Here is a 123,693-nt window from a genome sequence, read left to right as displayed (position 1 = left end):
TCTAGTTTATCTCAGCTCTGAACCTACATGCTCCTTCTGCTATGCGATAAGTGAGCACAGTTAAAGTCGAATTTGTGGCCAGTTGTGTTGAGGTCTGTTACATGGTGTGTGGTGTGCTGCAGCAGGAAATTCCCAGTTTTAATTCCACAGTAGTATCTATCTACCTGTGAAACATAGCAAGTGTGATGAGTTTTTGATCCATTTCTCTTTTCTTTGTCTTTTTTTTTTTTTTTTTTTTTTAACAGCAGTTGGTCTGAAGCCATTTAGGTATGGAGCTTTAATGGATTTTTATAGCCAAGTGCTAGATGTACCTTATATCTGCATAAGCCTTTGAATTTATGTTTGCATGTGTCTCAGTCTGTGTACTCACAATTTCCTCTTCACATGGGGGAAAAAAAAAAGTAACTTCAAACCTATGCTGGTGGTGGTAACTTGTGAAAAGTGTTGCTGGCTCATTTGCGTATCTATCACTTGTTACATTTCACAGACCCTAGCGTTTCTCCCCCTTTCAGATTTATTCTGAAAAGCTTTGTTCCTACTGATCCACACACCAGATGCTACTGTATTTTCTGGATGTCTGAACTCTCCACTCAAAACCTGTCAATGTCTTTTGTATAGCTGTTACGTGCAGCTAACTGAAAAGTGCTATTCGTGTACCATGTCATTCCATGGTACGATTTTTTTCTTTTTATTTTGCTAATAGAAGCTCTTAATGCAGTTGCATTTGTGCTGGAACAACAGGGTTTATACAGGAATAACTACGTCAGGACTGCACAGGAGATTTCTGATAACTGTGTCATCCAAGAACATGAAAAGATGCGTGATGCAGAAGCCCGTGTGTCAGCAAACCTAGGCTTTTTGTGGTGCGTGTTTTCCTCAAGCAGCTAATTTTATTATATTTGTACAAAATACAGCTTTACTGGTGCTGTTTCATTTGCTTTGGAGCTCTTTGCCAGCGAGGAAGACTGCAGTCCTACCACGGTAAGGTAGTGCTAATGTGGGCCTGACCTTATGAGGGTTCCCTAGTGGATGCATGTTTAAACCTGAAAAATGAATCTGTACTTGAGAGGTTTGCTTTCTTTAATATTGCCAAGCTGCCAACTTCTACCAGAGGTGGAATTAGTACCAGCGAAAGGAGCATTGGACAGCTGGGAGATTGCCTTAAGAGCCCCACCGAAGGATGCAATTGGCTGCTGTCAGCATCACCTCCGTGGAAGGGTGCGAGGTGTAACGAATAGTTCTGGCTGTCAGTACATAAGGTATTGCATTGTTCTTAGGAATGATTTCTGGTAAGAATCAATACAAAACTGAATGTAAATAATAAAGTATAGCACTGGAGTAAAGCCTTTCCAAAGGCTTTGTCTGTTAAATACCAGAACATACCTGGAGCAGACGAGTCTGGATACCTATTCTCACAGAATATTTTTGAAATAATAAGAGGCACTGAGAAATTCTGTATAAAACTGCAGTGTGTTGGGATGCAGACCCAGTACTTTCCAAGGAAAATTCCAGCAAACAAAAGTCAGTGGTTTAAAAAGATCCTGTCAGAATGCCACTTCTCCGAAGGCTGTTTTTCCAACCTTCTGTCGTAGTGGTTTCAAGTTGTGTTAGAGCTAAGGCAGGCTTCAGCATGGCAGAGCTGCTTAAGCTGGTATGTCACATGCGCAGTTCATGCCTCAGCATTTGCTGAGCACCCAAACTAAAGGATCCAGAAGCACACCTCTTTGAACCCAAATCGGCAGGCTCTCTGAGCAGCTAGGGCTCTCACCCTGTTTCTCAGTGGCAAGAGGTATGAGCCTTAAGCGGTTTAAACTGCTGCTTCCTACTGGCCCCTCAGAATTAAATCGCTTGACACAGTAATTGGCATGTCCTCATTGCCTGAAGCCTTATCGCTTTTAATGATGTCCAAACAAATTAGCTATTAAGCAAGTTATGAAGCAGCTCAGTGGGAACTGACTTGGGTAAGCTGAGGATCAAAGCACGAAGCTGTAAAATGAGTCCTGAAGTGCTAATAACTTCTAATAACGTTAAAAGAGAGAGAATTAAATTGTGGAAAGGTTGGCTGTGTCATATTCTGATGATTTAGAGAGGAGCATAGTTGGGATGCGTTGCTGTTTGTATTTTGACTGGAAGAAACTAGTGAGAAAGCATCAAACTAGCATGTGTGCTTTAAAGGTGTTCAAAGATGAAAGAGAAGAACCAGTTAGGATGGATCTATTTTCTCTGCACAGCTCCCTGAGAGACAATGAAATGTGTTGTGCTTTTCTAAATTCCTGGTTGCCCTCAAGGTGCAGCACCAGGGGAATGAGATTGGATCTGACCTTTCCCGAAGAGCAGCTGAATGTGGTCAGAGCCATTGCCAGCAGTGTGTTTACCTGGCTGTGCATGAGGACTCGGCTTGATCTGAACAACTTGAATCCGTAACAGTATGTGCAAAGTGAGAATCCAGCTGGTTCCTTTGTCGTACACATTTAGAAAGGAGCATCCTCTTCTTATATTCTCAGTAGATTTGATGCAGTGCTCAAGGCGCAAGACACACAAAACCTTTCTGTCTATCCCTCCCCTCCTCACAGCTGTTTCAGAAACTGGTGTGGGTTTTCCTTTCCTGCCTTTCTTCTTCTTCATCTGCTTTCTTGTGCTTGCTCCCTCTAGTGTTCTCATGTTGGTGCTGTTTCGTTCTGCGCTAGGCCAGGAGATTTAGTATTAAACTGGTTTATTTTCCCTGCACTTCGCATAACATGGGAATGACATCACCCTACCTGTCATGCCCTTCAAAAAGAAAAACAGCACTTAGTCTCTGCAACCTTACTTCACCTCCTTATATCACCATAGCAGCATGCCACTGCCAGCCTTTCACAAACCTTAAGGCCAACTTAAAATTCATTAGATTTTCAAAAATAAGCCCGTATCTTTTTGATGATTTCCAAGCCTTTAATATATTCTCAGTTCATGGTTTTGGTATTTCTTCTAAAATTTTCTTTCAGATTCAAGGAGCTGGGATATTAGGAATAACGTAGGGTATGACATTTGGGATTTAGAGCCCCCAGATCTGGTAACTTTACAGCAACAATCATTGCACCCAGATGTCGTGCTAGTTCACTCCAGACTTTGATTTACTCTAGCTGCAAGAGCTTTCTTAGTGATGAGATGTACCATCCTGCGTATTAGTCAAAAATTGGGAAATATGAAAGGGAACTGGAGATCTCTGGATCACTAGATCACTGCTGTAGAGAGAATGTGTAATTAAGAACGGGGCCTCCTCTTTACACCACGTTGAAAGATTCTATACAGATTTTTTACTGAAACTTAACTGTTTTATATGCTGTACAAATGTGTGTTACTTTCATATATATCTCATTTACATGAGAGTGTCTGCATACTTCTTTGTGCACATATATATTTCAAAGATGAGAAAATATATTAAGGTCTCCTTTTTAACAAGGAATCCAGATCTAGACTATAGAGACTAAAGTCTTTCAAATTCAGGGCTTTTTAGTTGGTGTTATAAATAAAGTTGGAACATTTCAAACAGCCCTCTTAAAAAGTGCACATGGTCTTCGTTCATTCATTACTGAAAATGAACTGACATTTCAGATGTTAAGAAAGAAGACTATGTAAGAGCAAAAGTAAGAGCAAAAACTGAGCTTTTGTCTTTTAGTTTAGGAATGATCCATTGCTTATCTGTACTATATAAGATAAGCAAGGCAAAGAAAAGAACTTAAATTACTGTAGCATAAGTGTAGTCTGTGTATCCCTGGTACTACAGTGATAAATGTTTTGAATTAGACCGGCATACAGTTCTCTCAGTAGAACTAAATTTAGTAATAAATGAATAAATAAATATAGGTTATAGTCAAATGTTTTAAAGTAAGTCCAGCAAAAGTCATCAGATGTCACGGTCCTCTTCATGGACCCCTCAACACCCTCGTGTTGAATTGTGACGTGATCTTTGGTTGGGGTTCAGGTTTATAACTATGAGGAGAAATCCCTCCTGACGCTGGGTAGATTTGGAGGCAGTTGGCTAGGGATGAGGAGTTCTCTGCTTTTGCAGGACCACCGAAGCAGAAGAGTTTCCTTCACGGATGCCCGTTTGCATGTTACGTGGGGGGATGCTATCTCCAAGAGACAGGAATGTCTTCCTCAAGTTCCCAGGAGTGCATGAGTGGGTGAGTGACAGCTGAGCACCGAGTCCATGGTGAGCTGCATGTCTGCTGATTACCACCTTCCTCTGCTCACCCTTCCAACAAGCGATTTCCTGAAATCTATTTCAGAGAGTTTGCATTTTTGTCACTCTGCGTTAGGCTGCGGTGCAGTGCGGCGTGTCCCTTCGTGCCGCAATTGGTCCTGCTGTCCAGAATGGGACACTGCACCTTGGGACATGGTGTGGGTATTGGGGAATTTAAGTCACCAAGCTTCCTCCAGCACATCTTTCATGTTGTATCATCAGCTGGTTGCAGAGCTGGCTGCTGGGTGCCCCCTGCATCACGAGGGAGTAGAATAAGCGATGCAATACCCCGTCTTGACCAAAATGATCATTCTCCGGGGATACTTGGGCGTATTCCTTCTAGCTCAGTGGAGTAATCTTACTGGGTGGTAGACACTTCCTTGCACGCACAAAAAAAGAAGAAAACCAACGCTTTTGCTAAAAGCCCAAAATATTACCGTATAGCATATGGCGCCCTAAGATAGGAGTAAACTTGTGGCATCCGCTTCTGTCTGGCTTCCTGTGTTATGTTAAAGGTGTTGCTCTGGGATCTGTAGTGTAGAAATGGAGTTGCTACGGGGCATGGAAAGTGTTTCATCTGTGCCTAAGAGAAAAGCAGACACTACACAACTCCTTAGAGGCTGTGTATCAGATGAGTACCCTGAGAGTAAGAGCCCAGCTATGGTGATCCATGTGGGAACGTTATTCCTAATTAGCTGTGTCAGGTAAAGCAGCCCACTCCTGGTGACCTCATTTTTTGTGGGTGTCTCCAGGATAATCTGAAGACACATTGCAGCAGGCCAGAAGGTGAGAGGGACTCTCTCGTGTCAGAGTACAGAAATACCAGCAGTGACCCAGAGCTGTTCCCATGTCCTGGCCTGGGAAGAAGAGCTGCTGGGAGCAAGCTGCTCTGGACTCCTGATGTCAGCTGGTGGGTATAGAAAAATTCCAGTCCTTTTTTCTCCTTTCACAAGGTTTTTACAGCAGTGCCTGTTCTACAGAGTCCCTCCTAATTTACACAGCTGAAGTGTGAGGAAAGCCAAACTACTCATATCTATTTGGTGAAATTATCTAACTAGTTACGTAGGTGCAGACTGGATTATTTTAACTGCTGCAGTGTACACGTGATCGTACATTGCAGAGAGGTTCCGTGGCACGTGTAAATTGCATGATGTTGCTGAGTACACCATTTGCTTTTTCAGTGGAAACTCTTTTTCCTATAGGGTGGCTGTACGATATTTTGGGCACTGGGGAGCAGGTTCTGGAAGAGCAGGCAGTCCAGATTGCACTGAGGACAATGTCTGTTACAGGCCTGATTGTGCAGCGTGCATGGGTTTGTGCTCGAGCCGAAGTAACGTGCGTTTTGCCGATAACGGTCCGTGCCCTCTCTGCTTCCCAACAGCTGGCTTACAGAAAGAAGCACATGGTGAAGTGGCACCTGCTGAAGCCTGGAATGACAGTCATAATCCGGGAGTGTCTCATTATCTGATCAGCAGTAATACATATTTTCCTCTCATTGCTGTACCCTTGAAGAACATGGCTAAATACAAGGTGCCTTACGAGTTCAGGGGGGCATTTTCAACAGTGCTAATGGTGCCAGCAAAATGACATTATTGGGATATGATTGCAGAATCCTGGCAACAGGAATGAAAGGCAGCAGAAGTGCTGCTCCTTTTGTTCTACCTAAATAATACCAATCACTGGCCATGCTAATGGTACCTTCAGTGAGACGTGCCAGTAGAAAATCAGTGGCTTTTTTTGGCATATGCATTCCTAGAACACTTTTTGCAATGTGACCATAGGGGGTTGACACAAATTACTATACTGCTAGCACAGCTGTCCTACATAAGTTGTTGTTGCATAAAGTTATAATTAATGATTTTAACGAGTACCAAGGCAGGCACGTTAGGAATCTGCACTACAGAGCTTCGGGTTCTTTAATAAGGCACATCTGTTATAAATTATATAGAGGTTTTTTTTTTTGCACGTGTGCTAAACAATGCTGGGTTTGACCACTTGCAGAAAGATCTTAATGGGATCAAACCTGCTTCAACAACTGGCTGAGGGCCTTGTGGCTTCTGCATCATACTAGCTCTGACAGGACAAGCTTAGCCACTGTGGAACAGGATGGTGTTGGGTAGGGAGATGAAGTCAGCATTGTGATGCAGCAGTAGTTGGTCAGAATGGTTGTTGCTGGCTTTGTGGTGGTACTTGTGAGGAAAGGTGTATCCTAGCTCCCCTGCTGCACCCAAAGGATGCTAGGAGCATGTGGAAAGAATAAGCCTGAACTGGAATAACTGGAACTCTAACTGGAAGCTCTGAGTGAAGCAGTATGATGGCAGCCAGGGGAGCCATAAATCAAGCAGGCCCATCTAGAAAAGAGGACACTTGCTGTTTCCCTTTGTTCACTCATTCCTTGAAAAATATTGTCATTGGTCACTGAGTATTTTGAGCTCTGAGAAAGTTTAGGATCACACCCAGGATAAGTACGTCAGGCCTATTGATACACAGCTTGCGCTCTAGAAAACCTATAGGAGGTTGCAGGAAAGTGCAGAAACAGTAGGTAAACCAATATTTACATTTTTCCTTTCTCATCTGCTTCTTGAAAATAGCACAGAAGAAAGGAGTTGCATAGAGGGAAGCTGTATGAAGTTATTTTTTTTGTTAACTTAGTGTTTCCTCTTACAGGGTCTGCCAAATACAGAGCAAGGGAAATCAGACTTGTTTAAAATAGTTTTCTTCTTCTTTAAACAGAAGAAAATGACAATACTGTGAATTTGGCATTATTTTCTGACATCTGAACTTGACAACAGAGAAACAGTAGAAGAAACTGTATTGATTTGGAGTGAGGCCAAAGTTCAGTGAATCAGGACTCAGAAGAGAAATGGAGAGGAACAGGTTACTTACAGTCGCAGTCCAGCCATGGAATTTGCAGAACGTGGGTCTTCCATTCCCAAGACAACTGAGCACAATATTCTCAGTTTGGTAAGTCTCATTGCTGCTGTTGCTGATTAATTGTGGAGTATGGTCTCAAGAGCTGCTGAGCGCTGCTTACTATAGTTATTCTGAATGCTGATAGTTCACAAGATCAATATTTTTGCTCTCCTGAGCCTTTAAGTTTGATCCCATATGAAAAGCATTTTTCTTTAGTCAGTAGGAATGTGGCCTTTGGCGTCTCTAGCTGCAGCTTTGCTGCAATCCTTGGAATTGGGTGGGATGAGAACAGTAAGTGGTTCTGGGCAGAGTGCTGCAGAGCCCGTGTTACAGGACTTCTGTTCTGTAAGCGGTGCTGCTTCAGCCCCTAATACTCTCCATTGCCCCTTGGGGAGGGAGGGAATGAGGCAGAAATGTCAAGCAGTAGCAGGTTGTTGCTCAGAGGGAAGAGAAGGTAAAAGTTTGATCTTGTGAAAGATGTTCCAAAGTTCCTAAGAAAAGAATTCCACTGAGCCTCGTTGCAAACTGGCCATTAGCAGGATTACGTCTTTATATCCACAGAGCAAATAAGTGGAACTGAAAGGAACGCTTTCAGAGGAAGGAGAATCACTCCCTGAACTGTTTTAGATGTTAGCAGCAGCAAGACACAAACAATGCAGACATGTTGAGAGGTAAGTTAAAAGCCTTTTGGTTCACCTTCAAGCACTTTGTTGTAGGCAAAACCAGCATGGGATCAAAATGCGACTTTTATACAGAGCTTGTTTACTCAAGCAGTGCAAAGCAGGAACTCCAGCTTGGTAGTGTCAGATCCACAGAACATTTTCATTTTTGATCTGTTCACTTTTATCTGAGACAGTAACATACTCTTCTCTCATCCTTCCAGTCTCTCTGCAAAGCAATTTTGCTGTCAGTGCATTAAAGGGGGCTTTCTGGTGGTGCGGGGAAGCCTCTGGCTTAGCCCCACTGCTGCACTGGTTGGTGCAGATCTCTGGTTGTCCTGTAGCACCGGGTCTTTTCTCCGTACAGACAACAGAAAAGGGCAGAAAGAACACCCAAGGCAGGCAAATATAATAAGCAATGTGAAAACCTCTCTTACCCGTCTCCTCTGTTACATAGTCTGAAGCACCTTTATTCTCTGTAATGTAGGTGCCACCGAAGTCTGCAGGTAGGTGGTTTGCATTCAGCTTCATGTCAGCGACAGTCAGCAGGGGCTGGGCTGTTTCCAAGAGCAAATATAAAAGGGTGCTCTGGTGTGTTTGGGCTGAAGCAGGATGAAATAAAGGAAGTGTGCAGGGAAACAGGTGGCTTTCTATGCATCAGTCCTTGGACAGATGAGAAGTCCTAGTGAAAATTATGCAAGACAATGGTACACCCCAACATCCCAGTCGGCAGGTCTGCTGATTACATTTCTTTGGTGGCATGAGAACCATTCACTGCATCCCCACAGCAACTGTCTGCCATCTACAGAAGGAATGGCAGCAGATGTTGAAGGGTCAGATTTGATTGTTGGTTACTGTTGCTGACACCTTTTATACTTGGAGACGTGCTACAGGATCACACTAATAACTGATGCTCCTTCAAATTATCTGTTTCCCTTATCCTCCTAACTTTGCTATTTCCTGCTTCACGGGAAAAGCTTCTAATACCAGGACCAGTATCCTGCTTTTTCACAGATGGTTGCTGAGAGGAGACACCTGGCACTCTCTGGATCTCTTTGCATTGCTCAGATAATATTAATTACAGCTCCAAGGGAAACAGCCACCTGCTAACCTTTGACTTGATACTGTTTGTATTATGAATGGCACGGAACACAATTCTTTCTCCGCAGACACGCATTTTACCCTGCTGAGAGTAATTCATTGCCACTTTCCCGATTTCCGGATACTCCATTAGTGTTCGTGGGGCCGGGCGCGGGGCACTCTTGCTGATTACAGCACAGGGAGAGTGTCGGGGCTTGTGCCTGCTGTCTGCTGCTTTGCTCCTAGCTTGACTTGCCAACCTTTACAAAGGTGTCACGAGGCTGAGTGTATTGATGTGCAGAAAGCACACCACTTTGTGTACAGAGGGCTTTGAGATCACTGCATGAAACATGTATTTTATTCATTTTTTTTTCCTGTGCTTTAGAAGGTCTTTGTTACCTTTATGCAGAGCCAGAGAGCTAAATATTTTCCCAGCTTCTTCTCTAGTCCTCTTGTTAACAGCCCCTTCCTCTGCAGCCACAACTTCCACGGCGACGACCACAGGGCAGGGGGGAAGCAGGGAAAATGGGGAGGTTTAAGAGATTTAGAACACGGAGAAGAGAGAATGAGCATGGCTCTACAAAAAGATTGGGCTCATTACGATTGCCCAAAACACTTCTTCCCTTTCTCCACACCCTTGCTTCAGCTTTCTCCACATATTTTCTCAAATAATTTCTTGCATTTACTGTACAACTATAATTCTCTCCCATTAGTACCTCACAACGATTATGTATTTATTCTCCAAGGGGAAGTGATTGTCATCTCATTGAGGAAGGGTTTAATTTATCTGTAGCAGAGTATGTTTTACTGATCTACTGGAGGTATTTGTGTGACTGCATTTGTCTCTGCTGCCTGGAGCTGGGCACTTTCCCTCTCCCCAGCAGTGACATTGGACCACCCAAGGGATTATCCTAGTGAGTGCAAATCAAGTAAATGCTTAACCTAGGTTATATTCTACTGAGAATCTAGATGCAAGATCAAAAATTGTTTTCCCTTTCTCATTCCTGCAAAGTCAGATTGTTTCTTAGGCAGAAGGGAAATACAGAGTGACTCACTGACGTGCAAGACCCAGATAGAGATTTCTAAGTCACAGTTATGGGTCTGAGGGAAAGCTGCATGCTTCAGAGCTGTATTAATAGAATTGAAAAGGTCTGGAATGTGTTGCCTGCTCAGTTTTCCTGCATGTGGCTGGGAACCAGAAGTTGGCAATATCTCCATGCTAGTGGTATCCTCTGGGAAGTCAGTAGCTGATCTGTTTGGCTCCCAGAGGACTTGTGGGTTCATCGCAGTTACTCTCTTTTGTAACTAGGGAAGAGCCAGAATCTGAAAGAAAGGTGGCTCCCTCTCTTTTTTTTTTTTTTTTTTTAATTTCCTTTCAGGACTGACTAGATAGGGTTTTAGATGTCACTTCATATGACCAGTTTAGAGGAGATGACACATGCCTGTCCCTCTGGACTCTGAAGGACAAGCCAGCTCATTTGAAAAGTGGGAACGTACTGTACATGTAGGCGGAGGAAGGCAGCAGCATTCAGTGTACTCCCCTAGCTAGTTTTAAAAATCAGGAAGGGAGTTTAATGGAAGAGTGGATCCAAGTATCCTGTGTGTAGCTCTTGGATTCAGGCATTCTGGGACTCTCTGAATTTTGGCTCAGGTTCTTTGTGGCAGAGGATGAGCTGACTATCCCCGAGTGCAGCACAGAACTGCAGAGTCTGCTGGACACTTCTGGTCTGGGACATCCTCTGAAGGCAAAACCAAGCAATTTCTGCTCCTCTGGTGTTTTAAAGGGGGGCGATGAAATGCCAGCTCCCCTGCTTAGCATCTGGCCTCCTTTCAGTACCACAGCAATAAGAGTGCCACAGACATGTTCAGTGCGCCATCCCTTGCCGTGCTTGCGCAGAGAGGGGTTTCTGAGGGCTTAGTACCACGTTGATACTTGCTCTTCAGGACACTCATAGAACTGCTTTCACAGCCATCTTACCCCACATGCCGGTTCCTTGCTGTCTCATCTACTAACAAAGTTGCTTCAGTTATGAAAATGGCTTCAAATACTGGAAAAAAGTGGAGCTCTCTGATGCTCTTGTCCTCCCTGAGGGGGTACTTGTTCTGGAGTCACCTTTTTCCTTCATTCTTCCTCTAATGAAAAGCACTATCCTACGCCCAGGGTTTTCTCCTTGATTCTACCTCCTGATGGAAACATGGTCTTTGAAAGATTCCTGCCGAAGAAGCTGTTTTCCTCTAGCTCCACCAAACTGCTTCACAGAGACATCTACTTTTACAAAACTTTGTAGCAAACAAACAAACATTCAGACATTGAAGAATTCCTTGTGCTGTGGGTACCGGTGTTTCACCCTAGCACAGTTAGAGACTGGTTTTTCCCTTCTTGGTGTCAGAATACAGTGTTTCTGAAAACGATAAAGCCAGAATGAATCGCCTGCACTTAGCAAAGTAAGGCAGTTCAGTGAGTCCGTTTCCAGATCACCCGTTTTGAATGTATTTGTTTCATGAGACGCTTCAAAACTTCAGTTTTCTCTTCCAGTCTGGGACAGAAGAAAGTTTGCGGAACAAAAATTCTGAAGTTCAGTCGTTTCTCAGTCCTCAACTTCTATTTTTCAGTCCTAGATTTTTAATATATCATATTTAAATGAAAAGAACAGCAACAACAACAAAAAAACTTGGAGAAGTATTTCTAAAGCTCTTCATGATCTTTCACTGTTGTATCCCTGTCCTCCCCTATACTCTCATCCATCATCTTCCCTTGCTATGCTCTAATTATAGATGCCTTGAGGCAGAGACCTGCCAATGTTTCTGTCAGTGAAGTGCCAAGCACCTCTATGATGCTTTACAGATAATCATAGAGAATGCATATGTTGTGAAATGTTGATTCCCTCCCCCCCCCCCTTTTAAAAATATGTATGCCATATCAGGCAGAATTAAATTTCAGTGTGCCATCCTTCTTTCAGTCAGATGTTAAATTAACTTCCTTTTCCTCTGTCATTCTTGCTTCTGGCAAATGAGAGACAAGGGCCCCTCTCTCCTCTTCTTCCCACCTCTAATAATTTTGTTTCAAACCCTAGCAGCTTAGATACCAGTCCTAGTCCCAACAAAATAATTTGAATGCCTAAGGTATGTGAGAATAAGGGACAATCGCCTCAAATATCCCTTAGCCACCCATGCAGTCTTTGTGCTTAATGAATTTCAAGTTACTACTACCTACTGTGATGCAAAGTAAGAGGCACCGCATTTAATAAGAGGCTTTATAACTCTCCCTGTCTTTACGTAGAACTCCTCAGGAAGTGAGCACATCCAGCACCAGCACCTTGCAGAGGGAAAACCATCTGACAGATCGTCTTCTGTGCTTGTACAAGCCTGGTTTCCAACCCCAAAGCATCTCACAGGTGACCAAGTGTTGCAGAGAGTGCTGTTCCTACAAAATCCCTCTTCTCAACTTTCTCATTTTTCCCTGAACAAGTTATTCATCATTAAAAGGAGACAGGCACGCAGCCCTCAGGAGGCTCAGGGCTTCTCATCACCAGACGTGTCAGTATAAATCTGCCCCCAGGGCTCTCGGTGGTGCAGGGTGGCCAGCTGCACAGGCGCCCTGCTCGGCGATCAGCTGGAACGTAATGCAGCAGTTGCCAGATAAGTCACTTACTGATTTATTGAATGGAGCAGTGGGGGATGGAAAAACATTTCTTTGTGCCTTAATATAGAGGCAAGGGAGACAAGCACCAAAATTCAGTGTCTGGAGGAGCTGGCAAAGCCTTTCTGAAGTGTTTGTGTGACATTAGCGCTGGGAAGTGTTTGCAGAGGTCCCTGGTGCTTTTGCCTGCTTCTGCTTTCCAGATTGCCGGGCCTGCTGTTATGCTATCTGCCAAAGTGCCTGCAGAAATGTGCACTCCCACTTGTGCAATCCCGCTTGTAGTGATGTTGGCTCTGCTTGCAGCAGCATCAGTGGTGGTCTGTGCCTATTGTGTTGCTAAATATGTAATATGCAGGCTCCACAGCTGAGATTTAAATTGCTTCATGTCACTGTTCACTTAAGTCTGAATGCAGATGTTGCTGTTTACCATAATGAGGTTTACCTTTTTCCCTGTTTGCTCCCTTCCATCTTGTGCCTTGTATGGCTTTCCTTTGCAACGATGACACATTTCCACGGTGAAATGACAACTCATAGGGAAACAAATGGAAGGAAAGACTGAATGATCTCAAATCAAGTGAGAAGCCCAGCAATGATAAAAGCTTCCTACGATACCAGCAGTAGCTTGTGCATTTGTGTGCATTTGTGCGTGTGTGGGTGGGTATATAAGAAAGGAAGAAAATCTTTGGTTTTGAAGTCTCAAGTCCTTTGCAACAAGATAATGATTTCAGGCTGAAAGCAGCATTTGACTGATCTTCTAATGGAATTCTTGGGCAGAAAAGATCTATTCAGAAAAGTGGAAATTAGAGATAACTGATTACAGCACTGACCCTGTATTACATTAGACCAAAGCTAACTCTTCATGGCCACGGTTCTTTTTCAGAAAACTGAATGTTGTTTTCTGCTTAAGAATCTAGATACAGTTGTTCCAAATTCTCTTCATAGAAAGAGAAGAAACATCTATTGGCTTTCTCATTTTTTTTTCTGAAGTCTGCTCTGCATAGATTTGCCTTTTGTCAACTGTGAGGAGTCTGTCTTGAAATCAGGTGATTTATTCCTCTTTCCCCAGTAAGAACTTGGGAACAAGGAGTTTTTCCTTAAGATCTGTATTGATTCAATAGTTTTGTATTGATATTACTGTGTTACAAGTTAGATTGTACCCAAATATACTGGAGGAACTTTAAACAGATAGTGATTCGTACAGTTGTCATCACAAGTGTTTCTATGGATATTTCCAGCTCTGCAAGGTTTGGCTTTCCAACTCGAAGTGATCCAGGATAGTGACATTAGGAAGATCAAAGTAAGATAGAAATCCATATAGACATCAATTTTATTGCTTGCCCTTTTAAAAATAATTGATTAATCCCCTGATGTATCACCAATGTATCTGCCTCACTAACTGTTAGGCTACATAGCTGCTGTCTGCCCAGAAATCCAGCCTGTTTAACCACGTCTGCTGCTGATCTGCAGTCATGGTGTAACTCCCAGTATCCGTAGAAGTTGGTCTGAATTTAGGGACATGTAGTGCACCTCTCTGTGGAGCACGGTATCCATAAGTCCAAAAGATTCAGTGACCTGAGCATTATTCTGTAGAGCGATAAAGAGAGACAGCTGTTAAGTCAGGCAGCAAAATCAAAAGGTGTGATGAAAGACGATGATCACAGAGGAAGGCATCCAGTATCCCAGGAGAAGAGGCTCCTTCTAGGGAGGACTTGGTGATTATTCCTGGTTAGGGCTTAGTGAAATGACTAACGTCTATGCAGATTATTCCAAAATTTTCAAATTCTGAAGCATCTGTCAGTGCTCCATTGCTGAAGACAGGGTGCTGGAGACAAGCATCTGGACAAAACACTGGAGATGAGCTGTGAGCTCATCTGGTGAATCATTTCCTATAACTCTTTTTTCTGTGAGACACTCACTTTCCCTCAGATGAAGTTGACTTGTTTTCCAGGAAGAAGCCTTTTGTAAGGAAAGGGTTTTGACCCATGAGGTCCAGGTCTGTGAAAGATGAATGTGATGGCATGAGCTCCTAAAAGTGACCAAAGGAGGGAGAAAAACCTGCTTTGTCTTCCATCTTATTAGTGTTTTATCCTGCAGTCTTCCTGAGAAACCGAAATCCTGCTGGGCTGCAATCTTGGCAGAATTGTCATATGGGATTAGTGGAATTGTTCAATGTTATCAGAGTTGTGCTTTTTATGATTTCTATCATGGCAGTCTTCAAAATATTGTGGTCTGCCAAAAGGCCATTTAAGGTAGAAGAAATCCGCTTAAATGAGAAGAACGCCATTGAATGGTAACTCAGAGAAGCTTCACCCCAAATGTCCTGTACAGGAGGGGCCATTCTGCCCCAGCAAATGGAAAGATGCACCAGGTTGACAAGGTAAATGGATGTGAATGCCATTTTGAACAAGAGAAGGGAGAAGAAATTAAGCAGGTTTCTTCGTTGTAGAGGTGTCCAGGTGCACGAACTTTTACGATCTTACTCTGAGAGAGTATTCGTGGTGTATATTCAGTTTGCAAATTGTGCCTTGAGTTTGTATGGCTAGTGCATGCCTCAAGGGTTTGAGATGTCAGCTGGGAAAGAAATTTGATGCTAAAATTACTTTTTTGTTTATTTTTATTTTTTTGTAATCTCGTTTCTTGTTTAATAATTAAGGTTTAACCTTTTTCTTTGCTAGAATTAAATTATATACTTTCACCTTTAATCTGCCTGATGTTGAGTAAATTGAACTGAAGCTAGCAAACACAAAACAGACTTCTTTTCCAGAGGAAACATATCTGTTTAGAACAGTAAATGTAGGAAGCCTCTCGATGTGTATCTGCCATTTGAGGTGAACCTGATAATTGAATACATTTCCTACACTTCAAGAGTGAGTTTGAAGACTGGTATGAGCAGCTGTGGAGTGCTAGGAACAAATCTCTGTGTCAGTAGAGATTAACAACTCATAAATAGCTATTCTCCAGTCATCACAGTAAGCTGTAGAATTTCAAAGATAATTGATCAGAATACAAAATAGATTAAAATTAGTCCTGTATTTCAACAAAATACATCGATTCTATATGAATAACAGCACAGCCAGCAAGGTCTTGATTTCTTGCATGTGGTTTTCCGTACCTTATACCCCATCTCATCACTGTGGTTTTTCTTTAAAACCTTAGTAATTAGATCCTACCTCATTGGGACTATATGCTCTGCTTGTCTTCAAACAAGCTAGCAATAAACAAGACCTTCCTGCTGATTACAGCGTGACTCTGTGCTAACATCCTAATAAAATCAACCAGGCAGAATAAAGGCTAGTAAAAGAACTTCACAGAGTTCTAGGATCTGTATGGGGTCTGTCTGCAGCCTTATTACAGTGGCAGTGACTGGAGGGAGAAATTATATCCCACTTGTTATGCCATGTCTGCCTAAACTTGAAAAATCTCTAACCAAATGTGTCTCCAAGAAAAGAAATGTGTAGTTGTTGTAATTTCAGGGGGATAAAAAATTAATTCTGTGTATTTATGTGTTAGTAAAGAAGAACAAATTTGTACTGCTGAATGTGATGCAGTTTCAAAGGAAATTGAAGCTGGAAGATGCAAGTTAAGACCTTGAACTACAAAAATAGCTGTAGAAGTGAATACGTAATGTGACATTACACAAAAGGATTAGTGGGAGTGAGAGTAACGTTAAACTTTGCTCTTTAATAGGCAGTGTGGGACACAGTCACGCTCAAAGAACCAGACTCAGATATTATCACTGCATCTTCATCTAAATGATGGACCCCATGCTTGTAGTTGAACAGAATGGCTCATCTTTGAGTAGGGGAAAATTATATTCATCAGGTTGGCAGTTAGAGCAGAGAACTGGATGGCTATCTTTGAAAAACGCCCTTGGAGCTCAAAGACACTCGGAAAAGCTGCAGTGACCTACTGATAATATTAGCTTAGAGCAACTACCAGCAATTTCTTCCCTTATGTAAGGAGGGAAACATGGGTATTTGAACAATGATCTCCAGAGGTAAGGGACAAGAACTTTCAGGGTGCAGAGAGGCAAGCCAAGCAAGGACTCAGCTGTCATCCCTGAAGGCAGGACACAGTGGTATGATACTCAACTGCCTCATCAGACAGAAGAGTACCCCACCATGGAGCTGGAAGGTTTTCTCTCAGCTGCAGACCCCCTGGCTGCCTTTGATTACACAAGAATTGCCCCACAGAAAGGGCACTGCCCTCCTGCTACCAATTTCAGGGAAATTACCCTCAACAGATTGACAGACAGGTGGAGCTTCATCATGCAAATACATGGCAGTAATGGGCCTTCCTCGTCGGAGCTGGTGGAGAACCTCTATTAATGGTTGGAGGCACAGAAGGTGCTGCGCAGCAGATAAAGTCAGACTCTGTACAGAAGCAGCAAGGCTAACTCAGGCACACTGGCTGTCATATTGCAGCAGCTTACAAAGTAAGAGGGAAACAAGAGCTTGTTAATTACAATCCTCTTAACCTCTTAGCTATCCCTTTGACCAGAAAGTAGGGATTTGCTCCTTCTGCATAATCCCTCTTCCTCCTTGGCAGTAAGAATTTCCGGTTACGCGCTGTTTGGGGAACAGAACTTAGAGACAAAATGTTCAGACCTGTGTCCCCCCCAAAGCAGCTCTATGTGTATGAACACACAGCAAGTTTCAGCTAGTTAAATCTGTTTCTAATTCTGTATTTGAAAATGAGCTTAAATGCCAGTGGTGATGTAATGTTCATTTACATTTAGATTCCGTTTCTATTTATTTTTATTCCTATTAACTGGATGTAGATTCTAGCAGTTTGGTGGTTTTTTTTAATCTATCCAGGCTCTCTTTGATATGAACAGCTCATTTTTTACTTAAAGCCTGCCAAATTTCATGCCTTATTGATTCAATAAACGAAGAAGAATGACAGGTAGAAGGGGAAATGGATGTTTCCTCCCCAAGGGAAGGCTTATAAATTTCATATGAACTGTTTCTGCAGGAAATGCTTGCTCTGATTGCCACTAAAATGGCCCTGGAAGGAAGTTAGAGGGTATCATTCACTTCAGGTTTGTCCTGGATATGCATAGCTGGAGTTGCATTTTGGTTTTAAGATATCTCCTGCACCATATTCCATAAACATGAACTGCCTGTATGTCAGAGATGGCTTAAAAATAACTGGAAGTCTCTCATCTGCAGCCTCTCTGCGGTTCTTTGCTCTCGGTGCTGCTGAGTACTCTTGACACTCCAGAGGACAATCCTGGAGGTAGGAGCTACCGAAGCATGCTGCAATTAGTTGTGTCATCTTCTACAAATAGGCACACTCCAAATGCAGGAGTTCAAGTAGTTCCTCAGTCCCTTTGTATCCACAAAGCTTATGGCAAGGACAAAGGAGCCAGGGCATAAATTAGCAGATGGCATCTGGAAATCCAGACTCAGAAGAGCGTGCCAGGGGATTAAGGCAGGGATCGGAGTGCTTCTGAGCATTGGGTTCGTTTATTCTCCCAGGAAGATCGGGGAGATTTATCTTTAGAAGAAGCAGAAGTAATAACAGCTAGGGTCATCAGCAAGATTTCTCCAAGTACTTACTCCCATAAATATCCACTGGGATGACAGAGTTCCCTAATGCGGTGGTATTGAAAGAGTTGCCAGAATAACTAGTTTTCTATTAGGATACACAAGACATTTGATGTCTCTCAAAACTGTTGTTCCAGGCTCTCCAAAGACACAAATACACTGGTTATACTGGATGCGCCTACTTATATTTTCTTTAGAGCAGAGAGGTTTACAAGAGCCCTATTTTTTAATTTAAGATCCTGAGATAATTACATGACTTCAGGAGGCAAGAGACTCATTGTACTGTGACTCAATCCAGGCAGGCATGCAAGTAAGAGACTAGACAAGGCACAGCTAATAAGAAAGCTCTTTATTGTACACAAAAAGTTACATTAAACTAGTGTTACAAAGGCTGCAAATTGAAGAACTCGGCAATCAGAAAATAGCAGAATGGAGGTTGGTTTTACAAATGTAATTAGCCCTTTTGCCCGTTTATACTATGATATACCCATTAATTACCTGATCCACATCTTTTTCCAGAGGACTCTTGTCTTGAGGTTAGGTATTGTTGCCAGCTTTATGCTTCATTAGTTTACTTTTTAGCAGAGCACACAAACTGAGCGTAGTGATTGCTTTCCTCTCACTTTTCTGCTGTGGTTAACTGTTCTTACAGTGCAAGGCTGCAGGGAATGCCAGAGTGCACACCATACACAAAGAAACCCATCCTATGGCTTCCCACAAGTCTAGCAGAGTAAGTATGGCTTTCTTTAATTTACTGGCAAAGTTTCATGATACCGGTGGTCTTAGAGACATCGGTCTCGTCAAGGAACCTGATTTGCTCATTATAAGGAAAGTTGCTGTGCAATTACTTCTGTGCTTGGGCATTTCCAATCCTACAGACCTAATGAGCTGTGTTTACCAATGGTGCGCACTGAAGTAGCTCCTACAAAACTCTGAAATTCATATACTGGGATGAAAGTTGATATTTTAAATAGATTCAGTCAGATTCACAAACAAGAACTCATCAAATCCTGAAAGACAATTTCATTTAGTTATAGCTTTTATTTCCTCACATTTACTTGCTTACAATTTTAGCACTTCTCAAGCTACCTGCCTCTTCATTTTCCACGTTCCTCTCTTGCTCCCTTCCCCACTGGGACTGCCAAGACCTGATGGGAGAAAAAGAGGCCTTTAAAAATACCTTCTGTAAAAATCTTCCTCTTCAGAAACCCCTCCGTACCTACTGTGGATGCTACCTGGATGAGCATGCAAACAGTGAACGTGGACACCTATGGTTTGCGATGTGATTGGGAATGGTGTTCTCTGCAGGCTGGTCGGAGACTGGCCACGTACTGCTTTTTGCCACTAAATAGACATGGGTCCTTCAGAATAGCTGCTATGCTGTTCTGCTTCTCGTGCCATGTATACAAAGTGCTAAGCAGCTGCTGAGCAGGACAGCAGCCTTCTCAGCAGCAGAAGCCTTTTCACCTCTCTGATCTCAGCCCTCATCCCAGCTGAGGGGTAGGAGTGGAAGGCAGAGCAACTTTGCTCAAGGATTGTCTCCTTTTTCTTTGCTTCAAACACCAGCTCAAGAAAATCAACTGTCTGCCTTTGATCCTCACAGATACCCTGTCAGGAGGAATGTTGCCTTTCATTTGATGATCATTTTTGCAGACAAAAAAGGAGAAACGTGCTGTGTCTCCACTGTCGAAGAGCCAGACGCAAGCAGACCAACCTGGATACGTGTGCGGAGAGGCCACACGTGGGGAGTGACACAGCCAACGGCAAACAAGGACAGCTGGTTTGTGGAGAGTCACTGGGCCTGATTCTCTTCTCTTTCCCAGCCCTACACTTTGTGGAAATGGACCTTCTGTTTTAGCCTAATAACGAGTCCAGAATGCAGTATAATGAGTGCGAGCGCCGTCAGACAGCAGACCTTAAAGTTTTCTCAGCCTTTCAACAGACATGGGCAGACTTCTGGCCCTTTTGCCTGGAGCTTTGATTAAACTCTTGCTAAAGTTTCCCTTTGTTGATATGTTCCCTTTCAGGCAGAGGTGAAGAGTAGGGGGAAAAGCAGCTTATGTCTGAGAGCATGCAGGCTCCCATCTCTGTGCCTAATAACGCCGTGGAGATCTGAGCAACTTGTTGCCTTTCCCTGCTCGCTGTCTTGTCTGGCTGGGTCGTGTGGCTTCTGAAATGCCTTGCTTAGTGAGGGCACTGACTGTGATGATTGGCAGCTGTGCCATGTCAGAAGACCAAACTGGCTCAATCCACGGCAGGGAACTTTAAAGCCTTAAAAGAGCAGAATCTCCACTGCTCACAGGAGGCCATTAATGATTTTCTGCTTTTGAATCTAAGTTTAGGATGTACCATTAGAATCCCAGATAACCTTATCAGAGATGTCAAAAGGAGTTAGTAAGAAACTCTTGCTGTTTGATTCCTGTGGGACCACAGAAGCAAAAAAAAAAAAAAAAAAAAAAAAAAGAAAAGATGCAGATACAGGGGAAAATACTATCGCAGGGAGGGCTCTCCTAACCTCTGAAGGAGCATTAACAAGCATTAATAGATACCGGAAGGCAGTATGTTAATAACAGAATATTGGTGTTTATCAGGCACTGCGGGATGGGTGAAACATCTGATCACAGTGCTGATAGTGAGGCCATGAGATGTGTTTCAAATTGGCTGCAGATTGTAATTAGCTTTTTCCCCTGGCTTTTTTTTTTCCTCTTTCCTCCTCTCATTCTGATATGCCACTCTCAGTACTTAAACATTTTTTTTCCTGTCAGGATTCAGGAGTAAAGCAAAGCCATTTCTGATCTTTCACCATGACTAGTGGTTCCTGAATCTTGTTAATGTTGTCAGATCTTATCAGAAAAACGACACAGACGTCAGCATCAGCCCTCTGCCTGACAGTGGCTGCCACCACCCCGAAACATGGGGACAGAAGGAAGTGGCATCTCTGTCTGTTATCTTTAGCTAGCACAAGTCATGACGCAAAAGGTGTGTTAAACTTTTCCTATGTATATTTCCTGCAGAACTTACACAGTGCTCTAAAATAATAGAATGAGGAAAGGTGACTAATTAATTTGCAATTAAAGGTTTCTTCTTTCAGGCATCCATTGACGTGAATTGCAGCTGCTGCTCCACTGCAGTCTGCTGCAGCTCGCCATGGACCAAGCGCTGCTTGGCTGCAGTCACAACGCACGTGAGAATGCCATTAGCATTTAATCCTAATTACCTTACGTGGTAAGCGCTACTATGTCATCTTATCCTCCTTTCACCATGTAGCCATACCTAGAACCCAGATTTCAACCTATTTAGTGCTAGATTCTCTTCTTGCTGCCCTGTAAGGAGTACTTCTATTAAACTCGGAAGAATGATTAGGCTCTTTAGGTGAGGCAAAAAGCAGGCTCTCAAAGTAAGCCTCTGCCTGCCTTTTTATTTTTTCTTTCTTTCTTTTCCTTCCAAATCTGCCGCCTTCAAGCTAGTCCAAGACCACTAGTCTTAATTCTGAAGAGTATAAGAGTTTTCATGAGTACCTGTGACTTTTCTCACAAGTTGAGATTTCTCTTGCTTCTTATCTCCCATCCATGTGTTAGGAAGTTTTAATGATCCAGTGGAGATACTAGAATATAGCAGGATGATGAAGGAAGATAAAGATATGAGAAGAGAAGTTGGGAATCAGTGGACAAGGGCCTTCTAGGTAGCTTATTCCTCTGCCTGCTTAGTAGATTATGCGAGACTTCCAAGCTTCTGGGCTGCACCATGCTCCTTTTCAAAAGGAGCGTTTCACTCTGACCATGTTAGGGCAACCTCTCAGACCTGAGGGAGGTTCCCAGATACTTGTAGGGGGAATCTGATAATAAACAATAGTCGTGAGTATCTTAAAGTTTAATCAGAAGGCAGATAAAAACATTAAAGTCAGAATTCATGCAGGGTGGAGCTTCTAAAGCATGTAATGAATTGCTGGTACTTGTTCAGGAAGCAAGCAGCCTTGTTCACACTGTCTTTACTTCAGTCCATTGAAAAACAATTGATTTCCATGCCTTTCCCTGGATATTTCCTATGGATATTTCTGGGGAGGCAGAAACAGAGAAAATCAGTTTTTTCTTCACTTTGTGCTGAAACGCATAACGAAGGCACTGAAGATTAGCAGTCATGGAAGTTCTGAAAAACTCTCGTTCTTCTACCTTTTAGAACTGAAATAACATAACTGTACCTTGGCATCATCTCCTGATGTAAGGCAGCAGATACAGCTATTGAAATGTCTGTACATGCTGCAAACTTCTCTCCCCCGTCATCTGCCAGAGCTACAGCTGAGACCACAGGAGAGAAATGAGTTCAAAGCAATGCCACACGTTTGTCTCCTTCTCCTTGTCCAGAATGATGACTGCAGCCTTTCAGCCCCTTGAGAGATCTGTTTCTCAATAGCCAGTAAACCCTGGCGAAGCATTAGGACAGGTCCTTACAATGAGACACTTCATCCTCAAACAGTAATAGGGCTGACGTTCACTTATCTGCCCAGCCAAGACTGTCAGGTGATGTGATACAATCAAGTCATTCGATTTCATTTGATTGCAAAATGATTGAATCCTGATACAAATAGGATAACATTGTATGGAGCTGTAACGGGTCTAAAACCAACCTATTAAGCAGCCCATATCTAGCTGTGTTGTGATGGAAGGCTCCTTGGCAAACCCTGCTTTTCAGCATTTTGGACCCCCTTCATTTAGAAGCCAAACCCGTACCCAGATGACAACTTCAGATACTATTTTTCAAGATGATATAACATAGAAAAACAGCAAAGAGTGAAGCCAGTCTGAGAAGCTTTATGGGTCAGAGGAGTGTAAGCGTGTATCGGTGCCCTGGGTGACCAACCTCGGGATGGTGTGCTTGGGAAGGGAGAAAAATTCCCCTCTTTTAGCTGTGAAGTTTGCAATAGGGGACAGAGTAGCTGAGGAAGGGAAGAGGTGTAAAATGGTAGGGATGCCGCTTCTTATCAAAGCATATAAAATAACTTTTCCACCCAAGCAAGGCCCTGCAGAGCGGCTGTCTTCCTCCATTTTCCCCTTGACGTCTTCTTGTTATTCCTTTTGTCTCTTCAAAAGGAGACACTGGAAGAAATGTGCTGCGGTGCAAAAGTATGCTGTCTACCCATGGTGCAAACAGCTGTTAGCTAAGAAATGAGATGCTCAGAGAGGCATATTAAAATACAGGGTGATTTTGATGAGCAGTAAATTTCTTTTAGAGGATGGCATGGTTCTGTACACCAGATCTCTTCCCTTTGAATAGAAAGCAAAATATCAATCCTTCCTTTAAAAAAAACAAAAGGTTTTAATTGTGCGAAAAATGAACATGAATGCCTCCCCCTCTTTCATTTTAGGAAAAAAGACTGACTAGGAAACTAATTAAGTGGTTGGTTAACTTTATGCATATAAGTAGCTTCATTTGATTTTAAGTCAAGTTGCTGCGGCTCCCTATTGACAGCATCAGCAGAAAGGCAGGCGACTAAATCTCCATAAAAATGCCGTTAATCTTGAGAAGACCTTGAATGGCTCCTGCGTTCCCTAATGGAGCCGTTCCTGCTCTTTTCTTTTCACAGCCTGTGAGGTACACGTTTTCTTGTGTGCCAGTAAAAATACAGTAATTCAGGAAGAACCGCGAGCCTTCCTTGAAGTAATAATCTGCAGCTCCCTCCCATTGAATAGAAGTAGAAGTTGAGAGCGTGTTGTGAGCCTGCTGCTGGCTCAGCCGTGCAGCAGGTATACAGGACAGTGTCAGCCCCTAGCTCAGGTGAGATGCCTGTCAGGTTTTTTCAATGCATGCTAGGTACATTTTAGAAAACAATGATACAGCGTATGAGATTATAGACATTACACGGTGTCCTTCACAGCTGGCATCATGTGGTTCCTTATGCAGGAAGACACAAACTTGTGCTCGTTCATCATAAAGGGAAAAAAAGCTTTTCATGCATTTAGGCCTAGGCTCACAGCAGAGACAAGAGGTAAATCTGTGCTGTATTTTGGACGTGAGCTTGTGGGATTGAGTGCCAAGTCCCCTCATAACACACTGTTCTCAGATGTACCCTGAAGCACACCTTTTGGTAAACCTTGGGGCATGCAGAGGGAGCACCTCGGGCTACGTGCTGGTGACTGACACGGGGCCAGCAGGGACCCCCTCTCCGTGCAGATGGGCCAGGCTGGGTGCTCAGGTAAGCATGAGGTTTTCCCTTGCCCTACAGCATCGTTACGGGCGCTTCGGGAAGGGCCCAGGGAGGAAATGGGGTCCTCGGGCTCAGCCTGCCTTATAATTGCAGGCAGACATCGTGTGCTGGACCTGCGAGCTGAGCAGCTGGGGGGTAAGCAAGGACGGGGACCATGCAAAACACTTCAGATTCACATCCAGCCAGGCTGATACGCTACTACATCAAGTAAGTCACCCGGCTCTCTTTCATGTCCTGCCTTGCACAACTCCAGCTTTCCAGGGACGGGTACCCTGAACGTTGTGCCTCCCACCTGCATTTCACTGGTCTCGTAGGACTTGTCACACCACGACGTTACTCACTTGCGTCTGTGTGGGTGGCTCCTTGCAGAAAGCCAGGGGCAGGTGGAGAGGCTGCGGAGCCACAGGTGCGGATCCGAAGGCTGTGCGATCACCAAAGTAGGAATGTGAGCAGAAGGCAGACGCTGTGCCAGAAGTAGCAACAATGCAGAAATATATTCAGAGAGAGCAATAGCAAAGGGAAAGGCAGAAAGAAGCTGGGGCATCAGATGGAAGTGAAGTGAAGGCAGTAGCAGGAAGCAGGCCTGGTGTGCTCTGCCAGACCAGCCACTGGACACACTTTTACCTGTCCTATACCCGTCACTGTGAATGCATGGTGCCTCGCTGCTGCCACTGACAAAATTGCTAATTTATTGAGCTTTCAGGAGGGTCTAGGTTGGAAAAGAGCACTCATCTGTCATTCCCACATGCCCCCTCCAATATCGGCTGTCATTGGCAATGGGCATGCTGTTAGTCATTTGTTTGGTTCAGCTGTTTTGCCTGCTGCTTAGGTTTAATGGAGGGTTTCTGGCTTTTAAAAAAATCAGTACAGAGCTGGGGTTCCAGCCTGAAATGCCATGTATATTTAGTTTTAATTCTGGGGTGTGCCATAGCATGGGGTGGCTAAGGTTGGAGAAGAGAGTCCTATGTTAGCTTTATGTATGGCTATATCATTACCTGCTTACTGTGCACTGTTCCTGAGCACTGTATATACCTATATGTATTTCATTTATTGTATTTTTTTTGAGTATACATTCTATTTTTTGTGTGACTGAAACTTTATCTGCAAACTAGACTGAAGAAATCAGCCAACCTTCTCCTCCCTGTTCCGTTTCGGCATGGCTTTGTTACAGCCCACTGACACGAGGTGCAACAGATGAGCAGCTGGGGAGTTGTTTCTCCCCAGAGAAAGCCCTTTACTGTCGGGCTCAGTTTTTGTTCTAGACTTTCATGCTCACATACTTTACTCTAGAAGTGGCAAGATCCCAAGCTGTAAAGTGTCAAACGATGTTTTATCCAGGACCCAAGTTTGAGATGGATCCAGCAGCCATGCGTTTGCCTGGGCTTTTGGGATGATCCAGCAGGCTAGAACAGGACGGTAGAGGAAGATAGCCAGCAGAAGAAAGAATCTTTGCCACAGTATTGCAGGTGTGTCATTATTTATTATATGTTTAGAAAAACAGACTGAGTTGTACCAGCCCATTGAGACTTCAGGGGGCAGTGTAGTGATTGACTTGGTAGCAATCTTTACTCCTCGCAGCAGCCATCTGTACTGGGAGGAACCAGTACCCTCAGGTAATGCTGCCAATCAAGATACTGATGTTTTAAAAAGTGGAAGTGATCAGGTGGAACATTTTTAAGGGTATTTTAAGCCCAGGCTGTTAGCCATATGCCAAGGCGAGTTACTACACTTCACCATCAGAGACTCATCTTCATTTTGGATACACTATTCTCTTTTCATTTCCTCTTTCAAGAATTATTCTAAATACTTCTAAGAATCGTCACATTCCACCCCACGTAAGACCTTTGTAAACTCTAAGGCTCATGAAACCTTCATTCCTCAGGTCAGCAGCAAGGCAGGAAAGCCAGCCCAGCCTTCCTAGGTGCCGCTTGGGCTGGAGCAGTGGGATAAGGAGGTGCCCCCCGGGGGTCAGAGCCAAGCTGGAAGGAGCAGCCTGAGCAGGAGCTGGGAGCAGGGCAGTGGGCTGGAGGAGTGGTGCCTGCCCATGCTGCTGAGAAGGAAATCCACACACAGAGTGAGTTTTGATCTCAGCAGCACTGTGTGGGCTGAGGATGTGGCAACGCTGTGACCTGGCTTTAGGGATTTGGTGTTGTGTGGTTAATCTGGGATGTGGACGGCAGTGAGAGCTCCCCCAGCTTGTTCTTCTGCTTTAGCAGCTCATCCCAGCGAGGTGACGCTGTGGTTGAGTAGCTGAGCCACGTAGCTGTGGGTTGGAGGAGAGGGTTGCTGAATGAATGAGGGGTGTCAGAGCCAGGTACCTGCTTAACAGGATGGAAAAAGGTGTGAGCTGAGTCCCTGCTTGTGCCTGGGCTAATTTCTGCTGCTTCTGAGGTTGTGGAAAAGCACAGCAGATCTCGGCCTAGGAATGCAGGAGCTTTTATCCTGGATACAGTTTTGACATTTAAGATGCCTTTAAGGAACTCAAAATGTAGAGGTGAGGTGATTTGTGGGGTGCGTGTACATGTAAATGAAATCAGCGATGATGCAGTGCCTCAGTGCTTTCAATTACATGACCTTATGAGTGTGTGTGTGCATGGTGGGGAGAAATGGGGAGATACTGAACTTTAAATAAAGAGTTCTGTGCATCTGCAGCTTCCTGTTAGTTTAAGTCTGCTTCATCCTCATATTTGCTGGCACAGAAGTCTCAGGAAACATAACTGCTCATTCAGCATATCAGTAATTGTTTTCAGGATATGGCACTGATATTAATTGCGTGTCATTGTTCCTGAATTAAAATGTTCCTATTTGCTAACCTCCTTGCTCATTATAGTCCTGAGCCACTGGAGAGTTTGAAGCTCATCTATTTGTCAAATATGTTTTATGAGTTAATTCTTCTGTCAGCATTACTGGGTATTTGTATCCACTGGGTACATGTAATCCATGGGTTACAGCCCAGGAATTGCCATTTTACTCAGAAATAGATCTTTTAACCTGACCGTGCTGCCAAAGATTATGCAAATAAATAAACAAAAAACTTGAGCCATTATGTGTCTGTGCTAGGAATACTAAGTCCAGTGTCACTGCTACATTAATAAATTAACCAACATTACTGACTTACAGCCATTGCAGATGGATGCTCGTAATGAAATGGGTTGCTTTGTTTTGTTCTGTTTTTTTTAGTTAACAGCTGCTAAAATACCAAACAGCCTGACTGTTTTCAAACTGACATCTACTTAGGACCCAGAACAATTTACTTTCTTAAATAAAGGGAAGCTTCTCTTCCTGGAAGCTGTACAACATTTTTAATGTCTCCCATGCTGAAGTGGGATGAAAGGTCAAAACTCATTAAAACTTTAGCAAAGCAGAAGTCTGCTTTAAAAGATTCATTTGTTTTTTTAGTTTTTATAGGCCTCGATTTATCAGTGTGCCTAAGTGTAGGCTTAATTTTCTATCACTTTGATTTCAGTCACGTGCTCAGGGTTTTACTGAGTCACAAACTGATGAGATTTCTGGGAGTCGGTCTTGGGCGTGCCTGGATAACAAACTTGAAAAAGGAGAAAGGCAACATGCTTTCCAAGACTGCAGTCAAGCCATGAACCTGTACCTCTGTCTCCTTCCCTATGCTGAGCAATAAATGATGGAAGAACATGTTGCTTGCAAAGTGATGGCCCTGTAGAAATTAAAGTGCACTTTGAATGGCCTGTGCACTCATCCAGGCTGCTTGGGACTTGCAGGGGTGGCTGGTTGCAACATCTGGAAATGGATCTTGTTCAGGTCTTCGTAAATCTGGTGCTCTCTACAGTTACTTATCTTCAGGATAAACGAAGGAATCAAACTTTTTACTATGATTTTTAATGGTTACCTTTCTGGAACCTCTCCTGTCCATTTCCATAATCTCAGGGTTCCTTTCTTCTGCCTCTAAAATAATGGTTGGGTAACGGAGCAGCAAACTTGGCTGAAGATTTTTAGGTACTTTCTAATTGCCTCTGTCATTGTCAACGGGGATTTTATTCCCATTTTAATCCCACGGCTGTACTTGGCAGCTTGTAAATCACACATGTATGTCACAAGAAAGGAGCGGATTGCTTCTGTCTTAATCTGCAGCCTCTTACTTTTATGACTCCTTTGCATCATCAGTCTTTATTTCCATCACAAGAAAAAAACGTCCTCCCCCAGTGGCTGCATCCAGATGAATGTGTTTTATTCTCGGCAAGATCAGAGGAAGGCGATTTACAAGGGTTCTGGGCACTCGGAACGCACGAGCACTGGTACTTTTGAAGCATGCTTTGTATATGATGGATGGGGCATATTATCTAAATGCTAATAAATACTGAGCCACAAATTGGCTCAATTTTTCTTCATTCCTCTGCTGCCTGTGGTTGTTGAATGACGCTAAATCTAGCCTCAGACACATTTCAAGACTAATTAGTTCCGATTTCTTTCTTTGTTCTTTTTGGTAGGGCAATGTGGGTGTGTTGCCTCAGGATGTATTTATGGTACAAGCTCACTGGCTCAGCTCCACAAAGTTTGTAGTACAGGTTGGTATGAGAGGGACAAGGTATGAAGCTGGTATAAATCTAATCTGGTACAGAACGCCTGAGCATAATTTAAAATGGTCAATGGGTTTATACATCTTGTTAAATTCTTTGGGACTTTCCCATAGGGATAATGTCCTTTAAATGTACATGATCACATGATCAAGATATAGTGTACTCTAGAAGGTGAATACTTGCCACAAGATCTTCTGTGTAAACTCTTAATTGTTTTCGTAGCCTTCTGTGTTACTTAAAGATAAGCTGTTGGATATTGACTTTATCACTTCTATATTTGGGGCCAAAACTTCAAAAGCAAATACATGACATGCTTAAAGAACCCAGAGTATACTGCTGCTGCTCACAGAGTGAGTAGAGCTGCTGCTGTCGGTGTGATGCCTGGACCTGAGGAAGCCCTCATGTCTACAGTTAGAGCAGGTTGCATGTGGATATTTCGGAGGTGCTGGTGAAGTTCACAAGCATGCCTACATATAGTCTGCAAACATAGCAGAGCTGCCCTTTGAAAATCTGTCCCCAAACCCTTTCTGAGGTAGAGCTCGTTTACAATTCCTTGTATTCAGGACGTTCTCAGTAAGAGCACCTGTTCATTTTTGGCTAGAAAACAAAGAAACAAGCCACTTTGCACAGACCTGGACAGGCTGAAGTGTTGGGCAAAGAGGAACCTGATGAGGGTCAACAAGGGCAAGCGTAGAGTCTTGCACTTGGGGAGGAATAACTGCAGGCATCAGTGGAGGTTAGGGGCTGAGCTGCTGTGGTTCTACATACATCTCTCATACACATATAGGTGGTTATATATGAATCTCTGAGCTCTGCAGAGAAGGACCCCGGGGTCCTGGTGGGCAGCAGGCTGGCCACGAGCCAGCAGTGTGCCCTTGTGGCCAAGAAGGGCAGTGGCATTCTGGGGTGCATTAGGAGCGTGGCCAGCAGGCTGAGAGGTGGTCCTCTCCCTCTGCTCGGGTGAGGCCACACCTGGAGTACTGTGTCCAGTTCTGGGCTCCCCAGTTCAAAAAAGATGGGGATCCTCTAGAGAGTCCAGAGGAGGGCCACAAAGATGAGGGCCTGGAGCATCTCCTTTATGAGGAAAAGCTGAGAGACCTGGGTCTGTTCAGCCTGGAGAAGAGAAGACTGAGAGGGGATTTGATCAATGTTTATAAATATCTAAAGTGCAGCAGGCACATGGGCGGGGACAGGTTATTCCCAGTGGTGTGCAGCAATGGGACAAGGGGCAGTGGCCAAAATGTGCAACACAGCAAGTTCCACACAAGCATACCTAAGAACTTCTTTACAGTGAAGGTCACAAAGCACTGGAACAGGCTGCCCGGAGAGGTTGTGGAGGCTCCTTCTCTGGAGATAGGAATATATCCAGACCCACCTGGATGTTTTCCTGCTCATCCTACACTAGGGAAGCTGCTTTTAGCAGGGGGGTTGGACTCCATGATCCCCAGAGGTCCTTTCCAACCCCTGTGATTCTGTGATTTTGCAATTTTGTGACTGTACATGTGCATCCTGCAAGTCTTGCATGTTGTTCCAAATGAAATGATAATGATTAAAAAAAAAAAACAAAAGTTGTCTCATAGGCTGCCTCTAGGAAGGTTCTCTGTTTCCTTCTCTGAGCTTGAGGTACCAGTGCTCTCTTTGCACCAGCTGGCAACTTTGAATAACTTGGCACTTCAAAACTGGGGAAAATTGTGTCCTTTCTTAATGGCCTGGTTATTAAAGATTGAGTCTTTTCAGTCTGCTGTGAGATCACTAGCAATTTTCCATCTCAGAGAGTTTGGATTTGGCTAGGTAATTGTTGAAAAACTTTGCAATTCAGTGCAGTGGGAAAAGCCTTGCTGCAGCAAAGGCAAAATGAACAAATACATATTTAAAATATCTGCCACTGTCATGTGTTTATTTTGTGAAATATAGCAGCAAGTTTTTCCTTCAACTGGTCTTTGGTCTTGTACCAAAAGACTCCAGGAACTGAATGTATTGAAGTTAGCAAACAGAAGGTACGGGTAACTTGATGGCAGGGTATGCACAAACTTGTTTCACTCCTCAGTGGGGCACACAAAAGACGATCTGATTTGGAGGTAGGGTTTTTATTTTTAATTACGCCAGTGATGAATTGCAGGAATTCTTGTCCAGGCATCACAATTGCTTCTCATAACCACAGTTTTTTGGTTGGCTCACTCTCTAAAATCTATTTTGTAGCTCAGACAAGCGGTTGTATCAAGGCTATAGTTTATGCTCGGTGTTAAGAGATCAGGTGAAACTATTCAAACGACTCTTTCCATTGGCTGAAAAAAACCTAACCTGTTGGATGCATTTACCCTGGAGGGCGGATGATGGACATATCCTGTCAGTGAAATGTAAAATACTGGAGGGGGGAACCACCAATGCCCATGCATTGCAGTAGTGTCCTACCGTCTCGTGTGGTCCTTGGCTGAAGTATGCTTTTTAATTTAATATTTCTCTTGCTTATAGAATGGATAAGGGAAACGATTTCACATCCTTCACAATTAGGCATTTAAATGGCTCAGGAGAGTTTGACAGTACTGAACTAATCATATGGTCTGGCTCTGGTCCCTAGCCAAACCATCCTCAAAGCGAGCTGCGGGCTCGCATGGCATGCGTTTCCTAGCTGTGTTTCTGTGCTATCACTGTCATCTGTGTTTATTTGTTTAGAGCTGAGCCTGGGCTCACCTGGTGCCACTGATTTCTGTAGGATCAAGCTCAGCTCTGACTGTCTGGCTTCAGGGTTTTTTTTTTTCCCTTGTTCATTTTTTCTAGGGAAGGCTGATGAAAAGCAATTCAGAGGAGCCTGGTAGGTGCAGAGATACAACACGCCAGTGCTGGCTGTAAGCAGTGATGAGACGACCTCAGCAGTCCCGCGGTATGATCATACTCATCCAAATACATAGATGAGACAATCTTGTTAAATAATTGAAGTGGTATTAAGTTCAGGCCTCTCGCATTTAGTGCTTTTCAACTCTCCTGCCACTTATTTCATTGCTCTTTGCAGAGAAATTACACTTTTCTAGTTTTCACATTTGTTCTGCTCCGTGCCGCTGGCTCCCAGCAGCTTCTGCAGACCTCCCGACCTCCCCGTTTCAGCCCGTAATATCATGGCTTGTTTCCATGGAGACCTGAGCAAAGCGATAAATAAATGTGGCTGGGAATAGCACGCTTTCACCTTCTGTAACCAGGATAAAAACAGGGAGGGGAATCGTTGCCTGGCTGTGGAGCCCCACAGAGGATAGCAGAGCTCCTTGTGCCTGCCCGGCATGGTGACATGTGAGCCAGGCTGCCTTGGCGTGCCCTCAGCATCCCCAGGGGGTGCATGAGCAAGCCCTGACCCACACCTTGTTCTCCACCACGCCATCGAGAAGCCAGCACGCTGGGAGCATTTTCTGCCCTTGCTCTAGCACCTTGGTGCAGTAGGGGTGGTATTTATTTGGGGGCACACTGATTTGCACTGCTGTGGAGTGTTAGCAAGCAACGTATGTCTGGATTATGGGAGTGAAAATACTGGCGTGCTTTTCTTTGATCTGGTTGACAGAGCTGCGGCCTGGGAGCCAGAAAAATTGGGTTTGGATCCAGTTGTATCGCTGAGCTGCTGTATGATCTTGAAAGATCATTTCTTATTCCTCTCCTGTGCTTTATTTATGAGTTTATAACACTTTTGGAGCAAGAAATTCCTTTCTGGGGATAGTTTATATGCTGTCTGTCCCAGGGATGACCTCATCATGGTTGAAGTTTCTAGGTGAACTGTAATTTAAAAACAAACAAACAAACCAGGAATGCTGCTCGGGGCCAGCGCTATGTTTCATAATCCCACACTGGCATCTGGTTGCAGGTCCTGCGGGGATTAGTAGGGACTGCTAATGAACATGGGCTTGTGAAGCTGCCCCGTTAATTAAAATAGAAAACTGGTCTCGGAGTACACCGTGTGGTTTCAGCCAGAATTTCCTTCTGGTTCTCTGCTTTGAGAGAAGCTGTTCTCAGAAGGAATGACTTCTTTTTGGAGGATCCAATTTAATGTGACCTCATGATGAATATTTTCTCACGCGATATAGCAGGTGAATTTTGTCAGACTGAACTCTTGTTTAAAGTTGCGGTGTGCTTGATCCAGAAATTCTAACCCCAAATCCCCTTTGCCTCTCATGAAATTAAAAGCTGAACTCAGATCTGAGTGCTGAGGAGGTTCATCTTAAAGCAAATAAATAAAGTAAAATTTGTGACTTCCAAAGTGGGAGTAGAAATTTTAAACCTCATCAGATCTGAACTGCAACCTGTTCGTGCTCCCTTTACCTTCAGCTCCTTTCTGTCTTGTCACACTTATTAATTACTGCAGATATCACATTTGTCTATGAAGAGGCAGTCTTTTCCAGGCCTTGTTGTTACTCGTTACTTGAATCACTTGCTCTTTATCTTGTTTGATTCTGCTGGGATGCCCAGGGAATTTTCCAAGGCTGTGAGCACAGGATTGTGAACAAATCATTGTCTGGCATTGATGCTTCAGCTGAAGATGCTCTCGCTTGTGTCTCTTGCGATTTACCAATAAACCAGCCAGACACTGTTGCTAGCAGCCTTATACTGCTGAAAACTGTTTTTCAGGTGAGATGGTAAATTATGGGCTCTTGCTTCCTGTAGACATAGCTGTTTGATAGATCTAGTTGTGGTGTCTGATGTAGTCAAAAGGAAAGTCCCCAGTGTTTTCCTTCCCTTATTTAAAAAAACATAAACAGTTGTTTTGTGTTGCGCTTCCCAGAAGTGGCTGCATTTCATTGGAGTTTCTATGTGCAATATAGGTGGAGGAAAAAAGACTGACATGGCAGGAAATGCCTTTTGTTCCAAAGCCAAGAAGAATATGCTTGCCTTTGATGTGCAGGCATTGTGCCACGCTTGAGTCTAGACAGCAGGAGGTACTGCAGTGTTGTATGTATGTGCCTGTATACTCCAGTATAGTTCTGAGACTTGTGCTGCCAGTGGGATACAGGTCTGAAGGGATGCTGAGGGGAACCGTTCCTTCGATGGGTCTTCAGCCCTTGAAGGTTTGTCCTATGGCACTGCCTTTTGCATTACAGCCCCCCCAGTTTTGCTTGTCTGACAGTTGCTTTAGCAGCTTACTGCAAGTGAATACTTTTTGTCTCTCTCCTGCTCCCTCCAGCTCCTTCCTTTAATGTTTGTTGGCTTTGTCTTTAGGATTTCTCTTAATTGTAAGTTCGGAAGCATGCTTCTGATTAACCATCACCTACAAATGCCATTAAAAATATGTTTTTTAAACAAACATAATGTTTGTTTAAACAGAATTGTCCTTGAACTCTTTTCTGCCCTTTTTCTACTTCAGTGGGACTGAATACCCAATTATAGAGAAATACAGAAAATTAAAGTGCGTCAGGAATGGCATGTCCTTTCTAGAATCCTGTTTGACAGTCTGATTATCCTCGAGAAGAAAGGACCATCCTGGTACAGTCCCAGAGGAGAAGAATTAACAACCATGGAAGCAATGAAAGAAGATTCACGCTGGTGTGAAGAAGACAAATGTGTGTGTAGTTCAAGTTTGTCTTGGCAGAGTCATGCTGAAAATGCCAATCTGACAATTTTAATGCTGGCAGGAAAAGAAATGTATGAGGGGGCTGGGTAAGTGATGGCTCGTCCCAGCTCGGCGTGAGCTCCGGCAGGGAGGCTGCACTCACTAACAACCCCCCCACACTCGGGGTGCCTCTGCTGCAGCACACATCAAGGTGACAAAGGACACCAACCGAGAGGTGACCGTTCATCTGGGGCCGTTGCTGCTCCGTGGTGTGAGAGATGTGAGCTGAGATGTTTTTGCCTTGGGCAACAAGGTGTATCTACAGGGAAGGCACAGGAACCTGCATTTGCTTTTAGTCGCTAGCACAGGTGTACTACAGGAGGGTGGCTGCGGAGGCGTAGAGCTCAGTGCAGACCACCCCGACCACTTAAGGAGGTAGGTGGATGAAGCAGGCTTTCTGTATGGAGAAACTGGAATATACCTGACTCACACTTGTTCACTGAAATTAGTCTCCTTCAAACACCCACCTCTCAGGCACCTGGTCATCGTTTTGGTCATTGTGGTCATAGAAGTAGTATCAACATCTGTCCTTCTGCCTTTTCTTCGGTTGTGTGGTGAGTGGTGCACAGCATCTTGGCCTTGTCGCCATGCAGGACTCCTGTGACACAGTGGCCCCGCGGCAGTAACACGCATTATTACAGTATTAGCAGGGTTTTTCAGTGCTGCAGTATTTGAATGTAGCCTCCGTAGAGATTCCTCTGAGGCTTAACGTCTGTCAGCCCAAAACACTGAGCGGGATTTCAGAAGGGATTATATCTTACGGTGCCAGTGTTTCATCTCACAAACAGCTGAGGAAGGGAGAGCATTGCACTTCTTTCTGTCCGGTTCCAAACAAGATGATGTAGAAATTCTGCTTTCTGCATGGGGAATATGGACTCCAGCGGTCTTGGCTGTTAAGCGTGAGACACTGCAATGCTGCTCGGGAGCTAGGAGCCACGCTGGGGTCTCTGTTGCTGTCTGAGAGGCAGCAAGACGTGGTCAGGAGAGCCCCTGGTTGCTCCAGATCCAGCGGTGTGGCAGGGCAGAAGCAGGTCGGCCGTCCTGCAGGAATTGCTGGCCGTCGTGGCAGCTTGCTGAGCCTCTGCGAGGCTGCCAGCAGCTTCGCTGAGGCACCCGGGTGAAACAAGGGAAACGGTGCTTTTTAATACTGTGTCTTGGACTGAGCCCAACGAAGTGGATAAAAGACACTCCTTCCTGTTGGCGACTGAAGGAAGGTGTGTTGCAGACAGAGTGAAATGGGGGAGAGTTTTGCAAGGATGCTGTGAAGCCAGCACACGCCTGACTGTGCAGAGGGGCAAAGGCACAGAGAAGAGAAAAGGAATTTCATTGTGCCCAGGTCCTGGAGAGTGAGCAGGGTACGGCACAGCATTGTCTGGTTTTTCCCGTGTAGCTTAGACCTTTTCCAGCTGCTCAGTGGCAGCTAGCACAAGGCAAATGGTGAAGGGTAAGCTGGGAGCGTGCAATGAACCCCTCTTGGAGGAGAAATGCTGCTGGTTGTTACTTCCATAGGTTTATGTAACTGGTGCACCAATCTTACCAAGTGGAAGGGGGCTAAAATCTGAGCAAAAGGTGGGGTAGTAAATTCGTTAAGTAAAGCTGGGTGCTTCACCCCAGGGGCATGGATACCTGCTGGATGCAGCGCAGCTGGAAACCTAGGTGCTTTTATAAAGAAAGTTCCTATCCCGATGGTAAGAGAGGGAAGCGTGGATGAGGCACTGAGCAGTTTTGCAGTGGTGACTTCAGTCGGGGTTATTTTTCTGCAGAGAAGTGTCCATCAGGGCACTTAGTAGCAAAACCACTTTGATTGAATAAAACTAAGCAACCACCTGCTGGTTGGAAAGCACTGAGAACACCTACGTGTGTGCACGTGTGTGTGTCTGGGGGAAGCTCTGCCACTCTGAGTGTGTTGGTCTGAGTCTCACAGAAATGTGGTTTGCATCAGAGAGGTGGGGGAAGAGTATCCCAAAGAAGGAGACCTGTGAGAGGCAGCAGGCCAGGCTGATATCTGTTGTCCCATCTAAATTCCATTGCTGTTTATTTTAAATCAGCTGTCACATTTTACCCCAGCGGTGGTGAGTTTTTATAAGTGTGCACACAGAATAAGAGGATTTGGTTTCCACAAGCAAAATTGTGCCTTGTCTCTGAAACTTAGGACAGGATTTTAGATGCTGAGGAAAACAACAGTTCTCTGTGTTACAGAAGTACAGCAGTCCCTTTCCAGCGTAACTTTCTGAAGCTGAAAAATGTTTCCTTCTCCTCCCCTTTCAGTTTGCCACGAACACACAAGCATCCATACAGTCACCTTCTCTCTGCTTGGCACAAAATACCAATGAGCTGGAAGGGTTGCCCAGGTGGGAAACATTCTTTGCAGATGTTATAATCTCTTTGGTTTGTTTTGGGAACTAAACCTGCTTTCTTAAGTTTTGCAATTTGCTCTAAGCTGTTCTTCTTGCCCTATCATGGGCTGTACACTTTTTTTCTTCTGCTTTATGCAAGTTACTTATGCCAAGCTCCCTTTCCAATCGAGCTGGCAAAGAATTTATCATTACAGCGACTTGATTTTTCACAGATCATGGACATTAGAAGGAAACCTATGGAAATACAGCACCTCTGTTAGGCAAGCTCTGCCTCAAAGGACAGTATGAAGTATAATAAATATGATTAATTTTCCTGTTTCTCAAAAGCTTCTTGTCTTTCAGCTGCTGATCTTTTCTAATTTCTCATGTGTCTCCTTAGCACAGGTTTGTCTGTATTGATTTTCCTCTGCAGATCATTTTAGCTCTCACACGCTTTCAACTCATCTTGCATTCTTGACACAGTTTGTTGCCTCTGGATGTGTTGCAGGACAGAGCAAGCTGGTGAGTCTCTGAAGCCAGTTTGTTTTGTTCTGCTTTTGCATTTGAACTTCCCAGGTTTCCTCTTATTGTGAGTCTGACAGGCAAGGGCAGCTCCTAGCTGAGATATTTTGTAAACTTCTTGCCGATTTCTTCACACAACGAAGCATTTGTGTACAGGTCATTTCTTGGATCTGCAGCTGGACTGGGCTGTAGATGACAGCTGAAGATCTGTCCGTAGAGAACGTGGATTTGAATCATCTGCTCCATTCTCAAGTATAAATCTAAAATCTCGCATGGGACAGAACAGATCTCATTACTCAGCTTCTGTGGCAAACTTTGCCGATATATTACGACGTGTTGATTTTCAATACCATCAACGGAGCTGCAGGAAATATGCTGATCTCCGCCACTGTGTTATACTTGATATGGGAGACTGGGCTTTGATTTGGGGTCGCCTGTTACTGCTTAGTGTGCAGGACATCAAAAGTATGCAGAACTAGTAACAGGCAGCCTCTGTGAGAGCTGTTCCAGAAGTGTGGGAAAGAGGGAACCTGCCTGCCTGCCCTGAAAGGAGCACGTGAATGGAGGGCCAGCAGTTCCTGTGGGCTGTCTGCACCGGGGACTGGAGCAGTGAGAGGATGCCTCCGAGTCTCCTTCACTCCGAACTGCAGCACACCTGGAGTCGCAGGGTTGGCATTCAGTTCTGGTGCCTCCACGCCAAAATGGTAGGTCAGAGAGAGAACAAAAGGGATTAAGTCGGAAGGACTGACATGGGGAGAAGGCTGTAATTGCTAAACATGCATCATTTGCCCTAGGAGTAAGCTGGGAGGATGTGGCAATGAAGTAAAGAAGTGGGAGGACGTGAACACAAAGGTTCAGGAGGCTGCCCATGGGAGCCCTGGAGGACCCCCTACCGTCCTTGAATAAAACCGAACAGCAGGAAAGCAGACCAGGTTTGTTCTGGTCCAGCACTGAAACTGATTTCTAGAATGCTGTTGGACAAGTTATGTAATTTCCTGGGCTGTCACTTTTCTTGCACACTACTGGAAACTTGATTTCTTGTTGCTGCTAAACAGATTTTAAGTGGAGCCCCGATGTCACGTTGTTCTCGGGGAGCGTGCAGCTGGGTGGCTGCTGCTCCTGGGGGATGTCTCCTGCAGTTCTGCTATAAGGAATTAAGAGTTGTTCCTCTGTACTTGCTAAATTTTACCCTCCCTGCTGAAAAAAAATGTTAAGGTGATAATTCATCTGTGAGATGCTCAAAGTGCTGTGGATTTAGAAGTATTTATTTATGCTAGTATCATGTTGTAAAATTACTGGAATGTCTGAAGTTACAGCCTGAGATTGTCATAGGTGGCTGACACAAGGTATTGCAGTGAACTGTGTTCAGATGCACTGCTGTTAAATGTAAAAGTGTAGCTCTTGTTGCAATTGCATATCTAAGGGTTATAGCAAGGAGCAGTAGGTCAAAAAAATATTCCTGCAAGTGGTGACTCCTGAGCTCCTGTAGATAGGGCTCATCTCCCTGGCAAGGTGCTGATGCTCACAAGCAGTGGTTAGTGCACTTGAGATTACAATGGCAGAGAATAATCCTGTGGTAGGCGATGGCATGCTAAATGGAGCGAGAGTCCTTTCCTGTTCGATTGTTAAGGCTCTCGGTGCGGCGCAGAGGACGGCAGCTGCAGAATGTTTTCCTCTTCCTCCCAGACTCGTGTTTCTGTGCACAATGCACACAGTTGTTGAACTTGGCCTAGTGGCGTCCCCATGCTTTTGAGAAGTGTTTACAAATGAGGCAGAGAAGGAGTACAGGAGTGTGTGCATTGTACCAGCCATTACTGCTATCAGTGAGCATTCAGAAAAAGCCTCGAGAACATCCCAGAGCGCTGCTAAGGTTAACTGGCTGCCTGAAGACGTTGCTTTGCAGAAAAGAGTATTTTTATGGCCTGAAATCAGGAGTTGCACGTCACCTGTCTGTGTGACCCGCAGATGAGCACTGTTCTCTCTTGAAGGTGGATTCTCTAAGGTGGCTGACATGGCACAGATGTGGCGAAGGTGGGTCTTTACAGCAGGTCTCTGTAGGATTGAACTGTTTAAGACACCTTAAACTGGGCCAGCAAGGTGTTAGGAGAGATTCTGCACTCAGCCACCCAGCAGTAACCGGTGTGCCTGGCAGCAGGCAGATTTGAGATCTTTTCTGTCACTGTAGAGTGACAGAGTAGTCACAGGTAGTCATGGTTATGTCAAAATATTTAATATCTGATTATGTTCAGGTAGAGCTCAAAACTGTAGTTGACAAAAAGTAAACCCAAAATAATACCATGCTGTAAATCGAATGCCATCACTGCAGAACCATCTCATTTCTATCCCAGGGCATGATGCACCAGAATATTTAGCACCGTGTCTACTGCCGTGTTGGACACCTAGGGATATGTTTGTGGCAGCGCTTTGTTACCTCTGGGTCTCATAGCAGGAGGATGAGGTCTGGCTTAAGGACAAGGGGAAGAGATGAGGGAATCCGAAGATACCAGGCTGAATCTTTCCCACTGGTAGTTTCTGGGATGATTTGCAGTCTCCAAAACTGACTTTCAGAGCAGGGACTGCGGAGAACAATGTTGTTGTGATTACAGTTCTTTATGAACAGCTGGGTACATATCTGAACAGTGTGTTCATCTGAGGCTTTCACTGGAAAGCGAGCATTTGCAAAGCTCACCAGGTCAGGCAAACTCGACAGGCTGGTAGAGGTGTGCCTGTGTGTGTGCATTCATCTGTGTGTAAACAAAGGACCACGTAGGTGAGGCTGTCCTCATTCCCATAGGAAAACCTAAGAATGTCTTTGAGCTGCAGGATTTGCTTAGTTCCCAGTTCTTCAAATGACCACACCAATTCTGTTCACAGCAATCTCAATACAAAACTGTTCTGTGGGAGAGTTACCAACTCCAGGACAAATGTACTCCTTTGAAAACAGGTGAGTACCTCATGTTTTCAGTAGCGCTTGCTTTTCTTACAGGTGGAAGGTCGTTCTGCATACTCCATACACTTCAGTGCTGTCTGTGCAAACAGTAAATCGAGTATTGAGACACTTAGGAGGGATTTGTACTTTCTGAATAGCTCTGGGACCTTTCGCATCTCTGGAGCTTACTCTTGTATCAGCAGCAGGACTGAACCCAAAGCTTTCAGCACAATGGTATGGAGTACCTAAGCTAACACAAATCCAAAGATTGGTGGTGTTACTTTCCTGGGGATGAATGTCTCCGCAAAAATATCTGTATCTGACAGACGCCTCAATGCCTTTTTGTTAGCAAAACAAAACAACCTGTAGTAGAAGAAAGCTTGTCAAAATTATTTACGTGCCTCTCAATGCTATGTCCCATGTGCTACAAAATATAACTAGATGAAGCTACACATCTCATCACCAGTTGTCTGCTTTTAAAGATGTTTAAGACTCAAATTATGCAACCAATTTATACTGCTACGGAGGGATTAATGGGCACTGTCACAAAGCCAGGTGTGTGCTGGTGTTGATAGCTGTGCTGCTTGGCAGTAGGGTAGCTAGAGCTAAGGGAAGGGGAACAGGGAATGCTTCACCCAGGGAAGCAGAAAGGATGCAAAGAGAGAAGAGAAAAATGGATGAAATACCAGTCTTTCTGAAGGACAGGAACGGGGAGGAGTAAGTTTAGGGGTGTCTGCTACTGTTTAATCTAGACATAAGACTTCTTTTTGGTTTCTTGTTGCCCAGCTCAGGATGAATACTTTAAGTGATTATTTTAAAGAGACTGGATCAATAACTGGTTAAATAAAGAGTTTTATTCATGTTTCAGAACATCGATTTAGGTTTGAACATTTCGGGGAAGTTTTTAGCAATTTGGCTGGGCTTGGTGATGCTGTTAGTACACTCTTGTGTGGTTTTTGTTTGTTTGTTCACCCCCGTTCATTTGGCCTGCTTTTTCTTGTTTAACAAATGAGTAGAAAGATAGCAGCCACAGAAGAAATCCTGCTGTTGAGCACACAGCTCAAGGATACGGATCAGGAAGGCAGCGGACTGCCAGGGATTTAGAGTGGGTATTGAGATTTTCGGTAGTACTTTAAACTGAACCGATCCATCAGTGCTCGGTAACTCTTTGATCCACATGAACTAGCAAGTTACAATGTGCATCAAAAAGCCTCTGTCTGCACTGCTGCTCATTGCTCCTTCCTCCTTAACTGTCAGGCTCTGCAGAGTGCTGAAGCAGCTCGCCTAAGGCTACGGATATAATCTGCTGCAGGTTGTAATTAGGAGAATTAGCCTGCTGGCCATTCTTTTGGTCTTTCCTGTTTTTTCTGACAAAGAGCCCATCTGAGATTGCTCTTCAGAAAATTCAGGTCAAGCTTTTCAATGTATAGAAATCTAGGAAACTTAGTCTCTAGTCCCAGATTTGGTATTAAATCCATCTCTTCTCCAGCTGACACCAGGAAGACACCCCACACTGACTGTTCAAGAACTGAAACCTGGTAGAGGATCTGATAAAGAAGGGATCCTATCATCCTAAATATTGTTTTAAATTCTACACTGAGTATTTTACGTTTGTACGTAGTAAAGCCTGTTACATAGTGAGACGTAGCTTCTTTAGTTTAGCATTTTCAGGCCTGTCACATCATAGATATTCATGGAAAGTCGGTCTCTCTACTGCATTTCAAGAAAAGGGAATGTTTATTTTCAAGGGTGGAAAGGCAAGCTGTCATTCACAGAAATCTTCCGTAAGTTTCTAGCAAAACAAGAAAACACTGTATGTATGGATCTTTTTGGTGTGTGATTTTTCCCCTTGTTTCTTTTTGGAAGAGTTGAAGCTGCTAGGTGTATTATTTCTTGTTATTCTACCTTCCAACTTTGAGTAATATTCCCTGTGTACACACCTTATGAGTCAGTGTCTTCTTTGGACTGTTTTAAGGGTTGCAGTATGCTTCCAGACTTGACTTCTCTAAACTCTGTCTTCTTTCCTTTTCAAGATTCCTGAAGCTGCTTTGTGCATGCTGATGCGTACAACATGGCAAGTCTGCCTGTTCATGCAGAGCAAGTGACCACAGAGTGAGGCAGGAAGAACAGATAAAGGATGTAAAATACTTCTTACCCACTTCACTACTACAAGAAAAGATATCCAAAGGGGAAGATTCAGGTCTAGGGGGTGGCAAAGAGAGGGAAAATATATTTAAAAACAACTCAAGCTGATTTGACCCACAGCATATTTACTTATTGCTGGACATAGGGAGAATGAAAATAGAAGACTGGATTTCCACAAAGGATTTTTCCTGCATAGGAAGACTATTTTCTGATCTGTTCAGCATCCCAAGTACAGCGCTGTCAGACCAAGCACGGATGCTTATGAGGGCAGGCGGACCAATTCTGGCACGGACTTTCAGACCCAGGCACTCATGCCTCTGTGTCTGGTAGGCACAGAAATCTTGCTCTCTGCACAGGTTTTATGACAGGGCTTTGTTATGTAAGGCTGGAGAGCGACGTTTGGAAACGGAGTGCACCCCAGGGGATCTTGTGCTGCCGAACCATTGGAGACGATTTGGCAGCACGCCAGCCCCCAGAATAACGAGATTGAAAATGAGCTCTGACAGGTCAGATGCAATACTGCAAGGCCTACCGTGCCAGCTACCAGCCTCCGTATTGGCATGCAGGGGAGCTGCAGCTGCAGGGAGAAATGCTCACTCCACCACGGAATGGAAGCAGCAGCCTCCTTGAGCACTGGGACTGCTTCAGGGGCTGGATCTGGGAGGACTTGGTCTCAAGAAGCAGGGGGTGATACTGTGAGCCCTACCTTTTCACTGCAAGTTCAGGGTCTGTCTTACTGGGGAAATCCCATTCTAGCTTCAGTTCCTGAATCCTGCCAAGTGGATGTGTTTGGTTTTCAACGTGCGAGACCTTTGGTCCTGGAATAAATTACGCAGGGCAAAAAGGGGCTGAAAGGAAAATGCTGTGCTCTTGGGTGGCTCAAGAGGTGAACGTTCAAACACAGGAGCGGGTGATGGAAGCACACAGCCCATTAAGTGTTTGGACAGAGGATTACAGGACAGCTTCTGTTGTAAATCTGGGTAAAGTGTGTTGGCAGAGCTGTGTTTTGACAGGAGCTCTCCATATTCAAGATAATAAATGAGAGTTGGAAGGAAATGTTTCTGCCTGTAAACTACTGTGACAGACCTGTGTAATGAGAAATATCTGTCAGCTTTTTCATGTATTCCAGATTTATTCACTTAAACGGTAAGTTTGCTAGTAAATTCTTAACAAGCCTACTCCAGTGGGAAACAGCCCTAATTACTGTGAGCGTATTTCTCACTCTGGATTTAAGAAAATGGGGGAGAAGAAAAAATTTATTTATTTATTCCTCCTTCCTCCCCAACTCTCTTACAAAATGGGGAAGAATTTGAATATGTGGCCTGAATTTAGTTTGGTTGTAGGCAAAGCCAGGTGTGGTGTCTGTATCCAGTGGTCACGATAGGAAATGCTGGTTTATGGGTCCGATATGACAGTGTGCACAGAGACTTGATACTTTTTGCAAAGAGGAGGGAAAGTAGGGCTTGAGAAATCCTTTCATTCCCTTTGCTGAAGGGTTCTGCCTGCATGCAGGAATAAATGAAAGGCTGGAGCTGGTGCCGTGCAGGAGTGCTTGTTGACTGCCCTGTGTGTGACTGTGCTCCGAGGGAGAATAAGGGCCAGCAGGTGGTTTTGCTGTGCTGCCTTGTTGGGGAAATGAAGGATGGGAGAAAGGCAACCTGCTGCTACACTTCCACAGCACTGCTGTAGCCTGTAGTCCATGTGTTGGTGTATTAAGACCCAGGTAAAGGATTAGGAGCCTTTTTTTTAATGGCTTCTACCCCAGTCAGCCTTCTCACAACCAGCTTGAACTTCATGAGACACTTCCCAAGGTGAATTCAGTTTAAAACAAGCTGAGCGTTTCATGGTGGTGGCTGTGAGTACATCTTTTACTGTACATCTTTTTTAAAAGTGCTGTGCAGACAGATTTGGTTCGTCTTCACTGTTCCTGGAATTGCCTGATTATTCACACCAGCTTCTAGCCTCAAAATGATTTGGATATATCCTTCTCTCAACAGTATCTTTTATTTTTACCTTGATTAATCAACTCTTTTAAGTTGTTTAATAGTCTGTCAGAGACCAGGTAAAGTATTTCCGTGGAGACCAAAGGTTAATCTTGCATCAAAATTCGTAATGGAGGAAAGGGACCTTTCTTGCTCCCTATGTTATAAACCACAAAACCTCTCCTGCTGCCCCTGTGAAAATACCAGGCTCACAAGAACTCTTCCTTTTCTTGCCACCAGATTCAAACCACTCAGGGAAAATGGATGCACTGAAGTATTTTTCCTCTTCAAGTTTTGTATAATGTTTTAGGGAAAAAAACAATGCTGCAGATTATCTTGAAATTAGTCTTTCAGCCCTTGTGTTATTTGTAATGTGAGTGAAATAAGGGCCAGGTAATGAGTCTGAATAGCTACTGGGACATCTGAGGTCCCAACCATCTTTCAAGAGCAGATAAAGACAGCAACAAAACATTAATGTGGACTTCACCTTTAAAAGCAAGATCTTAGAAAATTAATTCTAAGATGTAAAACTCTTTTCTGTCCAGGGCTTTCTTGGCAGCTGTAAGCATCCTTTGCAGCCTATTCTAAAGTCTAGTTATGGTTTTCAGTTAAAGGAAACTTTGTTTTCCTTGTAGACATAAAGAGATTTTTCTGGCTTTTTAAAGCTGTTTTCCTCTAAGAAGATAAATTCAATTATCTATCCATCTTCCCTCAGAAGGTGTAATTGTATTTTACATTTAAAAAAAAAAAAAAAGCAACAAAAAGGAGCCTTGTAGTGCCCTGTGAAAAAGAGCTGATGCTTATCTTGGAGATTGAGAATGAGACATAGAAGTAATACAAGTCAAAGTGATTTACCAGAACTAATGAAGAAATTCAGTGATGGAGCTGAGATTCGAATCTTAATCTGTTTCCTTCTCTATACCTCCCTCTAAATTCAGGCCAGCTCTTGCTGGGCCGAAACTAGGATCACTGAAAGCTGTGGAAAGCCATCCAGGAACTTCAGATGGAGCAAGTATTTTCCCCAAATATGTCTGAAACAGTAATATTGAAGTTTAGAGTGCTCCCTTTGCGCTATTTGCAGTGCAGGCTGTTGCTAGTTGACACGCTGTGTCTGTGTTTCTCCATGGTGTTTGTCTTAACTCAATTTTCATCACAGGTCTGAGGCTGTATTGAATTAAAAAGACACAGGAAAACCAAGTCTCGGAAGCAGGAGGGAAAAGAAAAAAAAAAAAAAAAGATCTTTTCTACTGGCTGTAGACCAAAGCTCATCCTCTTGGTAATGATATAAATGTTGGATGCCTGACATGTACGAGTAAGAAAGCAAAATGGGACAAATCAGAGACCAGCTCCCTCTAATTTGGACACCTCCTAGAAAAGCCTGTAATATGCGTATTTCACAACAGACTTTCTTCAAAACTTACCTTAATATTTCATTTGTCTTATCCTATACTTTCTACAGGTAATAGGTGGTAGTTATGGATTCAGATGCCATGAAAATAATTTAATTATTCTGTTGCATAAACTTTTTTTTTCATTGATAGGTATTACGTGAGTACCCGTGACTCTTTGTGGACCTGGGGCTTGGCATTGCCAACAGAGAAACTACAGCACAGTTCAACAGCAAGGTACGAGACAGAAATGCACTGTACGAGACTTCTCTAGACAGATTCGGGCAAAGCGTGACCCTGCATGAAGACAGAAAAGAAGGAAGGTGGCAGAAGATGGAGGAAAAAATCCTACAGAAGAGCAGAAAGGGAGATTTGGAGGAAACAGCACATTTACAGAGGTAATAGAGGAGGAGCAGAGGTGGGAGAAGGAAAAGCAGATGCCAAGTGTGAAAGCAAATAAAATTTGGGGTATGATAAAAAGCCAGAAAGGGCTGAGAGAGCTATATTGGTAACAGGAGGAAGGAGTTAACAGCGCTCAGTGCAAGACTTGTTCTGCTTCTGGCCACTCACATGTCCCTCATAGCAATACCACTGCTGTGTCCATGTCAGTCATCAAAATACACAGAGAAAATTCCAGGTCAGCCTCCAGTGATTTAGTCTGTTTCTCTGTGTTTTTGCTTCTGGCTCTGAATCCTCCAGGGGGACCAGAGGGCAGCAAAGGGCTTAAGTTTTTTTTGTTTTGTTTTGTTTTTAACTTTCTCTTCGCTGAAATACATAGTCTCTTCTGGCATTAGTCTGAAGTAGAAGTCTCATTTAGTAGAAGAAACTTTGCATTTAATCCACAGGCCTATTAGGGAAACAGCACAGCAGGAAACTAGTTAGACTGTTGAGTAGAAAATAGACTTGCTAATAAACCTCTCATTCTTGTTGCAGTCCCAGGATGCTAAACATTTTTTTGTTTTAATAAACAGAAGTTGGTGATTTTTGGATAACACCATTTTTTTTCCCCATAAATTAATACCTTGCAGCTTGGTTCAAAGGCAAGAAAATGGGGTATTTCAGACAGAATTGTACATTTCTTATAGATATACCTCATTCCTTGGCTTGACGCATATAATCACAAAGAAAACAAAGGCTTAGCTTTTTTGTATGTGTATCTTTGTTGTCTGGCATGTCTTGATATGGCATAAATAAAAGAAGGACAAGACCCTGGAGACTCTGTTTCACTCATGGCTTTGTCCTTTCATCTCACCAGACCTTGTTTTAGTGTATGTCTAGAGCCAAATTTCAGTTTGCTCTTTATGCCTGTTGTTTTTTGGAGACCTATTTCTACGAGTGTGTCTCAGCGACGGTTGTGTTTTCCATGGGAACTGGGAAATACCAGCTGGGTGATTACCTGCTTCAGAGCTGTTGCAGTAGGAAAATTGCACGGAGCTCTTTGTGAGATGCAACATCAAGGCAAGGAGCTACAATAAGGAGGAAGATTCTTCACGTGTGTTCAAAGGTAAAGGTTTAGATGAGGCTACTGAGTTTATGAATAATCCCTCAGATGAGATTTACAGTGCTCTCGGACTCCAATAGACCTTAGTAGGGCACTTCCAGCCAGCCCCTGCCCAGCCCAAGAGCCTCGTCCCAGGTCAGTCTGTGGCACTTTGTCCTTCTGAGCCATGTTCCTGAATTATTGATTTTATTTTCTGTATTGGCCTTGGACCCGACTGTTTTAATTACCAATTTAAGCTGTATATATGTGGTGATTTGTTATTGGACTAAATAAGACAGTGGTTTTGCAAAAGAAGGGCATTTCTCTAATTAGTGTATATCTTGGGCAATACAGGTGTCACTGTACAGAAGACTGCTTGGCTGAAAAGACCTTCTGGAACAACTGTGCTGCAGGTGCAGACATCAGTAGATCTGGAGCCATCATCACGAAATACGTTGGAGTTGGTAACTGTCTCAAGATTGTTTCTTACTGTACCGTGGCTTTTATTTCGTTTTAACATGAAAGCCTGTTTCTGTGTTGTCGTTAGGGTTTGGGCATCACATCAAAGAATGTCAGACGGTTATGTTTCATTTTAATTAGGAAGAAGGAGCATGTAAGCTCAAATCAGTGTAAGAGAAATGGATCTATTTTTGAAGTGGCAAAGTAGTTATAGACACATAATAATAACAAATTATAATAACCTTACCAATCCGCAGGCGTATGGGACAAGAGTGCCTCCAATCAGGCTGTCATATGTGTTGAAGGCATATGTAGAAATTGTTCGTGTTCCCTTAAACAGCATCTTACAAAAATTCATGGGTTTCTTTTGATACTAATCAGTATTTTTTTATTAGTCTTAGTAATAACAATACGGATTCTAATAGTAATCACTGTCTCTTATGGTTCTCACGTGAACTATTATAGATTTTTTCTTAATTTTGTGTCATAAACTGGATGCTTCAGAAATATGCTATCAAAGGATGTCTTGCTGTCTTTATAAGAAACCTTATTATTAGCTAATTAAAAATCAAATCCAGCATGAGGACAGAGACCTTGCATGCTTTTATAGCATTTCAAAGCGTAAGTCTTGGTTTTGCTGGAATTGTTTTTTTTTTGTTTTTTTTTTTTTGGTTCATAATTCTAAAATGAATTTCATATTTTTCTTTTCCGTTCACAGAATTAAAAGAGGAATAGCACTGGCAAAAAATTTAGCCTTTTTGCTGGCAAGAAGATGAATTTTACTGACCAGTCTTGCATGTTTGTATAAACAGTGGGACTACATACAGGTCTGTAGCATTCCACAGGCAGTTTTGGCTGTAGGAAGATAACAGCAAGAGCTGCAGGGGTTTATAGAAAGAGCCTCAGCTCATCCTTTCTTCAGTCTCTGAGTAGCCACCTGCTTTTTAAGGATTCTTGTAAAGAACAGTTATGGAGGTTCTTGTCTAAAGAGAAAGCTTTCAGCCGTGGGTGTCTTGACACAGATCACGTTCTTGCACATCTCTTTTCCTGTTCTTATAACTGTAGATGTTCTCTCTGAGGTAAGTTGTCAGTGTCAGTTGTCATTGCTCCGGAGGCTTCAGCAGAGCTATGCCAATTAATCTGCCTGAGAGCCTGCTCTGCTCTCCCTGCTACAGTCTGTTTCTGAAGCCCACTCAGCTTTCTAGCTCTTGTTCAGTTTTCAGCCCACGGAAGTACAGGGCTCTCGTCTCCTGAATCACCAGGATTCAAACAACTTCACTGAGTATCGGAATTGTCTTAAGTAGGAATTTGCTCTCCAGCCTGGATAGAGTTCATTACCACCAATGAGGGATCCAGAGCGTCGAAGGGAGGCACCATCCTTTCCCCATTGGCTACAGAGGGATCCTGAGTGGCATCAGAGGGTAGGTAATTTTGGTATTCTTGTTTTAGTGTTGTTATCCAGCTTGAGATGGGCTGTGTAGCCCATCAGCAGTGTGCCTGCAAGTGGTCTCTGTCTGGACCTTGTGTGCCTGACACTGGGCTGCCTGACACCAGGAATCCTCATCAGCACAAGAGCCAGAGGTAACTGATTTTAAAGTACTTCCAAAACTAGGGGTAAGTAGAATTCTGAATCCTCTGTGAGACTTAACTACCACTATTGCATCAAGTGCAAACCGGGCTAAGTCTTTAGATGGCATCGCATCCTAAAATAATTAGGAGTTTTTAAGCTTCTTGAGACCCTGATAAAGCAGATCTCACCCCATCTTTTACAGACTGTTTTTGATAGCTTCAAATGCTTTCTGAGGTGGCTTATTTTTCCTTAGGGGAAAAAAATGTGTGAAGTTCCCATACCATCTCATACAAGTGAAGAGTCTGCAACTTCTTTCTTATTCATTTTCATCCAGTTTATCTGTTTGAGTTACAACTTGATTCATTTTCTCAGGATTAGGGCTTATTTAAGGTTCTCTTCTTGGCCTTGTCCTCTTTCCACTAAAACCAGCAGATTTTCGGGGGAACAGCAATGAGGCCACTGAATTTATAACTCTTTTCAGAAGCCTTATATATTCAGTGAGGGTGTTTTCCATTACTTTCATTGCCAATATGATTTGCTCAATCTTTCATATCTCTTTCTTTCCAGGAAGCTATAGCTATGAAGTATGCATCTTCCCAGTATAAGATGTGATACAAATAAATCAGTTGGCTTCTCTGAGATGTCTTTGTTTGGCTTAGATGCTCTCTGTGTTTTTGGTTGCCTATGGATTGAATCCCTCCTTGAGCTCTGGGATTGCCCTGACCCAGGTGCAGCACATTGCACTTGAACTTACAAACCTCATTAGGTTCATTTGGGCCCACTTCTCAAGCTTGTCCAGGTCCCTTTGGACCAGGCTCACCCATCTGTAGTTCTCTGGGTCCTCCTTTCTACCCTTTTTAAAAATGGGAGTGATGTTTTCCTTTTTCCAGATGGGAAGAGGTTTGGCAGCTCCATCAGCCAGCACCCTCAGGACCCTGGGATGTGTGCTCCATAGACTTGTACTTGTTTGGTTTCATCAATTGGTTGTGAACCTGCTCTTTGCTACAGTGGGAGGGACTTTGTTATTTTTTTGGCATCCCTTGCCAAGCTCAGTTCCATCCGTGCCTTGGCTTTCCTGATCCCAGGAAAGGAAATGTGAAACTAATGAGAGAAAATGAGTGCTCTTTTATATTACTATAAATGACTTGATCACGGGTGATCAGTAATAAATTGTGCTATTTGTTGGACACGTTCTGTGTTTGGGGGCATTGCAACGAAGACTTTGGCAATGATGGGCACAACCACATTTGTATAATTTAGGAGAGATTTCTCTCAGGTGATATAACTGGACTCTCTAACTGTCTTCGAGGTAACCTAGTACGTACTCCTTACTTTGTTAATTCCTTTCCTGTGGGATAGCATAAATCTACTTCATAAGGTGAAAGGACGGAGAGTGATGACCTGGAGCAGAGGCAGCAAAAATTGAAGCTAAACATCAGTAACGTTATTCAAGAGCTCTAAAAGTTAGCACCATGAACAGATAAAATGGTAGAGAGCCTGTAACATTCTTAAGGGAATCAAAACGATCAGCGATTAAGGATAACACACTAACCAGTGTTACTTAGAACAAATTTAATGTATTGGAGAGAACATTAGTGTTTTAGAGAGCCAAAGCACTCTGTAGTTGCTGGGGTGAAAGAGTTTAATCTTCATTAGCAGTGTTGGTAGGATTGTATTAAGCTGACAAACAGAGGGGTTAGTTTTGCCTAGACAACATTTTTATCACTGCAGCAAAGGTTGCCAGGATTAGCATTATTTTGATTGCCATTAGATGGCTAGAGAACATGCTGGGAGGGAGCCAAACTCCCAAAAGCGTAAGGGAGCCCTGGTCTTCTTTTGTTTTTTGGAAACAAAACCAGGTACAGAACAGATTTTATTTTCTAAAGTAAATAAACTTCAGAGTGAATTTAGTTAATTGCCATCCAAGCAAATAACCGATCAGATTAAAGTTATTTCTGGGTCACTGGCAAGGTCTGTGCAAGGAATTTAAAAGAAATGCTAATACTTTGTGGTCAAGACCTCAAAAATTAGGAGAGTGGAATTACCATTTCTCAGAAACGTTGATTTGTTGAATATGTGTAATAGAGTACACCGCTGCCAGCTTAAGCCAACAGTAGATTTTGGTCTCTTTCAGTCCTGGTTGGTCACAGCTAGGATCAGGAATAACTGGCATAGATTAGGCTAAGCACCCTTAGCCTAAAAGTAGAAATGGCCAAAACTTTTCCTTTTGTACAGGTTTTCCAGGCTGGCTTTCTTGCTGAAGCTGAGCAGAAGTGTCTATGTAACATTTTTTAAGGATGTATCTGTGCATACCCCATTTGTCCATCTCTCTGTCTCTGGGGTTGAAGGGTGAAATGCTGCTGTCTGTGTTCCTTGCTGCTTTTAATCACTTCAGTTTCCAGGTTCAGATGTGCAACTCAACCTTGTGGGTTCCCCCTAATTCTGGGGAGCGCTCATGTTTTTACAAGGTTTCAGAAACCACTATCTGCCTCATACTCTGAAAAGCTTCTTTTGCGCTAAGCTTATTTTCCAAAGACCTAAGTGTTGTAGTATCACTGCTTTAAGCTGTGTGTCCTTACACGTATCACTGATGGCAGGAATTAAGCCGCCTTGTTACAGCTGGTCTGTCTTTGTAGTGAGTGAATGGCTAAGGGATGCCGAAGGGGTTGAGAGGATTGTTTCTGTGGCTATGGAGTCCTATGGAAATGCCAACCATCTGCAGCTTATTTAGTGCTCTCGCTCAGCAGAACTGCAGACACATAGCTCTCTAATACCTTATTTAGGTGTCTATTTACTGAGCAGAATCCTAGGATGCATAGCTAAAGAGGGACCTGGTCTGTCATGATGTTACTTTGCACCGGGGAAATCCTGTATCTTACAGCACACCCGACTGAAAAATGACCCAATAAATCGAATCGGAGGAAGGGATTTTAGTTTGTTCTTCACTAAAGTGCAAGGTTAAAATTGGTCCAGCCAAATCTAGCTCTTCTCTACTGCAGCTAAGATAATGTGCCATGAAATAACCTTAAGCCAGAAGTTTTGTGCTGAAGGTTGTGTGTAACACACCCGTCGTGTGTAACTGCTTTTCTGCAGGACACGGTTCGACTCCTTGGTTAAAGGTCAGAGTGGAAGTGGGCCAGGCTTGAGTCTGTTTTGGTTGACATAGGTTGAAAGGGAGTGAAAAGATTAAAATTCTCCCTTATTAATGTGGAAATCGTGAAATGAACAAGGCAATGCTGGACCAGTACCTGAGAAGCCAAGAAGTGAGGCAGACTATAAATACAAAGGGAAACTAAATCGATATATTAGCATATGATCAAAACAAACAAAGTGGTTTACCAAATTATTGCCTGCTAGCTGAGATGCAGTAAGTCTGCATGCACCCCAGCAGTGAGATGAAATCCATTTTGCACATGAAATTGGCTGAGAATGAATATGCACTTAGTTCCACGAGGTAGCAGACAGGTGGCAATTTGCAGTAATATATTCATTTTCAACGGCGTGCCTGTACTTTAAGATGATGAATGACTATAAAATGCAAATTAACCACTGTTAACTAGGAAGAAGAGTCAGGATACTGATTTTTTTTTCTTCCTTAGGTTTTATGTGGGTCAGGCTAAGCTGATACAGACTCATGTTTTACTGTTTAGCAGCAAAGACAGTGAAAAAAGAAGCAGAAGTACTCCTCAACACATTTCAGGTACGTGCCATTAGTAAGGCCACCGGTGATACGTGGTGATCTTTCCTTGTCAAGAATCCCCAAAGACTGGCTGTTCTTCTGGAGACCTTGACTAGGCCTTGCGTGCCCGGCAGAATAAGCAGCAAGGAGCTCGGCGGGGTTTGATGCTGTCCTTTGTTGATTGTGCAGATCCATTTAACATCTGACTCAGCTCTACTCTTTTTCCACTGGAACATTGTTAGCAAGTCAAGTCCCGGTGTGTGCTTAGGGTTATTTTGCACCCCTGCCCTGTGTAGTTAGTAATTTAAGGACAACATTATAGGAGGTGGCAGCTGTTGTTTTTAATTTGAATACAATGCTGATTTCTCTCAAGGAGTCTTTGTCCCCCTGTTAGGAGGGAACAAAGAATACTGTACTGGAACCATCCCATGATATTTTTACTACATCCTACTCATCTTTTTTTTTTCTTTCCAGACAGAGGGTGATATATCTTAATTATCATTTGGCAAATCATCATTATTCTTCTAGTTTATCATTTCATATGATTAAAGCTATTTACAGCCTTCCCTTTCACTTGCTTCTGCCTATATACGTATTTTAGGGCCGCCTGAAAGGGTTAAGAACAGATGCAGACATATCCTTAGGGGAAGAACGGAGGAATACATCCCAGACTCTTCTTTTTTCTTTCCTCTCAGACATAGTAACGCACAGTTTTACCATTATTATCTAGGCATTGCGGACAAAGAGAATGATAATATGCAAGGAGAGACAAAATAAACATGCTCCAAGACTGCTTTTCTCTAACTAGGTTACTTAATATGGCCTTAGCAGATGACAGTTGTATGAGAGGAAGGTATAAGATAACACATGGCATCAGAGTTCAGCAAAAGCAAGCATGTGTTTCAGCATGCTCAGAATGCTGACCTGGGAACCTGCATCCCGCTATGCTTCACGCAGTCCTCGGGACAATCTAATTTGAAGTTGTATTACATTCCTCAGTTCCTCATTTGTGCCTCATTCAGTGATAATTTTCATCCCCCTATGAAACAATTTGAGGTTTTGCTTTCCTGGAGAACGAAGCCAACAGACTAGGGACATTTATCACTGTTATACGTGTGAAATGAATTCTCACGTTAGGAGTGCACAAGAACTCCTAGATGAGAGATCCTAGTGCAAGGTGGCTGTGGGGTCAAGCTGCAGCACAGTCACTGGTATGTGAGTAAAGCAGTGAGATATGAAAGTCTGTTCTCACCGGGTTAAATCTTAACTCTATGTTTCCCTTGCTGCAGTGCCATGGAAACAGCAAAACTGCAGTAGTTCCTTTTGGCCAGGCCTCCGAGTCCCGCTGGCAATTGTAAACCTTTGGAGTTCACCCCTGTTGATAGCGGAGTTTTAGAAGAAGGCAGAAAGCTGGTAAGGTAAATCCTTTACTCTGTGGTATTAGGGTGCAGGAGAGAGCTTGAAGTTACGGCACAAGTTAGAGGTTCACTGTATTTATTACGAGGGGCAGCAGTACTGTCATGATAAGAGGAGGCACTGCTTCTTCTGCCCCCTCCTCTCCTGACTTGTTTTTTCCCTCTCTAACCCCAGCATCTTCTTGGAAAATGCTAGAAGGAGACAGGTGCATTCATTTTGCTGTTGTTGTGTGTCTAATAACACACCTTCATTCATTGTTAGCCCGCTTTCAAGCTCAGAGGTGTTAAAGATAAAACTCTGAAGCAGTGGCCATCAGGTCAGAGATATGTGACTAGGAAGGAAGAAAGAGAGGTGCACTTCCTAGAAATGACATGGCTGGTTTATTCTGTTATTTTCTTGAGGCACTTTGCTAGCCAGCTAGCAAGGGTTGGACAAGTCCAACTGAGTCTTAGAATTAACAATAAGAAAGTGATGTAAATGCTAATTCTCTGTCAGAGGCTACCAGCCAGATTTTGCTCTCTGCTTCATTAGAGAAAAATACGTAGGAAATTCAGTGTGATCAGCAGACTCATTCTAGATTTACACTCATGTAATAGGATTTGGTCCAAAGAGACTAAAAAGAACTGATGTATCACTTTTATTGAGTTGCATATAGCTGTCTCGCTCTGTTCAGGAGAATATTTTAACCAGACCCCATGTAATATTGCCTGTACTCTATGACTAATTTCTACAGCAATATTAATTTAATACTGCAGCAATTTATTGACTAAGAAAGAACTAAATTGCTTGGCAGAATAATGGAGAGAAGAAAAAACCTAGCAGGAGTGTTAAGTGTGGCAGTCTTCATTGACCACAAGAGTACTAACTATAATACACTGAAACCAAGTTCCTTTAAGAACAATAAATAAAGAACTCAGTAGATCACTAGTAGGTATGAACTGCTTAATCTCTTTAAGACATTGTGCCTTGGTCTGCTTGGAAGCCAGACTCCATCTTGCCTGACATAAAAATTGTTTTCAGAGCCTCAAGCCATTAGCTCGTAAATAACACAGAAAATAATGTTATTGTAGTGCTTCTGCTAATTTCATCTCCATATCATTGCCGTGCTAAAGCAGGAAAAAAGTCAAAAGATATAAATTCTTAAAATCAAGAGGGAGGGTGTTTGTGTGGTTTTGTTATTGTTGTGATTTTTCTAAACATTATGGATGATGGTAAACTCGTATTAAGTGGAAACTGGTTTCAGTTCTTCTCTTCTCCCACAAGGCTTACAATTATTGAAATACAGAGGCTATAATGCAATTTATTTAAATCTGTTCTGATGAATGTAGAATGAAATATTAAAAATGACTCAGCCCTGCTGAGTTTTTTGAGGATCCGTTCAGAAACATTTTGGTGTGTCTGAATGAATCCAGGAAGATTAAGCATCAGAAACACACCGCTTAAATAATGAGCTTGTAATTGCAGCTTTTATGTACTAGGAAGAGGCATTTTGGTCGTTTGCTGTCCTTAGCTGAGATGGAAACTGCCTTCCCTTAATTCACTTTTATTCTACTGTGGAAGATAATTTACACAGAGCACTGAGGCTCTGGTGGCTTAAATAGCGAGGCTGTAACAAGAAACTGGATCAAACAAAAATTTTATTTGTGAGAACAATTTTGATTTTGGATTCCTAGTTTGCAAAGTGGAGACCAAGAGCAAAAATCATGGGTGGTGCAAGCAGGCATAAGCCCATTGGTCTGAGAGGGCAAAAGAGCATTGGAAATTATCCCAGTGTAATCTCGCAAGAACAGAACTCATTTTGCACTGCTTGTTTCTTTGAAACCCAGCCCTCCCTCTCTACCCCCCAATAAAAGCACTCCCATCTAAATCTGCAAGTCCAGTCCCAAATAGCAATATATCTGCCTTGAATCTTGCCTGCTTTTTGGAGTCTGTGTCTGACCTGGGATGGTTCTTGTATAACGTTTTAATCCAGATGTTTTTCCTCTTCCAGCTCCGCTGTGTGAATAAGACGAAGCTGTTGTAGGGGGAAAGGTCCAGCTGGCATGGGGGGGCTCTTTGCGAACCCCCCTGCTTGTGCTGGCAGCGTGCTGCTTCTGTGCGGGGTGAAACTCTTTGCTTTGTCTGAAGGTAAGAAATGACTCAAAAGGAGAGCGGTGAGAAATGTGTTACTGTGATCTTTTCCAAACCTGGAGACTCGAATGCAGTTTTGATTAGAAGATGGTGAGCTAATTTCTCAGGCAGCTTGGCAAGATAAATTTGGTTCCAGTCCTGCCTCCTAATACCCTCCTGTAGCTGCTGGCCCAGAGCAGCTCCTCAGTCATACATCTAGCTGAAAATCACCCAGCACCTCTCAGTCTCCATCAGAAGCTGAAAACTTGTTTGGATGTAGATGAAAATAGTGTTTCGTCTGCGGGCTCCAGTCTGGCATGCCTGTGACTGGAATCCAGAAGAAGGTTTCTCCGAGCCACGGATGTTCGCCTGGCTGTTCGTGGGGACAAACAGCTGCCCACTCATTTACCTGACCATGAAATACATTTCCCATGTGAAAAGCGTCAAATGGTTTTCTTAGGGTGACAGTAAATTTTAAAAGGATTGTCAGGCTGGGACAGGCGAACTTGAAATGGTGCTGGAGCAGTATTCAGCTTAGTTTTTCCTTTAAAAATTTAAAAATAAAATTTAAAGACTGAACCAACTTTGCAGTTTGGGATACTGCAACTCCGTTAATGAACAGGGCAGATTCACCAACAGCTTCAGGAAATCAGACTTTCTCCCATGATCTCTTCTCAGTGCTCATGAGCCCAGAGAAATCTAACGGTGTGAAGGAATCAGAAAGTGACTTTTAAGCTGTTCGACTGGCTCAGTCCTTGACATCCCCAAAGATAATACCAAGAGCCAGCTGCAGGCTTGTCTCACACTGACATGTGAGCACTGCTGCAAGAAATACCTGCTCGTTTCCTATTGCCCAAGGAAACATTTGGTTCTCCTGAAGCGCTGTGAGAGCTGACAGGCAAGGCTTTGATTTTAGTTTTTATTTTTAAACATAACTTCCAGTACCCTCAGCCCTAGCTGTCCTTCCATTACAATACAAATCAGCCTTCCTCTCACTTCAGTCTGGAGCGCAGAGATCGTGTTTATTCTTTTCTCCTTTTGGCAGCACAGTGCAGATCTAAAGCAGCTCTCCCCCTAACAAACCTCGAGTCAAGCACGGAGTAAGATTCGTGCAGTGCTCAAATTGAGGAGAGGGGTAGCAGGGACCGGGCAGCAGACTTCTGGCAGTGAGGTGGCACTGGGGCAGCATGAGCACAGCCCAGCTGCGAGGTAGGGAAGCCAACGCTGCTGATGTAACTGTGGCCCTAACGTGGGGAGGAGGATGGGGAGAAAAGAGGGGTGGCAGAGGGCTGGTCAGTGCTCTGTGTGTGCCCCCACTTCAATGAGAAGGGAATGTTGCTTTAGCTACACCTTTTCTTCCAGGCTTTACTGGTTTTGAAGCACTGGCAGATGATGACGGTGGAACGAAAATGGCACCTTTCTTAGTCACAAGGCAGTTTGGAGATGTTGTGTCTTCCTCTCTGTCTGCTCAGGAATGAGATCACGAGCTAGGCAGGCAGCTGGACTTAGCAATGGCAAGCCTTTGACTCTCTCCTTTGCTCATAGTCAGTGGAGATGTAACACTGCTCAACGGCCCGTGATGGACTGCCCACTCGGGTGTACCTCTGCTAGGGCAGAGGTCTCGTCAGCAGGTTCCAGCAGAGCCGCTGTTCGAAAAGCTGTTAGTAGGTGCAAGTAGCTGCCACTTTCCATCTTGGAAGCTCTTATTTCCTGCAACATTGCCTGGGTCATATATAGGGTGTGTTGTTCTAAGCCCAGGGTCACACTGCAGTGTAATTAGATTTCTATCTCTGTCTTAATCAAATAACAAGTCAAGCATGGGCAGATAAGGAGACATCACATCGCTGGGCTGACGGCTTTGGAAAGGAGATGCAGGTGATGTGTTTTACCCGGACAGCCTTCTTTCTCCTTGAACAGATGTAGCTCTTTGCTTCGCATCCAGACAGACTCACGGTGCATTGGCTGCTACAGGGTCTGGCTGGTGCAAGAAGATTTGGGGCCAGGCTGGAAAGCAGTCCAGACTGTGCTCAGACCCTGACCAGTTTGGGTTTGAGGGGATTTAACTTTACTCAGAGGCAGGGTTCTGACCCAGCTTTAATAACAATGCACACGTGGCTGTGGTTTAACTGCCGGCAGCACGAGTTATGACAGTACTGATGAAAGGCCAATGCCATATGCTAAAACACATAACAAACAGAGCTGCTGACATTGAAAAACCTTATTTTTCCTTAGACCAGACTTTCCTCCAAGTGCTGAAATATCGATGGGAATTTCAGCACACAAAGAGACGATTAACTTTTGGCTTTAGCCAACTTAGCTAAGGATTTGAGGGCTGTGGCAGCTCCATCAGGAGTCCTTTGCCATCGGCTCACTCCTCGTCACATGCAAATACCTTAAACTCGTTTCTCTCTCTGGTCTCAGCTGCAGGATTTTGGCACGGGGAAAGGGCACCTGCTGCTGCTGAAGAACTTGGTGTGTAACAGATGAAACCCAAACGTGCTGAATCCCACCTGGAGCCTTGCTGGCAGCAAACGCAGGGCCCAGAGCGGAAACGTGATGTTTTCTCAGAGAGACGCTTGACTTGGTAAGCGGGATCTTGTGCTCTTTTTGTGCGGGATCTTGTGCTGCCTTTTGCTCCCCACTAGTTTCAAGGTACGGTCCTATGAAGATCCCATTGTAGAAATCTAATCCTGAAGTGATGAAAATGGGTGGTCACAGCAGGATTCCTGCATAGGCAGGGGTCCCAGTGCACGTGTGCAGGATTTTCAGGTGTCAGCATTATATTGCATTGCAGATGAGTTTTGCTACGTGGCCTCCATCCTGCTGTCCCACCCAAGCGGCCTTTCTTGAACAAAAGCCTGGGCTGGTGCCCTGCACACAGGGTGGTGTGTATATTCAGTAATTACCGTCAATTTTTAAGTAAAAATGTGCCTGCTTTTCCCAACTTTCAGATGGCTCATTGCATTTGTGCTTCTTGTTTTCTCATAACGAGCTGTCTCCAAAAGCTCTAGTTCAAATTCCTTTCCAGATCTCTAACAACCTGAGCTTAGCGAGAGAAGCAAACTGCCAGAGGATGCAATTAGCTTAAATTTAACCTGAAACCGAAATCTTACCCAGTGACACGGATGAATCCCTGGTGGTTCATGCCTGGGGAGCAGAGATCAAGGTGCTTGTTAGCTTGGGTGCTGTCGGGCTTTATATCCCCTGTCAGAGGGCAGCTGTCCCCCGTCGGGCCGGACGGAAAGACGCACGTCCTGAGCGACTGGGGCTTTCCTTGGAGTCTGCTTCGCCACGTGTTTGTGCGGAGGCAGCGATTACATAAAGGAGTGGGAGATGGGGTAGCGTTATTTCTGTTGCAGGCTCAGCCTGTATGTGTGATGTGCGGGACGCGAGCGTGGTGCGTGAGCCACCGCGCACGGGGAGCTCGGCGCGCGGCCCCACGCCAGGGTGCAGAAGAAGAAATGAAACAGTGCCAGGGGAGCTAACGCTGAGCTTCCTGAAAATTGGGGTTTTACTTCCCACCTTTACGATGAGCTGGGGATTTGCAAACTGCACCTGGAAGCGTGCAGATTGCAGCCCTCACCCGATCATGCGTGCTGCCACCGTGGAGTACTCGTCCTGTGTGTCTCTTCCCTGCCTGTTTTAATAACAGCACCCTAACTGCTTGTTTACAACCAATAATCTGCACAGGAATGGCACTGCTTTGGTTCATAATGCTTGGCAAACAGCACGGCCTGGGCATAAGCATCGTGGTCTGATCTCCACGCAACAGCTTCTCCTCTGCCTCACGCTGCTGCTGTCTCTGAAGTGGGATTCTTTGCTGCACCAAACTGCCAGGAGGTGATGAGGGATAAAGGACATTAATAAGAGCCCAAGCAGGCTGTGAAGACAGCATGCTGCTTGGGAAGAGGGTGCTGCGGTACCTTCAGTAATAAATCAGGATCATTATCACACCGGGGGAGAGAAAGAGAACCCAGAGCACCAGCATCTGGCGTGAGTTATGTCTTGGAGCCGGCTGGAGCTCTCCGTCTTCCTGAAGCACTTGCTCCAGCTACGCCGTGCAGCCTGCCAGCAGCCATTCATCCCAGGCGCTCTGGCCGGAGAGCTGACACTGGGCCGAGGCAAATATTTATTGTCTGACTTTTTTCTTTCCTTTTTTTTCTTCTTTTTTTAATACATGCTGAGAGCCCAGAAACGCTCGGAGTGCTTTCTGCAGGGGCTATGGGCTTGTGTGTCAGTGGGAGGAGATATAAAGGCCAGGGAAGCTTTCTCTTTTTATGAGTTCGATTACCCTGTTTGGCTCCAAATAGACGCGTGTGTAGAGAGAGTGACAGCTGCTGAGCACAGGGACGTCACTGCAGCAGTGTGTCTCTCCTCAGAGTCCATTTCTTACACTGTGCTTCTCCTTCGGCCAAGCAACTGAAATGGGAATGGGGGAACGCTGGTAGCGATGCTCCTGAATTCATTAGTTTCTGTTTTCGTCCACACTTGTTAAAACACAAATGCCCTGAATGCTTTTCTGAGAGTGATCCTGATTTATGCAGCTAATCCTATTTGTATTTTTTTTCCTTTGACGAAGGGGCTTTTCAGATTGAAAGCTTGCGAGCACAAAGCTGCCTTCGTATGCTGCAAGTGCGATGCCGTGACCATGGCCACAGACCAGTTTCAGGTGATGCATGCTGACATAACACAGCGTGTCAGAGACTCTTTGCAGACATTTCCTCAGTATTGATGCCAGACACGCCAGGGGTCACCAAGGCACAACGGCAGGAATTACACGAATAAGAACTTGCATTGTCCAGCCAGTAAAGCATTTTGGGCTTGTCTGATTGTCTTTGTTCCTCAGGAAAGAAGGTGGAACTTGAAGCCCCAATAACCATTGAACTGGGAACCAAGTATCCGGGAACCAAAATACGGGGTTCCTGACAGCCACCTCCGGGTTATTACCAGGGGCTGGGTCCCCTCCAGTTGTTCCCTTGGAGGGAGCCTGATAACTGGGTACGGCAACACAGGCCTCAGCACTGCTCTTCTCCTCTGTGGAGACCGATGGTTTCCAAATGACCATACCCAGCAGCTGGGCAGGTTCAGGAGCTCTGGCTCAAGCTGCTCGGCCTTGCATGAAGCACGTTTTGGTGACTGGGGGCAGTGACTTGCGGAAAATGGACTCCACAATCAGTAAGATTGTAAAGTAGGTATGTTTATTCAGCTCTGGGCAGCACGGGGCGTAGTCCCGCCAAAGTTGTGCATGCCTGACGTGGCAACTTGCCTTGGTTATATGCAGTAAAGAGTTACATATGCATGAAGTTTCACAATACACCTATACATATTCATAACCTGTCCCCGCTTCGTATTAAAATTAGTTCCAAGGAGTCATTTCCATAAACTCCTCCCATCTACGCTTGCGCAGTGTATTCTGGTGGTGGTCGTCGGGGGTCGTGGGGATGAAGATTGATGACTCTTCTTTGTCACCGCTAGTTGACCTCTTGTCTTTGCACAGACTCAGTTGCTCCTTGGCTCTTGTCCATCTGCAGGACCAGTTTCTACCAGTTTCTTAAGACAGGCTCACTCTCTTATTAGGAGACTGACCTTGGTAAGGGGCCCAAGGCTTCTTGCTTTAGTTAATTTGCACAATGCAATAGTTAGCAAAGACACTAAGTAGCATCCTAGTTTAATGCCGTCAGCGCTCTATCTCCACTTGATAAGATTCTCCTAACTCCCTCTCTCAGCAGGTAGGCTGCTGGCTCGGTGCTCCAGAGTAGCCAGGGGAGAGCTGCGTGCTGGATGTTTACCAAGTGCTGAGTAACGCACAGTGGTGAATCAGCCTGGAGAAGAGGAGGCTCAGGGGCGACCTTATCACTCTCGACAGGTACCTGAAAGGAGGCTGTAGCGAGGTGGGGGTTGGTCTATTCTCCCACGTGCCTGGTGACAGGACGAGGGGGAATGGGCTAAAGTTGCGCCAGGGGAGGTTTAGGTTGGATATTAGGCAGAACTTCTTTACCGAAAGGGTTGTTGGGCATTGGAATGGGCTGCCCAGGGAAGTGGTTGAGTCACCATCCCTGGAGGTCTTTAAAAGACGTTTAGATGTAGAGCTTAGTGATATGGTTTAGTGGAGGTCTTGTTAGTGTTAGGTCAGAGGTTGGACTTGGTGACCTTGGAGGTCTCTTCCAACCTAGATGATTCTGTGAATCACACAGGTTCCCTTTCTTCCCATTAGAATTATCGCAAGCAATAACACCATTGACCCGGAATAAAAATAACTCTAACAAAAGATGTACGTGGAGGTATTAGGGGACTGCCTGTTGAATAACCAAAGCTTAAACACTGCTTCTGCCATTTCCAAAAGGCTTAACTGCAGTGCATTACAGCGAGTGGTGTGCTAAGGCCTCTCCTTTAAGGAAAAAACCAAAAGGTAGTGGTAAAAATGATGCTTAGACGTAGCAGTAGCTCATTTAAAGGGAATTCAAAGTTTATCTCTGCGCTGTGGGGCTGCAGCCCATGGTAAGTGGCGACAGGTAACAGAGAAGGCGGACGAACAAGTTTATTTGAGTGTTTCCTGACGAGCTGGGTGAATAACGGCGCAGAGGCGCGCTCTGAGGCTCCTTCCTGTCACAGCGCCCCGCCACCACAGGGGGGCGCACTGCGCCTCACGCCGCCTCACGCCGCCACCCGTGCGCATGCGCGCTGCCCGAGCCGCGTACGTGCGCTCGTTGGCGCACGCGTGCCGCCCCGCCCCGTAACGCTGGGGAAGGCGCATGCGCACAGAGATGCGCCGGGGCGGTGACGCGACGGCGCTGCGCCGCGCATGCGCGCCGTTTCAGGCCTGGAGAAGGGGAAGGCGCATGGTCAGCGACCCGCGGCGCCGGGGGCGAAGCGCATGCGCGTCGTGACAAGGGGGGAGGTCTGTGCGCATGCGTGCTGCCACATGCCATAGGCAGTAAGCGACGCGCGCTCGCGGCCCCGCGCCGGCACGCTGGCGCATGCGCATTGCGTCGTACGTGCGTGCAGGGGCGGTGCGCATGCGCACGGGCCTTGTCACGGCGCGCTGCCCACACGCGCATTGCATCGCACCAGGGGACGGAAGCGCGCATGCGCACAGCCCCGTGGGCGCACCCCCCCCCCCCCCATGGGCACAGGTCGGGGCATGCGCACTGAGCGGTGCTGGGCCCCGTCAGGGCGGTTGCGGCCGGGGCGTTACCGGGCGCAGTTAGCAAAAGGGGGGCGGTTGGCAACGGCTGAGCTGCGGAGCTCCCCTCCGGCTCACGGAGGCCTTTATCTGCCTTATCGCGGCCGTTTTCCCTCGGCGCCCCCCTTCGGGCTCGTGTCACGGGCTTACAGCGCGGGCATTTCGGCCGTGGGCGCTCCCCTCCCTCGGGGCCCCTCGGAGCCCCCCGGTACCGTCTGGGCGCGCGACCGCCGGAGAAAAAGGAGATGCTTCCCATACCGGGAGTCGAACCCGGGCCGCCTGGGTGAAAACCAGGAATCCTAACCGCTAGACCATATGGGAGGCGCTGTGAGCCCAGCGCTCCGCCCGCCCTAAGCCCTGCGCAACCGGCGCGGCCCTCAGCGCCCCCTGCGGGCCCCCCATACGCACGCGCTGAGGGCTGCCCGCTCCCGACATGGCGCCGCGCGCTTCGCTCCCGCCCCCTCCCTCCCCCCCCCGCCCAGCGTCACGTGGCGGCGGAGGGGGGGGGCGCGCGCTCACGTGACCGGCGGCGGCCGCCGAGCGCTGGGTCCCGTGAGCGCGGCGGGGGGGGGGCGGCGGGGCCGGGCCGGGGGGGGGCGGCGTAAGGCCGGAGTAAGGCCGGAGTAAGGGCGGCGTAAGGCCCGCGTAACGCCGCCGTGCTGTGCCCGCAGGTGGGGGATGCCGAGCGCCGCCATGAAGAAGAAGGTGAGCGGGGGGGGGGGGCTCCGGGGGCTGCGGGGCCCGGCCCCGGGGAGCGGCGGGGCTGGGGCTGGGCGGGCGGGGCCGGGCCCCGTCACCGGGCTGGGCCCCGGGAGCCTTTCCGCGGGGCAGGGTCTGTGCGACGGAGCCGGCAGTGCCGGCCTGCAGAAGGAACGAGTGGGGAACGGCAGAGCGGGCGAGTGGTCGCCTCGCCTTAAGGCCTTTAGGACAGAGCGGGCTTTGGTCAGGTCCCTTTGCCTTCGCCTCAGCTGCGGCAGCCCGTGCAGGGAGAGGCCCGTGCGGGGCTGCGGGCTGCCTGAGCTCTGGGGGGGGGCCGCACGCAGCCGGCTGGAGCCAGCGCAGGGAATCACGCGCAGGTTTCCCTTTCTTCCCCTTGGAATTACTGTTAGCAGTGACGTGATTGGCCCGGAATAAAAGTAACTCTAACGGGAGGTGGCGTAGGGAGGTACTGGGGGACTGCCTGGTTAGTAACGCCCCTCGTACCTGTGGCACCAGGGGCCTGGCTTTTGGGTGCTCCAGCTGTAAGATGTCAGCCCTGAGGGAGCTGCCGAGGGCTTGGTGCTCTGCGGTAGCTAATTCTGTCTTTTTTTTTGTCTTCCCAGGTGCTGCTGATGGGTAAAAGCGGGTCTGGGAAGACCAGCATGAGGTCCATTATCTTTGCAAACTACATCGCCAGGGACACACGGCGCCTGGGTGCCACAAGTAAGGCTTCCCTTGCGCGAATTGGAAACTCCTGGGGCTCAGACGCTGTCTGTTCGAGGGGTGAGGCTGCTCCCTGCCTCTCCTGTCCTGTGCCAGCAGCAGGAGTGTGCTCCCACCTCGCAGCGACCTTCGCTCCGTGGCTCAGATGAGGTCAGGTAGAGGCTGGAGTGAAAGGGGAAGGAGCACTAAGCGCTGCATCCAGTCCTGCCGCTTTATTCCTGGAGTTTTATCCTTCCTTTTTTGGGGGGGGATCAGGGAGCAGCCTTTGTTGCTGCTACACCTGCTATCGCGGGTGTGTTCAGAGCCGCCTCCTCATCCTTTTTGGTGCTGAGGCCTCCCTGTCCTTAGCGTGCTGATCGTGAGCCCGGCGGGAGGCACGGTGATCTTGCTATGCACCCGTGGTTATGGCAGGGGAGGGCACCAGTCTGAATTAGTGCCTTCGGCCTCTTTTTTTTGCCAAAGCCGCTGATGTAAAGAAGCACTAAATCAAAAAGCCCTCTGCAACAGCCTCGAATTGCTGGGATCTAATGCTCTGTGAGGACTTAATGTCTGACTGGCGCGTGCCCCCTTGTTGCTGTAGGTGTGGTCTCTTCATAAAGTTTACATTGTGTTTTTTTAAGGCTCGTTCAAGCCCTCGCAGAATGTGCTGGGGCTAGTGCCGTGCTTAAAATATCGCAGAGATCAGCGGGCGTTGTGACGGGGGAGCCACCTGCCGTGCTTCTCAGCGGAGCAGCGTCCTGGCGGGCGGGCGGGCGGGCTTGGGTTACTCCGGGAGCCGCATTTACCCGCGGCGCCTGCCGCTGCAGGTTTACACGCAGCAGTGCTGTTCAGACGGAGTTTTAATAACCGTGAGCTGAATCGCGAAGAACTGCGGGCTGCCCGAGGAGGTGGCTCCGCTCTGGGTGTGCGGCGCAGTCAGTAATCTCCTCGTTGTCTCTTTGCAGTTGATGTGGAGCACTCCCATGTTAGATTCCTAGGAAACCTGGTGTTAAACCTCTGGGACTGCGGAGGGTAGGTACTTTAATTCCTGCTTTTGGCACTGCTGGGGACCAGCTCTGTGACTAAGGTGGGGGTGGAACGAGAGCAGAGGGCCTTCCGCCCCGAAGGCGCCGGCGTGCTTCTCGTGTATGGCAGGAGTGGAGCAGGCGTTCTGCTCGCCACCGTGAAACTGGTGAGGCAGCTCTGGGAAGAGCGGATCCCACGTCTGAGGGTGTGGGTGGAAGGAGGCTGGCCTCCTGCCTGCAGTCTCTGAGCTACCTCCACATGAAAGGCCTAGGCCCACCCTTTCCTTGCTGGCTGCTTTCTTCTGCTGGCAAAGAGCCCGAGCCCTTCGCCTGGGCTTTCTCTTGCAAATGGTGGCCTTGGAGGCGGTGCCGGTTTTGGAACCGCTTATCACCAGCTTGACCCAAGCGAGGTGTACGCTGAGAGGTGACGCTAAAGATGGATGGTGGCTCTGGGGTTCCTGGAAGCAGCCTTTTAAAGAACGTGCTCCCGCTGGCAGCGCCTCAGCAGAGTTGTCAAACTTTGCTAAGCTTCATCGGGTCTAACGTCCTCGTGCCTTGTCTGAGCCGCTTTCAGAGAAAGTTGATTAAAACAGACTTAAGTCCTGTAACAAGAGGCTGCGCTGGTATTTATACTGCTGTTGTGGCTTTTATATGCAACTCTCAAAAAGCCCGCTCAGGTGCAGCGGCGACGTAGCTTTATTTGCGTGTTACCCTGCCCAAGCCAGCCCTGAGCAGCCTGCTGTGCTGTGCAGGAGGCTGCAGCTTCCTTGGGGCGCTGGGAAGCAGATGCTCCTTGGGAGCACCCCGCCTTGCTCGGGTGGGAATGCTCAGGGAGCCGTGTGCTGTGGGGAATCCAAAAGTAGCTCAAAAATGCAAACCCTCGCATCTCTAGCGGGAGGTGTTTCTCACACGGCGCGTTTCCTGATGGCGCTGAACGAGCCTGGTTGCTCTGACGGGGGTCTCGTGGTTCTGTTGCTCTGCTCCTCCTCAGCCAGGACACGTTTATGGAGAACTACTTCACCAGTCAGCGGGACAACATCTTCCGCAACGTGGAAGTCCTCATCTACGTCTTCGATGTGGAGAGCCGTGAGCTGGAGAAGGACATGCACTACTACCAGTCGTGCTTGGAGGCGATCCTTCAGAACTCCCCCGATGCAAAGATCTTCTGTCTGGTGCACAAGATGGACTTGGTGCAGGAGGATCAGCGGGATTTGGTGAGAAGCTGATAGTTGCCATAGAAATGCTTTCCAAGAGAGCATCTTTTGTCTGTGCGTTGTGTAACGTTGCTATTTTGTACTTCAAATCCAGCCCCATCAGCGCTGGTCCTAGAAGAGTTTCTCAGGTGTCTCTACGAATCATCTGAGCCCCTTCCTCCCTTCCCAAATTGTATGTCAGTGCTGTGTCTTGCATGTATCCAGTGGAGAAGAGACCTGATGATTTTTAGTGACAACTGCTCTAAGCCTTCGCTTTCATAGCTCCGGTTCTAATGCTTTCAGCAAACCTCCGTGGGCAGGGAAGGAAGGTAGACCTGAAAGAAATCCAGCGAGCTTGGAGTTGCCTTTAACCGTTTGGGTGCCTTGGAGGATTGTGGTGATGACAGGGATGGTTGGTTCCTTTTCAGCTCTCGCTTTCGATCCCACATAAGCTGGGTTCTAAAGGCTAACAAAACAAGGGCTGACGCTTTCCCGGTTAACTAGAAAGTGGTTTGTATCAGTCAGTGCTTCTGTTTTCTGTCCCGAGGCGTTCAGCGTGGCTGCTTGCCCAGAGATCACCTCAGTTTAATGCTCCCGTGCTCCAGGAGGCATCCTGCAAAGGCCGTGGGTCAGCCTCTCCGCGAGGTTTGGTGTTTCCTGCTCTCTTCAGAGCTTTCTGAAGGTTGCAGGGAGACTGGAGGGTATTGGATGTTACCAGCCTCAATTTTTCAGCTGTGACTGAAAGCAACCAGCTCCTGATACCAGAGGAAAAATTCTTCGTGGCTTAGGCACCTTTGCCTGACGAGTACACCCCTGGCTGCTCGGCCACTGCCTGGCCTGCAGCAAGTCTGGAGGCCCCTTAGGCTGTTGTAAGAAGTCCCATGAAACTTCCTTCTGGCTCCTGGTGAGCGTCTGCAAAACTAGCTCAAAGAGCTTCTTCGTAGGGTCGATTTGAGGACCTCTTCCTCATTTCCATCTGCCTTCCCTGCAAGCCGAAGGGAGAGTCTAAAAACTTCTTGATGCCGTTCTGCCCTGCGTTGTTCCGGGACTGGTGTACAGCTGCTGGTTTTAGGTAGCTGTGCAGATCCTGCTGAGGCCCTGAAGTGGGGGGTGGGCAGGCGGGAGGGGGCCTCCCTCTGGTTATATTTCCAGCGCATATCACTGCGCAGTCATCGCGGTCTGTTTTAAGGTATCTGCTGTTCCTGCAAACGCTTGACCTGGGCCAAAGCACTCTCCCTGTAAATCTCGCGTAAACCTTCGCCGTCTCAGGCCCCACGTGGTCACTGTTGGCCTGCGCAGCGTTTCCTGAAGACCAGCTCGTTCTGTCATGCTCCTAAAACCAGTAAGCTGGGGTGAAGGCAGTCGCTGTGCAGGGGCACAGTGCTGGCTGCCTTGCTGCCTTTTTGCCACTTCTGTAGGAGCCTGGTGCGAGGCCGTCTTCTCTTTGCCCCCTTCCTTTCTTGTAACCTGAACTTCTGAGGGCAGAATTTGGTGGGAGAAGGCTGTACGTGAAACTCGGAGCTGCCGTGTTAATGCAGTTCCTATTGATGAAACTCTCTAGCGCCTTCCTTCTACCCTGTTCCCAATGACCCAGCTTTTTGCGTGTGGTCGGGGGATGTCAGATTTCAGGTCCTCTCTAAAACTCGCGCACATGAGCTTCCGCTTCTGCTCCACAACACCGCGGTTATCCGAGGTTTGAGCCTCCTACTGCAAGACAGCCGGGGCCTGCTTGTCTCTGCCGCCCCAGCAGAAGGGGTTTCTGGCAGCCTGTCCTAGCCAGCACGCGCTGCTGCTCTTCTTTCCCCAGTGCTGTGCGTTGTTGAGTTGTTGGAAATGTGTGCTGGAAGTGCAAGTCAGTAACCGCACAAAGGGAAAAATATTTACACGCAACTGCTAATCTTTTTTTTTACTTCCCAGATTTTTAAGGAGCGTGAGGAAGACTTGAGGCGCCTTTCCCGTCCCTTGGAATGTGCTTGTTTTAGAACTTCCATCTGGGATGAGACGCTCTACAAGGTTTGTACACCATCCCCTGTGCATCTGACCTTTTTCCCCTCCCCACTTGAAAACAAGCACGAGGACGGTGAGTGGTTAGTTGCTGCTGCTTTGTTACTGACTGCTCTTCAGATCTGCACTGACTGCTGCTCGTGGAGGTTAGCTGTTGTGAATGGCATCAGCATTTTAAATTAAAAAACAAAAGTAAAACTCCTCCACGTGTTGGAGTTGCGGTGTCACTTTAACGCTGCTTAAACGCTTTGCCTAGCCACTTCAGAAAGACCTTCTGCGTCTTTTAGTCATGTGTAGCCAGCAAGGAGCTGTTTCCTGTTTGTTTTTTCCCCACGTTACAGTTAAAGTACTTAGGCATTTACCATCCTGGGAATTTACTTTGCTACTTTGCTTCTAGGAGTGTGTGAGGGCGGCTTTTTGGCGGTGGTGGTTTTGGTTTTCCTTTTTTTTGTTGTTGTTGGTCAGCCCTCATTGCAGTGTCAGAAGTCTTTAAGGTGTGAGAGTGGTAAGTGCTACCTGGGCTACACTGAGAGCAAACGGACGTTATAAGCTGCTAATAAGCAGTGGTGGCAGCACGATGGTTTGCTAGTCGGAAGGTGAGGACCTCTTCCTCTTGGCTTCAGTGGGACGTCAGGTGGCAGACTTCACCATCCTGGCAAATCCATCCAAAAGCGGTTTGAATTCAGTGTAGGATGAGGTCTGGCTGAGGCTGATCCTGTACTGTGTGCCAGATATCACCCTTCGCAGTGCCTGCACCCGGCTCCCTCTAGAAACTGGCCTTCCCCGCAGCATACCCTGTGTTCCTGCAGGCATCCCTAACGGTTAGCAGACTGTGTTGCTCCGTTTGAGCTGCTTAAAAACAGGCAAACCCGTGCTGCTCCAGACACAGCCCTGCTGGAGCTCTGCAGACCTTGTGCCCTTGGGTTTGGCCTGGCTTGGCACTGGGCAGCAGGGTGGTAGGAGGCTCTGGTAAGTACCGAGCGGGTAGGAGACCTCTGGGAATGGTAGGTGGAAACGTCACCAGCTTATCAGGAGGGTGGCTGATGTGTTAATGCAGCCCTTCTTGTCTTTCTTTGTCGACAGGCTTGGTCCAGTATAGTCTATCAGCTGATCCCCAATGTCCAGCAGCTGGAAATGAACCTGAGGAACTTTGCTCAGATCATCGAGGCAGACGAAGTGCTTCTGTTTGAGAGAGCCACTTTCCTGGTGAATACAGCTGTTCTGCCCTTCGTGTTCCTCTGCCCAGCCTAGCGCGGAGTTCCCTGGATGGAAAGTGCTCTTGTGGCAGTTGCCCAGAGAGAGGTGCCAGCACCAGATGGCGGAAGGCTTTGATCCAGGCCTTGTGATACTGAAAGTAGCTGACAGGACTCCATGGCTCATGTGACCTTCCCAAAATTTCCACGTCTAGCAGTTGAGCTGAGGGCTTGATTGGTATTTCCCTCTTCCAAGCTGCGGGAGGGTTTCATATCCCCATTCTGTTGTCAGCCATGGGACTCTTGAGAATTCCTTTCTGCACAGGATGAGAGCCTTCTTTAGCTTGAAAAAAAAAAGTCTTTTCAGTTCCTTCTCGACTGTTTTTTAACTGTTCTTGATTCCTTTTTTGCAAGTGCCTGATGCTCTACAAACCTTAAGTATGGATAGAGGATCACTAGCAGTTGGATTGCTGTGGTAAAACATGTTGGTTAAACCCCCGCTGCTGCTTGTCTTTCCGTACTCTAGGTTGGTTTCTTCAGGCTTTGTACCAGTGCTCTTGCTGACCTGAAGAAACTGATCTCAATTTTGAGTGCTGTCCTTGACAAAGGCCTGACTTTGAAGTGATGGTGTCATTTGCTTTTCTCACTTCAACTGTCAGAATTAGGCACCTGCCATTTCTGGCAAGTTCTGTTTTTAGAACTCGTGTAGATAATAAATAGTTCCACCTTTGTGGTAGGTAACAGTGCTTACGTGCATTCAAAACCTGCATTTTTATTTTTTTTACTGAAAACTACTTCTTTGCTACAAAAATTCTGTACTGATTTTTCAGTGTAATGATGACTTTTAAAGACTTTCTCCTTCTCACTGTTTTCTTACACTTAAACTTCCCCAGGGCCTCCTTTCTCCTGAAGTGAAATCTTATTCTGAAATTGTATTCGCAGCGCAGTAACAGGAAAACCTGGAGAGTTGAGAAAAGAGCATGCATGTAGTGAAGGCTTTGGTATGAATGTGATTCTTGAATATGGTTAAACTTGTATCTGTAGGAATAGTTGGACAGGCTTAAAAGTAGGAAATAAGTACCTTTTTTTAAGGTGCTTGAGGAAGGGGGGAAAGAACTCACAACTTAATTCCTGCAAGCCTGTAGCAGTTGATTTCTTGATTCTTCCGAGCTTAAAGCTCGTAGCGTAATGTTGTTAAAATAATGCTCCTTTTGGTTTTCTGTGGGAACAAAGATAATGCAACTGTTTGGATGTGTGATTCCCCCTTAAGCAGTAAATACCCTTCTCAGCCTGTTGGCGGTTTGGCTGGGGAGTGAAGGTGTGTGGGCTGCCAGCCCTGGGGAAGGGGCTGGGGAGAGGCAGGCGTGGGTCACCGCACGAGGATTCCTGAAAACTTTTGATCTTTCCGGTCTCTGCAGCCAAGCACGAAGGTCTGCACCTTGCTGCTGGATTGCTGCGTGGGAGGGGAGGGAGGGGAGCGGATCTGAGCGCGGGCAGCTTAGCACGGTCTTGGTCTGACTCGGTTAATTGGTGGAGGGAGAACTCCCTGGGAAACCAGCCGCCTTTGTGCCACTGTTCGTAGCCAGGGAGGAACAGCTTGTTTTGGCTCTGCGAGCAGCGCTGCGCATCCCACGTGTTGCAGAGCTGCGCGCTTCTCAGGTTCGGTCCTCGAGAACCTGCAGGATGCCAGGCTTAGCTCAAACGGCCCCAGTATTTGTCAGGTGTCTGGTTGCTCTATACGAGGTGACGTCCTGCCTTTCCCCACCCCGCCTTGCGCTTTGTTGTGCTTTACATCGAGATAAAATGGCACTGAGTTGGGGTATTCAGACCCCGAATGGACAGGAGTGCCTCTTGGGTGTTCACACGTCTGCACTTGTGAAGGGCTCCCCCGACTGCATGAATCCTGCTTGGCCCTGAAGGCGCCACAAGTGTTGTTGCAAATGGTTTTCAAAGGCAAAGGGAATCCCTGTGCTGGTCACCACCCGTTTCTCGTAATTGCTGTTGAGCATGAGAGCGCTGTGCTGAAATAAATGACTAACTCTGCACTTTTTCTGCCTTCCAGGTCATTTCTCACTATCAGTGCAAAGAACAGCGGGATATCCACAGATTTGAGAAAATCAGCAACATTATTAAACAATTCAAACTAAGTTGCAGGTGAGCTGGTTTAGTGGGAAGGATCCCCGAGCAGGTATTTCCGTGTCACACTGGAACAAGGAAGCTTTCCAAATGAACATTAGTCTTATACCTCCTCAGCAGGAGGAGATGCCTCAGCTAAATTGCTTTCTAGAAAGCACGGTCAAAAATGTCTGAGTTTCTTGTTGTCTTTCATAACTTCCTCCTTTGGTGATTGTTGAAAGGGGGTTGTTTTGAAACGACCGTTTTCTTCAAGGCCTTTTTCTCCTGGGCAAGGTAGGGAAGTGCCAGGACCGGGCTGATGAGCTGGAGGCAGTTAGCAGTGCTGTGTAAATTCAGGTGAAGAAGGGCTTTGCTTCAGGCTGCGTACCAGCGTCCTGGTCTGGGAGGAAGGGGCTTGCAAGCACTTACTTATCAGTGTTTTGAACTGAAAAATAGAAAGCTTACTTCAGAGTACCTTGTCTTTTGAACCACCCTCAGGTTCCACAGTCTGTCAGCAACATCTGGAAGCGTTCAGAGCCCGAACAGGACGGAGAAGCAGCAGCGTGCTTTGCAGAGCTGCCTCTAGATACTTCAGCTTTGTGCTTGCTTACAGAGGGTGTAAAACTGTCCTGGGGAATGACAGCTGTTAATCCGTGGGACAAGTGATGCTGGGCACAGCGTCCTCAAAGGGGCGGCGGAGCTGTGTATCTCGAGTTATAGACCGTCATCAGTCAATACTTAAATGGCTTTATGCTGCCCTTGGTGGATGAATTAAGCCTAAAGCTAGAGGGTTTCTTCTTAAAAATAAATTGTAGCCTCACCTGGTGGCCAAGTCCCGGTTTGGCAAGCAGTGCTTCTTTGTTTCCAGCACTGAACAGGGACGTTGGGGATGGGGTGGGAAACTTGTGAGCATTGTTACAGTAACATTACATTTCTTTTTCTCTTTTTTTTTCCCCTTTGTAGTAAGCTGGCGGCTTCTTTCCAGAGCATGGAAGTCAGGAACTCTAACTTTGCTGCTTTTATTGACATCTTCACATCAAACACATACGTGATGGTGGTTATGTCAGACCCTTCGATACGTAAGTTGAAGCAAAGACGAGCCTGTGGGTGGCCGTTGGTTTTCACGGGGACAAACAGCTGGGTGAGCGTAGCTTAGAATGCATTCCTGCTGGAACATGGCAAACAGCAGACAAAGCAATAAAAAGGATTGTATTAAAAGGTCCGGAGGGCTCTGCTGTCCTGCTGGCTTGCCCTGTCTGAGCAAAGAGGGGGAAAGGTAAGGTGGTTCAGCAGTGGCTTACCTCGCAGGAGGAGCGGAGCGTGCCGTGACCGCTGAGCTGTTTGTTGCTCTCCAGCGGAGGACTGTAGCAACGGTGGGGAACCGCTGTAGCAGATGTGACCTGATTTAATAGGTCGTGTCTAATAACCTATTTTGGGCTGCGCTGATTTGGCAGCCACGGTGATTTTTTGGAAAGGAAACAGAGATGGTTTATGCATGGGTTCTTGCTCTTCTTGCCTGAACCGTCTTGGTGGGCAAGGGCTCTAATTATAGTAGCATCTATTTATCTTAACGACTTGCGGCCAGCAGTGCCAGAGGCACGGCCTGAATATTTAACTGTTTTTATATTCACGATTGAAGCTGCTTCTGTTAAAATGTGAGGTGCTTAAGGCACGCTGACCTGGGCAGCTGTGTGGCCGACAGTTGTTAATCTTGTCCTCCTCTTTTTGAAGGGTTTACTGGATTAGGGAAAACCTGTGCAAACCCTGCGGCCGTGGGTGAACTATTGAGCTGTGATATTACTGTGCTTGAGCAGCAAATGAGAAGCTGAAGTGACTTCTGTAACTATCGCTGTGAACAAGCTGCGTGACCGTAGCTTGTCCTGACTCTTCTTCTCTGTCTCCCTGATATCAGCGAGCAACCCGCGCCTCCCAGCACCACGTGTCCTACAGCTGGGAGCAGTAGGCTTGACACGGGGGCTTGCGCTTGCTGATCAGGATGTTGGTACCCTCTGAGCATTAGGGAAGAGCGCCGGCTTCACGCTGAGTCACTTCTCCAAATTTAAGTGAAATCTAGCGCTAGTCGGTGCAAGTAAAAGCTGCAGGACGCTTCTGCCCTCTGCTGAGCAGAGGGCTTTACTCCTTCTTTTGTCCTGCAGTCATGGTGCAGAGTTTAGCATGGCAACACGAACCCAAACCACCCAGGGTTCTGATTTGGTCCTGCTGATAGGAACTCGGATAACCGCTGTCCTCAGGCAGCTTTCAGGCAGCGCTTCTGAGGACTTGGTTTCCCATCCCTTCTAACTTTTATTCTCCCTTCTCTGTCCTAGCTTCCGCAGCTACGCTGATCAACATCCGCAACGCCAGAAAACACTTCGAGAAGCTGGAGCGAGTGGATGGACCAAAGCACAGCCTGCTCATGCGCTGAACACTGGCCGACGCACGTGGTCTCTGGGGGGAGAAAAAGTGAATTGGAACTACTTTTTTAGGAGAATCTAACAATGTGGATGTCTTTGTGGGCTTTGAAATGAGTGTGCTGCTTACCACCGCAATCTTCTTTATTGTTTCTCCTTTTAACGTTGGACACTAGTCACTCGGATGATGTCTGGATACACTGCGGACCTTCAAAAGAGACTTCCTGGCGTGTGTGGGGTTGGGAAGGAGTAAGGACAGGTGATGTGCACGTGGTCTCATGCTCCTGGTTGTCATAGTGGCACATGGCAGAGCCTTTTTGGATGTTCTGCTCCCAGGTGATCGTATAAATCACAGGGATGGAGTATTTACTATTTTATTGGTAGGTTGCTAGAATACATTTATAAATTTCTCCTTGTCTTCAGTCATGAAAATAAATTTTTTGCTACCGGGGATTTCAGATCCTAGAGCTTTGGACAAAGTGGGCTTTCTTTCTTCTGAAACCTAGGGCAGCTTTGGCAAGCAGACGCGCCCTCGCTGCCTTTCCCCTTCCCCAGTCTCTGGGGAGTGTCAGCTGAAGGTCACTCCAGAGTTTCCACTTGAGATTTTTTTTTTCCATGTCAAGGCAAAATTCACCTAACGGGTGAAGCGGTGGGGATGACATTGGCCTCTCGACACTTCCCAAGGTGATGGAAAGGTGGCAGTGAATAGGAGCCAAGGGCAGCGAGATAGTCCTGGCGTGCCTGGCCTCCTTGCCGGGGCTGACGTGGGCACGTAGGAATTGCGGAACGTGGTTGCTGTGGGTTGTGTGTGCATGAGCTGTATTAGCTGTGTTCGTGACGGGCCAGTTGGACGGCGTTCGGCACCGGTGTGGCTGTAGTACCGTCTATTTCTTAATGAGTTTTTGTGCGCGGTTCCATTAAACACAGGAAGAACAGGAGCACTGAGTTAGGGGAATCTCTGACTTGCTGGGTGGGAGCTGATGCCTGTCAGCATCTCTTCTTTTTTTTTCTCGCTGCATCAAATTACTGTATAAAAAAGGTGTGGCAACTCCGAGCCTAGCTCTCCATTTTGTGTTCTCAAAATCACGCTTTTCCCCTGTATCCCTGGCCCACACACTCGGAAAAAATCTGAAAGGGTGAGTCTGTTATGTGAGAACAGAGCTAAAGGGCATATCTCAGCTGGGGAGCTGAGGCTGGGCTGCGCACGAGATCTTCCATCGGTTCTAAATCGTTGCAGTATTAAACACCCGTGTCTTGCACCGCCTACTCAGCAGATGTATTTGTGATCTGTAGGGCTGGGTGTATTTCCAACGAGAATCATCAAGTCAGCGTCCCCGTGGGAGAGGAACTTAGATGCCGATTAAAAATTCAGCCGCCTGACTTTCCGGGGAGCTTGTGAATGGGTTGGGGATGCAGCGGAGGGTTTCCCTTTGTCCTCGGTGCTCGCAGGTGTGCGCGCGGTGCCCGTGCTGCAGTGGGGACACCGAACCTTGCCCGTGGCGCGGTCGCTTTTTGCCTGGCGGGCTGGAGCGAGCCGGGACGCAGCCACAGCTCTGTCCTGCGGGCGCTCCCCGAGCGCTTCGACGAGGTCAGCCCCTGCTCTCGCTCCGCTCGGAGGAACTTCGTGGCTTCCTGCGCCCGAGCCCTGCCCCGCAGAGCAAGAGGATGTGTTGCTGCCCCTCCGTACGTTGTTGGAGCCCCCGGAAGGTCGACTTCGGATGCCTCCGAGCGGCAACCGGGGAGGTACCTTCAAGACTTGGGGAGAGCAGAAGATGGCTTACGGCCGTGGTTCCAGCGTGGATCTGAACGCCTTCTGTTGAGGGCACTGCTTCATAGCAGGCAGCTGCTCCTGCAAGAGCTGGGGGACGGGACGGTGGGAAACGCTGCCTCATTTCCATGGTTACAGAACCAAGGGGGGGTTATCTCGTGTTCTGTACGGGAGAGCAGCCTGGGAGGCGCCGCCGGCTTTCCTCGGAGGACGGGCTGTTGGCATGTGGAAGTGGGATGCGTTAAGGGGGGAAGTGTGTGGGGTGGGGGGGAGGCAGGTAATAAACGGGTGTGAAGGGAGCTGATCTAAAACAGATGGAGCCAAACCCACTCGCAGGTACCCCGGCTGGCTGAAGCCTCTCCAGGGCCGCTGATACAACAGGAGCTGAAGTGCTTCTGACGCAAACCCGTTTTCTTCAGGCGTGTGTATTTGGGGGAGCTTTGGAGACCAACGTTTTCCTTCTGCTCCCTGGCAGAAGTGCTGCTCTGTGCGAGCTGTCAGACACCCGCGGCGTCGATGAAAATAAGATGACGGTTTGATTTCGAGGTGGCTGACTTACCTTTCGACGGTACCACGTTGTATTTTGTTTGGCTCTCTCCCAAAAGCCAAACCTGGAGGAATTTTTCCGAGCCTGGGGTCGGTCGCTGCCAGCAGAGGTCAGTGCAGCTGTGCTGCTGGGGGTCCTGCCAGAGTCCCCCGGCGGTGTGTCAGAGCAGCGAGGTTGGGTGGATCGCCCTCCTCCTGCATTCCACCAGGCGCTCCCAGTTAGCAGCAGGAAGCCCCTCCTGAATTTGGCAGCTCTGGAGGCCTTTGCTATCAAAACACCCCAAACGCTGATGCCTGCTCCAGCTCTCGCTCTCAGGCATCCTACACCCAGAGCTGGCCCTAGAGAGCCGGATCTGTGGGCTTTTAGAGCTCTGCCACCCAGGCTTGACCCTGGCACTGGCAGAAGCGTCACACCAGCAGGGACTAAGACGCGATGAATTCCCAGCCCGGTTTGTCTGGGAGCCTCCCAGGTCAGGGGGGCCCGGTGCGAGCGCGGCCGCCCCTCCGACTGTGCCTCCTGCCGGCACGCACCTCGCGCCGGGGCTCTCTGCTCCTCGTGGGTTTTCTAACCATTTCCTTCCTGCCACCTGAGGTGAACTGAGCAGAGATGGGGAGAAAAAAAAAAAAAAAGAAAGAACACGCTTTTTTGTTTAAGTGAGTCTTTGCACGGGGGTGAAAGGAGTTGGTCCCTGCCCTGCTGTGAGGGGTCCTGGGGAGCTGTTGGTGACCTGGCGAGGAAGGGGACCAGGCCCCCGGCTCCTCGGGCTGTTCTCGGGGTCTCCCCGGGCAGGAACGCCTCACCTCCTCCTGGCGTCGTGCTGCTGCCGTCAGGGCCGGGCGAAGCCCCGGGAGCTGAGGTGGGGCCTGCAGGGCGGGGTGGGGACCCTGCTGGGGGCCCCGGGCGCGGAGGGCTGTGGTGCCCCCGCTCCCCTAGGGCTGGGTGCGGGCTCCGGGCCCTCAGGGGACGGGCCGGGCCCCTCAGGGCGGCTCCAGGCCCCCCCCAGTCCCCATTCCCCCATTTTTCACCCCAAACCCCACCGCCCCCCCCCACCTCTCCCCAGCCCACCCCCGGGAGCCCCCCCCAGATTTCGGGGGGCAGCGCACCATTACGCCCCCCCCACCCCCCCCCAAATTTCACCACCCCCCTTATTTCCCCCCCCTCCAATTTGGGCCCCCCCGCACCCGTTCCCACGGCAACGGCCGGGCGCTGGGGGGCGCCGCCCATTGGCTGGTGCCGGCGATGACGTCACTTTTGGGGGCGCCCCCCCTTCCCCCCCCGCTCCCTGTGAGGGGCCCGTGGCGGCCCCGCCCCTCCCCGCCCGTGGGCGCGGCGCGGCCCGGCCCGGCCCCGCCCGGCCCGGCACGGCCCCACCCGGCCCGCCCCGCCCCGCCCCGCCCCGCCCGGCGCCGCCCGGGGCCCGGGGCAGCGGCGGCGGCGATGCGCTCCGAGGAGGCGCACGGCAAAGTGAGTGCGGCCGGGCCGGGCCGGGCCGGGGGGAGCGGGGCGAGGCCGCCTCCATCTTGCGCGGCCTCTTAAAGGGGCCGCGGGGTTGGGGGGGGGGGCGGGGGGGCCCGGCCCGGCCCGGTTGGGCCCCGCAGGTGCCGCCCCGCCCCGCACGGGGCCTCCCGGGGCCTTCCCGGGGCGGCGGCCGGGGGCGGGACGGGCGTGCGGCGGGGGCCATTTTGTGAGGGGGGGGCGCGGGGGGCGAGGTCCCCCCGGGGGCGGCTCCCGTCCTGTGCGCCCCCCCCCCCCCCACACACCCCGGGGTGGCTGCGGCGGCGCCTTTAAGCGCGGCCCCGCTTCCGGGGAGCGCGCGCCGGGAAGGTCACGGCAGGAGGGGGGGGGGCGGGGGGGGGCGAGGCGCGACGTCGCCGCGCGCGCCCCCTCCCCCCCCCGCCCCGCCCCGCCCTTTGGTCTTAAAGGGCCCGGCCCCTTTAAGGCGCGGGGGAGGGGGAGGGGGGCGGGGCGGGCGGGGCGCGGCCCGACCACGCCCCTCGCAGGCCACGCCCCCTCGCAGGCCCCGCCCACATTCGGAGGCCCCGCCCCCGGGCACAAAGGCGGGGGGGGGGCGGTGGCAGTTGGTGGCGCCCGGAGCAGGTGCGGGGCGGGGCAGGAGAAGGGGGGGGGGGGTGTGTGTGTGCAATTAATGACCCCGTTGATTAATTAATTAATTAATTAGCGCTACCTCCAGGGCGCGGGGCAGGGGAAGGCGCCCCCCAAGATGAGCTCGTCCTCGCTGCTGGCCGAGCCCCCCCTGGAGCCCCCGGTGCTGCTGGCCGACATCAAGACGGAGCCGCCCGAGGAGCTGCTGGCCACCGACTGCGGGCAGCCGCAGGCCGAGCCCGTCGACCTCTCCCTCAACAAGGCCAAGGCCCCGCCGCCGCCGCCGCCCGCCGCGCAGCCCCCGGTGCCGCCGCCCCCGCCGCCCCCCGTGCACTCGTCGCCCCTGCTGGTGGCGCCCCCCGTCCCCGCCGCGCCCACCGTCTCCATCGCCTCCCCGGCGCTGGGCTCGGCCGCCTCGGCCATCCCGGCCGTGCTGTCTCCCGGCTCCATCCTGGCGTCGTCGCAGGGCAGCGGCGGGCAGCAGATCCTGCACGTCATCCACACCATCCCCTCGGTCAACCTGCCCAGCAAGATGGGCAACCTGCAGACCATCCCCGTGGTGGTGCAGTCCCTGCCCGTCGTCTACACCACCATGCCGGCCGACGGCGTCACCGCCATCACCGTGCCGCTCATCGGGGGCGACGGCAAGAACACCGGCTCCGGTAAGGGGCTCCCCACGCCACAGGGACACCCCCTGCTTTACGCACGAGGCCCCAACGACGTGGCGTGGGGTGGCACCCCCAAAAAGCGGCCCTCGAGTCCCCCAGGGCGTGGCATGGGACAGCGGTGTCCCCGTGCCGGTGGCCTCGTGCCTGTCCCGGGCGGGTGACATGGAGCGGTGCCACCCTGCTGCTGTCCACCCGCAGTGGCTCCAGTTTCAGTGTCCCCCCCCCTCCAAACATCCCCTGTCCCTGCTGTGTCCCCGTCCCCAGCCTCCTTATGGGGCGGGTGGCCTGGGTTCCCCCCCCCCCCCCAAATGTCCCCATTGCTGTGTCCCCATCCCCAGCCTCCTTATGGGGTGGGTGGCCTGGGTTCCTCCCCCCCCCCCAAATGTCCCCATCCTCCTTACGAAGGGGCTTATATCTCACTTATGTCCCCTCCTTTGGGCGGAGAGCAGCGTCCCCAAGCTGTCCCCCCGTACCCACACGGGTACCTCCCTGTCCCCGCCCGTCCCCAAACTGCCATTAATTTTTTAGGGGGGGTCATGACACCACCTGTCGGTGCGCTGGAGGCGGCGGGCGGGTTTTCGGGCTGTTAGCTCTCCACGTGCCCTGCGCTCCCAGCCTGACCCCATCCCTCCTTGTTCCTCAATAGCTTTTCTTTCCCGCCCCCCCCCAGTGAAAATCGACCCGGGCGCCATGTTCCCCATGGACATGCCGAGCGACAGCGAGGACAGCGCCTCGGAGAGCGGTCCCGCGCCCTTCCAGGACCTGCAGCGCGAGTGAGTGCGGCCCCGGGACGCGGCCCCGGGAGGAGGGGGGTGGTGGGGTACCGGTGGGGCGCACGGCGCGGCCATCCCTGTCCCTGTCCCCCCCCCCTAGGCCTGCCACCCCGCGCCTGCCCCGCGCCGAGTCCCCCGACCTGAAGAAGCGGCGGATCCACCAGTGCGACTTCGAGGGCTGCAACAAGGTGTACACCAAGAGCTCCCACCTCAAAGCCCACCGGCGGATACACACGGGTAACGGGGCCGCGGCGGAGAGGGGAACGGGGTGGCGGGGTGACAGGGGGACGGCATAGTGCGGTGGCGGGGTGACAGGGTCGTGGGATGACGGGGTGACTGGGTAGTGGGGCAAAAAGGTAGTGGGGTGATGGGGTGAGAGGGCGATGGGGCAACAGGGCGATGGGGTGACAGGGTCGTGGGGCTGTGGGGTGACGGGGCAGTGGGGCGACAGGTTAGCGGGGTGACGGGGTTGTGGGGTGACAGGGTGACAGTGCAGTGGGGTGACAAGCTAATAGGGCAGCAGGGTGGCAGGCAGCGGGGTGACGGGGCCGTCCCGGCCGGGCCCGGAGCGGTTTCCCAGCCCGGGGCAGTCCCTGGGGGCTGCGGGCGCTGCCCAGCCCCGTGCCCTGCCCTGGGGGCCCGCGGGTCCCTCTGGGCGCGCCGGGGGGCGGGGCCCCGAGCGGGGGGCGGGGCCTCGGGACGGGAGCGGGGCCTCCAGGTGCTGCCGGCCACGCCCCCAGCGCCGGGGTGGGAGGGGCCCGGCGGCGTTGGGCACGGCGCGGCCGCTCCGGGCGTGGTGCCGTAATGCGCCTAATATGCGCGCCCCGCGCTGTAGGGCTGGTACCGTAATGCGCCTAATATGCGCGCAACCCCCCCCCCCCCCCCCCCCAGTTTAGGGCTGGTACCGTAGCGCACCCAGCGCACGGCCACACGAGGGCAGCCTCGCCCCGGCCGTGCCGTGGCCGCGCACCCCGCACGCAGCCGCCCCGGAGCTCCTCCGTGTGGGGGCGGCACCGGCCTGCGGCTGGCAGATAGCGGGGTAACGCCCATGGGGGGTACGGCGGCTGGAGGGCGGTACCAGTGCGCCTGACACACGTAGGTCCCGGCACTTCAGGGCCGGTGCCGTAACGCAGCTAACTCACGCCCGTACACCCCTTTAGAGCAGTTGCCGAATTGCACCTAACGCACCCCCCCAGCACGGCGCCAGCACTTTGGGGCCGTTACCGTATGTCACCCAGTGCGCCTCCGCAAGCACTTTGGGGGCACTACCGTATTGCACCTAGTAGAGAGCGCACCGCTACTTTAGCTGCCGGCGTGGGGGTGCCGGCGCGGGGGTGCCGTGCTGCCTGACCCCCCGCTCCCCCCCACAGGCGAGAAGCCCTACAAGTGCACCTGGGAGGGCTGCACCTGGAAGTTCGCCCGCTCCGACGAGCTGACCCGGCACTTCCGCAAGCACACGGGCATCAAGCCCTTCCGCTGCTCGGACTGCGACCGCAGCTTCTCCCGCTCCGACCACCTGGCCCTGCACCGCCGGCGGCACATCATGATGTGAGGAGCGCGGCGACCGGAGGCACGGCGGCCTCGCACCCCGGGGACTGCAGGGAGCGAGCCCCAGCACCAGCGTGGGACGGCCTCCGGAGCATCCTCCTCTTCCTCTGGGCCTCTCCTCCCCGCCGGCAGCACCTGGAGGCTCCTCCTGGGCTCCTCTCGGCTCTCAGCAGCCTCCTGCCCATCCCTCTGCGCTCGCCTTCCCCGTGGGCAGCGGCGTGGGGACGTGGTGAGGACCGAGGCGGGGAGGCCTCCGTGCCTCCGCTCTGCCTCCTTCCACGTGGGAAAGCCGCCGAGCCTCCTTCCCCGCCTCGCCCAGAGCCCCCCCCTGTGTGTTGCCTCTTCCCGCGCCCCCCCTTGGCTCACGCCGGGCTCCCCAGGACTTGCTGGGGGCCGGGAAGAAAAGAAAAAGCAAGCGGGGGGGTACAAAAGGCAAAAAAAAAAAAAGGAGAAAAAAAAAAAAGCCCCATCCCACAACTGAGACCGCCACCGCTGAAAAAAGGGAAACTTTGCGGAACGTGGAACTGTGATTTTTGGAGTTCTAAGGGGGGTGGGAGGGGGTGGGGTGCCGGCTCGCAGTTTTTGGAGACTATGGGACAGTCCAACCGTTTCTAACTTAAAAAGGCATCAGCCTCCCTACGGACCGTGGCCACGCGCTTTTCTTTGTAATGGTAATGGGGATTTTTGTGGGGTCGCCCTCGCTCTGGTGCTGGGAGGGCGGCAGGATTTGGGGTGGTGGGGAGGGGAAGGGTGATGGGGGCTGTGACCCCCCCCCGGGGCCAGTTGGAGCCAGGGAGCTTCCCAGAAAGCTGCCTTAGAGGTTGGGGAGGGGGGGCAGAGCCCCAAGGCCCCCAGAAAGGGCCCTCTTGGGGGCTTTTCCTCTGTGTGCGTGTGTGTGCATGTCCCCATCCTGCCCCCTGCCCATGCTCACCAGCTGGTCCAGCTCCTTCGGGCGGGGGGGAGCCCCCACATCCTTCCCTGCCTTGGCCTCGAGAAGACCCCCACACCCCCAAAGGGGAGGCTGTGACAACCCTGGGGGGGCCAGCACTACTGATGTCCCGTCCGGGGTCTGTCCTGCGAATCTGCTGTTTTCCAAGACCAGGATGGGGTTTGGGGTGGGGGCTTTTTCTTTTTTTTTTTTTTTCATTTTTTTCCCCTTTGTTTGTTTCAAAACCGTGAGATTTTAAACTCTTGAGCTGTGATATTTGTACAAAACCGTTTGATGTTTTTCTACAGGGGAATAACATTGGAAGCGGAGGAGCTTGGTGGTGTGTGTCTGCGCCGCGGGAGGGGCTGAGCTGGGTGAAACGACGTTTCTGGGCTTCACCATCTCCTCTCCCAGACCCCTGAGGTCCTCTTCTGAGGTTTTATTGAAAAGCAAAAAAAAAAAAATCAAAATGGCGGGGGGGGGAAACGGAGTTGTACCTGCAGTTGTACCTGAGAGGAGGCCCCCACTGAGCTCACCCCTTTCGCCCACCTTCTCTTGGAGTTGGGCCCGGCACCCCCAGCCCCTGAGCGGGGCACGGCCGTATCCATGCTGGCAGAGGGATTTCCCCCATGGTGGAAGCTTGGGCAGGCAGTGGGAAGGAGCTCCTGGGAGGAAGGCCATGGACATCGCTCCCATCTGCAGGCTGCTGTGGTTGAGGAAGGTGCTCAGGCCCTGCTGGGCTCCTGCCTCCTCCCTTAATATCCTCTCATGAGGCTCCACTGCTTCCCAGCCTTGCAGAGCCCTGGTGGTGCTAATTAGCCTTAATTGCACTGAACAGCCTCACATGGGGCCTCCACACACACCCCCGTGGGCCCAGGAACCCACCCACGTTTGGCCTGGGGCCACCACCCGCTCCCTGAGCTGTGCTGTGGTGTCCCGGCCCCATAGTGGCCCCATAGTGGCCATGGACCCTGCCCCATGGGCTGGCTTCAGGCCTGCCTCGGCCCCATGAACTCGCCCAGTGACCACCCAGGAGCTGCTGGTGGGGTTCTTGCTCCTGGGTCCCTGGGGAGGCTGCCGGGACCCCACTGTGCCTATGCAGGGGGATGTGCAACTCGTGGCCTCCACAGCGAGGCTCCAGGCAGCGCTTACCCAAGCTTATTGACCCCACAGGCCTCCACCATCTGTTCTGGAGACCGCGGATCTGCATCTCGGCCCTGCGGCACCCACAAGTGACTTCCCCATGCGCATGGGAGCCCCCAATACCTCCTTGAAGCCCAGCCAGTGCCCACCAGAAGCCCCCTTTGCGTGGTGTGCTCAGGCCGAGAGCAAGGTGAACCCCAGGGAGGTCCATGTTCTTTGGGGCGAGTGGAGCCCGGCCCCGACCCAGCCTGGCCTCAAGACACATCCTTGTGTCTTCTGCTCCCTCCTCAGGACATGTATCCCAGCTTGCGCTCATCACCGGTCCCACAGCCCTCCCAGCGCCGTGCTAACACGACCACGGGACCCAGCGCCCCAGGAGGATGGTCCAACCTGCCTGCACCTCAAATGGAGGCTGGGCAGGAGCACGACCCCCTTTGGGTGGCCTGGGCAGCTCTGGCTGTTGGCTTTCTGGTGGGAATCGGGCGTCGATCGCTCTTCCAGGCGGGGAGGACGGATGATTAATGAGCCCCCCCCGTCCTCCTCCTTGCTGTGGGGTTCGCCCCAGTTCCTCGGCCTGGGTTCCCAGGGGGCCTCTCCGGCCCCGCGCTCACCAGACTGGTTTAGCAGGGGCTGGGCAGGAGGGGCGGCTGCTGCGCTTTGAAGGGCTCCCGAGAAGGGTCTGATGGCCGCCAGCCTCCCAGCAGGGAAAAGGAAGAGGCAGAAGAGGTGGTTTTGGGTTTCGGCGGGGGAGCGGGCTGCCCCGGCAGCTCTGCAGGGCTTTGTCTGCTGGTGGTGGTAAAAGGGATCCCTGGGGGTCATGTCCCCCCTGCTGCACCCGAGGGGAGGAAAACTGGGGCCGTGCAGTGAGAGGCGGGTGCTCCCAGGACAGGGCAGCACCCTGTGGGGGTGTCCGGCACTGGAGGGGGGACCCCAACTTCGGTTCTCGATCTGAGCTTTTCCTGCCCCTCGCTCTGGTCTGACTCAGGGATGCTCAGCACGGGTTTGGGTACAGCGGGCGCTGGCATCGCCCGGTTTCAGGCACCTGTGGGTGCACCCAGAAGCCCCCTGTGGCCGGGGGAGCAGGGACAGGAGCCCCCCGTACCCGACCGGGGGACGGGGCCGCCCTCCCCCCCGGGCCTTAGGGCAGGAGCAGCCCCAGGCCCCCTGCACAGCGTCCTGGGGATGGGCCCGCAGGAGGGATGCCTTTTTGGTTTCTGGTCAGGAAAAAAAGGCGATTTTTATTCCCACGGTGCTCTGGCTTTCCATACTCTTTTTTTTTTTTTTCTTTTGCCCCTCTTTAGAAAGTTAAAAAACAAAATAAATCCAAAACTACAAAACACCAGGCTTAATCAAAAAAAAAGAAAAAGTATAATTTGAAAAAAGCCAGGCATGCATATATGCAAAAACAAACACACAAACAAAACAACAACAACAACAAAGAAAAAAATAAAACAAGCAAAAACCACCAGGCATAATAGCAAAAGAAAAAAATCTCCAACAACAACAAGAAACAACCAACAACCCAAACCTCAGGCATAATTGAAAAAAAAAAGAAAAGAAAAGCAAACACACAGGCATAACTGTAAAAGGAAAAAAAAAGAAAGAGCGTAATTGCACAAAACCCCGGCCATAATTGCCTCGCGTGTCCATCAGAGCCGAGCAGGAAAGCCCGGCGCCCTCACACCTGCCCTTCCAAACTTTTTCCCCTAATTTTCCCCCAGTTTCCCCCAAACCCCAGGCTCCCCCCCCGCTCGGGGTGGCGGCCCCGTCCCCTCGCTGCCCCCATCCCCGGGGCTCCCCGCTCCGGGCCGGGCCGGGCCGGGCCGGGCCGGGCCGGGCCCCGGGGCCGCTTTTATCCGCCCGTGTCCCGGCGGGGCCGGCGGTCCTGGTCCTCCTCCTCCTCCTCCTCCTCCTCCTCCTCTTCCTCCTCCTCCTCCTCCTCCTTCTCCTCCTCCTCCACCGCCCAGGTAAAGCCGTCCCCTGCCGGCACCTGGCTCCGCAGCCGCCCCGGGGCCGCGCCGCGTCCTCCTCCTCCTCCTTCCCCTCCCCTTCCTTTTCTCAACTTTTATACCCCCCCCGTTTTTTTTTTTTTTTTTTTTGCTTTGGCATTATTTCCCCCTTTTCACAAAAACTTTTATATTTTTTTCCCTTTTATATTTTTTCCCTTTTATATTTTTATTGTTTTCCCTTTTACTTTTAGTTTTCCCTTTTATACTATTTTTTCCTTCCTTTTTCCCCCCTTTATATGTTTTTCCTTTGATTTCCCCCCTTTTATAGATTTTCCCTTCAAATTTTATCCCCTTTTACATATTTCCCCTTCGATTTTTCCCACATTTTATAGATTTACCTTCAAATTTTCCCCTTTTATAGATTTTACTTTCAAATGTTCCCCCTTTTATAGATTTCCCCTTCAATTTTTCCCCCTTTTATTGTTTTTCCCTTCAATTTTTCCCCTTTTATAGATTTTCCCTTCAGTTATTCCCCCATTTAATAGATTTTCCCTTCAAAATTTTTCTCTTTTATATATTTTCCTTTCAATTTTTCCCTCTTTCATATATTTTCCCTTCATATTTCTCCCTTTTATACATTTCCTCTTCAAATTTTCCCCCCTTGTAAAGATTCCCCTTAAAATTTCCCCCCTTATATATATTTCCCCTTCATATTTCCCCCTTATATAAATTTCCCCTTGAATTTTCCCCCCTTTTATATATTCCCCCCCACCCCCCCTTCCTACCTTTCCCCTCCTCTCCCCCCCCCAGCTCCGTCCCCCCCGCAGCGGGTGCGCGGAGGGATGAGCAGCGGGCTGGTGCTGCGCGCCCCGCTCCCCGAGGACGCCTCGGCGTTCACCCCGCTCAAGCCCGTCACCATGTCGGGGGAGCCCGGCGAGGACGCCTCCGTCTTCGAGGACATCAAGCCGCCCGCCCGGGCCCTGGACAACCCTCCCGACCTGGCGCAGGTAAGGCGGAGGCCGGCGGAGCTTTCGCCCGCTCAGGTGCTGGAGCCTCCAGCTCAAGGCCGATCACTGCGTGCCTTTGGGTTGAATTCTCCTTCACTATTTATTATTATTATTTTTTTTCACGATGATAGTTGCCTGCCTTTGGTTGAATTGTGCTTTTTCACCCACTTTTCGGCACTTTGTCCGCTCGTCCTTTCTCCTCCGCGGCTCTTGCTCCAGGGCGCGCTTGGTTTCATATTTTTCTTTTTCCCTTCCCTGCGCTGCCGTTTCGGAGCTTCGGAGCAGGGGAAGCAGCTGGGGAGGGGGCACCAGGGTCCCCATGCCACCCACTGGGGACCCCACGGGCACCAGGATCGCCCCCACGCATGGCAGAAAAGGGGGGACGTTTCCTTTTTTTCTGATTATTATTTATATTTCCACCGCACGAGATTTCTGCTTCGAGATTCCCCAGCCCGTGGCCTCCCCCTGCACCGGCTGGGGATAACACCCCAGATTTTGGGTGCCCACCATGAGGCCACTCTTCTTGGTGGCCATCAGCCGGGACATTGCTGCCTCAGCCGCTTTCCCCCCCCAGGAGAAACGGGGCAAGCGGGGCTGTGGCTGGTGCTCAGCCCCACTTGCCCAGCACCGCTGTGACCGGGGCCCCGCGAGGTGGCAGAAGGGCGGCTCCTGGCCCCGTGGCCACCCCATGGGGACACCTCCTGTCCCCCCCTGCCCTCCACCTGTGTCTGGCTGGGCTGGGGGGATCGCTGTGTCCTGGGGCGGGGAGACCCCCGAGGTGGGGTGGAGGTGCCCAGTGCCCCCTCGAGCCCACCCGGCTGTGGTCCCCCTGGTCTCCGGTGCAGGCTCACCTCCTTATCTCGCTCCTCAGAGCTGCACAGATCGCTGCTAGATCAAGGCTGTGAGGGTTTGATGACTATGTGCTGTTGAAAATTTTATTAATTTGGGTGGATGTAGGGCCTTTGTGGAGTTTGTGCCTGTTTTTTTTTTTTTCCCCTTTACTCTGCCTTTCCAGTGGCTCTGCCCCAAATTTACAAAAAAAAAAAAAAAAAGGAAACAAGGAGAAGAAAGAGTTTGGCAGAGAAAAGAGTTTTTTCCTTTCCGATTTGAGCCAGATTGACCAAAAATAGCATTTTCCCCTTTAAATCCCGAGAGGCTGATGCCAGAAGGAAGACGGAGAAGAAAATTAAACGAAACCGAACCTAAGGTGCGTCCAGGGAGGCACTGCAGGGGAGAAAGAGATGTTCCCCCTGCAGCACCCCCGGGGGGCCGGTTGCTGTCAGGGGGGCGACGGTGTCCCTCTGAGCTGGCCTCGACCTCCGGGTGGGTGAGGTGTCCTGCTGCCGTGTCCCCAGGGCCACCCCGTTGTCACCTGTGCTCAGCGGATCTGGGGTGGGCTGTGGGCCCAGGTGGGTCCCAGTGGGGACAGTAACGCGTGCATTTGGGCAGCCTGAGGTCGTGGGGTGTAAAATTCCCTTTCCAAGGGTACTGGCAGAAAAAGAATCGGCAGTAGAGGGATGTTGAGTTACAGGCTGGGCAAGGAGGAGTGGGATCACTTGATCCCTCCCAGCACGAGTGGAGACTGGGAGCTGAGCCCGGGTCTCTGGCTGGGGGCTGGATCCCACCAGGGCTGGGTCTCTTGCTTTGGGATCAGCTGGAGCCTGGTGCTGCCAGGACCAGCCTGCAGATTTGCAAGTCCGATTGGGTCTCAGCCGGGCAGGTGTCTGTGGGGCCGCAGGGAACTGCAGCTGGAGTAGGGCCTGTCCCTGTGCCCCTGCTCGGACCTGTCGGCGCGGTGGGCTCGGACCAGGCCAGACCCCGTTGAGGGAGCAGGCCCAAAGTGAGGCACTTCAGACAAAACCAGCGAGCCAGCGATGGGGAAATTTGTGTGGGGTCTGAGCCGGCGGCAGCGGTTTTTAGTTTTGCCTAATCCCCCAACCCCACAGACGTCCCGCGGCTGAGCGGGCAGGCAGGCGAGGCGCGGGATGGGGCGTCTGGGCCGAACTTTGAGCTCGCAGGAGCACAATGGCTTTGTCCACGTGGTACAAAGGGCGATTGTTCTGCAGGATGGCCGCAGGAGGGGACGCGGCGAGTGGGGGGCCGCAGGTGTGCTGCCCCCTTTCCTGTTCGTTCCCGGTTGCCCAACATGGAGAGGTTGTGGGTCAGCGAGGGGAGCGTGTTTGCTCGTCTCTGGCCGCTGGAAGGGCAGGTATGCAAGGGAGGAGGCGAGCGGGGGACTCCGGCTCCGTAATAAACGCAACGGATTTCCCTTTATCGCTCTTCCTGAATGGGCTGTGGGAAGCACACGTCGGCTGGAATTACTCACGAAGGTCTAGGGCAGTTCATTTTTGGCCGGTGCATCATCCACCGTGAAGTTTTCCTTCTCGAACCTGTTTGGTCAGCTACCTACGCTACTTTGTTCCCATTCCCTGGTCCAGTGAGCTCCTTTATCTAACCCATCCACTGCAAATAATCGCACTTACCACCGTCTTGTTAGCTGAGCCCCTTGATTAGAATATTTGCTTTTCTTGGGCTCCATTGGTGAATTACATGAGTCACAGGGTACCGCTGGTGTTTAGGGATTGGATAACCGCTGTTTACAATTCAGATGTTCTCAGAACTTGAGCTAGCATGAAAACTCTCAAAAAAAAAAACCCATGGGCTGTTTCCCACATCAAAGAGGTTCAGCCCCTTCCAGGCTCAGATTGAAACTCAAACAAAGAATCTTTCATTATGCTCAGAAATGCTTGGAGAATTCTTTGAAAATTATTTTTAATTTTTTTTAATGTGATGGGGGACCTTCAAGTTTCCACCAAGGACAGGATTTGCCAGTGTGAAAGTGTATTTAATGACCTTGCTCCTTGTGGCATTTCCAATACAAGGAGAAGGAAAAAAAGGGCGAGAAATCAGTCCCAGTAAAGTCAGGTCGGGTCCTTCAGCTTCCAGAAATGCAGGTACTTATCCCGTGCAGGAAGGAAGAGTGTTATCCATCTGTTATCACCTCTGCCACATCCAAAGCAACTGTTCCACACGTGTGAACCATCCCAGAGCAGGCAGGGAGATGTGGATACCTGCTCACCTGCCAGCCCAGCCCATCGCATCAACCTTACCCGTACAACATCATCCTCTTCCACTTTGCTAGCATAGGGAGTGGCAGCCAGCAGTGGTTGAATGTTTTCTGCTGGAAACCCTCGCAAGGAATGCGAGGTTTGGTGGTGTTCTCCGACAGGTGGGAATGACCCAAGTTTGTTAAACCAAAAGGAAAACTTCGGACATTGCTCCTTTCCAAGTGTTGAAACAGTTGGCACTGTAGAACAGAACTCTTTGTTGGGAGCAGTGTCCAGTGTTTGGTGTTTTGGAGGTTCTTTTGGGACTCTCCCTAATCAGTGTCCCTTAATTAGAGCAACTGGCTATTCATTCCTCTACAGAGAAGATGTGGAAGGAGAGGTTTTGTCCAAGGGAATGGGTCTGGAGGACAATCTTTGAGGCTTGCTTCTTGTGGAGTAGAGGAAGGACCCTCCTGGAAGCACAGATGCTAGGAAATCTATAGGGCAGGGTACTCGCTGGAAGGGGCAGCAGTACGTGTCCTCTCAGTCCACGGAGTGAGTCTGGCAGTATTTACTTGGCCCTGTACCATGCCGGGTGCCGTGCGAGCCCAGAAGAAAGAAGTTGGCCCAAAGACCTACTCACTCGAACGCAATGTTTTCACACGCCTTAGGGTTTGTTTTGTTTTGTTTCGCTAACTGGTTTGGCGAGGAAGTTGAGGGCTGCCGGGACGGTGGGATTTTTGTCCGTGCATGAAACCTGACCTTGCTTCTCCCAGACGTGCATGGGGTATTGGGTCTGCCTTGCTCATTGTACTGGGAAAAACAGGCTTTTTGGCCCGTCTTATCGTGTACTGACTGCCAGGAGGACTTCACAAGTCCCAGCAAGCAGCAGATGACTCACTCTGCCTTTGTCAGACCCTGCCTGGGAATGTGCGCCTTTTCTTCTGATTGGAAGAGGCTGGGTGATGAGTGTGAGCTTTCGGATGGTTTGAGTGAGGTGGAATGAATCCCACCCATAGTTCAGCTGGGGGAAGCTCCCTGCGAGCTCTAACAGCCTCTTCCATGTTACACTTGGTTCGGGAACCATGGGAGAGCTCAAGGAGAAGCCCAGTGCCCTGTGGCCATGCAATTGCTAGAAATCAGTGGATAAATTTGTCTGGGTCATCCTGGGGAGCAGTGACATTTGAGATCCTCCATCTTGTCAGATTTGGAGGGGAGGGAGTGCTGGCGTGAAGGCTGCAACAGGGGATGGCCGCTGGAAAGCCTATCCAAATTCAATTTTTGCTTGTGTGCATACGTAAACCTGGGGAGCATTTGAGCTCCTGCACATTTTAGCTGAGACTGAAATAGCTCCAAGCCTTCTGATCCTCCAGGAGTTGAAGTAGCACTGGATCATTTAGTCTTTCCAGAAAAAGCATCCATACCACAGCCCACCCAGTGCAGCCTCCTGCCTCCAGCTGTGGGTGCCCACCTCGGTTGATGGAGAACCTCCACTTGGCTTTGACGGGCTTGGCCCCAGCCTCTACTGAGCAACAGCGTTTTGGAAATAGAAAGCTGTGTACAAAGACATGACTGCCTTATGGGGGCGTACTCCCCTCCCATGCAGGCACACTTCCAGAGAGCTGTCCTCCTGCCAGGGCAGAACAGGGACGAGGAGAAGGCTGTCCCCATTTCCCACCCGTGGCCTTCGGGCTCCGTCCAGGCATTCATTCTGTGCTGAGGTTGCGCTTGGTAGGTCTGGGAAAGGAGAAACCAGCGTGGAGATACTCTAATACTGACATGGGACCTCCCAGCCCAGCCCAGGGCAGGTGGGCCCGATGGTCGTGGTGTTCAGCAGGGCCTGGAGATGGTGCAGCTGGGCCAGAGCTTCCTCCAAGTTCCATGCCTCCAAGGTCTGTCCTGGTTATTTTTCTGCTGCTAGCTCTCTTAAAGCCCCACCGGAACCTGGTTGCTCCTCTTCTGGGCACTTGACCTTGGAGATGGATGGGGTGCTTGTCCTGCTTTCTCTGGCCTTTGGGATTGCTGGCTGTAGTGGCATGGTTTCTGCGACAAACACCCGAGGTAGATGGCCTTTCAGTGGGTTGTTATCAGCTGTCGGAGGAAAGGAATAGTAAACAGTCGGGAAGCCTGCTGGAAGCATTGCTGCCTACTGGCTCAGCCAGAGGCCAGCTGCCCAAATCTTGCCTCAGTGGTGACTCTTGGGCTCAAGGAAATCCCTTGATTAGAAAAAGTGATAATTAACTCGGGTAGTTCAACCACGGCAGCGGAAAAGAGCTTGGGAATAACCCTCTAGAGCAGTGTGGCTCAGCTCCTGCACCATCCATGAGCTCCTGGAGGGAACCTGGAGAAAGGGTGTATCTCTGTGACTCGTCCTGCTCTAGGAGGTGCTCCTGCAAATGGGAAGACATGAAAACCTCGAGATGGGAAGCTGGTGGGGTAGGGCACCTCTGGCAGCCTTCTCCATGGGCTCCAGAGAGAGCTTGCACAGACTTCAGCTTAGATGTTTGCTTTCCAGGTGGCCCAAGCTAGTGAAGATGACTCTTGCCCCGTTGCACCTAATGCATCAGGAGCAGCACTAGCTTCTCGGAGTCACTCCTCACCTCTTTGAGATGGAGCAAGCAGAGGAGCCCACCTGTGGCACCCACCTACCTAAGCCCAGGGCTCACCGTGCTGCCTGCAGTCGTGCTCGGCTGTTCACAGCAGCCAGACATTTGGCCCCGTGTGCTTGAAAGGAAGAGTCCCGGGGCTTTCTTTCCTAATCCCATTTTGCAGAGAGTTCCAGAAGACTTGAGGAACAAACAGAAAATAACGTCGATCGAGGTCAATATCAAAACCAAATGATCAGAGAAACAAATATTTACTCAGGTCAATATTTAACTAGGGAGACAATAAATGCTGATATTGAACCAAATCTGTATATAAATACAGTCTATTTATAACGTGTCCCTTTAAAGGGGTACTGCCAGGTACTTGCCTGGCTTTTGATTGATGATTATCCTCCCCATTGTTTGCTGATTCCCTTGGAGGCTGGAGTTTCATGCAGGTGCAGGCAGGAAAAAGAGCCTGTGCTGCGTAATCCCACGGCCCAGACACCGCAGCCCTTGTCCCACGTGTGCCTGTGCTCCGGGAGGTCCCCCCCGAGCTGGGGAGGGGGCTTGGGGCTCAGTACCCCCACTTGGCAGAGCAGCAGGGGTCTGGGGCCAGGAGGGCTGGAGGCTGCCAAGAAATGAAGAAACTCCTTCTCCCTCCCCCCCCACTGCTCCCTCTGCCAACTTCACGAGCTCGTCGCCTGTTTAGCAAACATTGATTTCTCTCCCTGTTCCCCCGTGGTGACAACATTTGATGTTTCTATGGCGGTTTGTTATTTATCAACTTCAGATTAGAAAGCGTTTAATCATGGGAATGACACGGCCTGCCTCCTGCCTCGGCAGCCGGCTGTGCCTTGTGCTCCTCTAACGATGCTCGTGGTCAATCACTGCCAAAATGGCCCGGTTGGCTCAAGACCCGTTTTTGTGTGTCCTGCAGAAAGATGTTTGTCTGGGACTCTGTGTGTGTTGATCGATGCCCCGATAGCTCCTCAGCCTTCGTGAGATCTGGATGAGGGGTGATGAAGGCCTCCAAGGCAGGAGGCTCCTGCGGGGTGTTTGGAAGCTGGAGGCTGGCAGAGCAGGACTCGTGTCAGAGCCTGCTGGCCACGGGAGCATCTACTCGGGGGAGAGAAAAACAGTGGAGAATCCTTTCCTTTGCCAGATTGGGATTTTTTCTTTCCCTTTTTCCTCTGACAGGTTGAGAAGACCCTGCTATGCAGTCAGAAATAGATACTGTGACCTTGAGGGGAAAATACAGGAATTCAAGTCTTTTATTGCGCTGTAAGGTATTCTTATTGGCTTTCCCTTGCTGGTCAAAACAAAAATCCCAGCTTGGAGGAGATGCCTCTAAAGCACAGAGGTTTTGTTGACGTCTGCTTTGGCTGTGTTTCCCCTTGGCTCACTTTTTGCCCCAGCCAGTGACCCACGACTCCTTTACGGTTCCTGGCACCGCTGTCAATGCAGTTGGTGGAGCCTGGGGCATGCCCGTCTCATCCTCGTCTGTAGGGATTGCAGTGATGGCACTGCTAATTAATGCCTATAGGGGAAACTGGGCCACTGAACCCACCAAAGAGCTGCTGGTCCTTCAGCTGCAAGGCCTCGGAGTCTTCCTCTGTGGAGCTGCGGCGGGGGTGGCTCTGGCAGTAATGAGAAGACCTGGGCGCTGAGGCTATGTGATTGGTTCAGTCCTCCTCAAAAAGGCAAGAAAATGGTTAATTCCCTGCCTGTGCCTGGCAGATGGGGAGGCAGGGACAGGCTGAGCATTCCTGGTCACTCCTGCCTCATGTGAGCCACCCTAGTGTCCTCAGCTGCCCTCTCAAGGGCCGCCCTGGGCAGGGCCGCAGCCTGCCACCAGGACCTGCTCCAGGCTGGCCAAGGAGCGCAGAGGCTCGGCCTCCGCAGGATTTCCTCCTGGCTTGGCCTGCTTTGCTCTCGGATGCTTCCTTTGTGCTTCTGCTGCTGTGTTTCTGCAGGGTGTGTGTGTTGGTTTCCTGGCTCGGCTGACCCCAAGATGGGGTGGCTGCAACAGCTGGGCCACCACCTGCAGGCTCAAGCATTACCTGTGAGGGAGCCTGGCTGAACCACGCAGGTGTTTCTGAAGCTGTTCCTTGCAGATGATGGGGGTGACGGGACACAAATACCTGCAGCCCTTATAGCTCTGACCCAGACTTCACACTGAACCATCTCCTTGTGCTTCCCCACAGCACATGGGGCCAGCAGCTCCCGTGCCCTTAGCCCTTTCAACACCTGTCTTCTCAAGGCCACGTTTATCATCTCCCTTCAAGGAACGTCCTCCATTTAGATGCAAATCCAAGAATACATACACCCCAGAAATGGGAAAGCTAAGTCTATTGGGTTGGTTTTGCTGGTTTGCTGTGGGAAAGAGGGAAGCCTGGGCTGGTTTCCACCCCTTGCTGCTCTGACCAACCAGTGTGCGAATGATCCTGGGGTGCGATGAAGCTTTAGGAGATCAGTCTGTAGGATCGTGGCAGTGGTGCCAGGCTGAGAGCTTCACCCGGCTTGTGCCATGCCCCAGAGCCTCCCCTGGAAGGCTCCGTGTCCCTCAGATCATCCTGTCATGAAGCCCCGTGTTCGCCACCCCTTGCAGCCAGGCCGAGCTGCTGCCCGCACTCCTCAGGGCCGTCCTCTCCGAGTGGTGGCAGCATGGCCCTCTCCGCCCCTCGGCAGGGATTAAGAGGTGAAAACAGAGGCTGGCTGTGTGAGCTGGGCCCCTGGCCTGCTCATCTTTGCTGCTCTGCCCCTCCTCCCCCTGCCCGTGGTGTTGAGCAGGAAAGAAAGCCAAAAAACTGTCCCTGTTGGGGAACAGAGGGAGGGTGATGTCATGGCTGCGTTCCCACCTCAAAATGGAGGTTCTCCCAGCGCTGGCTGCTCCGGATGGCTCCCCAGCCCTGGCTAACCTCCAAGGAGAATCGCTGATGAAACCGCAATGGGAATGGGGTGCTGGAGGGGACAGCTTGGGGCGTGGGTTTCTACTCAGTCTCCCTGCACACCTGGCTGTTCCTTCAGCAGCCCCCAAAACCCATGTCCTGGGCGTACCAGGAGGGGCCGGTGGGGGTAGAAGATACTTGTGGGTTGCGGGAGGTGGTCTGGCTTCAGGGGGACCTTCCCATTAACCCAGCACTGTCTGTTCCACAGCTGCACCCCATGAGGATGGAACAGCGGATGCCGCTCATTCTTGAGGTGAAGAACTTTTCTCCTTCCTCCCTCCGCTTGTTTCTGCCCCTGTTCATGAGAGGTACCTGTAAGAGACCCCGCCCCCCCCCATCCCATCTCATCCAGCAGCCCCCCCCAGGATGTGGTGGTGAGGACGTGGTGGTGTGGACGCACTTCCACTGGCAGGGGTGCGTTCCTCATGCTCATGGTGTCTCTATCTGTGCTAGCCACCTGGGCACCTATGGGGTATCTCCTCCACATGTGGGTATCTCCTCCACGTGTGGCTATCTCCTCCACGTGAAGGTATTTCCTCCACGGCTTGCATGCCCGTGTGAACTGTACCGCCACCCGCTGTGCAAGGAGCCGTAAGCGACAGCCAGATAGAGACACCTGTGTTTGGGACGCGTGAGTTGGATCCCACCCAGGCACGTCAGGAAGGCAGCCCAGCACGTAGTCAGCCCAGCTATTGTGCCAGCTGCGGACTGAAGGGTTGTTTTGGGGTGAAGCGTTGGGTGGGAGGTGCTTGGGCGAACGACTTGGTGTTGGGTATTTGCTCAGCGCCCAGCAAGCAAAGAACTGCCTAGGGTTGCTGGGTGTTTCTGGGCCACAAACAAACCGAGCGGCTCTTCTGAGGACATCCCTGGGGTGGTGTGGGAGCTGGAGCATCACCAGCACCATAGTGACCGTCTGGATTCCAGCAGGGTGGGGCCTTTGCCTGCAGGGTCCCCACAGTGGTTCTGCAGCCGAGGACAGTCCTGGCACCCTGCTCTGTCCCATCAAAGCCCTTCACTTTGCTTTCCTGACCAGCCGCCCCTTAGCACCCCCCTTTCCTCAGGACCCTGGGGCTGCTCAGGATCAGAAGTGGATTTCTCAGGCTCCATGGAGTGGCAGGAAGGAGACTTTGATCTGCAGGTAGGGGCGAGGAGAGAGGGCTGGGAGACAGCGGGCAGGGGCAAGCAGTGCAGGAGGTGGACGGGTGGATGGGCTCTGGGGCTCTGGGTGCAGGTTGGGATCTAAACTTAGAGCCCTTTTTCTCCCCTGAATAACCTGCTTGGCCACCCGCTGCATAAAGACCCGCTGGAGTGTGGGGGGGGAGACCTTCCTGGGAACTGAAGGTGAGAAACTCAAATGCCAGAGATAAGGGAAGCTCAGAAGTAAAAGGCATCCAGCACCTTCCCCCCTGCCCCACTCCCCCGGCAAGTGGGGCCGTTTCATCGCTCAGGTATGCACGGCATCCGGAGCCTCCGGTCCCACCCCAGGGGTATGGTAAGGTGCCAGGGTGGGCGCACGGCTCAGCGCCACGGCACCCAGCATCCTGCTCCCAGCCTGTGGCCCGGGTCTCCCAGCAGGGTGCTGCAGGGGGGAGCAGAGAGGGAGCCAGGTTTTTGGTGATGAGCAGGGTCTCTGGCTTTCCTCTCCCGTTGCTGCTGAGCCTGGGTGCCCTCACCGCAGCAGGGGTGGACGTTGCAGGAGATTTGGGTGTTGCAGGAGACCTGGGCTGCTTTTCCGCCCGTGAGGATTAGGGAGCACTGGTGGCATGTGCCCGTGTTTGGATGGCAGCCAGCTTACCCATGCAGTGCCAGTGTGGCTTGCAGAGGTGCAAAGGCTCTTTGAATTCACTGGAAGCACAGGTGATGCGTTTCGCTGGAAAGGGCAAGGAAAGTAACTTGGATCCTGTCCAGCTTTGATAAAAGCAATGAACTTGCAGAAGGGATGACTTTGGCCCGGTGGCATAGTTCAGAGCTGCACAGCCCTCGGCTCAAGTGTGCTGGGCGTGGGGTGAAGCAGCCTGCGCTCCTGAAGCATGCTGTAGGCTCTGCCAGGGAAGACTGGTGGTTTTGCCAGCTCCTCTACATATGAATGAGCCTATGAGAGCTTTGCAATGAGCTCGACACAGGGATAACCACATAATTAAAGGCTGTAGCTTTATAGAGGAGCATTAGCGCTGGTGTCTTTAACCACAAAGAGCAGAACTTGAGTCATCAAATGCCAGGGGATGAGTTTCCTAGTGGATTGCTCCATCAGGTTGCTGAATTATCGGGCCTGGATCCAGTCGGATGCCGCATCAGGCATGAACCCTGACAAGCGGTGACTGTCTGAGCTGGAGGTCCTGTTAGCCTGGAGAACCAGACCTGCAGAGCTCAGCCAAAGGTTGGGTGAGGGCTGAATCACTTTACCAAGATGAGGCAGTGAGGGCATGCCTGGCAGTTTCAGTTTTAGGCTCACAGTCTGTGGAGTCAGTGCCAGCATCGCTTATGTTTCTAGGGCTGTAGCCCAAATTACTCTCAATTGTCTCAATTAATTTTCTCAATATTGTCCATCTTAGTCCTAGAGTAAAATGCAGTAAACACTGGGTTTAAAGCAGGCCAGAGCCAGCATGTCTAAGGTGGGCTGCTCCCAGTGCATCCAAATGTGACGCTGATGGGAGCAGAGCTCCTGATTTCATCCCCTGCCCAGTGCTAGATGCCCTTGTTAGTGTGGCCGAAGCACTGTGCGAAAGCCTGGGTTTTTGTTATCAGGCTGAACTTCTCTCTTAACTGCATCCTGGCTCGGCCTTTGGTAGCACTGCAGGTAGGTCGGAGGGTGGTGGGACACAGGACAGGGTGACTCACCCTGGGGAGCCTGCGACTGAGTCAGGCACCCAAGCCCGATCACAAGTGCCTGACTCATGGGCTGTTCTTGCTTCTCTTCTGGTTCCTCTCTAGCTAAAGCTCTTGTTGAATGTTCAGCTCCTATCACCACCATGTCAAACTGCCCTTCACAACTTCTCTTCTCTGTATTTCCCTCCGCAGGGACGATCTGAAATGGATAAGTACCTCTCCAGCCAGGTGCCTCCCATCCCCATGATGCCAGACAAGAAATACCGCCGGGAGAGCGCCTCAGTGGTGGATGAGTTCTTCTCAGCCGAGAAGCCCAGTTCCACGCCGTACAGCGTGAACATCAACGTGATCCTGCCCGACACCACGCACTTGCGCACTGGACTTTACCGGCCCCCCAAGCCCATGACCCCGTTCCCACAGATCAAGACGGAGCCCGGCACCAGCTTCGCCCAGCCCTGCTCCTCCACTGCGGGCTCCACGCAGACCCTGCCTGACTTCACCAGCGTCTTCAGCATGCCCCAGTCCGTGGCAGTCAACAACATCTTCATCAAGCAGGAGATGCCTTCTGAGATGCCGCTGTCCAGCAGCCCGCAGCAAGCCCAGCTTTACCAGATGCCTCTTGGCAGTGGCACCACTGACCTTACCCCGCTGACACCCTCCTCCAACAGCACCACAGCCATCAACAGTCTCAGCGGTGTCACCATGTCCACAGGTAACGCCATGTCCAGTGTGCTCCACAGACCTGTCCAGCCAGGAGGGCCAGTTAAGCAGTACCCACATGTCTCCCAAGGACAGGGAAACTTCAACATCTCAGGGCAGTTCTACCCCGTGCCGGGGGTGAACCTGCCCCCTTCGCCCCCCAACTCGCAGCCTGGCAGCCCAGAAAATCAACCAGAGCTCATCAACACCATCTCTCCCCCACCATCCTATGAAGCCACTTTTGGACTGAAGCTGGTCCAGTCATCCCAGGTCCCCCCAGTCCCCAACAGCCTTGGGACCCTCTCCCAAGGGCACATTGTCATGCAGCCCCCCAAATACAACAGACGCAACAACCCTGAGCTGGAGAAAAGGAGGATCCACCACTGCGATTACCCAGGTATGCTCGCAGCGCTGGCTTGGTGTTGGGGTCCCTTCTTGGCGCAGGGAGGCTGCGGATCAGGCACACCTCTGACTGCGAAGCAGGGCAGCATGGCACTGGGTGGAGAGCCCTGGGAAAATGAGGTCGCCCCCACCAAGGGAATAGAAGGGGCTGGCCCTGCCTTTTTTCTACCCTTCCTTTTTCTCTTCCCGCTCTGGCAGTGGCAAACCTGGCTCTGAGAGGCAGGGAGTGCCAGCAAAACACGGGGATGCTCCCAAAAACCTGCTGCCTCAGTGGGCTGGTGTGCTCAGCCACGTGCTCTCCATGGGTGAAACTATGCTGCAAGTCAGTCTATTCTTTCCCATGAGGGTTGGCAAACCATCTACTGATTTCCATAAGCAGCCTTCTTGGTCTCTCCATGGAGCCCCAGTTCTCTTTTTTTTTTTTTTTTCCAAAGAGGAGAGGTCATGCCCTTCAGTGCCTTCAGGGACCACATCCAGGTGGTGTGGAGACCTGCGGGTTAGGGGCTTTGAGCAGGAAGCTGCACCCATGTTTTTGTGGTTAACGGCTTGTGCTGAATTTTCTACCTTCTGTGGGTGGCTGTTGTAGAGGGCTGATCCTAAGCCTTCCCACAGAGGTCCAGCTGGAGGTGAAGCCAGGCAGGGCTGGTGGCAGGGAAAGCAGCTCGTACCGGTGTGCTCTGAGCGAGGAAGCGGCACGAGGAAGCTGAGTTCTCGCTGGCAGCAGGCTGAGCGGGGAGACCTGTTTGCAGAGCCCTGCTCCGGGCCTCCAAGCAGTGGCCCCGGCACTTCTCTGCATGCTCACAGGGAAATGAAACTCAGCCGTGCCCTGCTCTGCCTTCTCTGTGGCTCTAGGTGCTCTTCTGACTTCTTCGCCATGCCCAGGAGGCCTTGGTCTTCTGCGTGCTCAGCTCAAGGCACTAGCCTGCTTTACTCCTGTGTAGAGCTGGGCCTGTTTTAGCCCTGTTTCCATCCAGCCAAAGGTGCAAACATTTGGGGGATTGGAAAGGCAGAAGTTGGCTTTAACCTTCTGAAGCCCCCGTTGCCAGAAAGTCCTGTGTCAGGGATGTCCACGGACTGCACCATGGCAAAAGAAAAAAACAAAAAGGAAGAAAAAAGATATTCCCTCTCGTGAGTGTTTAGCATGTTGCCAGTTGGCCTTAGCTTTTCTTAGAGGCTGTGAGCTGAGAAGGGACAGAGGAAGGAGAGTCACGTCCAGGTGGGGTTTCCTCTGCACGGGCTGGCTGTTTGCCCTCCTGCTTGGCCAGCGGGGCTGCGGGCCGTGAGGAACCTGGGACAGCCCATCCCAGTAAAGGGGACTGCCAGAACTGGGTTGATCAGTCTGACATCGATCAGTCGTGTTCGTTTTCGTGGTTGGGAGCACGGCCACTGGGAGGAGGTGGTGGCTTTCATGCATCCCCACTGGTCGGGAGCTGGGGGACCCGGCCAGGAGTTGCAGTTGTGTCCTGCTGGGAAGCTGTGACAGAGCGGCTCTGGCTGCAGGATCAGGTGCAGCGTGGGCTTGTGCCAGCTCCTTTTTGCCCACCTGCACCAGCGGGACATAACTCAGCTCCCACCAAGAGCCCAAAGATGGGCACTGCAATGCCACCAAGTCTTCGTGAGCCGCCATCGCAAGGGATGTGGGCTGCTGAGAGCTCTGCTGGCATCTGGGAGGTTGGACCCAAAGCTGATTAAGCTGGTGGAAAGAGGTATTCAGTCCATTGCTGGGGGCCTTCACTAAAACCCTCTGAGGAATACAGCTTTGCTAAGTTTTTAGCCATTTTCAGGTTTGGGGCCATCTCCTTTGGAAAGGGGACTGCTCTTAGTGTCTGTGAAGTACAGCAGTGAGGGACACTGCTGGTCTGTCACCTGTGGGCTCCTCGGGTTGGCAAACAGCATCTGCACACTTGGGGTTGCGCTGGTAAGCAGTGCCAGCGCTGGGAAAATAAACGGTACTTTGCAAGTGGGTGGGGAGGTAGCAAGAGGCTTCGTTAGACAGTGTGGAAACAACAACAAAAAAAATATGGCCGGGTTGCTTACAAAGGTCATAACAATTCAAATTCATATTTTAATATACATGTCAAAACCAAATGAAGCAGGGCCATAAAGGCAGCACGAGGAGTTTTTCTAGACCTGAACTGACAGCCATTCATTTGGCAGTGCCTGTTGTCGAAACTTTTGCTAAAATCACAGTGTTTCTGCTGAGAGCCTTTCCCTGATTAAAATTTGTTGTTGCTGATCTGAAACATTTCCCACCGGCCGGGGTCCATCTCGCCCCTCATCTGTCTTAGAGAATAACATCTGTCTGTCTGTCTTGGAGAACAAACGCTCTTTAGATACTGCTGAAACAGAACAGGGGTGGCCGGGCTTATTTGCATCCTATTTACCCAGTGTGCTTTTCAGGCCTGCTCTGTCCCTGACCTCAAACACCCAAGTTGTAGGTTTGTTGCAGCAAGGGCCCCTTTTTCACAGAGAAGCTATCTTTGCTGTTTTCGCAGGTTGCACAAAGGTTTATACCAAGAGCTCCCACCTGAAGGCGCACCAAAGGACTCACACAGGTAAGAGCACCAAGTCACCAGCAAACCCTGCCAGCCCCATGCTGGGTGGCTCTCAGGGCAGGCGCACAGCCTCTGGCAACTCCACACGGTTTGCCTGCCTTCTGGAGGGATGGTCTAGGATTTTGGAGATCCCCAGAGGGCTCTCCCAATGGGCCAGGAGGAGGAGGTGTCCCCAAGCCTCCGCCACCCGCAGTCTGAAGGATCTTCCTTCCAGATCTCCCAAATCCTTCCAGGTCCGATCCCACCTAGCTGGCAGAAAAATTGACATGTGGTGCACATCTACAGCCTCTGAGGAGGTGTCCAGCATCCACGTGGCTCCCCAGCTGGACTTTTTGGGCTCGTGGTGAGCTCATCTGTCCTGTGGGCAGCTGCTGAACGCAGGCAGAGAGCGGCTGCGGGGTGAGGGTGCCGTGAGGAGGAGAGGGCTGGTGCCCCAGCACTCCCACCGCAGCCAGCTGGCCCGGAGTAGACCCAGCTCACTTGTGCATTCAAGCACAGGTCTCCTCATTAAGGCATTTATTATACCTGAAACTTTATCAGATCCCCAGGTAGTCCGAGAACCATCAGTGCCCTCATAAATCTCTTTTATAGGAGGGCTGATCTTTACTGAAAGCAATTAAGCTGGCCCAGAGTTCACTTTTCTTTTTTATGAACAACGAACAAAACCCATCCTGAGGCTGGGAATCGGCTCTCGTGCTTGGCTCCATTCCGTGTCCCCCTTATCAGCCCTTCCAACGAGCCAGCCAGGAGGTTTGCTTTGTGCACGAGGCACAATATTTCTCTGGGCAGGGAACGACATGGAAGGGGTGGCAGCAAGGCGCAGGAAGGACATTGTCCCGGCACCGAGAGCCGGTGGCGATAAGCCTTTGTCACAACGGCGATCAGCGCTCGGGGCAGCTAAAATTTCTCTTTCTCCCTTCCGCTCAGAGCATGGCTTGGGGACACGGCCCGTAGGAGACACATGCTGTCCCTGCAAGCCATGCTGTAAAGCTGTATCCGTGCAAACTTGGGCGCTTTTTGAACCCAATAAAGTGCAGTTGTTTGTCTGTGTTTCCCAGTAACGTGGCTGGAAACGCGAGCGTGGTTGCCTTCTTGCAGCTCACCTGCTGCAAGGGGGGGGGGGGGACCTGAGCAGCCAGGACAGCTGCTGCTGCTGGTGGTGGGGCCAAAAGATGGGAATCCAGAGCTTTGGGTTCCCATCTGCACAACCCCAGGGGTGGCACTGGTGAGCTCGGCGGGGCTGTGTTCCGTTTTTGGGGTCTCCTGTTCTGTTTTTGACTGCGAGACCTCAAAAGCAGCTGGCACCCATCCCACCTCTTGCTGCCCACCGGGCTCCCGGCCAGGAGGGGTTCAGGGCGCCCACGGGACCCAAGCTTGGCATCGGCCAGGTCTCTGCTTGCGGTTTGCCCGTTGCTGTGGGCTGGGCTGTATTCATCTCCTGGAGACACCATTCATTTCCTGGGTGCCATTGTGAGATTAAATATATAACCCGGCGGCTCCCCGCCCCCCGGGGCTGGGAATGCCAGCCTGGGCCCTTTGTTTGAGCTTGCCCTGCCGTGCTGTCCTGGGAGATGGAGCCAGCTCACGGGACAATGGAAAGCATTTTCCCTCCGTCCTGGAGCTCAACCTGTTATTGTTTGAAGCTAAAGGGCCTTGGTGGGGCTGACCCGGCCGGGTCACCTGGCTGGGACAATGTGGCTGCACAGAGCAAATCCCACCTTCGCCTTAGCATGCTGGCACAATTGCCGGCAGCCCCCTGGCCCCCCAGCCTGCCATTAGATACAACTGCAAGCACTGCATTTACCCCCCTGACATAAAACCACAGTGCTTTTTGCCCCACGGCACACAGCGTTTTGGGGAGCAGGACGCGGTCTCGGTGCCCCATCTCCTCCAGGTCCGCGGCTGCACTTCCGACCCTGCAGTGTTTCCTCCGGTGCGTGCCGGATGCTGCTGCTCTTGCCCTGGCCATATGTTTTCTGTTTCCCGGCCAAATCCACAGCCTGTCTGGCGGCGGGGCGGGGGCAGGAACGGCCGCTCAGCAGCGAGCGTGCCGGAGCACCGCGCACATGCTGGTGCATGCATGCTGCGTGCGTACGTGCCTTCATGCCGCGATGGTGCGCTCAGCAATTGGCCGATGAAACGGTAAATATTTGAGGTCGGGAAAGTCAGCACATTCCCTGAACTCTGCCTGCTTGTTCAGGCTGTTAAGAGCGAGGGCTAATATTTGAGAGCACCACACCCAGGCAGGGAGAGGGCTGCAGCCAGGGTTCAGCGCGGCGGCTGGGAGCTGCAGGTGGGCATGGGCTTCTCCAGCCCGGTTCCCAGCTGGCGGAGGGGTTGCACAATTCCATTGATTTTGTTCGGCTGGGGAATAGGTGTGCGGGGAGGAGGCATGACATCAGCCTGACCATGGTGATGTCGTGCAAACACAATGTCCTGCCTGCAGCCAGCTGCCACAGGGCAGGGAGGCGGCTGTGGGGAGATGCGAGGCTCCCGGGAGCCCCTTCTTCCTCTTGATGCGCCCTGCTCCCAAATCAACGGCGAAAAGAACCATCTGGGGCTTTTTAGGCTGAAAAAAAAAAAAAAAGAGCTCTGGGAGATTTTTTATGCCAAAATGCCCTCAAAGAGGGCCTCCTGTGGCAGTGCCCCTTGGTAGTGCAGAGCACCAGCATGGGGCAGGGGATGGGCGCAGGGTGGGTGGGTGGCTGTGGTGTCCCCCTTGGGCGCCCGGTGACCTGTGTCTCTTCCCCGCAGGCGAGAAGCCCTACAAGTGCACCTGGGAAGGCTGCGACTGGCGCTTCGCCCGCTCTGACGAGCTGACCCGGCACTACCGCAAGCACACGGGTGCCAAACCCTTCAAGTGCATGGCCTGCGGCCGGTGCTTCTCCCGCTCCGACCACCTGGCCCTCCACATGAAGCGGCACCAGAACTAGGGGCCACCTCCATCGCCACGTCTCCGAGAGCAGCTGGGGACTCTTCTCCGAGGGGACCTCTCCTCCACTTGTACATAGGAACAACCCCACGCTGTGATCAACCGGCAGGGCAGCGGGCGAGCCCCGTCCCCGCTGTTCCTGGTTTTAAAAGAAATCTTATTAAAAAGAATGATAATTAGACTGATCTTGCGATGAGGCTCCCTGCAGCACTGGGGCGATGGGCCTTGGATGGCAAAGGGCTTTCTTCCAGCAAACCTGCTATTTATTTGTCACTCGGGAGCAGCTGTCCTTCGCGTCTTGAGCTCGTGGGGACATTTTGCCCCTCTCGGGTGGTGCCTCTGGGGAGCCCGAGGAGGGCTGGGATGGGCTGATGGGCCTGGAAGGTGCCACCACTGGTGACACCCTCTTGGACTGCCCCATGTCATGGCTGTGGATGGCACTGGTGACGTGCAGGGGCCCAGGGCTGCTTGGGTTGACAACCCCAGTGTCTCTGGGGGCATGGAAGAAAACTATGAAGTACTGACCTGACGTGCCTTCAAGCAAGGGACGGCGCAGAAGCGGGTGACAAAAGCTCTGTCCCATCGAGCCCACCCGTGGTTTGCTGGCTACCAGCTCGCTTGGGGCTGTGAGTGTCTGCCCTGCTTGGCCAGGTTTTCTGGTTGTGTCCTTAGCATTTCCACTTCCAACATGAAATGTGACTCCAGGAGACTCTGGGAGGACCAGGGTGGGTCTTGGAGCAGAAAACCCACCCGTAAGCCCTGGCTTCCCAGAACATGCCGTGCCTTTTCTCTAGCAGGCAGGTTCTGCCCCTGCCTTGACCACGCACACGAAGACCCAGTTGTTGCCAATCACGCTGATTGTGCGCTGTCACCATTTCACCAAGTTCAGACAGAAAGGGAAGAGGAAAAAAAAAACAAGAGTCTTTGAAACAAATTCCAATAAATCCTGCTGTTCAGACTGTGGTCGTGTTACCTACCTCACTGGCTCCCTGCCCCGGGCTCTGCAAGGCACCGTCCTCCTCTTCCTTGGGTGCTGTGATGCATGGGGCACATCAGCTCCTCTTCAAAGCCTACCAGGGGTGAAGCATGGGCAGAACAAGGACCAGGCCATGCCAGTTTAACCAGCAGCCATGGAGGTAATAAATAAATCAGGAACAAACTAATGGGCCCGGCGTGTTCAACAGAATATTGATTTCCACCCCCCACCAACTCGTCTCTTGTTCTTCCTTGAACAAATTGAAGGGACGTGTGGATGGATGTGCCTCCTTGCCAGGAACCACACCACAGCATCTTCAGGCAATGGAAATGTGAAGGAAAGGGCCCCAGCTGCAGGTTAGCCAAAATCCATGGCCAGGTTCCTGGTGGCCTTTTGCCTTCGATGAATGAAGCTGGTCCCACCTGCGGCGCACGCAGCCGGTCTGCCGTGCCAGGAGGAAGAGGTTGCAGCTTTTGGGATGATGTGGCCGGGACTGGCAGTGGTGAGGTCTTTGTGTGAACACAGCTTCATCCTCCTCCCGTCCCGTGGTACCCAGCAGGTAGGGATGGAGGGGTGAAACGCACCCCGACGCTCTGAATTGGCAGGTGACTTGCTATGTAGGTGAGTGGAGAAGGCTTCCCAGACCTCGGTGCTGAGGCTGGGAACGGGCTCGTCCCCTCTCCACCTTGTAGGCTGTGGGGTCTCTGCCTGCACTGGGGTCTGGGAGGAGCACTGTTTTCCCCTCTAGCTTCTATTTGGAGACCCACAGAGCAGGGTCAGGGCGGATGGGGAAGTCCTTGCCTATAGAAACCCCCCTCCGGCACAAACACGGCCGTGTTTCTCCTTTCTTGAGTGGGTTGAGCTCACCACAAAGGAATCCAGGGTAGTGCAGGAGATGCCCCAGCCAGCCGCTGCCGGTGTCTGCAGGCTCGGTGGGGCTGGTGGGAACCCAACACTGCTGTGCTGGGACCTGCCAGCACCCACCCCGCTGCCGGCACCCGTCCAGTCCTGTCCTCGTCCCCCTGCTGCGCGCTGTGACCGCCAGCCTCCAGGCGAGGCTGAACCTCCCAGCAGGGTGATCCCAACGGCAGGGCATGGGGTCGACCCAGTCACCTCATGTGCCCTCCTAGAGGAGTTTCATTGCCTCCCCTTTTATTTTGGGGAGAGAAACCTGCAGCCACCACCACTTCCAGTTCTTGGGGCACAAAACCCATTTGCTGGCAAAGAGCAAAAGACAAACCAAGCAACAGGCAGCTTTAAGTCTTAGGGGAATTTGGAATAATTTTCCTGATGATCCTGTACTTTTATTTTTTATTTTTTAACTACAGAAAAAAATGCACCTGCTCATCCTCACATAGATATACATATATATATATTTGTTGTATTTGAGATTATTTTGATGGGGGGATGGCAGGGGAAGAAGTGTCTTAACGAAAACCCCACCCCTGTGCAGCTCTGCACCTCTGGTCCGCATGCAAAATGCCGCCATGCAAATGTTTTACTAGTGCAAAGGCAATGCTTAACAACAAAAAAAGACTCCAGAGCAATGCCTCGGCTTTTATTCCCCTATTTCTGCCTCCAACCATGCATTTGGTGCTGCCTGTGAGCCCCAGAAGCTGGGGCAGGTGGGAGGGGTACAGAGGGAGGGCTCGCAGGTGGCACTGGGGAAGGTTTGTGACCCCGGGGGTCTTCTCCTGTGACTTTTCCATGCTTTGTGCAGAACAAACCTGGCTTTTGGCAGCCGGGAGGCGCTTGTATCATAGCAGAAAAAGGCTGTAAATAGGAAAGCACTGCATCGCTTGGCGGGGCTGTGCGGGCTGGACTTGATCGTTCACTGCCCGAGATGAGCACAGCGAGAAAAAATGTTTGGGACCTGGAAAACTTGGGTAGAAGGTTTATTTTTCCGGTGATGCTTTTTGTTTGTTACACAGCCCCCCAACTCCGAAACTCCCCTACAACTTTTAATCTATCTAATATTTTGTAATAAAATTTTATCACATGGCAACGTTGTCTCTCTTCTCTCTTGCCTCCCATTGCAAATACTCTTGTTACCTTTGCCTGCTGCTGCCCGTGCATGCATGTGTTGATTTTATGGGCTTAATAAAAGGAGAAAAGCTTTTTGTTAGGCTGGGTTAGGCAAGAAGGTAACCGAGCGGGGCAGGATCAGTGCGTGCCACAGCACCAGGCAACGCAGTGAGTGCCATTACGTGGCTGAGGCTGACAATTTGGAGGAATGCTGAGCGCTTCCTCCAGCCGACATTGCAGTGCCGTGCAGAGAAGGAGGAGGGCAGGGGGCACTTTCTTCTCTCTGTGAATGCTTGGCTCGCGGAGGGCACCCCAGCCTGACCACACGCTCCCACTGTTTGTCCTGGAAGGGGAGAAGGAGCATCCCTGGGCCAAGCAGGAGTGGAGCACAAGCATCCTCCTCCTCCAGAGGAGGGAGACAAGACAAGGAAGAACAGGAGGCAGGACAAGGAAGTGCTGAGCTGGGGAGGTGACGGTCAAAATCCCCTTCTGTGTCCTTCTGTGTGTATATACACACGTTTATACGTATGCAAACAGACAGCTGCACTTCAGCCGGGGCTGTTGAGCTCACGCCTTTTGCATGCATGCACCTGCACTTACAGAAACCTACAACTATTAAAAATATTTATTTGTAGGTGCATATATATAGATAATCAGCCTGTATACATATATATATATATGTCTAATATATATATATTATATATACACATATACAGGCTGGACTAAACAGCTCTTTATAAACTGTTCTTGGCTGGAACACATGTGCTTTCTCCAGCACCTTTGTGACCACTTTCCACGGTTGCCTCCTGGCTACTCTTGTGTGGTCATGAGCCTTAGTCTGTGTTAAAAGCAACAATTTCTTATTGCTTTCCATAGGCCTTGCATTATAGTTATATTTTCCATGGAAAACCTCCTCTTCCTCCCAGCAGCTAAGTTCCCTCAGCTGGAAGTGTGTTGTGGTGCTGAGGAGCTGTCTGACAGAGGAGCTTTTAGAGCTTTTAGACAACCCCCAGGTGTTGTACTGTTTTTCTTTCCAAGTTCTCCTCCTCCCTTGGCTGTTTCCAGACTTTGCTATCGCCCACAGGATGACCTGATTAAGACAAGGGAGAGTGGGACGTCCAGCCACACACCTGTGAAGCCATCTCCTGCTCTGCAAGTGTTTGCCGGAACTTCTTTTGATGTATGTTCTCACGCTGGCTGGTGTGGACGGAGCCAGAATGCTGTTCCTCTTTCTGAATACATTCCCAGCTCCCGTGGTGAGAGGCGTCACCTGCCCAAGCACCCTGCGCCCCATCCAGCTCCTCCTGCAATGCACTACAGCTTGCCCTTTGGCGCACCATTGTGCCCCGGACTTTGGCTCTGGCTGCGAAGCCATGCTGTCCCTGGTGAGATCAAGAAGAAGAGGAAAGATCTGCCGTGATGTCATGAAAGTCCAGAGAGTGGCTTTTTTATTGCATGTGAAACCAGAGTGGCTTTCCTCAGCAGAGCTGCAGTGAGGAACCCACAGAGGGCATCACAGCGTGGACGGGGCTGCATGGCCCCTTCTCTCCTCATCTGTGGTGGTGCTGCTCCGTGGGATGGGAAAGGCCCAGAACCATGGGCCACAGCCTTCTAAGCCCACCCGTGGCCGTCTGTCTCTGCTCACTGATCTCTATCCCCCTTGCCAAGACTGATTTCCTCCGTCCTCAGTTTTGAGCGACAGGGCTGGCTGGAGCACGCGGAGGACAGCAGGCAGCCAAGGGCAGCGGGGCTGTCCCCGCTGGAGCACAGAGGAAAGGGGCTGCATGCCCCTGATTCCCCATTTTTGCCTTTTCCCTCTCCCCCGCCCCAGTTTTCCTAGGGGTGGTGATGCTTTGCTCCACCCTGCCACTGGTGGCCCTGCTGCCGTGTGAGTGAGGGACATCCGCTGTCTCAGGGCTGGTGGGAAGTTCTCGAAGGCAGGCTGGGATGTCCTGGGAAGACACAGCATGGGGAGTTTTATGTTGGGCAGCACCAAGGGAGAGGTGCAAGACCCTGGGCAGGGTCCTCAAAACACAGAGGAGAAAGCAGTGATTAAAAAAAAAAACCAACATCCTCTTTCTCCAGACGGGACTCTGGCCCATAGCTCAAGTCAGGCTCTTCCCAAGGGGCCTTCAAGACAGAAGGGCAGTGCACAAGGGCCTCATCCTGCCAAAAGCCCCTCTCCTGGCCTGTGGACCCCTTTGTCCCCCCATGACTTTCACTGCTGCAGCCTCCCCCCGCTGCCGGTGCCGTCCTGGCCTTGTTTGTGCTCCTGCGATGAAGCAACGGGGCTGTAAAACCCTGCCTCGATCCCGCTGCCTGTCCCTGTGCGGTTATGGGGCTGTAAAGCCGCAGGAATGCCAAGATCGCGGCTGGTCAAGGACAGGGAGGGAAGGAGGAGGCGGGGGGGAGACAAAAACCTGAGGTGGGATCCTGGAGGAGGGAGCCCTGCCTGCTGCACTGGGCCTCCACGCCCTGGGGAGCACCCATGGGTGCCCAGGGTTTCTTGTCCTTGCCTTGAAAGCAACGCTGGGAAGTGATGGGAGACAATGAGACGGGTGGTGGGGTGGGCTCGGTGGAGATGGGCCATGTGGAGGAGATCTGGAGAAGACGGACGCCCACAGAGGTGTCCCAGGCCGCAGGGCGGTGGTTTGCCGATGGCCATGGCAGTGACTTTCAGGGTGGGATTGGTGTTGAACTTTATCGGTCCCCCGGTGACTAATGCGGCCCGTCTGCCCCGCCGCCGATAGCTGTCTCCCCAAGGTTATGCTGTTTGATGTTTTCTTGTCCGGGGCTGTAAAGTTATCCATTGACTTGGGAAAACACAATTAAGGGAGACAGAGCTGCCGGGCGGGTTGGTCAGGTATCTCTGCAGCTCAGCCAAGGACGGCAGAGAAGCGGCTACCGGTAGGCACGGAGAAGCCTGCCTGCTCCCTGCCGGGCCCCAGGGCTGGACTGGTGCTCACACAGCCTGGGGACAGTGGGTCAGCCCTGTGGAGGCCTCAGCACCCTCCCATCTCCTGTAAAATGCAAGGGCTGGAAGGGGAGCAACCAAGGAGGGCTAAATTTTGGAGACAGAGATAGAGAGAGGCCCGTGGCTGCTCCTCCACCAGTGGGAACGACACTGTGACAGCAGCCACGAGCGCTTCCCTTCCAGCCTCCCTTATCTCCTCCGTCCCGAGGACTATAAACCCCTCAAGTCTCCCCGTGGTGCCCTATCATGTAGCTGAAGCCAGGACCGAGCCATTAAAGTTAACTATTACCCAAAGTGAGTGTTTATTTGGGGTAATAGAGGCCCTGGGGAAAGTGAGGGAGGGGAGGAGGAAGGCTCTTGTTGCTTTTTGGCAAGATATGGCCAGCCCTGCAGCGCTGGGGCAGCCGGCAGCCTGCCCTGAAGTGGTGCTTGAACAAGATGAATGCTTAAATAACAGCAGGCAAACAGTGCTGCCGGGAGCAAGCTGGCAGAGCCCCGGCCACCGCCGGCTGCCAAGGCCCAGCCAGCCCCAGAGCCCAGTGATGGGGATGCCTTGGGGTTCCCCGGCCATAGGGGTCCCCATCCCCTGCTCCCTGCAGGGGTGTCTTGTCCCTGTGGGAGGAGAGGTCTTTGCCAATCAGATAACTTTGGGAGAAGTACTCCCTTTCCAGGTGTTTTCTCCTTCCACCTCCGCACCCACACCCTATCTCCCACCACTTCCCAGCTCCACCATGTCATATATCTCCCACCCTGTCCAACCTCCACCAGGACAGCCCCTTGTCCCACTCCCTGCCCCCTTGGCCATGCAGATATCACACAGGGAATGGAGCCAGGGAGGAAACATCCACATCCACACATTTCCTTGGATCGCAGAGTGCCTGGCAGGGGGCATCACCCGGCTTCATGCTGAGCATCCCCAGAGCAGCGGGCTCCTTACAACAGCAGTAGTGCACAGAAATGTTGTGGTCTCAGTGCCACTGTAGTGTTGGTGGCTTTACGGACCAGTGGGGTTGTCCAAGAACACCGGGCAGTCTGAGCCTCAGAGGGAAGGTTCTGGTGGGGAACATGCAGCCAGCCCTGGAACCACTTTGGGAAAAGCCTGGGGAGCAGAAGAGCAAGGAAAGCAACCAGGGACTTTGGGAAGGACAGAAGAGAGCAGTGATGGGATGCAGAAAGATGAAAGCCACCTGCGAAAGCCTTGTAAGGGATGCAGACCCCATGAAGCAGGTGGATCTGATGAGAGGCCATGCTCAGGCAACACATGAGCTGCAGGACCAGCACAGAGACACTGGGGGACAGCAGCTGACCATGAGAGCTGAGCCGGGGCAGTGGGAAGCCCCACGAGCTCTCTAGGGCCAGGACAACTGCTGGCCCTCACCCCGAGTATCTCAGTGCCCACTGTGGTGGGACGGAGCTTCTGCTCCTCCCGTCCTGGGCACGTGCCAGCAGTGGGACGGCTTCCCACAAACGGGAAGAAACCCAGTAGTATGCCCAGCGCTCACCTGAGCCCTCTAATCCCCTAATCCTTCACCAAGGAGACCCGAGCACTACCTGGGGCCACGGGAAGTGGAGGGGCCACGGGAAGTGGAGGGGCCCCGGAGCGGGAGAATCAGCTCCCAGCGCCGCTGTCAAGTCCCTTTGCTTTATGGGTCATCCCAAAGCCCTGCCAGGGCTTTCTGGTGTTGGTTCCCCTGGCTTGGGCACCAGCAGTGTTGCACCATCCCTGCTTCCCAAGCCACCTTTCTCCAGAGCTGCCTCTGCTTTGAAGAAAACCCTGACCTCAAGCTGTTGGCATGGGCAGTTTGGAGAGAAAAGTGGCTGTGTGCAATGAACCAGGTGAGATTTGGGTGAAACATCCCTGCTGGCAACAGGAGTAGGGGGCTCTGAAACAGATTGAGAGCAGCCCCATAGAAGCTCAGCACCAGGAAAAGGTAAATGGGGGGCAAACCCTGCCTGGGGGAGCACCAGAGGGCACAACATGCATGGCTGGTGCTGTGCTTACCTCCAGCACCCTAAAGGCACACTGGCTTGTCGCTGAGGCTGTCAGGAGTACACATGTCAGCGAAGGACCATGCAAACCCCACGTCACCCCACTCGCCTTCTGCATCCACCCAGCTATGTCCTGTGACTGTGAAGGGAGCAAGAGAAGAATGAACATGTGGGTGGTGTAAATGAGGGAGGATGAGTCCCACCCCTCATCTCTTCCTGCTCCCATGATCTCCAAGTCACCACTGGGCACCTCAGACCCCACATCCCACCCTCAGCCCAACGAAGCTCCCACCACCTCCCACTGGCCACCACCTCACGTGGGCCAGTGCAGAGATCTCACAGCTCATTGCACCAGTGAACTGTTTTTTTTTGTTTGTTTGTTTGTCTTCCAGGGGTGACACCAAGCACAATCTCTGCTTATTCCTACCTCCACACCGGGGCTCCAGATGCCACCCGCCCCATCTCCGGCCAGCCTAGGGTGAGAGCTGCGGTGAAAGCAGCTGGAGCTTCACCCCGGCTCCTTCCCCAGACTCATCCCCCTCATCCCTCAGCTCCTCCAGCCACTGATGCCATTTGTCTGCACAGCACTTGGGGCAGCAGAGCCCTGCCCTTGGCTGAAACCGTGGCAATGCCCTGGGAGCCAGTGCAGGCTGAGCTTTGGCAGCAGGGATGCCCAAGGTGACCCTGCCCAGGGAGCTCCTCCTTGCTCTCGGCACAAGGCAGCGCTTTCCGCCTGCCTCCATGGACCAGAGCTCCCAGGAAGACGTTGGGATGAGCACTGTGAGGAGCTGCAACCTGAGCAGGAGGGATCCCAGGGGGATGAGGTCTTTTTTCCTGCCCAGTGCAATTCCCAGCGAGCCGGAGATGGAGCAAGAAAACCAGTGGGAGGCTGAAGCCAGCAGGTACGAAGCATCCCATCTTCTCCAGGTACCACACCGTGCCCAGGGGGACTCGGCCCCGCAGATCCCACAGATGCTTCAGGAGAGATGACGGAGTTATTGATGCAACAACGCTGGTAGAGGAGGAATACGAAGCTCAAGCCACAGCTGAAGCTCCCATTTAAAGCATCTCCTGGAAGATGGACGGCACCAGCCCGCACCACCAGGTTTGCTCGGGCTCCTGGCAGAGTCAGGTCTTCGTGCCAAGGTCTTGGGGTCTTCTCCTTTGCTAGTTTGCAGCTGGGATGGGTTTGCAGCTCCCGGGGCTTGGAGGCAGCCCTGGGCAGCAACTGGGAAGGAGCTGGTGGCCCTGCCTGTCCTGCTGTGCCACCTAGTGGGACACCAGCCCTGCTCCCGAGGGACACAGTCCTGCTGGGGCAGGGGATACCGGCTGAGCCTGCTACAAAACACCCGGGGAAAGCCTCATTTTATCCCCACTTATCCTTCTGCAGCTTGTGTCCCACAGCCCTTTCTGGTCCCCCCAGGGGAAGGGGACACAGGATCAGGTCCGTCCAGGACCACGATGCTCCGAGTCCAGCCCTCCCATCCTGCGTTACGTGTATGCCCCCAGGATGGCCAGGAAAACAAGAGAAAAGCCTCTGACCCTATTGCCTGGCTACTTTCAGACACGACCTGGAGAGCAACACTCGTGTCTGAGGGCTCTGTGTGTCCATGGGTCCTTCCCGCAGGGGCTGGGGCACCCTGGGGACTGCAGCAGCACCCACCAAGGCAAGGAACAGGCAAGGCAGGGCGAGGAGGCTGGCCAGACACCTCAAATGGGGCAAGAAGCTGCCCATTTGGGGCCTGTGGGCCAGGTGGGAAGCTGCGATTCCTTGCAACCAGCTGGGGCTTTGGCTGGAGGCAGGGCTTGCTTTCCTGCAGCTAACAGCATGCAAGTAAAAGCTGGTTTATTGGCTTTCTAAGCTACAGCAGGTGGAGTTCAGCTTTGAGGAGTAGCTTCAAAACCAAGAACGTCTGCTGTGAGATCTCCTTGAAGTGAGATGCTGCCACCCAAAACTCTTCATTTCAGGGTTTCCTACCAGCGAGATGCCACGCAGATGGATAAGATTTCTTAAAACTGTGACTTCAGAAAGAAGACAGATTTCTAGCCTGTTCCACCCCATTATCAGGCACCTGTAGAGTCCTCACACAGGAAGCCTCAAAGCTGCCTCAGGAAACACCCTGATGCTGCCATCAAGCAAGAGTTTGCCAAAAATGCCACACGCTGCTGCTACGGCTTCCGAGGGCAACTTTTCCTGATGCTGATGGCTTCAGCTTTTTGGCAAGAAACGCTTATATAGTCACCCAGAGGGCTGCTGAGTGCTTGGAGGACCCTTCCCCTGGGCTGGTCCATGGCTCCTGTAATTAACACCATCAATCATCAGCGGGGACAGGGCTCGTCAGGAGGTGTGATTAGGTTGTACCAGCAATTGCATTGCTCCTAAGGAGGGTGGGGTGTCCCTTTTGAAAAATAGCCCCATCGTTAGACCTGAAGCATTAATTGAAAACCAAGCCTGGTGGGCAATCCCTTCAGAGCTGACTGATCTCTCCAGAGCTTTCACAGATTTGCTGGAAGAGAAGTGGAGATGTGTTGTGCCTGGAGAAGACAGTCCTGCCCCTTTAAGGTTACTCCAAGGCTATAGGAGGTTTTGCAAAACATCCTGAACTTTTCTTTGAAGCTCATTTGGGCTCATGGTCCTCCAGGGCTTTCCCGTTCCTCCTCTAAGAAGATTCATGAGCTCTGCCACAGAGTGAAGGGCACAGCTGTCCTCGCTGGATTATACCCACAGGGAGGGCGGACGACAATTGATAACGCTCATGAGCAAGGAACAAAGCAGGGGCTGGGGAAAGAATCAATTAAGCTGCCTCGTAGCTGGGTGGCATTTGGGGGAGGACACGGATGGCTGTGAAATATGGGCAAGGTGCTGCAAGGCTCTGCTCACCCCTCCCGCAGCAGGCTGCGGTGCTGGAGGGGGGGCACTGCACGAGGGAGCCCCCAGCCCTGGTTTGGGGAGGTCTGGGGCAGCCTCTTACACACAAACACTGACCCAGGAGGGTCCTGCATGAACTTCAGAGCACTGAGCTCCCACCTACCAACACATCTCCAGAGCTGCCGGGTGCTTCAGCGGGTGTTTAACGCACAAACGAGCTTCCATACCGCTCCAGTTCCAGCTCTGGGGGTGTTTGGCAGGGACCAAGTCCTCCCCAGGGCGATAGCAACCCGGGGATGTGCATTAAATGAGCTGTTTTACAGGCAGCAGGTGACTGCCTCCAGCAGCGCAGCGAGAGCTGCTCGGCAAAGCCGCCCCGCGGCCGCAGGGACACACCGGGGGAGTTCGCTGGGGACTCGATGTTCGCTGCCACCAGGTACGATGAAATTAGTTGGACATATCACGGGAAATGCACATCTTCAGGGCTTCTGAAGGAGGAGGGATTCTTGGAGAAGGACGGGTTTGTGGACCTGGGTTCACAGGGCTCTTTGGGCAGCGGGATGCGCGCTGCTGGCACCACACGGCTGGGGTTTGGGACTGGCTCTGCAGGGCAGACAAAACCCATCCCTCAGTCATGTGTGGAGCCGAGCAGCACGAGTGCCCACATTTCGATGACAGGAAGCCTCGTCTGATGGCTTTCAATAACACAGCATTGAAATATCAAGGCAATATGGTTTTCATTTCAGGGTGTTCACTGCGTTTGCTGGGCGCAGAGAGACACAGTGGAAAACAAAGGCGGCTGGTAGGTGACATGCTATTAGAGCCATTAATCACCATTAAGTACTAATAGCTGCACACTGCCTCCCGGTGATACAGGTACTGCAGCCACCAGGAGAGCACAATGCGGCCCTGACCTGGGGCTCCAGGACAGCTTCATGCTCTGCTTGGCTGCCAGGAAGGGCTTCAGCCACCAACCGTGGCTGCTCCCGGCCTCTGCCTCAACACACACATGCTGGAGCTGGCCCAGCATCCCCCCAGTGCCCTCCAGTACGAGGCTCCCTTTTCCCACTGCCCCTCTGTGGCAGCTTTTTCTGCAGGAGCACACGGTGACACGGCTCCATCTTCTCGAGCTCTTCTCCCAGGTGCTGGAAAGCTGCTGCCAGGTCCCCCAAAGCCACCTCCTCTCCAGCCTCTCCTGATAATGGGAGCCCCAAAATGGGCACTGTATTCCCCAGCTGCTCCCCCAGCCAGATCTTGTCACCTGCAAAACCAATGAGCGTCCATCTGTCCCCTTCTCCCTGTTGCAGTTAAGGACACCCTGTGGGAAAACCCCACAGCTCGGACCACCGAGGAGCCCCCCTACCAACACGATCCATGGGTTCCTTCCCTCTGGGCACAGCGACGGGATGTTTTTTGTACAGTAAGATGAATTGGTTGATACTTCCCATTCAAAAGCAGCCAAATCAAGTGACCAAAGGTGGTCAGGTAAATCTAACTGCAGGCACAAGGAGGCTATTTCTGTAGAAAGGTGAATTTTTAGGCTACCCCCAGCCACCCACCACCCATCCTTGTGTACGATGAGGACAAGAGCAGCATATTTTTCAGCGCACAGCCCTGCTGCATGCTCATACCGACACCAGCCCAGCAGATGGCAGGTCTGTGCAGCAGTAGCTGGAGCAGGGACAATCCGATGTTGGAAAGAAGAGGCTGAAACCACTCTTCTCCCACCGAAAGTAGCTCCCAAAGCTCTTCAAAGTCTTCAGTGCACTCCCAGAAAAAACATTTCAATGTTTCTGCTGCTTGCTGCACGTGTTCCGAGCTCCTGAAATTTATTTATTTATTTTTTTTGCTTTTATTTCCAGCCTCTCTGCCAGTGGAGGAATGTCAAGGTCATATTTACATTTATTAGATTCATCTTAATAGGAAGGACAGGAGCTACCAGAGGGCTACGGGGGAGGGCAGGTGAGCATGCTGCCCCTCCTGTCCCCTTGTTACCACGGGTCACAGGGGTCTCCCTGCCTGGTCATTGCCTCGGCTGGGGACTGCGGGCATGTCCTTGTCCCACTTGTCCCACCGTGGCACGAAATGTCGTGCTTGGAAATCTCATCCACAGCAAAAGCTGGGGGGCTGCAAGAAATTTTGGGGTTTCTTAAAGGGGTTGGGCTTGGGAGAGAGGCATAACATTGCCAAAAATTTCCGTGTATGTGCCCTCACCTTGCCCTAGCCCTCTATCTGCAGTGGCCTTGAGACTCCCAAAAAGAGAGGAGCCCCCCTCCAAGAGACACTGGTTCCTCTTCTCAGGCAGGCTCCTGCCTGTGAGCCAAGTGCCTGGCACTTGTGGGGCTGCTGGTCATGGATGTAGGAGCCAAAATAGCTTCTGAAAACAGGGATGAGCAATGCATGGCATCTGGGGCTGCAGTGGGGGGAGGAATGGCACAATATCCAGATCGCCTGACTTGCTCATCTGCCTGGAGCTCCAGCCATCCCCATCTGCCAAGGGTTTAAATCTCTTCTGCCTGCCTTTAGGTGTTTTATTCTGATTCAGTAAGCAGGCTCCTGGATGGCTTCAGCTGTACCTGAGCATCCTGACAAGTGGCACAAGGCTTACAGCCACCCTGCAGTCCCCCCAGGGCAGCTCCTCCTGCCTCCCAGCTGCAGCATCACCTTGCGGGGCAGAGCCTTGTAGCTGATGACAATTCCCCTACAAAAAGCTGACGATGCGTCCAGGGCATGTTTAGAAATTAGTGTTGAAATGTCACCGAGCTTTGGCATGAGGACGCATAGCACAAACCCATCATCAAGTTCTCCAGCTCCTGGGGTTGCTGCAGCCCCAGGAATGTGTGAGGGGATGTGGGAAAGGGCTGGGAATGTCGTGGGGACCCTGCTAGCTGCCTACTGGGGGAGCCGACGGGAGCTTCGGGTTGCTGAGACCTGCTGTATGAGTGCCTGTGGCAGCTCTTCCCCCCGAGGGGTTCACAGCCCAGAGGAGACACTGGAGGCTTTGGCTTGAAGTGCTCGAAGATCAAAGCCTGCCTGCAGACCTTCATCCCAGCGGGCAGCGGGCAGAGGGGTGGGCAGACAAAGAGGCAGCAGATGCGGTGACCTTTGCATCCTGTGCCAAAGGAAGCGGGAAGAAAAATGCCAGCCCCACCAGGCTGCTTTGCGTCCAAACCCACTGCTTGCTCCTGCTGCTGTCCCCCTTCAGAGGTGCCGAGAGCCGGCGCTGGCCTTGATCTGCGCCCGCAATTTGTTTCAGTTGCTTTATTTTTAGGTTTGTGCGAAGGAAGAAAGTGATAAATAAATAAATAACCTCCCGCTCCCACCCCCAGCATCCCAGATCATGGCAGGCTCCTTGTGGACTCAGCTCTGCTGGTGCACGAGTTTTCCTGGGAATTCCCCCCATGCGATCCACCTCCACCTAGAGTCCTGCTGTGCAGGTGGGCAGGACGTGGGTTTTCTCACCCTGTATTTCTTGGAATGGGGCACAGACTTTCTGGGTGAAGGGGCTGCGGCCTTGGGAACACACCTTGCTTCCCCCACATGTGTTAGAAACCTTCACTCTTTAACCTGAATCGCAGCCACTGCCACCTGCCTGGGGTTTTTCAAGACCTAATGTCTTGCAGACTGCAGATAAAATATATTAAAAAAAAAAAAAAGAAAAAAAAAAGAAGTCCCTCTGTGCATGCTGGCCTGTAGGAAATAAAGGGCACAGCCCTCCCTCTGCAGCAGCTCTCAGGTAGCTCCTGCCTGCACTGCAGCTCCCGTCGCATCGCAGTTGCAAGGTGTTGCTCACGAATTTTAGGATGCCACCAGTGTATTAAATAAGAAATGATTTGATACCAGCAGTAATTGGTGCTCACCCTCGCTGGGGAGGAGGCAGGTCGGTCCGGGTACCTGCTGGAGCACCTCTGCTTCATCCCAGTGGCCAGACAGTGCATGGGGATGCAGCAAGGGGCCCGAGCTGCTGCCAGGGAACCCTGCCCGGGATGATTTTTGTGAGCAGGAAGGAAAGGCACTGTGCAGAAGGGGCGCGAGGTTCATAAATCAGGCACTGCGGATGGCGCCGGTGGCGTTTACGGCTCCCCCAGCGCTGCCGGGGAGTGATGCAGAGCCTGTGTCCAGCTCGGCTCCCAGAGCATTTCGGCACCTCCTGTCCCTTCTCCACTGCCAATTCCCACCCCAAACCCTCCTTTCTTAACTGCACAGAGCCACCTTGTCCCGCTGCCCTTGTCAGGGGCCGTGCTCAGCCCCCTCCACCTCTCCTGGTGGGGCTGATGGAGACGGCTCCCACGGGTACCTGGTTATATCCCGTACCTGGTTATCTCACACAGAAGCAGAAGCAGCTCTTGGACTTACAGCCTGTAAGCACTTCACAAATCCCTATCTCCCCACAAGTAGACTTGCTGCCCAGCAGATATTTTCTCAGATCTAATAACTTCAAAGAACACCGGGTAACCCCACCTGTGCTGGCCGTTTCTTTCCTAGAGCTTTGAAAGCGTTGGAGCCATTGCAAGCCAATATTTCTCTAACATGCTGTGATATCACTTACATCCTGCTAAAATTAGGACTTTCTTCCGAGCATGCAGACAGAGCTGGGTCAGGGAAGGGGCCAGCTCCTTGGGGAGTATCTGGCACCGTGGTTTGCAGCAGCATGCAGGAAGGAGGACAGGGGAGGAGCAGGAGGGCCGCCTTCCCCAAGCCCAGCTTTCAACCAGGGCCCCTGCAAGCAAGCAGGTGACTTTTTAATTTTATTTTCTAATATTCCACTCAGTTGGCTTGTTGGACTATATTACCAGGAGAAAAGTGCATCATCATCAGTGTATCAGCTCCTACCTCCTCCCTGTGCTGTGGCGCTGTGCCCTGCTCAGGCTTACGTCGTCTTCTTGCAGAGCACCCGGTCCTGAGCTGGGGTTTGGCCAGGAAAAATCAAAATATGGTTCAATGTGGGAAAATGGGAGACTCCTCAGCCTAAGCACAAGCAGAAAGAGAAGGTTTGAGCCGATTAAGCAGAAATCAGGGGTTGGTGTGGTCTGGAAAGAGTGAAGGAAGAAGGAACGTTGCACCCTCCCAGGCTTTTTGCACAGCCCAAGCAAATAATTGTGTTGGGGTTACTGGAGTTCTGTGCTTCACGGTGCCCTTTAAAATGAAAAAAAAAGAGCAGATGTCATTTTAAAGGAAGAAAATGCTGCCCTGAAGCCAGGAAATCCTGAAGTATCATAAGAGAAGGTCGAATGGAAACACTTAAAGAAATGTCAACAGATGTCCTGCCACTTTCAGAGAGGATTCCCCTCGTGTTTTGGACTAGAGCTATCTGTCAGATTTGACCTCAGTTTGCAGTTACCAAGGCCTCTCTCTCGTCTCCCTTCCTTTCTGGACAAAATTCCCTGCAGAGGTGTCACACAGCTCTGAGGAGCAGCCAGCCCAGCTGTGTGCCCCAACGACCCGTCCTCTTTCTATGTCGTCTGCTGGAGCTCCCTCCGCTGGTGCTACAGGAATGCTGATGTCCAGGGCAGGACAGTTAACGTGGGCTGTGTTTTGATCTCCTTTACACCCAAGAAGCAAGGCGTGATGACTTTCCCCATGCCCAGCTCCATGGGTAGTGTTCTGAGCAACACCTGCCTTCAAGGAGAGGTGCTACTTGCTGTCCCCGAGCACATGCAGCCAGGATGCCCAGGGCTTGGTCCCACCAAGACAGCTGCAGGGGAAGAACACGGTCTCATCTTCCCCAGGGTACCTGGCATTTCGCTCTCAACCACAAGTCTGGGAGTTTCCAGGAGGAGGAGAAAGACCATGAGTCCCCAGAGAGATGGCTCCCTGCAATGAAACCACTCAATCAAAACAAGCACTGCAAAATTTGGGAGCATTTAGTCCCTTGGTGCTCAGAGCATGCCAATGGCAGACAGCTTACAGCTGCTTCTGAAAGCCAGGGATTAGCCTAATTTAGCACGAGCTTGGATATCACTGGCAAAATCTGATTACAGGGATGTGCCAGGCTCATTGATCACTTCAAGTGGCACTGCAAAATGTTGGGCTGACTGCAGCGTGCTCCCACCCTGCGCTGCTTTATCAGGGGAACACGATTCTCCTGTTAGCTTGTATTGACAGGAGCCCAGCGCTGCGCTGACAGCAGCGGGAGCCTTGTTTCATATTAAAAATATACTTTGTGTTTACTGGAAATAATAAAAGGTGATGCCAGAATTCTGGATGGAAATGTACTAGATCCTGAGGTTTTTTCACAGCAAGTGGGATGTCAGTGCCTGTCAGACCCCATAAGGCTGTGGTGGGGGGGAACGGCTAGGCAGCATCTTGGCAAGGCTTGGATTCATGGCTTTAGATGGAAGGTGTCCTGGCCTCCTTCCCCCTTTCCTTTGCTAACATTTTCCCTGTAGAGAGGGCGATGGGGAAGGAGAGCCCCTGCGGAGCTCTTTTGTAGGACTGAGGGCAGCATCTCCATAGGTGTGCCCTGGGAGGAGCAGAGCACCTTGCCCCCATGACACCCAGCACTCGAGCCCACCTGGTCAGGAAAAAAAAAAAAAATCTGTCAATATTTAGATAGTAGAAATTGTTTTCAGAGGGCTTTTTGCTCCCCTGGGGCAGGAGGGCTGTTACAGCCTTGTTTTGTGCAGCGCCTCTGCACAAGGAGCAGTCCCCCATGTGCAACCATCATTTGGGAATTCCCATCATCTTGCAAAACCTTCCAACTTGTTGCCCTGCAAAAAGAAGAGAACCAGACAGGAAAACATTTCAAAAGCTAAAATAAAGCCTAGCCAGTCAGTGACCCTCTTGGTACTGAACCAAGATGCATTTTGGATGAGGAGCTGTTTTATAGATGACGGGCTGCTGCCTGCTCAGACGAGCATCCTGTGGCATGATGAGGATGGAGCAGCTCCGTAATGGGTTTTCCTGTGTGTCACTGCAGCTCCTGCAATGTCCAACGAAGCAAATGATTGCATCTGCAGCATCAATCATTTAGTGTCATTAGACAAGGGGCTCTGCCTCAAGATGTGAGCATCTCCTGCATGGGAAATGAGCGGCTCAGCTTCATCTCGGTGCTGATGCATCAACAGGGGACCCATTATCCCGTGACAGTGGTCTCCAGCTGGCATCGCTCCTGCCTGGAGGAAACCAAGCCCGCAAGAGCCCTCCTTGTTACCCAGACGTGCTCATGCCATATTCCCCAGCAGGAGCAGCAGGGAGAAATCCTGGCTGGCTGCTCCCCAGGGTGGTGCTGAGCCTTGAGATCTGGGCATTTAATGTTTGGATTGGAGATGTGCAGGGTGCCAGGGTGCTGACAGCTTATCTCCAAGCCGGGGGCGGGGGGGGGGGGGGGGGGGGCGTCAGTACCCAAAGAAAAGGGCAGGAGCGGCCGTGCTGGTGTGTGGGCAAAGTGGGACTTGAGGAGGCAAATCTGAGCCTAACGTGGGCACGAAGGGATGGACAGCAGCACTCCTGATGTGTGCCAGGCTCGTCTCTGGGCAGGATGACCG

General features: G+C 50.3%; 3 protein-coding genes, 3 long non-coding RNA genes and 1 other non-coding gene across 15 annotated transcripts; 6 read left to right on the top strand and 1 right to left on the bottom strand.

Moving 5' to 3' along the window:
* Positions 1-6,247: 6,247 nt before the first annotated feature.
* LOC121077337 lies at positions 6,248-12,400 on the top strand. Its single transcript, XR_005823986.1, has 4 exons — positions 6,248-6,341; positions 6,959-7,189; positions 7,700-7,809; positions 12,158-12,400. It is a non-coding gene; the product is annotated as an uncharacterized LOC121077337 (long non-coding RNA).
* A 13,005-nt stretch (positions 12,401-25,405) lies between these two features.
* On the top strand, positions 25,406-60,586 carry LOC121077314. Its single transcript, XR_005823980.1, has 7 exons — positions 25,406-25,734; positions 45,858-45,941; positions 47,026-47,208; positions 47,539-47,648; positions 48,362-52,913; positions 54,182-54,310; positions 56,299-60,586. It is a non-coding gene; the product is annotated as an uncharacterized LOC121077314 (long non-coding RNA).
* A 3,263-nt stretch (positions 60,587-63,849) lies between these two features.
* Positions 63,850-63,921, bottom strand: TRNAE-UUC. Its single transcript has one exon. It is a non-coding gene; the product is annotated as a tRNA-Glu (tRNA).
* A 186-nt stretch (positions 63,922-64,107) lies between these two features.
* LOC121077313 (ras-related GTP-binding protein A) lies at positions 64,108-75,407 on the top strand. Of its 3 annotated transcripts, none has more exons than XM_040572470.1 (10): positions 64,108-64,152; positions 64,272-64,305; positions 64,923-65,022; positions 65,967-66,033; positions 67,018-67,240; positions 69,137-69,232; positions 70,307-70,429; positions 72,479-72,570; positions 73,495-73,610; positions 74,859-75,407. In XM_040572470.1, the coding sequence occupies exons 2-10, from the start codon at positions 64,279-64,281 to the stop codon at positions 74,954-74,956; spliced, it is 942 nt and encodes a 313-aa protein (XP_040428404.1). In that variant the 5' UTR covers positions 64,108-64,152; positions 64,272-64,278; the 3' UTR covers positions 74,957-75,407. The 3 variants fall into 3 exon arrangements, with proteins under 3 accessions (XP_040428404.1, XP_040428403.1, XP_040428405.1); XM_040572469.1 differs by lacking the exon at positions 64,108-64,152 and adding an exon at positions 64,154-64,171 and having other exon boundaries at positions 64,209-64,305; XM_040572471.1 differs by lacking the exon at positions 64,108-64,152 and having other exon boundaries at positions 64,169-64,305.
* Positions 75,408-78,640: 3,233 nt separating this feature from the next.
* On the top strand, positions 78,641-82,990 carry LOC121077379 (Krueppel-like factor 8). Of its 4 annotated transcripts, none has more exons than XM_040572609.1 (5): positions 78,641-78,721; positions 79,449-80,022; positions 80,699-80,801; positions 80,902-81,038; positions 82,172-82,990. In XM_040572609.1, the coding sequence occupies exons 1-5, from the start codon at positions 78,695-78,697 to the stop codon at positions 82,351-82,353; spliced, it is 1,023 nt and encodes a 340-aa protein (XP_040428543.1). In that variant the 5' UTR covers positions 78,641-78,694; the 3' UTR covers positions 82,354-82,990. The 4 variants fall into 4 exon arrangements, with proteins under 4 accessions (XP_040428543.1, XP_040428541.1, XP_040428542.1 ...); XM_040572607.1 differs by having other exon boundaries at positions 80,675-80,801; XM_040572608.1 differs by having other exon boundaries at positions 78,643-78,721; positions 79,437-80,022.
* A 3,976-nt stretch (positions 82,991-86,966) lies between these two features.
* LOC121077378 (Krueppel-like factor 5) lies at positions 86,967-108,348 on the top strand. 4 transcript variants are annotated; one of them, XM_040572605.1, is made up of 5 exons: positions 86,967-87,376; positions 96,168-96,212; positions 98,978-99,497; positions 102,382-102,441; positions 105,196-108,348. In XM_040572605.1, exons 1-5 carry the CDS (start codon positions 87,212-87,214, stop codon positions 105,372-105,374), a joined length of 969 nt encoding a protein of 322 aa, XP_040428539.1. In that variant the 5' UTR covers positions 86,967-87,211; the 3' UTR covers positions 105,375-108,348. The 4 variants fall into 4 exon arrangements, with proteins under 4 accessions (XP_040428539.1, XP_040428536.1, XP_040428537.1 ...); XM_040572602.1 differs by having other exon boundaries at positions 86,970-87,376; positions 98,978-99,881; XM_040572603.1 differs by lacking the exon at positions 96,168-96,212 and having other exon boundaries at positions 86,970-87,376; positions 98,978-99,881.
* A 7,678-nt stretch (positions 108,349-116,026) lies between these two features.
* On the top strand, positions 116,027-117,612 carry LOC121077561. The gene is made up of 3 exons (XR_005824155.1): positions 116,027-116,642; positions 116,953-117,008; positions 117,337-117,612. It is a non-coding gene; the product is annotated as an uncharacterized LOC121077561 (long non-coding RNA).
* Positions 117,613-123,693: the final 6,081 nt, after the last annotated feature.

Source organism: Cygnus olor, chromosome 13 (genome assembly GCF_009769625.2).
Source record: "Cygnus olor isolate bCygOlo1 chromosome 13, bCygOlo1.pri.v2, whole genome shotgun sequence".
In the NCBI taxonomy this organism is placed as follows: Eukaryota; Metazoa; Chordata; class Aves; order Anseriformes; family Anatidae; genus Cygnus; species Cygnus olor.
This window is presented reverse-complemented; position numbering and strand designations above follow the sequence as displayed.

What these genes read in the sequence shown, in the direction of transcription:
- LOC121077313 (XM_040572470.1), top strand. Translation starts at nt 64,279, where the DNA reads ATGCCGAGCGCCGCCATGAAGAAGAAG. An exon ending in GCGCCGCCATGAAGAAGAAG is followed by an intron (nt 64,306 to 64,922) that starts GTGAGCGGGGGG and finishes TTGTCTTCCCAG; the next exon opens with GTGCTGCTGATGGGTAAAAG. An exon ending in ACGGCGCCTGGGTGCCACAA is followed by an intron (nt 65,023 to 65,966) that starts GTAAGGCTTCCC and finishes GTCTCTTTGCAG; the next exon opens with TTGATGTGGAGCACTCCCAT.
- LOC121077379 (XM_040572606.1), top strand. Translation starts at nt 78,695, where the DNA reads ATGCGCTCCGAGGAGGCGCACGGCAAA. An exon ending in CGGCAAGAACACCGGCTCCG is followed by an intron (nt 80,023 to 80,674) that starts GTAAGGGGCTCC and finishes GTTCCTCAATAG; the next exon opens with CTTTTCTTTCCCGCCCCCCC. An exon ending in CCACCGGCGGATACACACGG is followed by an intron (nt 81,039 to 82,171) that starts GTAACGGGGCCG and finishes TCCCCCCCACAG; the next exon opens with GCGAGAAGCCCTACAAGTGC.
- LOC121077378 (XM_040572602.1), top strand. Translation starts at nt 87,212, where the DNA reads ATGAGCAGCGGGCTGGTGCTGCGCGCCCCGCTCCCCGAGGACGCCTCG. An exon ending in ACCCTCCCGACCTGGCGCAG is followed by an intron (nt 87,377 to 96,167) that starts GTAAGGCGGAGG and finishes TCTGTTCCACAG; the next exon opens with CTGCACCCCATGAGGATGGA. An exon ending in CCACCACTGCGATTACCCAG is followed by an intron (nt 99,882 to 102,381) that starts GTATGCTCGCAG and finishes CTGTTTTCGCAG; the next exon opens with GTTGCACAAAGGTTTATACC.